This window comes from Nomascus leucogenys, chromosome X, assembly GCF_006542625.1.
Source record: "Nomascus leucogenys isolate Asia chromosome X, Asia_NLE_v1, whole genome shotgun sequence".
Lineage (NCBI taxonomy): Eukaryota > Metazoa > Chordata > Mammalia > Primates > Hylobatidae > Nomascus > Nomascus leucogenys.
Window position 1 is genome coordinate 42,495,112 of NC_044406.1, and position 139,755 is coordinate 42,634,866.

General features: G+C 48.0%; 5 protein-coding genes, 2 non-coding genes and 1 pseudogene across 15 annotated transcripts; 4 read left to right on the top strand and 4 right to left on the bottom strand.

Annotated features, from left to right (window-relative positions):
* Positions 1 to 14,485: 14,485 nt before the first annotated feature.
* PCSK1N (proprotein convertase subtilisin/kexin type 1 inhibitor) lies at positions 14,486 to 19,061 on the top strand. The gene is made up of 3 exons (XM_003276831.3): positions 14,486 to 14,699; positions 17,805 to 18,277; positions 18,701 to 19,061. The coding sequence occupies exons 1-3, from the start codon at positions 14,586 to 14,588 to the stop codon at positions 18,894 to 18,896; spliced, it is 783 nt and encodes a 260-aa protein (XP_003276879.1). The 5' UTR covers positions 14,486 to 14,585; the 3' UTR covers positions 18,897 to 19,061.
* A 1,119-nt stretch (positions 19,062 to 20,180) lies between these two features.
* ERAS (ES cell expressed Ras) lies at positions 20,181 to 21,899 on the bottom strand. Its single transcript, XM_030807032.1, has one exon. It carries the CDS (start codon positions 21,028 to 21,030, stop codon positions 20,329 to 20,331), a length of 702 nt encoding a protein of 233 aa, XP_030662892.1. The 5' UTR covers positions 21,031 to 21,899; the 3' UTR covers positions 20,181 to 20,328.
* A 3,334-nt stretch (positions 21,900 to 25,233) lies between these two features.
* HDAC6 (histone deacetylase 6) lies at positions 25,234 to 48,858 on the bottom strand. Of its 8 annotated transcripts, none has more exons than XM_030806709.1 (29): positions 48,354 to 48,858; positions 47,501 to 47,623; positions 47,287 to 47,415; positions 47,071 to 47,159; positions 44,784 to 44,868; positions 44,634 to 44,674; positions 43,839 to 43,935; positions 43,597 to 43,694; positions 42,143 to 42,247; positions 41,954 to 42,022; positions 35,667 to 35,793; positions 35,494 to 35,559; positions 35,341 to 35,400; positions 35,183 to 35,272; positions 34,740 to 34,846; positions 34,588 to 34,655; positions 34,181 to 34,349; positions 33,964 to 34,092; positions 33,600 to 33,768; positions 32,768 to 32,901; positions 32,122 to 32,190; positions 31,818 to 32,010; positions 29,913 to 30,062; positions 27,411 to 27,585; positions 26,620 to 27,296; positions 26,423 to 26,536; positions 26,140 to 26,286; positions 25,914 to 26,042; positions 25,234 to 25,666 (listed from the first exon to the last, which is right to left on the bottom strand). In XM_030806709.1, exons 2-29 carry the CDS (start codon positions 47,591 to 47,593, stop codon positions 25,598 to 25,600), a joined length of 3,648 nt encoding a protein of 1,215 aa, XP_030662569.1. In that variant the 5' UTR covers positions 47,594 to 47,623; positions 48,354 to 48,858; the 3' UTR covers positions 25,234 to 25,597. The 8 variants fall into 8 exon arrangements, with proteins under 8 accessions (XP_030662569.1, XP_030662566.1, XP_030662564.1 ...); XM_030806706.1 differs by lacking the exon at positions 48,354 to 48,858 and adding an exon at positions 48,264 to 48,340; XM_030806704.1 differs by lacking the exon at positions 48,354 to 48,858 and adding an exon at positions 48,144 to 48,291.
* A 7,078-nt stretch (positions 48,859 to 55,936) lies between these two features.
* GATA1 (GATA binding protein 1) lies at positions 55,937 to 63,701 on the bottom strand. The gene is made up of 6 exons (XM_003276829.4): positions 63,616 to 63,701; positions 58,896 to 59,134; positions 58,004 to 58,381; positions 57,757 to 57,902; positions 56,928 to 57,053; positions 55,937 to 56,455 (listed from the first exon to the last, which is right to left on the bottom strand). The coding sequence occupies exons 2-6, from the start codon at positions 59,113 to 59,115 to the stop codon at positions 56,084 to 56,086; spliced, it is 1,242 nt and encodes a 413-aa protein (XP_003276877.2). The 5' UTR covers positions 59,116 to 59,134; positions 63,616 to 63,701; the 3' UTR covers positions 55,937 to 56,083.
* Positions 63,702 to 73,182: 9,481 nt separating this feature from the next.
* On the top strand, positions 73,183 to 73,289 carry LOC115833521. Its single transcript, XR_004028931.1, has one exon. It is a non-coding gene; the product is annotated as a U6 spliceosomal RNA (small nuclear RNA).
* Positions 73,199 to 74,448, top strand: LOC100588794 (annotated as a pseudogene). Its single transcript, XR_004028696.1, has one exon. The product of XR_004028696.1 is annotated as a 3-ketoacyl-CoA thiolase, mitochondrial pseudogene (transcript).
* A 2,178-nt stretch (positions 74,449 to 76,626) lies between these two features.
* GLOD5 (glyoxalase domain containing 5) lies at positions 76,627 to 88,418 on the bottom strand. Its single transcript, XM_003276828.2, has 4 exons — positions 88,318 to 88,418; positions 84,197 to 84,334; positions 79,183 to 79,338; positions 76,627 to 76,965 (listed from the first exon to the last, which is right to left on the bottom strand). Exons 1-4 carry the CDS (start codon positions 88,378 to 88,380, stop codon positions 76,840 to 76,842), a joined length of 483 nt encoding a protein of 160 aa, XP_003276876.1. The 5' UTR covers positions 88,381 to 88,418; the 3' UTR covers positions 76,627 to 76,839.
* A 37,606-nt stretch (positions 88,419 to 126,024) lies between these two features.
* Positions 126,025 to 126,131, top strand: LOC115833389. Its single transcript, XR_004028826.1, has one exon. It is a non-coding gene; the product is annotated as a U6 spliceosomal RNA (small nuclear RNA).
* Positions 126,132 to 139,755: the final 13,624 nt, after the last annotated feature.

Genomic DNA, 139,755 nt, shown 5'->3' on the forward strand with positions numbered 1-139,755 from the left:
ATGCTTGTCTCGAACTCTTGGCCTCAAGTGATCCGCCTTCCTCGGCCTCCCAAAGTCCTGGGATTACAGGTGTACACCATTACGCCTGGCTAATTTTGTATTTTTAGTTGAGATGAGGTTTCACCATGTTGCCCAGGCTGGTGTCTAACTCCTGGCTTCAAGTGATCCACCCACGTCGGCCTCCCAAAGTGCTGAGATTACAAGTGTGAGCTACTGCACCAGCCTTGTAGATTTCTTCGAATGGTATGGATATTTTAACACTATTAAGTCTTTCAATTCATGAGAACAGGATGTCTTTCCATTTATTTGTGTCTTCATTACTTTCTTTCACTAATGTTTTCTAGTTTTTGGTGTAGAGATATTTCATTTACTTGGTTAAGTTTCTTCCTAAGTATTTAATTATTTGTGACGCTATTGCAAATGTGATTGTTTTCTTAATTTCCTTTTCAGATAGTTGTTAGTGTATAAAAACACAACTAATTTTTGTATGTTGATTTTACAGGAATCTCAAAGAGCTATCCACACTTCCATGTTCATCATAGCATTATTTACCATAGCCAAGGTATGGAAACAACCTGAAAGTCCATTGACACATGACAGGATATCAAAAATGTGGTATATACATACAGTGGGATATTATTCAACCACAAAAAGAAGGAAGTCTTATGGCCGGGTGCAGTGGCTCACACCTGTAATCCCAGCACTTTGGGAGGCTGAGGCAGGCAGATCACTTGAGGTCAGGAGTTAGAGACCAGCCTGGCCAACATGGTGAAAACCCGTCTCCACTAAAAATACAAAAAACCAGCTGGGTGTGGTGGCTCATGCCTGTAGTCTAGCTACTGCTTGGGAGGCTGAGGTATGAAAATCACTTGAACCCGAGAGGCGGAGGTTGCAGTGAGCCGAGATTGTGCCACTGCATCCAGCCTAGACAACAGAGTGAGACTCTGTCTCCATAAAATTAAAAAAAAAAAAGAAATCTTACCGTTTGCAACAACATGGATGTTATGCTAAGTGAAATAAGCTAGTCACAAAAAAAGACAAATACTGCAGGATTCCACTAATATGAGGTATCTAAACTCATAGATGCAGAGAATAGAATGGTGGTTGCCAGGGGCTCCGGGGAGAGGAAAGGGAGACTTGTTTCTCAATGGGTATAAAGTTTCAGTTATGCATGAAGAATAAATTCTAGAGATCTGCTGTAGAACATAGTAATTATAGCTTACAATATGGCATTGTGCACTTTAAAATTTGTTAAGAGGGTAAATTTCATGTTAAGGGTTATGCCACACACAAAAAAACCAAAGGTAAAACAAACCACCACAAAGGGACACAAGGAAACGCTGGAGGTGATGGATATGATTATTACCTTGATTGTGGTGATAGTATCATGAGCATATACATATGTCAAACTCACAGGTTGTATACACTAGATATGTGTAGTTTTTGTTGTAAGTGTACAACATTAGTTATATCTCAATACAAGTATACCTCAATAAAGTTGTTTTAAGAAAAGACATTTTTTGGCCAGGCATGGTGGCTCACACCTGTAATCCCAACAGTTTGGGAGGCCGAGGCAAGTGGGTCACTTGAGCCCAGTAGTTTGAGACAAGCCTGGGCAACATGGTGAAACCCTATCTCTAATAAAAATACAAAAAATTAGCCAGGCATGGTGGTCCATGCCTGTAATCTCAGCTACTCGGGAGGCTGAGGCACGAGAATTGCTTGAACCTGGGAGGCAGAGATTGCAGTGAACTGTGATCATACCACTGCACTCTAGCCTGGGCGGCAGAGCGAGACTCTCTGTCAAAAACGAACAAACAAACAAAACAAAATAAACAAACAACAACAACAACAAAAAACATATATTTATTTATTTATTTAAAGAGGGGGTCTTGGCAGGGCACAGTGGCTCAAGCCTGTAATCCCAGCACTTTGGAGGCCGAGGACGGTGGATCACCTGAGGTCAGGAGTTCAAAACCAGCCTGACCACCATGGTGAAACCCTGTCTCTACTAAAAATACAAAAATTAGCCGGGCATGGTGGCACATGACTGTAATCCCAGCAACTTGGGAGGCTGAGGCTCCTCTTGGGAGGAGAATTGCTTGAACCTGGGAGGTGGAGTTTGCAGTGAACTGAGATCGTGCCATTGCACTCCAGTGTGGGCAACAAGAGCAAAACTCCGTCTCAAAAAAATAAAATAAAATAAAATAAAATAAAGATGGGGTCTGGCTATGTTGCCCAGGATGAAGTACAGTGGCTATTTACAGATGTAATAATAGTGCAATATAGCTTCAAACTGCTGTGCTCAAGCTATCCTCCTGCCTCAGCCTCCCGAGTAGCTGGAAATACAGGTACGGACCACCATGCCTGGCTAATTTTTATATTTTTAGTAGAGACAGGGTTTCACCATGTTGGCCAGGCTGGTCTTGAACTCCTGACCTCAGGTGATCTGCCCACCTCGGCCTACCAAAGTGCTGGGATTACAGGCATGAGCCACGGTGCCCAGCCACTCCCTTCTGCATTTTTGATGCTCTGGAGAGCATCGGCGAGGACATTCATACTCACCATTATGGCTGCTGGGTTGCCTCAGTCTCCCAGGCTCCCAGCGCTGCCGCAGCAACAGGGAGCTGCATGGCCCACCTGGCCACCATCCGCGATGCTTCCTGCTGCCCTGGCGGAGGCGCAGCCTCAGCCCTAAGAAAAGGTCCAGATGTTACAGGCCCAGTCGGGGCTACTGCTTCCGCCTCTCCCAGGGTCGCAAGTTCTGGCTCCTCCCAGCGCTGCAGCCTACACCCCATGGACTGGGGTCCCCACAATGCAGAACGTGAGGCGCTCGCACAAGGCTCTCCTCTATGCCTGGCCAGGCCCCTGCAAGGCCAGGATCCCCGACCCAGGAGGGACTTAGCTTCCCTGCAGGACACCAAAGCCCAGCCTTGGATTGCTGGATGGCTACGACAGCCAACGGATGAACTTGGAACCCTTAGAAAGTGGTACTCCCCAGGAAGATATTTAAAAACTAACAGAATAATTCAGCTCTAACTACAAATAAATACTATCTTAAAAACTTTTTTTTTTGAGACAGAGTCTCACTCTGTTGCCCATGTTGGAGTGCAGTGGTGAGATCTCGGCTCACAGCAACCCCCACCTCCTGGGCTCAAGCGATTCTCCTGCCTCAGCCTCCTGAGTAGCTGGGATTATAGGTGCCTGCCACCATGCCTGGATAATTTTTTTTTCTTCTTAGTAGAGACCGGGTTTCGCCGTGTTGGTGAGGCTGGCCTCGAACTCCTGACCTTGGGTGATCCGCCAGCCTTGGCCTCCCAAAGTGCTGGGATTGCAAGTGTGAGCCACTGTGCCCAGCCAAAACTTTTTCTTTTTTTGAGACAGGGTCTCTCTCTGTTGCCCAGGCTGGAGTGCAGTGATCACAGCTTACTGCAGCCTCAACCTCCCAGGCTCAAGTGATTCTTCCACCTCAGCCTCCCTAGTAGCTGGGATTACAGACATGAACCACGACACTTGACTTTGAAAACCTTTTCAAAAAAAAGGCTCGACAGAATACATCGGCCAAATGCAACACAGGCAATCACAGAAACAAGCTGAGGTTTAGTCTTTATAATAGACACTGAAGACTGGGAGCTGTGGCTCACACCTGTAATCCCAGCACTTTCAGATGCTGAGGCAGGAGGATCGGTTGAGCCCAGCAGTTTGAGACCAGCCTGGGCAACATGGCAAGATCCCCGTCTCTACAAAAGTACAAAAAATTAGCCAGGCATGATGGCCTTCAGCTGTAGTCCCAGCTACTCAGGAGGCTGAGGTGGGAGGTTTGCCTGAGCTGGGGAGGTCGAGGGTGCAGTGAACTGCGATCGCACCACTGCACTCCAGCTTGGGTGACTGAGTGAGACCCTGTCTCAAAAAAACCTCAACCAAACAAACTGGACTCCGAGGACAGAGGCCTAGATGGCCAAACCAGACCAGGAAAACATGTCCCAAAGCCTAGTTGGTCTCCTGTAGAGAACCAGGTAACTTTTTCTTTTCTTTTTTTTTTTTTTTTTTGAGACATTCTTGCTATGTTGCCCAGGCTGGTCTCGAACTTTTGAGCTCAAGTGATCCTCCTGCCTCAGCTTCCCAAAGTGCTAGGATTACAGGCATGAGCCACTGCACCTGGCCAACTTTTTCTTTTAACCTCATCAGAAACTGTTCTACTTGACTTGCAGAGTTGATGTAGGTGCGTCAAAAAGTATTTGCTTTATGTTGAGTCTTGACAATGAGGAAAAAAAAAAAAGAAGTGTTTACTAAAGCATACATTCCCCCTTGACTAGCCAAAGGAAATCAAGGGTTATGTTCATGACAATTCTGGCTAATGAATATTTTTGTGGGGGTTATCCTGCATCTCTCTTTTATTTTATTTTTTATTTTTATTTATTTATTTTTTTTGAGACAGAGTTTTGCTCTTGTTGCCCAGGCTGGAGTGCAATGGCGCGATCCCGGCTCACCTCAACCTCCGCCTGCCGGGTTCAAGCGATTCTCCTGCCTCAGCCTCCTGAATAGCTGGGATCACAGGCATTCGCCACCACGCCCAGTTAATTTTGTATTTTTAGTAGACACAGGGTTTCTCCATGCTGGTCAGGCTGGTCTCGAACTCCCGACCTCAGGTGATTCGCCCGCCTCGGCCTTCCAAAGTGCTGGGATTACAGGTGTGAGCCACAGTGCCTGGCCTTATCTCGCATCTCATTACGTCGAGATGGCAAATGAATTTAAATTTAAACTGGTTTGTTGTTTGTTGGGTTTCTAGAGTAGAAGTTGTGTCATCTGCTAAGGTCAGAGACAAGTTTAGGACCACCTTTTCCAACTGTGTGACTGCCACTGTGGGAACTGCAGCTCATATGAAGAGACTCAGCAGTCCCTACTGAGAGTTCTTCTGCGTAGCCCATGCTTGCCTCCCTTTGGGAGATTTTTGAATACCCGAGGGAAACAGGGTCCCCAGGAGGTGAGAGTTCTCCTGCTCTGTCACCCCGGCTGGAGTGAAGTGGTGTGGTCACTACTCACCACAGCCTCGACCTCCCAGGCTCAATTGATCCTCCTGCCTCAGCCCCCAAGAGTAGCTGGGACCAGAGGTCCTTGCCACCACGCCCAGCTAATTTTTTTATTGTTGAATTTTTAGTAGAGACGGGGTTTCACCATGTTGCCTAGGCTGGTCTCTAGACCTTCTGGGCTCAAGAGATCCACCCACCTCGGCTGCCCAGTGTTGGGATTACAGGCATGAGCCATCGCGCCTAGCCTACCAATGATTTTATTTAAAAATTTATTTTATTATGGTACAACACAACATGAGATATACCCTCTTAACAAAATGTTAGGTGCACAATACAGTATTGTGGACTCTAGATGCAATGTTGCACAACAAATCTCTAGAGCTTATTCGTCTTGTTTTTTCTTTTTCTTCTTTTTTTTTTTTTTTTGAGACAGAGTCTTGCTCTGTTGCCAGGCTGGAGTGCAGTGGCACAATCTCGGTTCACTGCAACCTCCGCCTCCTGGGTTCAAGCAATTCTCCTGCCTTGGCCTCCCAAGTAGCTGGAACTACAGGCGCATGCCGTCATGCCCGGCTAATTTTTTTTTTTTTTAATTTTAGTAGAGACAGGGTTTCACCATGTTGCCCAGGCTGGTCTTGAACTCCTGAGCTCAGGCAGTCTGCCCGCCTCAGCCTTCCAAAGTGCTAGGATTACAGGTGTGAGCCACCGCACCCGGCTGAGCTTATTCATCTTGCCCGAGGCTAACCTTTATGCCTGTTCATTAATAACTCCCCATTTTGGCCAGGTGCAATGGCTCATGCCTGTAATCCCAGCACTTTGGGAGGCCGAGGTGAGTGGATCACCTGAGGTCAGGAGTTTGAGACCAGCCTGGGCAACATGGCGAAACCCCGTCTCTACTAAAAATACAAAATTAGCTGGGTGTGGTGGCGGGCACCTGTAATCCCAACTACTCGGGAGGTTGAGGCAGGAGAATTGCTTGAACCTGGGAGGCGGAGGTCGCAGTGAGCCAAGATTGCGCCATTGCACTCCATCCTGGGAGACAGATCAAGACTCTGTCTTAAAAAAAAAAAATAGCCAGGCATGGTGGCACATGCCTGTAATCCCAGCTACTTGGGAGGCTGAGGCAGAAGAATTGCTTGAACACGGGAGGCGGAGGTTGCGGTGAGCCAAGATTGCACCATTGCACTCCAGCCTGGGCAACAAGAGCGAAACTCCATCTCAAAAAAAAAAAAAAATACCCTCCCCATTTCCCCTTCCTTCTGGCCCCTGGCAATGACTCCATGACACTCTTTGGGTCTATGAATTTGACTATTTTAGATACCTCAGATACGTGGAATCATGTAATGTTTGTGTTTCTGTGACTGGTTTATTTCATTTAGCATGATGTCCTCAGTACCAGTTTAATTGGTGTCCCTTTTACTGGAGAATAAATTGGGATTCCCTAAGTCGGAATACAGTTTCCCCCTGTATTGCAATGGCTCTCCAGCAAAGAAAAGCTCAATTCACCCTGAAAATAACCAAGGACCAGAACTTACTCATAGCCTACTTGGAAGTGTTCAAAAGGGCCTCAGGTCTTTGGTTCCTATCCATGTTCTACCTTTATAGTCATTGCCATGACTGTGTCACTGGAAGTGACAGGATGGAAGAACCTGTGTCACTGGAAGTGACAGGATGGAAGAACCATCCTGGCAATACCCTTAAAGTGACCCCATCAATGTTGGTTCAGTATCAGGGTCCATTTAGCTCTCAGATCATGGCTCCTTCCTTTCTTTCTTCTTTTTTTTTTTTTTTTTTGAGACAGGGTCTCGCACTGTTGCCTAGGCTGGAGTGCAGTGGCACGATCTTGGCTCACTGCAACCTCTGCCTCCGGGTTCAAGTGATTCTCCTGCCTCAGCCTCCCTGGTAGCTGGGACTACAGGTGCCCGCCACCACGCTCGGTTAATTTTTGTATTTTTAGTAGAGACGGGGTTTCACCATGTTGGCCAGGTTGGTCTCCAACTCCTGTCCTCAGATGATCCACCCGCCTAGGCCTCCCAAAGTGCTGGGATTACAGGCGTAGCCACTGCTCCCAGCCTAATTTTTTTTTTTTTAAAGTAGATATAGGGTTTCACCATGTTGGCCAGACTGGTCTTGAACTCCTGACCTCAGGTGATCTGCCCTCCTGGGCCAGTGCTGGGATTACAGTTGTGAGCCACTGCACCTGGCCTTGGCTCATTTCATTAGTAGCTATCTCAAGTAATAATAAGGCATATAAATTTTTCTTAATTTGTTGTCCATTCTTATAAGGGTTCCTGTAGTGCTCAGGGAATCCTTTTGTTCATAAAACATTTCAAAGTCACGGACTGACCCAAGATCATATATCTTTATATCAGTATTAATATATGCACCTTCTAGGCTGGGTGCGGTGGCTCACACCTGTAATCCCAGCACTTTGGGAGGCCAAGGTAGGCAGATCACGAGGTCAGGAGATTGAGACCATCCTGGCTAACACGGTGAAACCCTGTCTCTACTAAAAATACAAAACGTTAGCTGGGTGTGGTGGCGGGCGCCTGTAGTCCCAGCTACTCGGGAGGTTGAGTCGGGAGAATGGCATGAACCTGGGAGGCGGAGCTTGCAGTGAGCTGAGATCGCACCACTGCACTCCAGCCTGGGCAACAGAGTGAGACTCCGTCTCAAAAAAAAAAAAAAATGCGCCTTCTATTTTCTGTCAGCTGGCAGATCTAGGCAAGGGCAATTGATTTAGCCATATGAACTAATTTACATATAACTCTCTCTCTCTCTCTCTCTATATATATATATATATGTGTGTGTGTATGTATGTGTGTATTTTTTTTTTTTTTGAGACTGAGTCTCGCTCTGTTGCCAGTATGGAGTGCAGTGGCACGATCTCGGCTTACTGCAAACTCTGCCTCCCGGGTTCAAGCGATTCTCCTGCCTCAGCCTCCCGAGTAGCTGGGAGTACAGGCGCATGCCGTAATGCCTGGCTAGTTTTTTTTCTATGTTTAGTAGAGATGGGGTTTCACTGTGTTAGCCAGGATGGTCTCTATCTCCTGACCTCGTGATTCGCCTGCCTCGGCCTCCCCAAGTGCTAGGATTATAGGTGTGAGCCACCACACCTGGCCATAAATATATATTTTTTGAGACATAGTCTCACTCTGTCGCCCAGGCTGCAGTGCAGTGGCACAATCTCAGCTTACTGCAACCTCTGTCTCCTGGGTTCAAGTGATTCTCCTGCCTCAGTTTCCCGAGTAGCTGGGATTACAGGCATGCACCACCATGCCCAGCTATTTTTTGTATCTTTAGTGGAGACGGGGTTTCACCATGTTGGCCAGGCTGGTCTGGAACTCTTGAACTCAAGAGATCTCCTGGCCTCAGCCTCCCAAAGTGCTGGGATTACAGGCATGAGCCACCGCACCTGGCATATTTGCATTGTTGTGTAAGTACAGTCATCATCCATCTGCAGAACTCTTTTCATTTCCACAACTGAAACTCTACACCCATTAAGTGATAAACTCCGTTCCCTCCTCCCCCGAGACCCTAGAAACCACCATTCTACTCTCTGTCTCTGAATTTGACTGCTCTAAGTACCTCATATAAGTTGGACCATACAGCATTTGTCTTGTGACTGGCTTATTTCACTTAGCATAATGTCCTCGAGCTTCATTCATGTTGTCAGGTGTCAGAATGTCCTTCTTTTTAAGGCTGAATAACATTTTATTGTATGTATATATCACATTTGCTTATCCATTCGTCCATCAAGGAACATGAATTGCTTCTACATTTTGGCCATTGTGAATAATGCTGCTCTGAACATGGGTGTATAAATATCTCTTTGTGTTCCTGCTTTCAATTCTTTTTGCTGTATACTCAGAAGTGAAATTCTACCTACTCCTAGGGTATATAAAAGTAAAAAAAAAAAAGGGCTATGTGTGGTGGCTCACTCCTGTAATCCCAGCACTTTGGGAGGCCAAGGCAGGTGGATCGCTCGAGCTTAGGAATTCAAGACCAGCCTGGGCAACATGGTGAAACCCCATCTCTACTAAAAATACAAAAATTAGCTGGGCATGGTGGAGTGAGCCTGTGGTCCCAGCTACTTGGGGGGCTTAGTCACGAGAATCACTTGAACCCCAGAGGCAGAGGTTGTAGTGAGCGGAGATCACTGCCACTGCACTCCCGCCTGGGTGACACAGCCAGACATTATCTCAATAATAATAATAATAATAAAAGTTTTTAAAAAGTGGAATTCCTTTAGTTCGTATTAGTTTTCACTTTTATTTTTTGTGGAGATGGGGTCTCACCATGTTGCCCGGGCTGGTCTTGAACTGCTGGCCTCAAGCGATCCTCTGGCTTTAGCCTCCCAAAACGCGGGGATTACAGACATGAGCCACGGAGTCCCAACTAGTGTTTCTTTTTGAGTATGAACTGCCAACAACACACTTAAATCGGGAGAGCTGAGGGGGTCTCTAGCAAGTGTGCGCAGGGTGTGGCTGGTTTCCTAGCAGAGGTAAGCAACAAGGGGCTCTCATCGCCCAGGTCATTCAGGAGGGGCAGAGTGTTGCAGCAATGGCTAGTGATGTGTGAAGGGGAAGCAATAATGTTTCATAGGCTACGCCTTGGCTCCTGGATCTAATCGAAGACTAAAGTAAATAACAGGCCTCCAAAGAGTCCCAGGTAATTGAGGCAATAGTCCTGATACTTGTTTAGACGTATCATCAACAAAAAGGGAAGCGGGCATCTAGAATCCTGGAAACACATCTTTTTGTAGACAGTTCTTATACCAGGATTTGTGCTTCATTGTGTCATAATTATAGTTCTTTTAAACACAAAAAGTCTATAATCATTAAAATACACTTATGAGAACATATTTTACTTTTTCAGAATTAGCATAGAAAGATGTTTTCTTTTTGATTTGTCAGTTTTTAAAAAATCTGTTTAATAAGCCAAAGAGCACTTATAAGAATTTTGAATTAATTCACATGTGAAGCATTCTAGATAAACCTAATTACTTCTCTTGCCCTTCCTTTTATAAGGTGAAGAAGAAATCTTTAGATTACCTAATAACCATTTAATTTAATTTAATTTAATTCAATTTGTTTTTGAGACAGTCTTGCTCTGTTTCCCAGGCTGGGGTGCAGTGGCGTAATTATAGCTCACTGCAGCCTTGACCTCTGGGGCCCAAACAATGCTCCCACCTTAGCCTCCCAGAGTGCTGAGATTACAGGCGAGCCACCATGCCCAGCCCTAATAACCATTTTAATAAGCCCCAAAATAGTTTATACAGAAAACACATCTAACCAATTTTATTCTGAATTTGGGAAAATCAGAATTACAAAGAGTTGTTAGAGGAGTCAAAATATTTCATAAATATCTAAGCACAAGAAATATTTATAATTACTGCAGAATCATAAAGCAGTAAACAACGTTTATTAGAAACTTTTTTCAAAAATAAGTACTTACTGGGCGTGGTGGCCCACGCCTGTAATCTTAGCACTTTAGGAGGCTGAGGCCAGCAGATAGATCACTTGAGCCCAGGAGTTGGAGACCAGCCTGGCCAACGTGGCGAAACCTCATCTCTACTAAAAATACCAAAATTAGCTGGGTGTGGTGGTCCATGCCTGTAATCTCAGCTACTCGGGAGGCTGAGGCTGGAGAATCACTTGAACCTGGGAGGCAGAGTTTGCACTGAGCCGAGATCATGCCACTGCACTCCAGCCTGGGCGACAGAGTGAAACTCCGTCTCAAATGACAACAACAACAACAACAACAACAAAAGATTTAAGAATATGTCGAAAAGCACTGGAAGATAGATTATTTTTGATGACAAAAGAAACCTCCACTAAACTAGGAAAACAATAATTTAGTTATTTCATAGGAAAAGGACACAAATTCTAATTTTACACCTTTTGTACATTATTCATGTAATAATTTCCAGTAGAGAATTTATTAATATAAGTATATGTATGTAGTTAGTTATACATGGAAATATAAATCTACAGATACAGGCCTGGCATGGTGACTCACACCTGTAATCCCAGCACTTTGGGAGGCTGAGGCAGGCAGATCACTTGAGGTCAGGAGTTTCAGATCAGCCTGGGCAACATGGCAAAAACCCCGTCTCTACAAAAAATACAAAAATTAGACAGATGTGGTGGCATGCACCTGTAGTCCCAGCTGCTCGGGAGGCTGAGGCATGAAAATCACTCGAACACAAGGGGAGTAGGTTACAGTGAGCTGAGATCACACCACAGCACTCCAGCCTTGGTGACAAAGTGAGACTCTGTCTCGAAGTCAGTCAATCAACACATAGTCAATAAATTAAAAAATTTTCCATAGTTTCAAAATACAATTAACTTAGTATGATAAATAAAATTATGTATGTATTAATTATAATATTCCCATTAACAAGCTATAATAACTTTTTATTTTTATTTCTCAATTTTTGTAGTCTGTCTTGTCCTCGCCCCTACAACTTTTCAATAAACAAATAAAACTCATATCCATTTTCATGTATACATATTTGTATTTATCTGTAATTCTTTTTACCTAGGATAATCAACCATGCATATCAAATGTTTTTAATCTTTAATTCTTTTTTTTGAGACAGAGTCTTGCTCTGTCGCCCGGCTGGAGTGCAGTGGTGAGATCTCGGCTCACAGCAACCCCCACCTCCTGGGCTCAAGCGATTCTCCTGCCTCAGCCTCCCGAGTAGCTGGGATTACAGGTGCCTGCTGCCATGCCCAGCTAATTTTTGTATTTTTAGTAGAGACGAGGTTTCACCGTGTTGGCCAGGATAGTCTGGATCTCTTGACTTCGTGATCCACCTGCCTCAGCCTCCCAAAGTGGTGGGATTACAGGCGTGAGCCACCATGCCTGGCCCCTTAATCTTTAATTTTTATAAGTACATGGTGTGTATATTTATGGGGTACATGAGATTTTTTTTTTTTTGAGACGGAGTCTCTCCCTGTTGCCCAGGCTGGGGTGCAGTGGTGTGATCTCTGCTCACTGCAACCCATGCCTCCCAGGTTCGAGCGATTCTCCGGCCTCAGCCTCCTGAGTAGCTGAGACTACAGGCGTGCACCACCACGCCCTGCTGATTTTTATATTTTTAGTAGAGACGGAGTTTTGCCATGTTGGCTAGGCTGGTCTCAAACTTCTGGCCTCAAGTAATCCGCCTGCCTCGACCTCCCAAAGTGCTGGGATTACAGCACCACACCCAGCCTCACTTCATTTCTTTTTATGGCTGAATAATATTCAACGATATGGAGAAACCTCATTTTACTTATCTGTTCATCTATTGATGAACATTTGGGTTGTTTCCACTTTTTGCTATTATAAATAATGCTGCTTTGAACATTTGTGTACAGATTTTTGCATGGCCTCTTATATACATTTAAAAATATGGCCAGGTGTGGTGGCTCATGCCTGTAATCCCAGCACTTTGGGAAGCCAAGGTGGGTGGATCACTTGAACCCAGGAGTTCAAGAGCAGCCTGGGCAACATGGTGAAACCTGTCTTTACAAAAAAATGCAAAAATTAGCTGGGCATGGTGGGGAACACCTGTAGTCCCAGCAAGTCGGAAGGCTGAGATGGGAGGATTGCTTGAGCCTGGGAAGTGGAGGTTGCAGTGAGCCGTGATTTCGCCACTGCATTCCAGCCTGGGTGACAGAGTGAGACCCTGTCTCAAAAAACAAATAAACAAACCAAAACAAACTTTATTACACATTTTATTACAGAAGGAGTAGGATTAAAAATAAAACAAAATAAAAAGGATTTAATTGATTTTCTTTAAAATATGCAGCTGGGGTTTAAATTGAAATTACATAGAAATTATATATTAGTTTGGATAGACTTGACATCTTTATAAAATGAAATTGCCTCATCCAAGAACATGTATTGTGTCTTCATTTATTCAGATGATCTTTTCTTGTTTTTGAGACGGAGTCTTGCTCTGTCGCCCAGGCTGGAATGCAGTGGCACGATCTTGGCTCACTGCAACCTCTGCCTCCCAGGTTTAAGCAATTCTCCTCCTCCTCAGCCTCCTGAGTAGCTGGGATTACAGGCGCGTGTCACCATGCCCGGCTAATTTTTGTATTTTCAGTAGAGATGGGATTTCACCATGTTGGCCAGGCTGGTCTCAAACTCCTGACCTCAGGTGATACACCCGCTTAGGCCTCCCAAAGTGCTGGGATTACAAGCATGAGCCACCACGCCTGGCCTATTGTAATTTTTTTTCAGACAACAGAAAAGTATGAAGGAGAAAGTAACAAACCATTAGTTACCTCCCCAGAGATAACCATTGTTAACATTCCCTCCCCAACATTTTTCCCCCTATGGATACACATACATTTTTTCAAGATCTTGTTTCCTTTGATATGTCATTTTAGTGGCTTGAACTTATTTCTGGAACAATATATGGGTAAAGTCTATGCATATATGTATCTATGTATATATCTATCTATAGAAAACAAGTAGATATAGACAGTAAAATAAAGACAGAGACAAGACAGCGGTTGGAGAGATGAAAGGAGAGAAAGTCATAGACAAGGAGAGACATATGGAGAGAGGAAGACACAGAGAGAGCTGTGGGCACATAAGGGCAGAAAGATAAACACAGAGAGCCATGGAGAGATGAAAGTATTGGGCCGGGGCCAGGCATGGTGGCTCAACGCCTGTAATCCCAGCACTTTGGGAGGCCGAGGACGGCCGACTGCTTGAGCTCAGAAGTTGGAGACCAACCTGACAACATGACGAAACCCCATCTCTACAAAAATACAAAAATTAGCCAGGCGTGGTGGTGGGCACCTGTAGTCCCAGCTACTTGGCAGGCTGAGGCATGAGAATTGCTTGAACCCTGGAGGTGGAAATTGCAGTGAGCTGAGATCCGGCCACTGCCCTCCAGCCTGGGGGACACAGCGAGACCCTGTCAGAAAAAAAAAGACAAAGAGACAAGGAGAGGATGGAAAGGAGCATTTATTGAGCTCCTACTGAATGTCATTCTAAACCTCCAAGGTCACTTTGAGGGAGGCTGTCAGTAGTAACCCCTTCACGCCGCTGAGAGCCTGAGCCTTAGAATGGCCAACTGAGCTGTCCATGGTCACATCACCTAGATTGAACCCATCTCCCTGGCGCGGGCCGGGCCCACTGCGGGTGATCCATTAACTATTTATCTAATGAACAAACTAAAGTCCATCTCCTCCCCAAAGAAGAGAGATGAGGACCAGACCCCCATTCCACTACACTGAGTCAATTTTTCTTGCCTGTTTTCCTGTCTACTAAGGTAACAGTAAGGTCGGTTGCCCCAGCAACTGCCCTCTGACTGCCATGGCAACCGCCAGCTCTCCACCTTGCCCTTTGGGCATCTCCATGGCGACCAGAGGTCTGGTGGGGCTGCCAGTTCCCCGAGGATGCGCCTGCGTCGGGTGGGTTAGGGGAGGCGCGGCGGGGGGGCCTGGTTCCGGGCGTGCGCAGCCGCAGAGCGCCGCAGCCTCGCCAGCTCGCCCCGGCACTGCGCACTTGCCAGCCAGTCCGCCCGTCCGGAGCCCGGCTCGCTGGGGCAGCATGGCGGGGTCGCCGCTGCTCTGGGGGCCGCGGGCCGGGGGCGTCGGCATTTTGGTGCTGCTGCTGCTCGGCCTGTTTCGGCCGCCCCCCGCGCTCTGCGCGCGGCCGGTAAAGGTGCGACCCCAGTCCGGCGCGGGGTGGGGGTTGGGGGAGGATGCCACAGGCGAGGGTTGGGGTTGGGGCTGCGCCGCCTCACCCTCGCCCGAGCCGGCTCCTGGGACGTGCGGAGAGATCGACGAGGGTGGCCGGGGCTCCGGCCGCCGGTCCGCGCCCAGGCCACGCCAGCACACCTGAGACCTGACTCGGTCTCTGCCTGTGCGGGTGGCGTTGTCCCGGGCGCCGCCGGTAACCGTGCCCTGCCCACCTCTCCGTGCCCGGTGCCTGTGACGCTGTCCACGGCACTAAGGCGCTTTAAGAAAGGGCGCGCGCGCATCGGTGTGTGTGCGTGTGATGTGAGGACAGCGGTGTGGAGGTGTCGTGTCCTTGAAAGTGTGTGTTCTTTGGTTTGAGAGCTTCCAAGTGTCCTACAAAGGTGCCGTGGTGCGTCTGGGTGTGTAGTGTGTGTGATAACGGGATACTTCTGTGCGCGATTCTTTTGTGGCCCTGATTGTTTTCTCAGTGACACCGTGTGTATATTTGTGAATTCTTATTATGTGTGTTGGTATGGCCTATGGGCGTCTCTCTCTCTCTCTCTCTCTCTCTCTCTCTCTCTCTCTCGCTCTCTCTCTCTCTCTGTGTGTGTGTGTGTGTGTGTGTGTGTGTGTGTGTGTGTGTGATTTCGTTTTTGTTTGAGAGGGAGTGGTCTTCTCATCTCCGTGTGCACATTCCATAGTGGTTCTGTTGGACCAAGTGCCTGGGATTTCGTTTGCATGTTCCTGAGACTGTTTCTCTCTGTTTCTTTGTGGAGCTGTGTCATCCTGAGGAGAGGAGCCATGATGTCTCTCTGCTGCATTGTTCCTTTAAGGATGGTGCATGTCCTTGCACCTGGGTGGCTTGGCGATTGTAACTGCAGGAGCAGCTGCGGATGTGAACGTGTGCAGGTCCTTGCATGTGGCTGTGGCAGTGTTGGACTGTATATGTGACATCTCCAGGCCTGTCAGTCCTCATGAGTGTGTGTGAGGCTGTGATTGCTGGTGAGTGTGATACTCCGGGGTGACTGAGGAGTGGTGGGCGCCAAGCAAGGGCACTTGGAGAGGCATCCTCTTCTAGCTCTTCAATACTGTCTGCATCAAAGATGGGAATTTTAAAAAAACTGTTACCTTATATCCGTGTAACAATGTGTTTAATATATATGTACAATGTAAAGAATGATGACAAAATAACTCCCTCCTGTAGCAGTCACTCAGCTGAATAAATAGAGCCTGACCAAGAGTTAGAAGCCCCTGTGTGCCCCTCGCCATGGCAGCCCCTGTTCCCCCACAGTCCTTATTCTGTATTTTCTGTCCATTGATCCCTTACTTTTGTTTGTAGCTTATCACATATGTGTAGCTCTCAAAAAAAACCATTGTTTAGTTTTTCCTGCTTTTGAACATCATTGAAATGGAATCATACTGTGTGACTGGTTCCTCGTAGTCACTAGGGGTCACTAGGAAGTCCTCAGGGTGTCTAGTAGTCTCAGGCAGTCTGCAGTGAAATTCTGGAACTTGACTTTTTTTTTTTTTTTCCCTTGGCTCTATTCTGGTCGCGAGATTCATCCAAGTTGATGCATGTGGCTGTAATTCATTTATTTTTATTGCTGCATAATATTATATCCTGTGAGGACATCATGATTTATATATGTATTCTCAGTTTGTCAGTGGACATTGGATTGTTTCCAGGCTTTTCTTTCTCCCCCGCCCTTTTATGCTATTACGAACAGTGCTGCTGTCATCTTTCACGAACTTGTGACCAGTAGTATATGTGCCAAAGCTACTCTGGGGCGTGACATCCCAGGAGTGGGTCATAGGATATGTGCATCTTTTTAGATATTGTCAAACCGCTCTTCAAAATTACTTTGCCAGTTTAATTCTCACCAGCATAGTATGAGAGTTCCCGTTTTTCTGCATTCATATCAACACTTTATATTATCAGACTTTTTGATTTGAGTCAATCTTTTGGTTATATTATGCATAGTATCTCCCTGGCATTTTAATTTGCTTTCCCCTGATTACTAATGAGGTTTTTAATTTTATTTTATGTTTGTTAGAGAAAGGGTCTTCCTCTGTCATGCACGCGGGAGTGCAGTAGTGCAATCTGGGCTCACTGCAACCTTGAGCTTCTGGACTCAGGTGATCCTCCCACCTCATCTTCCCAAGTAGCTGGGACTATGGGCTTGTGCCCCGCTCATTTTTTTTGGTTTTATTTTTTGTAGAGACAGGGTCTCGCCATGTTGACCAGGCTGGTCTCAAACTCCTGGCCTCAAGCGATCTTCCTGCCTTGGCCTCCCAAAGTGCTGGGATTACAGGCATGAACCACTACACCTGGCCCAATTTTTCATATGTTTAGTAATCATTTTTGTGAAATAGGTGATCATGTATTTTTTCTATTTCTGTATGAGTTTGTTTTTCTCTTACTACTTTTTAGGAATTCTCTGTATCTTCTGTGTACTACTCTTTCATTGACTATTTGTGTTGCAGGCATCACTCCTTTTAAACATATTTATATGTGGCCTGTATGTTTCTTTTCCAAACCTTCACAGTCGTTTTTATGATCTTTTATTCCTTGCTCAGATTATTGGTACCCTCTTTTATTTCTTTAAACTTGTGGAAATTGTTTCAAAACTGCTTGAACTGAAAATTTGTCATTGGATAATTTATTCTACAGATGAACTTGTACACATGCCAAATGATATAGGAACAAGTTTATTAATATAGTTCCTATTGTCCACAATATTAAATATGGAAAAATCTATAACTGTCATATCTACCATCCCTACTCTTATGAAGAAACTCGGTCTCCAGGAGTGGGGGTGGGGAGGGAGGAATTATGAGAGTCACCAAGGGATGACTGGCGAGCTGTGGGGTGGGGGTGGGGAGTGTCTGGGGATCTTTGGTGATCTTAAGTGTGTCTGGAGATATTTGGTGGTTTCCAGTGGCCTTAGGGGTGTCCGGGTATATTTGGATGGTCACGGTGCTTTTGGTGGCATCTGGGATGTTTGAGGCTCACGGAGCTTCCTGGGCTGGGGGACCCTGTCTCGACGGACGCTGACAAACTCTTTTCCCCCACCTCATTTTCCCGCAGGAGCCCCGCGGCCTAAGCGCAGCGTCGCCGCCCTTGGCTGAGACTGGCGCTCCCCGCCGCTTCCGGCGGTCAGTGCCCCGAGGTGAGGCGGCGGGGGCGGTGCAGGAGCTGGCGCGGGCGCTGGCGCATCTGCTGGAGGCCGAACGTCAGGAGCGGGCGCGGGCCGAGGCGCAGGAGGCTGAGGATCAGCAGGCGCGCGTCCTGGCGCAGCTGCTGCGCGTCTGGGGCGCCCCCCGCAACTCTGATCCGGCTCTGGGCCTGGACGACGACCCCGACGCGCCTGCAGCGCAGCTCGCTCGCGCTCTGCTCCGCGCCCGCCTTGACCCTGCAGCCCTCGCAGCCCAGCTTGTCCCCGCACCCGTCCCCGCCGCGGCGCTCCGACCCCGGCCCCCGGTCTACGACGACGGCCCCGCGGGCCAGGATGCCGAGGAGGCAGGCGATGAGACACCCGACGTGGACCCCGAGCTGCTGAGGTGCCCGGCAGGGGATGGGGAGGGGTCGGGCGCCTGCGTCCGGGGAGGACGAGGGCGAGGAACTGGGAAGCCTGCTTCCCCCGTGGAGTGCGAACCCCTAAGTACTGGGGCCCTAAGAGGGAGTGAGGTCCTGGATCCAGGGAGTCGGGGCAAGGATGCCTGGCTGAAGACTCAGTGGGGGAAGTGGACCCCAGGTCCTGGGAAGAGGAGAGGGAGGCGGGGAAGCCACAGTTTCTGGGATGAAAGGCGAGGACCGAGGACGGCTGTCTCCTGAAAGCAGTGGGCTGAGGACGCCTGCCTGGGGAGGGAACCGTGTCCCCAGGCAGTATGTGGTTGTGGATCCTGCGTTCTGGGCCCCGAGCGTGGGGCCGGGGAACGCCCCATCGCGGACACCGCCTCACTGCATTGCGCTCGGCCCTGCAGGTACTTGCTGGGACGGATTCTTGCGGGAAGCACGGACTCCGAGGGGGTGTCAGCACCGCGCCGCCTCCGCCGTGCCGCCGACCAGGATGTGGGCTCCGAGCTGCCCCCTGAGGGCGTACTGGGGGCGCTGCTGCGTGTGAAACGCCTAGAGACCCCGGCGCCCCAGGTGCCTGCACGCCGCCTCTTGCCACCCTGAGCACAGCCCGGATCCCGTGCACCCTGGGATCCAGAAGTGCCCCCGCCATCCCGCCACCAGGACTGCTCCCCGCCAGCACGTCCAGAGCAACTTACCCCGGCCAGCTATTCCTCCCACCTGAGGATCCCTACCCCCGGCCCCACAATAAACATCATCTGAAGCAGCTCTGTGCTTGTCTGTGTGAGTGGCAGTTTCTAGGCGCTGGTGGTCCCCCTGGTGGTGGTTGCCCTTAGACCAGGAGAGAGGAGACCGTAACCTGGGTCCTGCACTTTAGAGCAATCACCTGCTCAGTCTATGTCTCTCCTAGGGGTGGAGGGGAAGACATCCGCATGGACAATCGCGGATCTTGTGTCCGCCTTTTAGGCCTCACTTGGGTATGGGGATCCCAGGCTTTGAGGCCACTTTCAGGGCCTGCACCATCATCTTCCAAGGGACCATCCTCCTGAGGGCCAAGAGGTGGCTTTGTGGGGCACGTGAGTAGAGCTTGAGGTGCTGGCTGGGATGTCACAGGCACACATGAACACCTCCTGATGCCGGGGAGAGAAAGGGAGAGGGCGGAGAGAAAGGGAGAGGGCACTGAGGGTCGGGAGGCCCCAATGCAGGCACACTCTTTGGCAGACAGGCACATTCTGGCAGGGAACTCTGAGAAGGCTGAGAAATTGTAGCCTGGGTATCCAGGTCACTAATAAAGTGTATTTGCCAAAGTAGGATAGGGTGTATTTCGTTTACTTTGTAAAGCTTGATTTGTAATGTCTGAATGTTTACACATTTAGTTATGTAGTGTAGAGGCCTACCTGTACTCTTGCTCCAGGCCCTGGAGATACTGAGGGTTGCTGTGGTGGCAGCTGATTTGTGGCCATGGTCTTTGCACTGGCTAGTCCCTCTGCCTCTGGATATCTTCAAGTTTTTGTCCAGATGTCACCTACTCTCAAGAAGGCTTTCCTGGACCTGTCACCCTATTCCTTCACCTGCCTTTAACACGCAGCCTTTATCACTATCTAGCCTGATGCCATACCTATAAGGGCAAGGATTTTTAAGTGTCTTGTTTGCCTCTACCTCCCTTGTATCTAAAGCGGAGCCTGGCACACAGTGGGCTCCCCCTGAATTTCTTGAATGAAAGAATTCTCACAACTCAAGTAACATTCTACCCAGTCTCACTCCCACCCACGTAACACTCGGCACAGAGGCAGCATTGAAACCCAAAACACCATTTATTTAATTTTGCACAAAATCTCTCAACTTGACATAACAAAAGCAACATTAGGCACTCCCATGTTACCAAAAAGCCCCTCACCAAGTGAAAACAAGAGAGGTGTCCATCTTTCCCTAGTATACCAGATGTGTCTCTCAAAGCTAGTTGCCTCAGGGGTCTCATGTCAAATGAACAATCACCCTGGCCTGGGGGAAGGTCTACATCTCTTGGCCAAGACCTTCAGGCCACAGAGCAGCCACAGTGGCAGGTGGCCTTCTGGTGCCGGGTCTTCTCCCTACAGGACCTTGCCATGGGCTCCTTCGCCATGGCCTCCTGGACCCTCTGGATCTCATGGACCAGCAGGGAAAAGGCCTCCTCCACGCCTTGCCGTGTTTTGGCTGAGGTCTCCACGAAGTGGGCCCCCCAGCTGTGTGCGAGGGCTGCAGCAGCGGCATGAGCATCTCCAGCAGTGGTCACAAGGTCACACTTGTTGCCCACGAGGACAAGGGGCTGGGCGGGATGAGGGCCCCAGGTGGCCCATATCTGCTGCAGCTGGATCAGAGACGAGGGGTCATCGAGAGCGAAGACACCCAGCACACCATCACAGACAGCCAGGCACTGGTCACGCAGGGCCCTATGGATGGCCTGCCCTGCTGTGTCCAGCACATTCAGAATGCAGTCCCCACTGTCCAGGGTCAACTCCTTCCAGTAGGAATCCTGGATGGTGGGGTCGTGGTCCTCCACGAAGCACTGGTGGTTCAGCTGGATGGTCAGCGCACTCTTGCCCACGCCACTGGCGCCCACCACCACAGCCTTGTACTCAGGCAGCTGCCTGCCAACATCCCTGCGGCGTGCCTGAGCCCGGTGGGTTTCCCCCTGGAAGGAAGGGCTCCATGTGGCCAGGCCCAGGTCGAAGGTGCCAGGCTTTGTTGGCAGCTCCATGACCCCAGCAGGCAGCTCAGGGAAGAGACGTGGGCAGCAGGCTCTGCAAGTGGGAAGAGAAGAAGCAAGACAACAGGGGATACATTAGGGGAGACCATTTGAGGGCAAGGAGACAGTGGGGTGTCATTATTTCAACATTTATTGAATGCCTATTGTGTGCTGATCACCTAATTTGCATGCTATATATATATGATTTATGTTGTTTTCTCCCTGTCCCATGTCCCCCCATCTCTCCTTCCCTCCTCACACAAATCAACAACTGTGAAGGCTGGATTTCCCAAACAGCTTTATTGAGATGTAATTTACATCCCATCAAGTTCAGCCAGCTAGTGTCCAATTTAATGGGTTTTAAAAGCATATTCATGAAGTTGTGCAACTATCACCACAACTAAATTTTAGAACATTTTCCTCACCCGGAAAAAAATCCCCATGCCCATTAGCAGTTCCTCCCCATGACGGAGGGAGGGCAGGATTTTGCCGGTTTTGGTCACCATTGAACCCCAGCCCAGCACAGTGCCTGCCAGACAGTAGGGACTCAACATTCCCACCCCCAGAAGGTTTATGTTCTAAAAGGCAGAGGCAGATAATACAATAAACCAAATAAATATGTAAATCACGTGGTCTGTTAGCCATTATCATTAGAATGTAGTCTTTATTTATTAATTATTCAACATACATTTATTGGGAACCTACTGTGTGGCAAGGACATGGAGGTGGGCAATAAATAGACAACAAACTGTAGCCCTCACAAAGGTTATATTCTGGTCGGGATGAGAGACAACAAACTAGGTAAAAAAGTGGGCCGGGCGCAATGGCTCATGCCTGTAATCCCAGCACTTTGGGAGGCCAAGTCGGGCGGATCACCTGAGGTCAGGAGTTCGAGACCAGCCTGCCCAACATTGCAAAACCCCGTCTCTACTAAAAACACAAAAAAATTAGCCAGGCGTGGTGGCGGACGCCTGTAATCCCAGCTACTAGGGAGGCTGAGGCAGGAGAATCGCTTGAACCCGGGAGGTGGAGGTTGCAGTGAGCTGAGATCATGCCACTTGCACTCCAGCCTGGGAGACAAGAGCAAAACTCTGTCTCAAAACAAAAAAAAGTGAACTATATGTCAGTAGCGGGTGATATGCATGCAGAAGGTGCTCAGTTCATGCCAGGCTTTTAAATTATAATTTAATCTCCATTCATTAATTCAAGAATCTTCCTTCGTGCCAGGCATTGTGGTATGGCAGTTAACAAAACAGACCCCAGTCCCTGCCCTTGTGAGGATTAGATTCTGGCAGAGAGAAAGAGACAGTAACAAGATAAGGAACAAGGAAGTTGCATGTTCGAAGAGGATGGGCACACGGCAGGTGGTCAGTGTTAGTTATTAGCAGCACATCCCCATTCACTCAGTGAATGCTCCTCGGTGTCCTTGGGCTCAGAAAGTGCCCTGCTTAGTGCATCGTAATGGCTGTTGCCACGACTCCCCTCCGAAAGCCTGGCGCAGCGGCAGTTTGGGGGCGGATGGTGGCTTCGAGGTTTGGTGGAGTTGGAGATCCGGGGGTCGGAGTCGGGGCAAGGTCCCAAATGGGGATGCGGCCGCGGCGTCCTCAGCTCTGAGGGATCCCTGGGAATAGTCACTGGCGGCGTTGGCCCAGAAGGAGCGCGGGCGGGATGAAGAGAGTAGGAAGGGGAGGACGGAGCTTGGGGGTCCCCGACGGTTGGGGACAGGAAGAAGACCTGGAGGACTGCGAGGAGGGGCGAGGCGGCGGCGCACGTGGAGGGAGAGGTCGGCTTCTGGGGGTCCTGTAGGGGTGCCCGGCCATCTTTAGGGATGGGTCAGAAGGCAGAGGCGGGGTCGAGGCTGCCTCTTAAGTCGGGGTTCGAGCGGCAGGAGTCTGGGGGCGCTGACGGCGAGGAAGGAAAGCCCGGGGCCTGGCCGAGTGGCGGAGCGCAGCTTCCACCCCAGGTGCCTGGCGGGACGGGGCCACACTTGCCCAGTCCCCGCGACGCGCAGGGAGGCCGCGGCCCTGGTCCCCACGGCTCTGCTCCCGGGAGGAGCCCGAGGCGCAGAGGCACGTGCCGAGGGCACTGGCCCGGGGTCTCAGCCCGCGGGAGGAGCCGGGGATGGGGGGCTCGGTCCTCTCAAGTGGCGCGGAGTCCCCGGCGGGTCCTCTGGGCTCCTGGCGGGTCCCCGTGGCCGCGCGCTCAGAGCCGCCGGGACCAGGTTGGGGGGCTTTGCCCAGCTCACCGAGGCCGGCGCACTAAGGGGCCGGGACCTGGGGTCAGGGCGGCCTCGCCAGGTCGCGCTTTCCCGGACGAGGCCGGGTGAGGTGCAAAGCTCGGAGTGCGGAGGGGTCCCCGAAACCAGGACTCCACTTCGGGCTCGGTGTGAGCAGCGTTGCCCAGGCATCCTGTCAAGACCCATCCCGACTCCGGGTGAGGCGGCCCCACTTCCAGCCAAGCGCCGACACCCCTCCCGGCCGGCCGAGGGGCCGCTCTCCCGGGAGAAGGCTTGGCGCTTGGGGGAGGGTCCCCCAAAGCCGGCGCGGGGATACCCCCAGGCCTGGCAGGGCCGGGGGCACCGGCGCCTCGCTCACCTGTGTCCGTGGGGAGGCGGGCGCGCTGGGACGCTCTGACAGGCCTGGCGGGGGGCGACGCTGCTCCCTGGGGCACCCCGGCGGCGGGTGGGGGAGTGGACATGCGCAGCCGCCCTCCCTCGGCTCCTCAGGCCGCCCACCCCCCTGCGCCGCGCCCCTGCCCCTGCCACTGCCCCGCCCCTGCCCCTGCCATTGCCCCGGGGGAGCAAGGGGTCGTGCCCCCGCAGGCAGCTTGCGCACAGGCACGTGGGTGCCACAGCGGCCTCTAGGGGTGCACGGACGGCGGCCAAACCTCCCCGTGTGTCCCCTGTGGCGCCTCTCCCTTGCTTTCCTGTTGGTAGGGTGTGTGTGTGTGTGTGTGTGTGTGTGTGTGTGTGTGAGAGAGAGAGAGAGAGAGAGAGTTGGGGGTCAGATTTTGACCAGGATGGCCTGACTTTGGGCACTGTTTTGTGGGAAGTTCTTTCAGGCCACAGAGCCTGTGCTGCCTCAGCTCGGTTTTTTGGTAGCTCTGGAGAAAAGAGGAGAGTGACAGAGGAGGAGGGGTCATTCTGTCAGGGAAGAAAGACCCTGACTGGAGGCAGCTGCCTGTCAAGCTACACATTTCCCAGGCTCCCTTGCAGCTATGGCAACCACATGCACAGTCCTGATCAATGAGAGGGCAGCAGAGGTGGGGCATCCAGAGAGCTTGTAAAACAGGGCAGCCCCTGGCCCGGGAGCAGTGGCTCACACCCGTAATCCCAGCACTTTGGGAGGCCTAGGCCAGCGGATCACGAGGTCAGGAGTTTGAGATCAGCCTGCCCAATATGGCGAAACCCTGTCTCTACTAAAAATACAAAAATTAGCCAGGTGTGGTGGCAGGCACCTGTAATCCCAGCTACTCAGGAGGCTGAGGAAGGAGAATCACTTGAATCTGGGAGGCGGAGGCTGTAGTGAGCTGAGACTGTGCCACTGCACTCCAGCCTGGGCGACAAGAGCAAGACTCCATCTCAAAAAACAAAACAAAACAAGAACCTGGCAGCCTCGGCCCTTCCCCATCCCTCCTCTTCTTGACTCAGTAAGGCTGTGGTGGTCAGCTTGGGATCATAAGGTGGCCATGAAGAAAAGTCCTGGAAACCTCAGAGCCGACTCCCTTGAGCTGCCAAAGCAATTCTCACCAAGTGGGAGAAATTCAACTCTCAGACTGTCCTCCAATTTCCCACCTCCAGTCAATGGCAGGCACCCCTTCTGCCAAGAAGCTAACATGACCACCACATTCAAGTTAAACCTGGACCTCCTGCCATCCCCAGTCAGGCCAATGAGACAGTGGGGAAACAGGCCTGGTCAGGATACTTCCTGCTAGTTTTCTTGCCTTCTCAGCCTAGGGTGTGGGTGTGGCTGGGACTGGCTGTGAGGCTCCTATTTATAAGGCAAGCACCCATTTTCTCATGGATTCTACCATTTCATATCCCATGGAGCCAGTCAAGATGGCTGCTCTATTTTCAGTTAGTTTTTTGGAAGCAATGGATGGGCAGGGGATTGATCTGACAGAGACCCACTCCCTCATTCCTTCATTACTCATCGGCTCTGCTGGCCAGGGATGTGGGGTTCTCCACCTGCTCAAAGTCAAAAGGCTTTCTCCAGGTTTTTTAACAGCTTGTACTTTATTACATATGCAACCTTGCCATGCCTGCCAGTTAACTCCCCTCCCACCAATGTTATCCTCATGATATTGGCTCCCTCTTGGGGCCAGTGAGCTGCCCCCCTTTCCTTCTGGGCTGGAGTAGTGGTGCCCCTCAAGCAGGCAATGGGCAGGGGGAGATCCACAATTAATCGTCGCAGTTCTCTTAAAAGTATTAACACTTAAATAAGCACTCTTGGGGAGTTGCAAAGGATATTCAGGATGGGATGCAGTGGGAGGCTACCCCTCATCCAAGGTACAGGCTGGAATGAGCTACAGCTGGTCTATCGTGGGCCTCAGAAGGTGAAGAGGGACCGTATTCTGGGGCTTAGTGTGGGTGGGGCATATCCTCCCCAAACTTGTTCTGGTGGGCGATGTTCTTCACATCTAGGAGAGCCTGAGGAGGAGGCAAGAATAGGGCAGGTGAGAGAGAGTGAGGACCCCTCTACCTCGGCTGCAGGGCTGCCCCCACTCCAGCCCTCAACCACTCTGTCTTCTGGACTATCCCACAGCCCCCGCCCCATGCAAAATAATCACATGAGGCAGCCATGCAGAGGGGCCTGTGGTCTCCCTTTACCCAATCACAGAAGGGGTGTGCGTGTGGGGGGTGAGTGCACATGTCGAAGGGTCTACCCAGGGCCCACCTGGTGGTGGACATAGGCCTGACAGTAGTAACACCAGGCTGACAGGTCGATGTAGCTGAGGACCAGCGGGTGTCCAGAATTTCCATGGTGTTGGAGCATGTGGCCATTGATGTAACGACCACAGTAGACCTGAGGTTGGGGGTGTGAGTGTCAGGTGGGGGTCAGCATCCCCCTGCAGTTTGCTCCCGGGCCAACCTCCGCCCCATCCCCTTCCTCTGCTCCATACCTGATAGCAAGAGAGACACACCCAATTCTCTTGGATTGTTCCACAGTCCCCACAAGGTTGGGTCACGTCTAGGCCTGCTGCAGGTATGGGGCATACTGCCACCAAATGGGGACACCAGGGCAGTGGTGTCACAGCATAAAATATGGCCTGGAGTGGGTGGGTGAAACTAGGTAAGCTGAAGACCCCATCTCCCCATTATATGTTTATACATCACATGCTCCTACCTGGAGACACAAATTGGCAAGAGAAGGAAGCCACAGTCCCAGCCTCTCCCTGAGCTCACCTGATCAGTGAGGCCCCTAGATCCCTGCATCAGCATCGAATCAGCCATGTCCTGACCTCCAGCTGCCTCTCCTAGTAGGTTCTCCTCTCCTGGGGCCTGAGATTCTGAGGCCCCCTGGACACGCAGAAGTAAGAGATGTATCAGAGAAGCCCGATTCTTGCCCCTTCTTGCCCCTACCTGGGTGTGGTGGGCCTTACCTGAGATTCGCTGCCTAGCTCCAAGGTCCTGAGACTCCCAATCAGTGTACTGGGAGATATCTGGGGTGTAGTTCCCTGCACAGGTGAGGTTGGGGGGGGTTGGTGGTCTGTGCTCGAGGCTAGAGGAGTTTGGATCAGCTCGGTGCCCCCTGGAGCCTCCTCTGACGTAGTCTGGTCCAGTGTGGCTCCCTCCATGGCTGCCTCCGAGGTGGTCTGGGCCAGTGTAGCTCCTCCTACAGCCTCCTCTGAGGTAGTCTGGCCCAGCGTGGCTCCCCCAACAGCATCCTCTGAGGTGGTCTGGTCCAGAGTGGCTCCTCCCACAGTCTCCTCTGAGGTGGTCTGGTCCGGAGTGGCTCCCCCGACAGCCTCCTCTGAGGTGGTCTGGCCCAGCATGGCTCCCCCAACGGCTGCCTCAGAAATGGTCTGGGCCAGCGTGGCTCCCCCTGTGGCTGCCTCTGAGGGCTGGTCCTGAGTGAGGACCACCACAGCTGTCTCTGACTTAGTCTGGCCTGGAGTGGACTCTTCCCCAAATGATGCCGAGGTGACCTTCCCCAAGCCTGCTTCCAGAACCTTCTTTTCTCGTGTGGTCATCCGCTCAGCTAACCTAGGTTTGGCTGGTTGGGGTGCCTTCTTGGTGACCAACTTAGAACTGGAGGGTCCCTCTCTGTCTTCTACCTCTGGAATCAGGGAGGGAGATCCTTGAGTGTGGGTACTGTCCCCCTTCCTGCCTCTAATCCCTGCCCCTCAGCCCCCTCCTTCCCTGAGTTCCCATCGCCCCCAAATCCACTCACTCATGACCCGTAAGCTGCGCCAGTATCTGCGATGGACTTGGATGGTCTCAGTGATTGAGGCCAGGGCCCCTGATAGTGGGGGCCGTGGCAGGGTCAGCAGGGGTGGTGGGTCTCCAAGGAGGGAGCGAGTACAGGCAGCCATGGACTCTGAGATGGATGTCAGGTTATAGCCACCCTTTGTTAAGGAAAAGGGGAGGGAAAGGTATGGTGGGGGTTCATTGGGGAATTCGGAGGGCAACATGTCCTGCCTCCCCAATCCTCCCTACTGAGCCCTGCAAGTCTGGAGAGGGAGGGGGAGTACTGGGAACAAGTGAACAGAACCCACACCTTTAAGATGGGCAGCACCCACTGTGTAAGGTGGTTGTTGTGGGGAGTAAATTGTGACGTAAAGTGCAAGATAACAATACTGATAAAAGCATTAGTAACAGCTGACATTTATTGTTTGCTGTGTGCCAGATCCGATTTTAAGTACTTCATGCATATTAACTCAATCCTCACAACCACAGGCGCTCAGTCTATACAGGAACTTGCCTTCATGCCATACAGAAATCCGTCTTCACACTGTCCAGGAACCCCTGGCCTCACATCATACAGTAACCACTGACCTGACCTGCACAAGACGACTGCTGTGAACCCATACAAAAGCCCCTGCCCTGACCTAGTACAGGAACAACTGGACTCTTTCTCCACATGGACTCCTGTATTGACTTTTTTTAAACTCTACAGGAATCCCAGTCGCTATTTTTTTTTACAGATAAACTGAGGCTCAGAGTGGTTAGATGACTTGTCCGAGGTCATAACAGCTGAAGAGGCAGCACTGGGGTTTGAACTTGGGCTCTCTGATGGAGTCATCTGTGTTCTTAACTCCCACCGTGTCCTGTCACAAGCAGTACTGGGCACATAGTAAGTGGGACTTTTTGCAAGCTAATTAATTTCTCTGTGACTTATTTTCCTCATCTGTAAAGTTGTGAAAATAACAGCACAGGCCGGGCGCGGTGGCTCACCCCTATAATAACAGCACTTTGGGAGGCCAAGGCGGGAAGATTACCTGAGGTCAGGAGTTTGAGGCCAGCCTGGCCAACATGGTGAAACCCCGTCTCTACTAAAAATACAAAAATTAGCCAGGCGTGGTGGCATGCGCCTGTAGTCCCAGCTACTCGGGAGGCTGAGGCATGAGAATTGCTTGCTTGAGCCTGGGAGATGAAGGCTGCAGTGAGCCAAGATAGCGCCATTGCACTCCAGCCTGGGTGACAGAGCGAGATGCTGTCTCAAAAGGAAAAAAAAAGAGGCAGGTACGGTGGCTCATGCCTGTAATCCCAACACTTTGGGAGGCTGAGGCGGGTGGATCACGAGGTCAGGAGTTCAAGACCAGCCTGGCCAACATGGTGAAACCCTGTCTCTACTAAAAATACAAAAAAATTAGCCGGGTGTGGTGGCAGGCGCCTGTAATACCAGCTACTCGAGAGGCTGAGGCAGAGAACTGCTTGAACCCAGTGAGCTGCGATCGCACCACTGCACTCTAGCCTGGGCAACAGAGCAAGACAACGTCTCAAAAAAAAAGAAAATAAGAGCACAGAAGGTTGCTGAGCGGGTTAATATCCGAACAATGCATAACAGTAACCAGAGGCCAGGTGCGGTGGCTCATGCCTGTAATTCCAGCACTCTGGGAGGCTGAGGTGGGTGGATTTCTTGAGGCCAGGAGCTCAAGACCAGCCTGGCCAACATGGTGAAACCCTATCTCTACTAAAAATACAAAAATTAGCTGGGCGTGGTGGCAGGTGCCTGTAATCCCAGCGACTCAGGAGGCTGAGGTGGGAGGATCACTTGAACCTGGGAGGTGGAGGCTGCAGTGAGCTGAGATCATGCCACTGCAGACTAGCCTGGGTGACAGAGCGAGACTCTGTCTCAAAAAAAAAAAAAAAAAAAAAAAAAAACAGATCCAAAAGATCCAGCATTTACCATATGCCAGGCATTCCTCCATGATTAGCCTGCCTCATAAAGATGAGGAAACTGAGGCACAGGGTGTGGGGACACTGAGTCATTTACAAAGGTCAGTGAATTTCCTTTGTCCCAGGAACTTGTTAGAGGCAGTTCAGGTAGAGTAAAAAGCACAAACCCTGGAGCCAGGCTGCATGGGTTCAAGTCCTGGTTCTGCCATCAGTAAATGTGCCATCTCAGGCTAGTCATCACACCTCTTTGTGCCTCAGTTTCCCTGATCTTCAGAGAGGAAAATAATGAGGTAAGCTGACCCTACTTCATAAGGCTGCTTTGCCAAGTAACTGAATGAATAAGACACATGAAGTGCTCAGAAGAGTGCTCTGCACATAGTGAGCACTCAATTAAGGCTGTTAATGTTGCTGTTATTCTTATTACTACCCAGTATGTGCCAACAATCCCAGGCAGGGACACTCAAAGGAGATTTCAGGAAACTGTCCTAAGTGACGGTGCCAACATTTCCAAACTACCCTCCCACTGTGGGAAGAGGGACCAAGAGAGAGTTACCTCTAGGATAAGGATAATGCGGCCACTGGCAAGGCCCATCAGCAGGTGGGTGAGGTGGGCATAACCCTCAGGTGACACCTGGCAGCCCCCCAGCGGGTCCCCCCGTGCAGCATCAAAGCCAGCTGAGACCAGCACCAGTTCTGGGTTAAACTGAGGCAGGGAGAGAAGAGATGTATAAGCACGAGGGTGGGGGCTTTTGGTAGGCAGTAAGTGATGGCGACCCAGAGACATGGAGAAAAGAACAAATGAAGACAGGGAGATGCAAGTCAGAGAGATGGAGACACAGAACCTGGAGACTAGGAGACACAAAAGCAGAGACTGAAAATGAAGAGGGGAAGAAAAGAGATACAGACTCAGAGATAGAAGAAATAGATGCAGACTTAGAGACATGGAGATGGTAGAAAGGGACAGATGGGGGCCAGGCGTGGTGGCTCACGCCTGTAATCCCAGCACTTTGGGAGGCCGAGGTGGGCGGATCACGAGGTCAGATTGAGATCATCCTCGCTAACACAGTGAAACCCTGTCTCTACTAAAAATACAAAAAATTAGCCAGACGTGGTGGCGGGTGCCTGTAGTCCCAGCTACGCGGGAGGCTGAGGCAGGAGAATGGCGTGAACCCAGGAGGCAGAGCTGGCAGTGAGCTGAGATTGCACCACTGCACTCTAGCCTGGGTGACAGAGCAAGACTCCATCTCAAAAAAAAAAAAAAAAAAAAAAAGGGACAGATGGGGACATGAGACAGAGTCATGAAACATGAGACAGACTGACACGTCAAGAGAGTGACATGAAAAACAGAGAGAGAGAGACATGTCCTCACACACACATACCCCAGGGTCAAACGTGGGACACACATACACAAGATACAGGGTTTTATATACACAGTGCCAAAGAGAGGTGCTTGCACACTTCCATAACAGAAGATAGCAACGCAAGCACCACACACAGAGAAGATGGTCACACAGAGCCACACGTACTGCCACACAGACAGTACCATATAGACCAGTACTATATATCTGCACTAGTCATGTACACACACACAGTTTCTCAAAGAGGACAATAACCCACAGCCACCCTGCACAGTCACATACACATGCCATCACCACACAGCCACAATGGCAACATGCACTCTGGTGTGTCCACAAGAGCTGGTTACTTGCACATATAGTTGTACACACACAGAAGGCTGTCCTAGCTACCCATGCACAGTCAGAGGCACATGCAGATCCAAAGATGCACACCAGCGCCCAGGGTGACACAGCGGTGCTCACACCCCTTCCCTCCCTCCCAGAGTCAGCCATACACAAGGCACCAGCCCCCCAGCTCACACAGAGGGAAGGCAGCTACCTCCCAGTCAGAGACATACACACAAACAGCCAGGGCAGACAGCCAGACAGTGACTGCTGTCACACACAGCCTTCCACATCCAGAAGGTCCCACACAGGCTGTCACAGAGATGGTTGCATTTAGTGACATACAATATCACACCCATCACACAGAGAAAAGGTGAGAAATACCTGCCTGCACAGAGTTGCACACACACACACACACACTCAAGCACTTGTGATGGCACGCACATACTCAAGCACTTGTGATGGCACACACATACAACACAGATCCAGCCAGGACACGGGCCACTGCTGCATAGTCAGAAGGTCCTCACACACACAGCCAAGACAGTCACTCACACAGTGTCACACAGAGAAGGCAGTCATGTACAGCCACCTGTGCACAAATACACAAGGTGATCACAGCCACCAACTGCCCTGGTAGTCTCATTAAACACCCATGGGCTGTCTCATATGATTAGCCACGTGGCAGTCACACACACACATGCCGAGGAGGCAGGTCCAGGCTGCCACCTGCACAGGCGTGTCACATACATCCTGCGATCTATCCTGAGCTGTACCTCGTAGGCAATGGGAAGCACCAGGCGATGCCAGGCAGCTAGGTAGTCAGCGTCACCCATGCGGGGCCCGTTCCATGCCACGTTGACGGTGAAGCCTGTGCCCGCAGCCTGGCCGATCTGGCTGCTGGCACCCTCATCCCCCATGGGGAAGAAGGTGCCATGATCATAGCGGTGCAGGGACACATATAGCACACTGCCGGGGAGGGGGTGGGAAGGGGACCATGGCTGGTTAGGGGCTCCAGTACCCCTGAGGTGCTCACCCACCTCCCTGATCACACTGCAGCCCTTGACTGCAGCCCCTTACCTGGGGTCATCCTCAAACATGTGCTGAGTTCCATTACCATGGTGGACATCCCAATCCACAATCAGGATCCTGGGGAGGAGAGAGCACCTCAGTAATCCAGGATACTCACCCCCTGGAAGAGGGCTGGGCTAGACCCCTGGGGTCTGCAGGGGCATTTAGTGCTGAGTGGCAGGACCCTGGGTCGTATCAGTTAAGGAGAAAAGTCTGATCCTGGTTCCCGAGGGCTGCCTGGTAGGCCCGAGCAAGTGCTCAGGGCTGGGCCCTGGGCTCTTCTGGGTCATTGCTAGGGAACTGGACCCTGGGCCTTGGGCAGCTAATGCTGGGGGCTGGTTCCTGGGTCTTCTGGAGTATGCATCAGGAGCCTAGACCTGGGTTCTGTCGAGGCAGCTGCTGTAGGCCAGAAATGCTGGGGTGGGACCCTGGATCCTGTTTTATAAGCGCCCAGGTAACATGATCTGGGGGTCCTATCTAAATAAGCACTGAGAGGCTCCATCCTCGGTCCTTCTCTGGGTAAGGGCTGCACCCTTACTTCTTTCTGGGGAAGTCCTGGGAGCTGGACCATGGGGCATGAGTAAGTGATGGGCTGGGGGGAGCATCCAGGTCCCCACAAGGATCAGGATTTGGGGGGTCCCCAGGGAGTCCTTACCGTAGGGCACGCCCACTGATAGCCTGGGCATGGCGAGCAGCCACAGCCACAGAGTTGAAAAAGCAAAAACCGCAAGCTGCATCCTGCTCCGCGTGGTGTCCTGGGGGACGCACCACAGCAGCACCATTCAGAACCTGGGAAGCAGCAGGGTGCTAAGATCGGACAGCCTGCCCTCAAGCTTGCCCTCACCTTCCTTTCCCTTTTTTTTTTTTTTTTGAGACGGAGTCTCTCTCTGTTGCCTAGGCTGGAATGCAGTGGCGCAATCTCGGCTCACTGCAAGCTCCGCCTCCCGGGTTCCCGCCATTCTCCTGCCTCAGCCTCCTGAGTAGCTGGGACTACAGGCGCCTGCTGCCATACCTGGCTAATTTTTTGTGTTTTTTAGTAGAGACGGGGTTTCACCATGTTATGCAGGATGGTCTCGATCTCCTGACCTCATGATCTGTCCACCTCAGTCTCCCAAAGTGCTGGAATTACAGGTGTGAGCCATTGCTCCGGGCCTTTTTTTTTTTTTTGACACAGGATCTCACTCTGTTGCCCAGGCTAGAGTGCAGTGGTGCAATCGTGGCTCACTGCAGCCTTGACCTCCTGAGCTCACCTCAGCTTCTCAAAGCGCTAGGATTACAGACGTGAGCCACCGCACTTGGCCACCCTTCCCTTTCTCCAGTTCCTTCAATTATTCCCCCAGCCTCTAGGCCCACCCCCTCCCATGCCCCTCCCCATGGCCCCTTTTCTCAGGCCCTGCTTGACTCTCTCAGAGCCTCCAGAAACAGCAGGTGGCCCTCTTTTTCCATTCCCCCCAGGTCCTCCTCTCCCCAGTCCACAGAGGACACACCTCTCCTGACAGCACAGCCTCCACCAGGCGGCAGGCAGCGCCAGTGGCAAGCTGTGCACAGGCGAAGGTACTGGGGCAGATATAGATGGAGTCAAAGTTGGAACTCTCACGGTGCAGCTCCCGGGTTTTCATTTTCTCTGTGGCCCGGAGATGATCCACGTACTCAGCACTGGAGGCACAGAGAGGAGCACCCGCAGGACAGTGAGGAGAGTCTGTCCCCTCCCTGGGCCCCACCCCCAAGACAGGAACTTCAGCCCCTCTCAAGTCCTGCAGCAGCTCCCCGGGAGGGGAAACCCAAGCTCCAGCCCCTGAGACCTCATCCACAGTCCTGGGAAGCCACCCACCCCAGGCACCGGGGTCTGACCTGTGGCAGGTGAGCAGCTCAGCCTCTGTGGCAGGGCGTGGTGTCAGGGTGAGGCAGCGCCCGGCAAGGCCCAGCTCCTCCAGACGGCACATGATCCGCAAGATGCGCTGGGGTACCTCAGGGTGGTGGCTAGCAGCGGGGAAACGAGAGGTAGAGGCTTAGTGCCTGAGGGGGAGGGACGCCCAACACCTACTCATCCAGCCCTCCAAATGCCTACCTGTCCCACAAGTTGCAGTGATTCATCATACTTTGGTGATAGACCAGCCCTGTGCGAGACTGTAGCACTGGCCACGTCAGGATTGGGAGCGCAGGGGGCTCCCAGGGTCCTTCCTCCTCGCTCTCCTCTACATTGTCCTCCTCCATGTTGTCCCCCTCCACGGTCTCAGCTACAAGGGGGAGGCCACGTTTGTCCTACCCTCTCAATCTGAATCCGTGTCATACTCTGGAACTCAGGTGACCCAAACAGAAAAAGGGGTGGGAGGCCTGAAACCAGGGCCCAGGGAGAGAGAGGGCCTGACACTCTCCCACCAAGGCAGCCCAGTAAAGTCAGAGAAGTCTGAAGACAGTCTCCCCCAGGGCTAATCCCACTTCCACCCCACACCAGGCCCACACCCCACTTCCTACTTGATCTCACAAGAACCTCCCAGAAGGGCTCAAGGGCTTCCAGAGCACAGGAAACTGAAGCTTGGGCACTGCAGGGCAGGGAGAAAATATGATGTCAAGGAATGTGGGTGGGCAGTGAGGCTCCCGCTTTCCCCTCCTCCACCTGGGCTCACCTCCGGCAGGGGGCACCAGGTGACTCCAGCATGGGGCAAGGGTCTCCCAGAAGGGTGTGGAGCGAAGCACTGACACCTTCAGCCAGGGCACGGAGGTTGTAGCCACCCTGGGGCAAGGAGTTGTGAAGGGGGATCAGGAAAGGACCAGACATGACCAGGGAATAATAATAAAGATGATAATAAGAGAGTGCATACCAAATGTCAAGCAACAAGGAACTTAGAAGGGGGCCTCATTGAATTCACTGGACAATGATAGGAGGTGATTACCATTATTATGCTCGTTTTAGAGAAGGAAAGTGGAGGCACAAAGAAGTGAAGTGATTTATGCAAGGTTGTCCAGCTAGTAAGTGAATTGCTGGGCCAGGAACTCCTGTCGGACTTGAAAGCTTCGTTCTTAAGCCCTCCAGGATCCACAGGCTGAGGGACGAAGGTGAGTCACTCACCTCCAGAGACAGGATCAGCTTGCCTCCTGCCAGACCCATGAGCAGGTGGGTTAGCTGGGCGAACCCTGCCGGAGTGGCGGCCATCTCACCCTGGGGGGACATGGAGGGTCAGCCTGGCTCTGTGCAACCCACCTGCCGCCCCAGGGAGCCTGCCTTACCTTGGGGTCCCCTTGCAGGGCATCAAATCCAGCAGCCGCCAGGACCAGATGAGGCTGGAACTGAAGAGGGAACAGACTCCATGAGGCTACCTACCGTCACAGCCTAACCTTCAAAGCCACTCCTCCTCCCAACACACCCCAGACCCCCAGGACCTCGAGGGCGACTGGCAGCAGGACGTGCAGGAAAGCAGCAATGTAGTCAGCATCCCGCATCCCCACCTGCAGACACAGGAGTGTGATGGGGGATGTTCAGCCACCTGTCCCGAGCTGCTGACAGAAGGGCAGGGCTGGGCCTCACTTTGGGGCAGAGGTGGGTGGATGCTGACCTGGTTCCAAGGCACATTGATGGTATATCCTTGGCCTTGGCCGAAACCTGTGGTGGACCAGTTAGAGGCCTTCAGGTGGGGCCAGAACCTACCCTGCTCGTAGCGGTGGATGGAGAAATAGAGGACACTGGGGGCAGAAGAAAAAGAGGCAAGAGAGTTGGAGAAGTCAATCCCCATAGACACCCCCAACCCAACAGTTGCCAGTTTCCTCTACCACTCATTTCCCCATTCAACCACTTGTTCATTCTATCATTCATTAATTTCCCCATTATTTAATCCATGAATCCATTCTTCCATTAATTTACCCTTACATTCAGTCACCAATTTAATCATCTTACCATTTTTTCATTCTTATCTTTATCTATCCATTACCTCACTCGCTCATTCATTTAGTCTCTCACCAGAACCTCTCCCTCAGCAAACATCACTGCCCCCTCAGTGCCCACCCAATTTCAGGCTCAGCTCTAGGGTCTATCCCAGATGATGGGGGCTCCTGACTCTGTGGGGTACTCTAGATCATGTCTGCCCACTACCTGCCCCTATGACAAAGGTAGTAGTAACAGCAGGTCAAACCCTGTGACACTGGAAGCCCAAATGGAGCATGGGGCTCTTAGCTGGGGGCAGCCAGCTAAGGCTGAAAAGAGCCTTAAGCCAGGCTGGGGAGCTGGGTGATTCTCTAGCAGGAAGTAGAGAGACCTGGGGGGTAGGGGTGAGACTTGCTTCTGTGGGTGGAACTGGAGAGGGGGTGCTGGCTGGGGCTGTCATGAGGCCAGTGAAAGGGCAGTTCCTTCTCCCCAATGCCTTACAGGCCACCTCTACTACTTCTTCTATTTTATAGGCGAGAGAATGAGCACTCAGAGGGATGAGAATGACCGACACACAAAACAGATACTGAAAAGATTTGATGCACGTGTTTTGACAGAAAGCCCAGCAAGGGGCCATGGGAGGGCTTAATTCTGACTGGGGAAAGCAAAATGATTAATCTATCATCCATCCATCCTTCTATCTGGTCATTTACCCCCTGCTTTGTTCCAGAGAGGATCTAAGGCAGCTTTTTTAGGGAAATGCAAGAAATAGTGGTATGCATTGAATCTAGACAAACTTAAGAGTCACATTTTAATGGGTTGATAATATAGTTGTGAAACTTAATGCAAGTGATATAAAAAGATTCTTAAAATTGAGGGAAAAGAGCTTGGAATTGGGGAATAAAAACATGCAAAAGCTCTGGTCTTGAGTAGGTGGAGGATGATTGTTTTATTTTTGACATTGATAGATAAATCTCGGTTCTAAACTTTTAGTAAGTTAATCATTAGAGGAAGAGAAACACAGTAGGACATAAAAATTATCATCAGAGGGCTGGGCGCAGTGGCTCACGCCTGTAATCCCAGCACTTTGGGAGGCCAAGGTGGGCGGATCACTAGAGGCCAGGAGTTCGAGACCAGCATGGCCAACATGGCGAAACCCTATCTCTACTAAAAATACAAAAAATTTGCTGGGCGTGGTGGCGCATGCCTGTAATCCTAGCTACTTGGGAGGTGGAGGTAGGAGAATTGCTTGAACCCAGGAGGCAGAGGTTGCAGTGAGCCGAGATTGGGCCACTGCACTCCAGCCTGGGCGACAGAGCGTGACTGTCTCAAAAAAAAAAAAAAAAAAGAAAAGAAAAGAAAAAGAAAAAAAATATCATCGGGGAAGACAGGAATAAAGAAAAGATCTGAAGAAAGCTGACTGTAAAAGAGAGCCATCAAAGTCAACAAACAGCAGAACTAGCACTCAAGCTAAGTTTAAAAAGAAAACAGAAGGGAAATTCAAAATAAGTTCAACCACCTTCAAGTTAAATGGTGGATTGATAGCACAGGTTTACTTCCTCACTCTCCTACCACCCCAGTCAAAATACAGTAAAGAAATTGTAAACAAACAGCAACCCAGAAAGAGAGAGTGGAAGGATGTCAGAGAATAAGAGACTTCAATGAATTTCTAGAAAGTAGAATTTGAGATTCCAGGGGCCCCAGGGTGCTCTGTCTCATGCTGAGCAGGATAAGGGGGCACCCAAGATAACCTGAGGTTTCCTTTCTGGAGAAATCCAGTACAGATCCAGGTCAATGCACACAAAATCCCTTCTGAAGAGCCAATTCACTGAATCACCAATGCAACAAAGTTACTTGTTTCTTTTAACTACTTAGGTTTAGATCATCTGCTTTCCTTGTCTTCGCAACAGTATTTTAAGGATTATCCAGTTTATCTCCCTGCTGCTGGAGTTCAGAGACTGAGAGATGGGGAGCTGGGAGATCCAAGGGCATGGACATGTTCTTTTTGTTTGTTTGTTTATACATGTTTGTTCATAAGGAAGAATGCACTGAATATATTCACAGTGTTTCACATCTGTGTGTGTAACCAATAGTGTACCCACGAAAGAACACACAGCTATAGCCTCCTATGCATTTATTCAAACAAAAAGAATGATTAGTGATATTAAAGAATTCTTTGAATGGGAGACCCTTGGTAGATTAAAAAAATAATTATTGTTAATTTTCAGGTATTGATACTAAGGTAATGCTTTTCTAAAAAAAGTGTACTTATGTTTTAGAGATGCATTCTGAAATATTTACAGGAGAAATTATATGGTATCTGGGATTAGCTTTGAAGGAAAATAGGAAGAGGGCAGTGGGTACACGTATAGATGAAATGTGATCGGCCAGTGAGTTGATAAATGTTGAAGTATTAAATTCCAGAAGCCAGAAATGAACAAAATAAAGAATGTCGGAGGAAAAAATTAATAAAGATAAAACCAGAAAAATTAATGAAGTATTAAAAACCCACCATAATAAAACAGTAGAGATGACCAACAAAGCCCAAAGCTAGACTGGAAAAGATAAGTACAACAGACACACCTTTGGAAAGGCTGAGGGAAAAAAGAGATGTTACCCCAAAGAAGAGGCCTCCTTTGTTCTGACATCTGGCAGGATCCCATCTAATGCCCGGGTCCTTGCCCACACTCGCTAAAGTTGCAACCTGTCAGTGGACATTCCCTGTCCCCATTCTGGGGAAATGCCTTTCAGGAAAACAGACCTACAAACACTGCAACAGAGTAGTCCTCTGACAGCCCCCTACAATGGGCCTTCATTCTTGGGTATAAATAGCCAAATAAGGATTGCTAGACATTTGAGGAAAACCATCAGCATAAAAGAGAAGGACCAAGAAAAAAATAATTCAACCAGCCTCAGAATAAAGAGACATAATTCAGACAACAGAAGAAACTTAAGGCACTTCCTTTTTTTTTTTTTTTTTTTTGAGACAGGGTCTCCCTCTATCGCCTAGGCTGGAGTGCAGTGGCATGATCTTGTCTCTCTGCAACCTCTGCTTCTTGGGTTCAAACGATTCTCCTGCCTCAGCCTCCTGAGTAGCTGGGATTACAGGTGCGCACCATCACGTCTGGGTAATTTTTGTATTTTTAGTAGAGATGGGGTTTCACCATGTTGGCCAGGCTGGTCTCGAACTCCTGGCCTCAAGTGATCCACCCACCTTGGCCTCCCAAAGTGCTGGGATTACAGGCATGAGCCACTGTGCCCAGCCGGCACTTCTAATCCATACTCTATAAAAACAAGATCAGGAATGAGAGGGCATAGAAACAGAGAGGAAGAAAGAGCTTTTGGAGTTTAACAGAATATCTAAATACATAATTCAACAGAAGGGCTTGAAGATAAAGTTGACAAAATCTCCCAGGTCACAGCAAAAGAAAAAAGAGACAGAAAACATGAGATAAAAAATAAGAAGCCTGGGCAACATGGTGAGACCCTGTCTCTACAAAAGATTAAAAAATTAGCTGGGTATGCTGGTGTGCACCTGTGGTCCCAGCTACTCAGGTGGCTGAGGCATGAGGATTGCTTGAGCCCGGGAGGTCGAGGCTGCAGTGAGTCATATTTGTGCCACTCTACTCCAGCCTGGGCAACAGAGCAAGACCTTGTCTCCAAAATAAATAAATAAATAAATAAATAATAAAAAAGAGAGAGACATAGAGGATCAACCCAGGAAGTCTAACATCTGACTAACAGAAGTCCTAGAAAGAGAACAGAGAGAACAAAGAAGAAATTATCAAAGATCTAATAGAAAATAATTTCCAAGAATTTAAGAAAAGCATGAATCTTCAGATGTAAAATGTCTACCTACTATTAAACAGAGTGAAAAGGCCAGGGTAAAAGTTTAGAACATCAAGGCTAGGTACAGTGGCTCATGCCTGTAATCTCAGCGCTTTGAGAGGCTGCAGTGGGAGGACACTTGAGGTCAGGAGTTCGAGACCAGTCTGGGCAACATAGTGAGACCCTGTCTCTACAAATAATTTAAAAAATTAGCTGGGTGTGGTGGCACATGCCTGCAGTCCTAGCTACTTGGGAGGCTGAGGCAGGAGGATTGCTTGAGCCCAGGAGTTTGAGGTTACAGTGGGCTATGATCATGCTACTATACTCCAGCCTGGGTGACAGAGTGATACCCTGTCTAATAATAATAATAAAAAGAACACCAAGATAACCTTGCAGAGAGGAAAGTAGATTACTTGGAAAGGAATGAAAAGCAGACACCTGTCGAGAACACTGAATGCTGGAAAACAATAAAGCAATGTCTAGAGAACAACCAACCTAAATTGGATTCTTCAGATGTAAAATGTCTTGGATAAGTGGATTCCCTGTAGTCAGCTGGGTAGAAGGCTAGATGAAACTACTACAGGTTGAGCATCCCTAATCTAGAAATCTGAAATCTGAAATGCTGTAAAATCCTAAACTTTTTTTTTTTTTTTTTTTTTTTTTTTTTTTTTTTTTTTTTTTTTTTTAGATGGGGTCTCAGTCTATCACCCAGGCTGGAGTGCAGTGGTGCGATCTCAGCTCACTGTAACCTCTGCCTCCTAGGTTCAAGTGATTCTCCTGCCTCAGCCTCCTGAGTAGCTGGAAATACAGGTGTGTGCCACCACGCCTGGCTAATTTTTCTGTATTTTTGTAGAGACAGGGTTTCACCATGTTGGCCAAGCTGATCTTGAACTCCTGACCTCAGGTGATCCGCCTGCCTCGGCCTCCCAAAGTACTGGGATTACAGGCGTGAGCTACTTCACCTGGCCCTAAAATCCTAAACTTTTTGAAGGCCAACATGATGCTCAAAGGAAATGCTCATTGGGGTATTTCGGATTTGGGGTTTTCAGATTAGGGATGCTCAACCACTAAGTACAATATAAATATTTCAAAATCTGAAAAAATCTGAAATTTGAAATACTTCTGGTTCCAAGCACTTCATATAAGGGATACTCAACATGTACTTAGTAATGTCCCCTACTGACAAGGACTTGCTCAATCACTTTCTGCAGGAAGGGTAAGCTGGTCCCCTCCTGGAGGGAAGTCTGGCAGTGTATACCAGACTTTAAAGTACGCTAACTCTCTGGCCCAAGCAACCCACTGTTAGAAATTCATCCTACAGATAGACTCAGAGAAGTGCAGAATTACATATTTACTAGACTATTCACAGTAGAAGTGCCTGTAATAGCAAAAACTGGGAAGCATCTTAAAAGTCCTGGGGTTAAATAACCAGAGGTACAGTCATAAAATTGAATACTACAAAGAACAAGATACTTTAAGAGGTACTAACATGGAGAAGTGTCCCAGATATGCTGTTAAATGAATAAAGCAAGTTGTCGAAGAACATGTGGAGAATTATTCCATTAGGCAGTGTGTTATTAATAATTATAACAATAATAATAAAAATTCAGACATCTATAGAAAAAATCTGTAAGGATATAACCTAAACTGTCAACACTTATTTTTGAGGTAATGGAAATTAGAGGAGACTCACTACTTCAGACACTTCTGTATTATTTAATTTCTTTAAATAAATAGTTTGCTATTTATTTATTTATATTTGTTTTTTACTATCTACTGAAAGGATAAACAAACACTTTGAAGCATTATCCTAATCAGAAAAAATAAAGCAGTAATTTGAGGTTCACTCTAACCCAAGGGTTAATCAGTGAATAAGATCTTCAAATATTGGTGGGTCAAATCCCACCTCTCCCAGTTCTTCTCTGTGTGACCTCTTAACCTATAAGCCTCAGTCCCCCTATCTGTAAAATAGGGAACCCAGCAGTCCCTGCCTCAGAGTGAAATTAGGAGAGATGGCAGACACACAGAAAGTAGCACAGATCCTGATCCCAGGATAGGCCCCATGAATGTGAATGCCTTTTCTTCCTTCTGGCTGGGCCTGTAAGGGTGGGAGGTGGCTGGGAGTCTAGCACCTAGGTGGGAGTCGGGGTATACCTGGGGTCCTGGTCGAAGGTGAACTGTGTTCCTTGACCGTGGTGCACATCCCAATCTACGATAAGGACCCTAGGAGCAGGAGAGAGAGGGGACTCTGTGCAAGGGGATCAAGGTGAATCTGGGGGAAGAGCCCAGACCAGGACACCCCACCCCATGCCACCCCCATCACATCTGCCCTCTGTTGCTGACCTCCGGATGCGGTGTTTCTGTTGAGCATAGCGGGCTGCCACAGCCACGTGGTTGAACATGCAATAGCCATCCATAAGACTGTGCTGGGCGTGATGTCCAGGAGGCCTGGGCAAGACAAGAAAGTAACAGCTTGGAGTATGTGAGGGGTCCTCCTCTGCAGAGACAGACTATCCCCTGCTCTCTAATCCTGGACCACCAATTCCTTTAATGCTGATGCCTAAAAATCTGCCGGGAACTGAGTAATGGAGGCCCTCAAACTCTCACCCCGTGCCAATCTACCCCTCTGTCTCCAAAGGAGATTTGAAAATGTTCATTAAAATGATAAAGGCCGGGTGCGGTGGCTTAGGCCTGTAATCCCAGCACTTTGGGAGGCCGAGGTGGGTGGACCACGAGGTCAAGAGATCGAGACCATCCTGGCCAACACGGTGAAACCCCGTCTCTACTAAAAATACAAAAAATTAGCTGGGTGTGGTGGCGGGCAACTGTAGTCCCAGCTACTTGGGAGGCTGAGGCAGGAGAATCACTTGAACCCGGGAGGTGGAGGTTACAGTGAGCCAAGATTGCGTCACTGCACTCCAGCCTGGTGACAGAGCGAAACTCTGTCTCAAAATAAATAAATAAATAAATAAATAAATAAATAAATAAATAAATAAAATGATCAATGCATTCATTCTCATACCCAGTCATTCTGTTGCAGGAACTCAGCCCACAACCTGTATTTTAAAAAGGGTTAAGTAACATTTTTATTTTATGTTAGTATAAAATAAAATTTTATTTTTATAAAGGTACTAGCATATTGGCTGTAGCATTTTTTTAAAACAGCAAATGACTGGGGAGAACCAAAATGCCCATTAGTCGGGGACTGATTAACATAGAGTGCATTTACACAATGGTGTTCTACCGAGCTCCAAGATACATACTGTTAGAGAAAGGTTTCCAAGATGTGTAAGTGAAAAGATGGTATGAAGGGAGTATGTCATGTTACTACCATTTGTGGTTAAAAACAGGGGAGGGAGGAGAAAGCTTTTGCATTTCATCAGTTCTGGGATGCCAATGATGATAAGATGTACCATGATTTTACATGCCAAAAACGAAGCAGAAAATACTGCCAATGGAATTCTGAGGTGTCGCTGTTTGTAAGATGCATCTGGATTTCAAGATGTTACAGATATGAAAAAATGTACACCTTAGAATCAATGAAATATGGTATTTATTTCTTGAATAAGACTTTGTGGGAAGACATATGAGTCAGTGGTTCCAATGACTACCTCCCATGAGAGGAGGCAGGTGTCTGGGTGACAAGGATGGGAGACAGATTTTTAATTATATTCTCTTTTGTACCTTTGGATTCTTGAATCACATGAATATATTACCCATATCACATATCAATACATTTTACACTTGAAGGAAGGACTTTAAAACAATGTAAAAAGTCAAATGCTGGAGAGTCCTACCTAATGATGGCCATGCCATTCCGGATCTCAGCCCCCAGGACCGCATCCACCAGCCTGAGGACAGAGCCTGAGGCCAGGCAGGCACAGGAGTATGAGTTCTGGAGAGACAGTGGGGAGCCAGAAAGGGAGTAAGGGAGAGAACAGCCCTATCCACTCCGCTGCTTCCCCTAGGGTGGGGTGGGCATAGGGATGGGGACCCCAAGATTGCCACCATTCCCTGCCCCCAGAGTTCTCATCCATACCGGATGCAGATAAACTGAGTCGTAGGTGTCTGCTAGGACACGGAGTTCTCCCTCATTCATGTACTGGGTTGTTTCCATCAGATCAATATATTCTAGGCTAGACACAGATGGGAGATGAGATTCAGGGCCCTGTCTTTTCCCCAGCTGAGCTGTCCGTACACCAACCCCCGGTCAAATTAGGGCTTGGCTCCCCCAACTGTCAACCTGAAGGAATAGCCAGGATATAAGACACATTCTGTTTCTTCCCTAGCCCGCCTCAGTTCCAGTAATATTCTCTGCTCCCCTGCAATAGCCACACCAAATCCTACTTTCAGGCCTTTGGCCACACTGGTCCAGCTGTCTGTTCTTCCCTTCCCTCAGTCACCCTCTTCATCTGACTCTTTTTCTCCTCTTAAAGTTCAGCTCAGATACCTGCTCTGGAAGCTAGCTTTCCTCAAGCCACATAGCACCAGGCCTCTAAATCTGGGTTCCTGCAGCCCCTGGGGGAACCCCGATCACTCTGTCCACACATTCACCATCTATTCACACCATCAGATCATGATAACAGTAATAGCTCATCATGGGCTGATTATATATCAGGCCCTGTTCTAAGCACCTGACACACATCAAACTCTCCTGAGGAACTTATGTTTACTGGTCCCCTTGTTACAGGCGATGACACGGATTCAGAAAGGCTCAGCGACTTGCCCAAGGCTGGCCACAGAGACCATGACATTCCTTCCCAAAGCGTTTAGCTTGCCCTGGTTTGTCCAGAGCAGGCTCCTCCCCATCCCTACAAGGCTCCCAAGCCTTCACCTGTGAACCAACATCAGCTCTTCCTTTTCAGCAAACCGGGCCTGGGGAGAGATGAGGAATAAAGGGGGGATAAAGGGTTAAGGCATGGGCTGCACCCAGGTCAGGTCAGCTCCCTGCCCTTCACCCAGAGTGTTGGCTTGGGGGCCTTACCTGAAAGGACACGCAGCGATCTAGGAGGCCCTCCTGGATCAGTTGCTCCTTGATGGCATGGAGCCGCTCAGGGCCTTCCGGGAAGCTGGGGAGATGACGACACAGTCACAGATGCATGGGGACACTGGGGAGCTCCACATCTGCTCTCTTCACATCTCCCCATCCACCCTTCCACAGCTGTTTACCCTAAAACTGTGGTGTCAGTCCTGCCTCCCATCAGCTCTGGTGTGTGACCCTCTCCTCACCACTGCCACTGCTATTACCATACCCTCCTGCCTGGGCTGTGGCGGCATCTCCTCGGCCTCCCTGCTTCGACCCTCGCCACCTCAACAGTCCTTTCTGTGCATAGCAGCCAGACACTGGTTAAAACCCTAATCAGTTCATGTCCCTTCGAGGCTCCCATCCCATTCTGAGTAAAAGCCAAAGTATTCCCCATGCCCAGAAGGCCCTAAACAATCTGTCCTCCATCACCTCTCTGACCCCATCTCCTACCCCTCCCTTTCCTTTGCTTCGCTTCACCTACACTGGTCTCTTCCCTGGTTCTCAGTTGAACCAAATACTCTTCAGGCAGCCCTAGAACTTTACTCTAGCTGCCCCCCAACCTCCGCCTAGAATACTCTTCCTCCAGCTGTCTCCATAACTTACTCCTTCACCTCTTCAGATCCCTGCTCAAATAGTGAGGCCTTCTCTGACCAGCCTATTTAAAATTGAAGTCTCCTCCACTGTACTTTCTCCTACTATCCTCTCTTTACTGCTTCTCCGTAACACTGCTCTTTCTACCACAGTGTATCATTTACTTTTTGTTTATTTATTGTCTGTCTTCCCCCTTTTCCCTGAAGACACAGGCTTTTGTTTTGTTTACTGCTGTATCCCTAGCTCCTCAATAGATGGTAAATAGGTATTCCATAAAAGAAGTCTTTTTCCCATAGTAAGTTAGTCTTAGGTTGGAATAAGGGATATAGATATTAATTGGTAAACACACAAGTATGATATTAGCAAACAACGTCATGGGCTAGGAAAATAAGATCAGGTATTGGGGTAGGGTTTGGCCAGGCAAAACCTTCTCTGAGAAAGTCTCACTGGGATGTGAAAGGTAGCTGGAAGAGGAGAAGGCCGAAAAGAATCTCTGGGAAAGGGGTTGGTCAGGGTACAGACCAGAGGCAAGAGAGTGCCCAGCATGTTGTAAGAACAAGGGGACTAGGGCGGGTGAGAAGGATTGGCTGACGAGGTCACAAAGTGATGTGGAGCCAGATCATGTGGAACCTTTGAGGCCAGGATGAAAAATTTGGACTTTACCTTGAGGGCAACAGTTTGCCCTTAAAGTACTTTTTTTTTTTAATTTTTATTTTTTGAGACAGAGTTTTGCTCTTGTTGCCCAGGCTGGGGTGCAATGGCACAATCTCGGCTCACTGCAACCTCCGCCTCCCAGGATCAAGCGATTCTCCTGCCTCAGCCTCCCAAGTAGCTAGGATTATAGGTGCGTGCCACCATGCCCGGCTAATTTTTGTATTTTTAGTAGAGACAGTGTTTCACCGCGTTGGTCAGACCGGTCTTGAACTCCTGACCTCAAGTGATCCACCTGCCTTGGCCCCCCAAAGTGCTGGGATTATAGGCGTGAGCCACCGTGCCCAGCCTCCTTAAAGTATTTTAACAAAGACATCATCTCATACATATTTTTTTAGGTTGCTGCATGAACAGATAATAGAGGTGAGGTTGGAAGTAGGGGACCAGGGAGGAGGCCCCTGCAAGTCTAGGTGAGTGATGATGATGGCGGCAGTGGAGGTGGTGAGGAGAGGTCAAATGGTGAATATATTTTGAACATGTAGCCAAAAGGATTTGCTGATTCTTTTTGAAAAGTAAAGCAAATGGGAGGTTTCATCCTTCTGTTTCAGTACAAATGTCTCTTCCTCTATAAAGGCTTCTGGGAAGCCTGGATACTAGTTTAGGATCCTCTATTATACACGCTTGAATCCCCTGGTCTTAAGTCTGTCTTCATTAAACACCTCATACTGCTGTTGGCTGTTTAACGATCTGCCCTCCTACTCACCAATCCACTCCTAGAGAAGGGACCCTGTCTGTTGTTTGGTACATTTGTATCACCAACTCTTGGCACGCAATAGGCACTCAATAAATGTTTGTTAGCTACATAGAAGAACCCTTTCAAGTGTGAGCCCTACCTCCCCAAACCATCTGCTTCCAGTATCCAGGCTGGGGTAAGAAAAGATTTATTCTTGCTAATGGGCTCTAATTTTGTGGTTTGGAGACAGCCTGGAGGACCCAGCCTCACCTGTCATCCCAGAGGCAATGGAATTCATTTAGCTGCTCATCCAACACCAAGCCAGTGCCAGCCAGTGCTTCAGCCTCAAGGTTCAGATCCTGCAGAGGAAAAAAAAAGGAGACACAGATCCATTTTAGGCCCTGAGTCAGAGGGAACTGTCCAGGGTGGGGAACCTTTGGGTTTTGATTGTCATACGAGGCTAAACCGCAGCCAGATCCTGCTCACCATCCCTTGCAGTCCCACGATTAGGTCTTCTTCCACTGCTTGGCCGAGCTTCTTCATTTTGCCTTTCTTCTTTACCTCCGCTAGATTGGGGATGGAGCGGGGAACGGCTCCCTTTTTAATATTTCGCTTCTGTGAATCAGAGAGAAGGGTCAGAGTCCAGGGCATGACCAACTTGCTCCCTCTCCCCCTCATCAGAGCGGGTCTAGGGCCTCACCGAAGTGACACTGGAGTCCTGAGGGGGCGACTGGGGGTTCTGCCTACTTCTTCGCTGCCTGGTTGTGGTGGAATCCTGGCCGGTGGAGGTCATAGTTCAGGAGGCTTGGCCCCTGCCGCGGTTCTGGGGGTGTGGGGGGGAGCGTGGGTATGTGAGGGGGCTAGTGTGCCCTGAGGACCCCACCTCTCTGCCCTTTTCCAGGCTCCGCCCCCTCTATTAGATTCCATTCCTTACGCGATCTGATTCTCCACAGCCTTCCAAACTCCGCCTCTCTCAGGCCTTCTCCCTCCACTCAGGTGGCCATTCTACCTGGCCCCGCCCGGCCCGCTAGACTCCACCCCTTTTACACGATTCTCTTTCCCTGGTCTTGCCCTTTCACGGAGCAATGAGCCCCCGGGCTCACTCAGTCCGTTTTAGGGCCTGCCCTTTCCAACCAATCACCACCCCTTCTACTCTCCTAAGCCCCATTCCCAGGCCCTCTAAGCCCGGCCTAGACCCCATTCCTTCACGAACCTGCCCTTTCGGCCTATCTCCCGGGATAATCACCCACCCTTTCACTCAGCCAGCCCCGGCCCCGGCCCCGGTCTCGACTCCACCCTTAACGATTCACTTAACTCCACCCCTTATCGGGCCGGACCGGTACCTTCCACTCCGCCAGATCCCGCCCCTAGCGTTTCAACCAGCCCCACTCCTCAGGGGACTGCCCCGTTCCTTCAACCAGCTCCACCCCCTGCCCAGACCCGACCGCTAACGTTTCGCTAACCCCCTTCAGCCAGTCCCTAGCTGCCTTCGGTCGGCCTCCGCCCCCTTCCCGCCTCCGCCGTCGACGCGCTGTACTCGCCGCTCCACTCACTGGACGCAGCCCCTTTCTCAAACTCCGCCCTTGGCTCGCTCCGCCAAGTTTCTGGCGACCCGTGGGGACGCGAGCGCTCGGGCCTTTCTTTTCTATTGGGCCTGGTCTCTCGACTGCCCGCCCAGATCCCGCCTCCAGAGGGGACCGTGCCTCAAGGCCGCGCCCCTCGCGCGAGCCACACCTCTCGCGAGCTCACAAGCGGCGGGGCAGCGCGTCGGCGTGCTACGCCAGCTGTGCTGAGCCACACCTCTCGCGAGCTCACAGGCGTCGGGGCGGTGCGTCGGCGTGCTACGCCAGCTGTGCTGCGCCTACGTAAAGGCAGGCGCCGGCGGTTCCCGACAGGGCTGCGGCGCAAGCTTTTCCTTGCATCGGCTACCGTCGCTGTCTTCCCGGATGCCATAGCCGCCGCCCCTCCGTCCCTGTCCAGTCACTTAGGAGCCCTTCGGGACGGCGGTGTCTCGAGAGCAAGCAAGGAAGCGAGGGAATTAAGAAGGGGCGTCTTCCCTTTTCCCCGCGACTTCCCGCGCGACGCGCCGTGATGACGTAGCGCGGGTGGGCTGGTTGTGGCTGGGCCGAGAGAGAGGTTGCCACTGGACGTTGGCTGGTGGCGGCCAAAATAGGCGTGGTGACGATGCTAAATTGTGGGGGTTTTCCGAGTTAATATTCACTACGGTGGTACACAGGAAGCACTGGCCGAATATTAGTTATTAATATTCTGCCGCAATATTCTGAGTGGAAGGAGTCATAGTGGGGGCAGGGAATGGTAATGATAGCAACTATTATGTGACAGGCATCGTTGTAAACCACAATTCTATGAGGTAGTTCCCATTATTAAGGCTGCTTTGCAGATAAGGAAACTGAGGTTACGGGACTTAACCATGTGACTTTGGGCAAGTTGCTGAACAGCTCTGTGCTCCGTTTCCTCATCTGGAAAGTTGTGATAATAATAGTGCCCAGGGCCAGAACGGACTTGAGGATGGGAGTTCTCATGGGCAGCAGCTCTCCCTATCTGCCCCCTCCAACGGGTAACCACTGCTCCCAAGCAGTAATAGAAAGTGTGTGTGCGCCTGGGGAGTCTGGGGAGCTGTCCCTGGGCACCCCCTCTCCCCCGCAACTCCCACTCCGTGTCTAAATGTCAGCTCTGCAGGAGGCCGGTTTGTCCTCCTAATCTCTCTCTCATTCTCCACTATTTCCTACCGGGCTGTAAGCTGGGACCGGAGAGATAAGCAGTCCGGGGGTTCAGCATCAGACTGACAGATTGACGGTCTCACCGCCCAGTAGCTTTGCCCTCTGATCCTCTTGAAGATGCCAGTTCCTGCCGCCTTTTCCCTCTCACCCCTCCTACCTGAACCTATCTTTTGTCTCAGCGCAAAAGAGTTGCAGACCTAAGACCTTTAAACCCCTACACTCACCAAAGGAAACACATACAATGATAACACACTACAAAAAATTCTAGAGTTCTGCAGTCTGATAGAGTAGGGAGTCTTGCAAAGGTTCAAGGCCCATTTTTCTGTTGGATCAGAAGAGGTTGCTGTAGAGCAGGGGTCAGCAAACTTTATAAAGGGACAGAGAGTAAACATCTTAGGCTTTGCAGGCCACATACGGTCTCAGTGGCATTTTTTTTCTCTCTTTTTAAAAATCCTTTAAAAATGTAAAACAGCCCACAGTCTGGCTTTGGCTTGAATGCCATAGTTTGCCGATCTGTGCTGTAGTGTCAGGCCTTGGTCTCTATCTGGCTGGCATTCTTTTACAGGATTGAGGGTAGGGGCCTTTTTTCCTAAGGAGAGGTATTCCTTTTGTGTGAGATGTGTGAGGACAGGGATTCATGGGCAGGGTCAGGTCACTTCTAGTGTACCTGTGGTGGGTCATTTCAAATGTTCCTGGACAGAATGAGGACAGGGATTCCTATGGTTTCTATATTGTTGTACCTTTACAGAATCAAGCAGGGGTTTCTAGAGAGCTCCAGACTATGGGTTCCTGTTCCTGTGCAAGTTAAGGATTAAGCTTTTTTTTTTTTTTTTGAGACGGGACAGGGTCTCTATTGCCTAGGCTGGAGTGCAGTGGTGTGAACACGGCTCACTGCAGCTTCAACCTCTTGGGCTCAAGCTATCTTCCCACCTCAGCCTCCCAAGTAGCTGGGACTACAAGTGCATGCCACCATGCCTGCCTAATTTTTTTTTTCTTTTTAGAGATGGGGTCTCACCATGTTGCCCAAGCTGGTCTCAAACTCCTGGACTCAAGCAATCTGCCTGCTTCAGCTTCCCAAAGTGCTGGGATTACAGGTGTGAGCCACCGTTCGTGGCCAGGATGGGGCTTCTTAGACCTATGTTATGACAGCTACCTACAAAGATCAGGTGGGCCAGTACTGGGTCACAGGTGTTTCTGTATAGGTTCAGAGCTTGTGTTCATATAGACAGTAAGATCAGGTGTCTAGATCTCGGTCAAGAGATTATTTTTGGCCAGGCAGAATGGCTCACACCTGTAATCCCAGCACTTTGGGAGGCTGAGGAGGGCAGATTGCTTGAGTTCACGCGTTTGAGACCAGCTGGACAATATTACAAAACCCTGTCTCAATAAAAAACACAAAAATTAGTTGGGTGTGGTGGTGTGTATCTGTAGTCCCAGCTACATGGGAGGCTGAGGTGGGAGGATTGCTTGAGCCTGGGAGGGGAGGCAGAGGTTGCAGTGAGCTGAGATTGTGCCACTGTACTCCATCCTGGGTAATAGAGTGAGATCCTGTCTCAAAAAAAAAAATTACTGGCCAGGTGTGGTGGCTCACGCCTGTAATCTCAGCACTTTGGGAAGCCTAGGTGGGCAGATAATTTGAGGTCAGGAATTTGAGACCAGCTTGGCCAACATAGTGAAACCCCATCTTTACCAAAACTACAAAAATTAGCCGGGTGTGATGGCATACACCTGTAATCCCAGCTACTTGGGAGGCTGAGGCAAGAGAATCTGGGAGGCGGAGGTTGCAGTGAACCAAGATTGCACCACTGCACTCCAGCCTGGGTGACTCCACCTCAAAAAAAATAATAAAAATAAAAGAGAGAGGGAGAGATTATTATTAATTAGGCTAAATTATCCTAGCTGCTGTAACCCAGAATTTCAGAGGCTTAACAAATAAATGTTTATTTCTTGCTCATTCAAAAGCCAATCTGAATATTCACTACTGTTCATTCATGGACCCAGGCAAACTCTATTTTGTGACTCTGTCCTCCTCTAGGTCCTTGGAGTTAGTTGGTTTTCAGTTGGTAGACAGGGAAAGAGAGAAAATGGAGGATTGCATGAGAGATTTTTATGGGCCAGGCCTGGAACTGATATATGTGACTTTTGCCCATACTCCATTGGTCAGAACTCTGTCATGTGCCCACATCTATCTGCAGAGGAGGTTGGAAAAGGTAGATTGAGCTCAGGAAGAACAGGAACAGGTTTCAATGAGCTTATAGCAGTGTCTGCTATAGGGTTCCGTAGACTCCACAGACCTATGCTGTCCTATATGGTAGCTACTAGCCACATGTGGCTACTGCTCTTGAAATGTGGCCAGTCCAACTTGAGATGATGTGCTATAAATGTGAAATGTACACCAGATCACAAAACTCAGTATAAAAAGTTTAAAATAGCTCAGTAATTTTTATATTGATTACATGTTGAAATAATATTTGAATATATTGGGTAAAGTTAAATATATTGATGTTATTCAAAATAATTTTATCTGTTTTTTTTCTCTTTTTAATGTGGCTACATTGAAAATATAAAATTACCCGTGTGACTCACATATTTCTATTGGACAGCACTGCTATAGAAATTTCTCTTTAAAGCATTGAGACAGGGACTCTCTTACTGTGTAGGGGTAGGAGCATCTCTGGGTCAGGTTAGTGTTTCCTGTCTGGGGTCAGAAGAATGATTCTGTTACCTGGTAAGGCAGGTTTGCAGGGAAATACAAAGGTTGGAGACATTGTAAAGCGAGAGGGAAACCTGTGAAGGCATTTTTTCCCATACAGATTAAGGTTAGGTGTTCCTTTTGAGGCCAGGAGAGTGGTTTTCTGTAGATAGCCAGGCCAGAGGATCACAGCATACTCAGGCCAGGTATTTCTGTCCAGGATCAGAGCTGTGTTACTAGAGACAGACAGATCAGGTGATTCCACTGGGGGTTAGGCCAGGGGTTCCTGTACAGTCTCCAGGCAGGTTTTCATGGTGATTCTGATTATGGGTTATTTAACAAGTTCAGAACAGAGGTTCCTCTACAGTGTAGAGGTTTTTTATACTGGTTCATTCTTTGGATTACTCTAAAGAGGCAAATCAAAGGTTCCTGTTGAGTGTAAGGGCAGGATTTTCTGTGCTAGCTCAGGGCACAGGTTCCTGCTGGGGGTAATAGAGGTTCCTGCGCGGGTTCAGGACAAAGATCCTCTGTGCAGTTAGGACACTGCCCCTTCAGAGATTCAGGTCGGTGTTTCTTCTGTTGGGTCAGGGCAGTGGTTCCTGTACAGGGTGCAGGTGGGGCTTCTAGGACAAGGCCAGGGAAAAGGCTGTTATAGAGAATCACATTAGGCTTCCTGTTCAGGGTCAGCAGTGTATTTCCAGAGAGTAAAGCTAGGAGTTCCTATAAAGATCAGAGATTCCTGTAAATTCCTATAAAAATCAGAGATTCCTGTAAATTACAGAGATTCCTGTAAATAAATTACTGTAAAAGTAAAGGATTTCTGTTGAGGTTCAGGACAAAGGCTTTCTGCAGAGACCAGTCAGAAGTTCTGGAACAGTTTTAGGGTCAGGCTTCCTGTAGAGCAGTGGTCCCCAACCTGTTTGGCACCAGGGACCGGTTTTGTGGAGGACAGTCTTTCCACGGATGGTGGGGGATGGTTTGGGGATGAAACTCTTCCACCTCAGCTCATCAGGCAGTAGTTAGATTCTCATAAGGAGCACGCAACCTAGATTCCTTGCATGCACAGTTCACAGTAAGGTTCGTGCTCCTATGAGAATCTAATGCCACTGCTGATCTGACAGGAGGCGGAGCTTAGGTGGTAATGCTTGCTTGCCTGCTGCCCACCTCCTGCTGTGTGGACCAGTTCCTAATAGGCCATGGACTGGTACCAGTTCATGTCCTGGGGGTTGGGAACCCCTGCTGTAGAGGGTCAGGGTAGTGGAGCTGATACAAGGTAAGGACCAGGAGCCTTGTGCAGCATCAGTAAATGCGACCCATATAGTGAGAAGGGGGGGTCCTGTACCAGGTGAGGCCATAGGTGCCTGTATAGGCTGAGGTCAGGGCTTAAAGTAAAGACAGGAATTCCTGCCATAAGGTCAGGAAGTGGTTTTCTATACAAGTTAAAGACTGAGGTTCATGTTAAGAGTTGGATCATGGGTTCCTGTGGACTCTACGGGATAGGATGTGAGATCATGGATTGTTGTGCAGGGCAACATCAGGGATCATTGTCAACAATGAAGGCAAGAGGTTCCACATAGAGTCAGGGTTCTTGAAGAGGTTGAGGACAGGGATTTCTGTAAAGACAGAGCTGGGTCCGTGGTTTACTACTCAGATTATTGTGAGTGAGGTGTTTTTAAAATGCTACCTGGAGGACAGGACTGCAGCAGTGTGAGTACAAAGATGTTCCTGTCTGAGGTCATGACAGGATTCATATAGGGAGACTGAGGCTTGTGTGGATGGTCAGGACAAGGGTTCCTGTCCAAGGTGTGCAGGGGCTTCCTTACAGCTTAGTCCAGACATCCCTAGCTGGGGTTAGGCAGAGGTTCCTCCTATCCAGGGTAAGGGCTGGCATTCCTTTACAGGATCAGGATGGGTTTCCTGTCGATAATTAGATGAAGGATTCCCCTAGAGCTTCAGAGCTAGTCTTCTGTACCAGGCTGGGGGAGCTATACTTATGGGGGTGAGGCCCAGGGCTCCTGAACAAGGTGGGCCAGGCATGTGTCCGGCACAGGTTCTGAAAGGGGTTTTTAGAGGATGGGGCCTCCTGCAGGGTGTGAGGGCTGGGCTTCTGAGGGGAGGCCAGACCCGTGTCTTTTGTGGGATCAAGGCTGTTGTGGACAATGCCCACAATGAGCATAATAGACTCCTGTGATTCTGCAGCAGACTACTCAGTGGAGCTGGCATGCCCGCTAGCTGATGGGCTGGTGTTCTGTGGAGGACAGCTGCTTACCTATAATATGGTCAGGACCTGTGGGTCCCTGCAACCCCCATATCCAGGGCTCTGGGGAAGAAGCCATAAAGAGCAGTTAAGAGTGAGCAGCACTTATTTGCTGGGCTGGGGGTGTCACCCCATCCAAAATCCGCTCCTTAAACTTGGTGGTCAGGGTAAGTTACTCATCAGTTCTGGGCCTCACTCTTCCATTAGTGAAATGAGTATGCGTATATTTTCCTCAGAATATTTATTTCAGGCACTAATGAACTAAAGCAACTGGAGCCTCCCAGCCTGCCGCCCGACCCACAGTGAGCCCTCAGGAAAGGGTGCTGCTGGCTGTGGGGAGTGGCTAAGCACATGGACCCCAGCCCAGACTGCCCCGCTGGGCCCCTTGCCACCGGCTGTGTGGCCTCCATTGAGCCACTGAAGCAGTCTGCCTTAGGATGTCCCCTGACTCAGAGTATGCTCCTGTGTATTTGTGAAATTGAGGAACAGACTCCGCTGTGGGGGGAGCAGTTCACCCAGGTGAGTGAGAGTGTTGGGGAAGGGGTTGGCACTGTGTGGAGCGCCCCACCTACTGAGGTTGAAACCACCTCCGGGGGCTGCTTTGTCCCCCTAATCTCCCCCTCTCATTCTCTACCATTTCCCACAGGGCTGCAGGCTGAGCTGGGCTGAGCAAGATAAGACCGGTCCGACAGGAAGACCCACGGACAACCCTGCGCCCCAGCACTGGCCTCTGACCTTGCCAGCTACCATTCCAGCTCCACCCTTCTCCGCGTTCCTTTCCTGAACGTGTCTTTTGTCCCTTGGAAGAGAGTCCCTAACTTATACCCTCTGAAACTCTGCTGTTGAGACCTCCACAAACAAATGTACACAGAGCTGCTCATGTTGTCAGCCACTCAGAGACACTGTGACATGGCACATGCCACACGTAATGCGCACACATGCACACCCATGCCCATGCACAGGGACTTGCAGCGAAATATTGCCATCACCAGACACACATACACATCCTGACACACGCTTCTTGTTCAACATTCCAAGAATCTTTATCAGATTCTGTGCCCACCATGTATGCTGTCATGCTGTCTCAAAGGTCCCCCAGCGTCGTGCCCAGCCACACGACCACAGCCCCGCACACCTCCTTATCACCTGCTGCAGCACACACACTTCCAGTGTGCTCATAGTCACCCGGCACCACCCCCACCGTCAGCAAGCCCTGCATGGCCTCTTACCATGACATATGGAACCACCTGGACACTTCACAAGAAGTTTCACATAGATTGTTCCAATCACACAACATAACCCTTGGTCACAAAGTGTCACATGTGCCACCTCAGCCAGCCTCACATGGTCACACATTGCAGCCATGCACTGTCATCAGAGAGCCACAGGCATTGCTACACACTCCACTCGGCTCTGCTGTTCAGCCACACATAGACACACCCACAATTTCAGGACTTTGGTGGTTTTATTTTACAAAAGCTTTGAAGGTTCAGGCCAGGGAGTGCCTGGGGCCCAGAGACTTGGGTTGTCCAGAATTCCGGCTACAAGAGGAGAAGGACACCACCTCTCCTCTGGAGGCCGTGCTCTGTGCCCTCACGAGCTGAGCGGAGCCACCACAGTAGTGCTGGTGGTGGGGGGCATGGGGCCTGTGGGGAAGGAGCCCGTGGGTGAGCCCAGCAGGGGTCCAGGGAAAGGCATGAGGTGGCTAACAGGCCCTGACAGCACCACGGGGCCCAGGCCTTGGTAGAGATGGGCAGTACCTGGGGGGCCCAGTGTCAGGCCTGAAGCCACCTCCCCACAATTCCCGCTACCGCTGCCCCCAGCCACCACCATAAAGCCACCAGCTGGTCCTTCGGCTGCTCCTGTGCCTCCCAGACTGGAGCCCCGTTTCTTTTTCCCTTTTCCAGATGCCTTGCGGTTTCGAGTCTGAATACCATCCTTCCGCATGGTCAGTGGCCGGTTCACCTGCCAAAAGGGAGGCTGCGGGTGTCCCCAACTCCAGACCTTTGCCTCTCTGTGTGTCAACCAGGGACACCCTCTCTACCCCACTTCTTTCAGGGTAAGATAATTTTGGGGTGCTGAGATTGTCTCAAGGAATCCTGAGGTTGTGAGGCCCTGAGCTAAGGAAAGCCTCCAAGGCTGATAGGAGCTGCCCAAGGTCTAGGGCAGGGGTATGGACATTAGCTGATGCCTGGAGGTGGGGGAGAGGAGAGGAAGGAGGAGGGTGGAGGAGGAGGGAATGGAGAAGGAAGGAGGGAGGGTAATAACAGAGAAGGGGGAAAGTAGAAGAGATGGGGAAAGGGGGAGGAAGGAGGGAAAGGGGAAAGAGGAAAGAGGGTTGTGGGGGAAGAGAGAGGTAGAACAGGAACAGAGTGGGGGGCAGTGTGGCGTGAAGACAGGGAAAGCAGAGGGGTGGCTCCAAGGGGCAGGGCGTCACCTGGTGTAGCTTGTAGTAGAGGCCGCAGGCATTGCACACGGGATCCCCGCTGGCATTTCTCCGCCACAGTGTCGTGGTGGTCGTCTGGCAGTTGGTGCACTGAGTACCTGCCCGTTTGCTGACAATCTAGGGGATGACAGGATGTAAGATCAGCATCCTGGGGGTGTGGAAGTGGGGGTAAGGGGCTCACAGGGGATGTCAGGAGGACCCAAGAAGTGAGGGTCAGGTTGAAGGCAGGGCTTTGTTTACAGGCTGATGCCTAAGGATTCTGTATGGGGCCAGTGCAGGGGTTCCTATCTGGTATAAGATTCTTTTGTTCTATATTCTATGGGGGACTACATTGGTGGTTCTCAGCTTTGGCTGTGTATCGGAATCACTTGGGGAGCTAAAATATCCTGATGCCCAGGCAACACCCCAGTCCAATTCCATCAACACATCTGGGAGAAGGGACCTGGGGTGATTCCAGTGTGAAGCCAGGGACGAAAACACTGGTGTGCAGGCTGAGGACAAAGGTTTCTGTTTGAAGCTTATAAGGGTAGGTTGAGGACAGGCGCTTCTATAGATCTGGGTTCCTGTACAGGGAAAGGGCGGGAGTTCTCATGCAGGGTGAGGGCAAGGATTTCCATATGGGGTGAGGAGATTTTCCTGTGTAGGATGAAGGCAAGGCTTTCCATGTGATATTGGGACAGGGGTTCCCATACAGGGTGGCCTGCAGTAGCTTCCTGTAAGCATGAGAACAGCGTTCCTATACAATGGGAAGATGCGGCTTCTTGTACAGGGTGAGGACAGGGGTTTCTGTGTATAAGGTGAAGCAGGTCTGCGGTCTTACCAGGCGCTTCTTGGGCCGGATGAGGGGCCTGTTCTGCCCATTCATCTTGTGATAGAGGCCGCAGGCGTTGCATAGGTAGTGGCCTGTCCTGTCCCTCCGCCACAGTGGAGTGGCTGTTGCTCCGCAGTTCACACACTCCCTGGCCTCTGGTGGGGTGAAGAGGAGAAGAGGGAGCTAGGCTCAGCTCAGCTTTACTTTGGGCCACCCCTCCCACCTCAACTTCCCTGTCCTTTTTTGAGTTTCTCACCACAGGGAGGCAGGGGCAGAGTTCCACGAAGCTTGGGAGAGGAATAGGCTGCTGAATTGAGGGGGCTCCCGGTGGGAGAAAAGAAGGTACTGGAAAAGTCAGGGCCCCCATAAGCACTGTTGGGGACAGGGAGTGATGAAGGCAGTGCAGGCCCCAGGGTCAAGAGGTCTGGGCTCAGCCGCTCTGTCTTCAAAGTCTCCAGGAAGCTGGTGCTGCCTTTTCCATCCGGATCTTCCACGGCCTGGGGAGGGGAGTCCTCGCGGGTGGGACACACAGTTGAGGCAGGGTAGAGCCCCGTCTTGCCATAGGCCCAGCCGGCATATGGTGAGCCCCCTGGGATCCCCTCCATACAGTTGAGCAATGGGTACACCTGAAAGACTGTTGGGGGCAGGTAGGGACGGAGGAAAGAAGAGGCAAAATCAGTCTAGGGTCAGCCCACGTCAGGGTGCAGTGGTTCCCAGCACCCCCAACATGGTGGCCAAGTTCCCAGCTTTTCCACAGGCTACCAGAACAGCTGCTGGCCTTTGGATGCTTCCTGGATCCTGACCCCCGCTGGTCAGTGTGGCCTCTGCAATAACCTCTGACCATTTCCAAGTGGGCTTTTGAGGATGACTGTTGGGATTTGGAGCTCCACGGATCACTCGACAACTAGGGCAACCACCACATGCTTCCAGTATTGCCTCTCAGTGTGGCCGTCCCAATATGGCAGATTGAGGAGCATTGGAATTCCCAGGTCTGCACTTAACTAGGGAAAGTGGTCAGCACATCCATTTGAGAAGCTTTCAGCCATTTCTGAGATATCCTCACAGTGGTATTCTGACCTAGCCAAGGATCTCTATGGCAACCCCAACAGCACTCAGCCAATGCCAAGACAGCCACCCAATGGAGTTACCTGGGGAGTGTCTGTAGGCCTCAGCGTCCCTGTAGTAGGCCAGTGCCGCAGCTGCAGCGGTGGCTGTGCTCGGGGCAGTGGAGGAAGCTGCTGCATCCAAGCCCTCAGGCCCAGAGGGGAAGAAAACCCCTGATTCTGGCGTGGAGGACACCAGAGCAGGATCCACAAACTGGGGGAGGGGCTCTGAGGTCCCCAGGGACCCCAGGCCAGGGAACTCCATGGAGCCTCTGGGTATTAACCTGCGAGGACAGAAGGGGTCCTCAGACACAGAAATCCTCCGCCCCTCACCTCCTTTCACCTGCTCCTCTTCCCTCCTTTCGCCCTCCTCCCACTCCATCACCTCAGTCTCCATATTTCTCCTTCCCACCTCCCCATTCCCCTCCTCCTCCTCACCTTAGTCTCCCCTCTCCTTCCCCTCCTTCTCTTCCTCCCTCTCCTCTCTTTTCCCTCCTGCATCTCCCCCTTCCACTCCTGTGTGCCCCTCCTTTCATCTTCCTCCTCGTTCTCCCCCTCTTGCCATTTGTCTTTCCTCTCCTCCCTCCTCTCGCTCTTCCTCCACTCTCCATCTGCTTCTACCTTTCCCTTCTTCCTTCCATTCTCTCTCTTCTTCCCCCTCTTCCCTTTTCCTCCTCTCTTTCTCCTGTCTCTCTTCTTCCCATCTCTTCTTTGTCCCCCTCTTCCCCACTTCCTTCTCTTTCCACTCTTCTCATTCTCTCCTGCTTCCTTTTTCTCCTCCACCTTCATATTTTCCTCCTTGACCTCCTCCTTCTCCTTTCCTGTTTTCCCTCTTCCTTGTCCTCCTTCTCTTTTTGTCTTCATTCTCCTTTTCTACCTTCCTCACACATCTTATCTCCCTCTCCCCCATCCACACACACTTTTTTTTGAGGCAGGGTCTCCTCTGTTGCCAGGCTGGAGTGCAGTGGCATGATCTCTGCTCACTGCAACCACTGCCTCCCGGCAGTGATCCTCCTGCCTCAGCCTCCTGAGTAGCTGGGACTACAGGTGTGTGCCACCAGGCTTGGCTAGTTTTTGTTTCTTTTGTAGAGATGGGGTATGACTCTGTTGCCCAGGCTGGTCTTGAACTCCTGGCCTCAAGTGATCCTCCCACCTCAGCCTCCCAAAGTATTGGGATTACAGGTGTGAGCCACCACGTCCGGCCTCTCTTCCCCTGTCTACATCTACTCTCCACTCCTTTCTCCTACTACTCATTTTCTTCTCCCCTCCAATTTCTTCATCCTTCTTCTCCCTTTTCTGTTCATCCTTTTCTCCCTTTCCCCATCTCCTCCATCCCCTCCTCCACTTCCTCTTATTCTCCCCGTCCCCCCATCCTTTCTTCCCTCCCCCTCTAGAAGAGTCTGGGTGAGGGTGGGATGGCGTGCAGGACCAGAGTCCCTTGAGCCTCTTGGTCACTTCCCCCAGGACTTTGGGGTTCACCATCCTCTGCTCCCCAACTTCATCCCTATCTGTTGTATCTTGCCCTCTAACTTTCTCAGAAACCCCATGGTTTCCGGGCTTGACTCCCTCCTCCCTACACCTCCGTTGCGTCTACAGACAGAAGGCCCCCTTAGTTCCTCCCTACTTCTTGGTTGGGGGGGTCAGTACCCCCCACTGCTTATCTCTGCCTTCCCCGCCCAACTTTTGAAATCACCCCAAGGCCACTGACTTCCTCTGAAGAGAGTGACAGGTGGGAGGTACCTCTACCGGTACCCTCTCCCCTGGGGAGGCCCACCATAGTTCTGCTTTCAGGCTGTTTCAGTTCCCAGGCCTCAGTTTCCCCATCTGCTGTATTGGGGGCGGTAATGGGCTGGGGCTGAGCTGAGACCTGTGGGATGGCCCTTTGCCTCTGTTTTGCCTTGTGTGTATCTCTGTCATCTAGCTCTCCACCTCTCTATCCCCTGGGGCTCTTTCCCCTGACTCTGTTCCCTCTCAAGTCTGACTCTGTAGCTTCCCCAGCTTTCTGTGTTTCTATGATATAGCTTGTCTTCTCCTTCTGTGCTTTTTCTTTTTCTTTTTTTTTTTTTTTTTTTTTTTTTGAGACGGAGTCTCACTCTGTCACCCAGGCTGGTGTGCAGTGGTGCGATCTCGGCTCACTGCAACCTCAGCCTCCCAGGTTCAAGTGATTCTCGTGCCTCAGCCTCCCTAGTAGCTGGGATTACAGGCACGTGCCACCACACCCAGCTAATTTTTGTATTTTTAGTAAAGATGAGGTTTTGCCATGTTGGCCAGGCTGGTCTTGAACTCCTGACCTCAAGTGATCAGCCCACCTCGGCCTCCCACAGTGCTGAGGTTATAGGTGTGAGCCACCGCGCCTGACCTCTTTCTGTGCTTTTGTAAATGTTTGATGATTTTCTGTCTTCTTTTCTGTCTTCCCATGTTTCTCTCTCTGGCTCTCTCTTTCTGTTACTCTTGCTTTCTCCCTCTCCTCTCCTATCTCTCTGAACATCTCTGCATCTCTCCCACTCTTCCTGCTTGTTTGTCTCTTCCCTCTGTTTCCCTCTCTTTGGGCCCTCTGACCTTATGTCCACGTGCCTCTTACTAGTCCCATACCCCTGACCATACCCAGCCACATGCAGCTCGGGATAAGGAGCCTGGAATGCTGGCCCTGGCCCTATTGTGCTGGCCTGCTCTGTTTCTGTGTCTGTAGGGTGGAGTGACAGGGCTAGACTGGAAGGCTGTCTTCAAACTGCCCCTCACCCCTGCTTACATGACCCATGGTATAGACAGGCTAAGGGGCAGGCCCAGGCTTGGGGGTTGTGCTAGGAAAGAGATGGGCCACAAGTGTGCCCACCACCAACACCTTCTCAGCCCCAGGGTGCCTGCTGTTGCTCTCTGAAGAGAGTGTCTTGCTTCCCCATCTTGGTCTCCATCTCTTTCCTCTCTGTCTCTAATTCTGTGTTAGTCTCTATCTCTTCACAGTGCTACCTACGGGTATCTCTGCATTTCTATCTCCTTTTCTGCTCCTGGGTCTTTCCTTCTTTTTCTCCGGCCATCTGTCTGTCTCTGTCTCTGACTCGTTGAGTTTCTCTCTCTCTGTTTTTCCTTTCTCTTCATGTCTCTTTTGTCTCTTGCTCTTTGTCTCTGTGTCTCTGTCTCTCTCTTCCCATCTCTCCCTGTTTCTCCCTCCCTTCCCTGTCTCATTGTGTGTCTTCTGCTGGCTTTCTTTCAACACTATTCCCTCATCCCCTCAACCCCACCTTACCCACCATGACCTCCCTCCAGCCCCACTGCCCCCAACCCCTACACCTCACACCTTGGTGAGTCCAGGGCTGCCCACCCCTCCCATGGCAGGGGCCCAGCCTCCTCACCCCCAGTTATCACTCTCCGGACAGAGATAAAGTTTATCTCGAGGCTGGGGGATATGAAAGCTCCTTATCAGCTGCCCCACTAGAGTAAGTGTTGCCCCAACGGCGGCAGCAGGCAGCAGCCGGCACCCTCCACTCTCCCTCGGCCCCAGCCCCTCACCCCAGGTAACATTCCAATCCCAGCCCTCAAGGGAGGGTCTCACTGGGCTGAAGGGAGCAGATATAAGGTCTAGGGGGCAGATATGGGGCTTAGGGGGAGATAGAGGTGGAGTTTGAAGGTCAGATATGGGGTTAAGTCAGAGAGAGGTTTGGGGTGTAGCCATGGAGTTTGTGGGGAGGCAGATACAGGGGTTTGTGGAGCAGAGACGAGCTTGGAAGTTCAGAGACACATTTTGGGCTCAGGAATAGGTTGTGAAAACAGACGAGGTTGGGGGATCAGAGGCAAAGTTTGAGAGTCAGAAATAAAGTTGAGAAGTAGTGTGGGAGTCAGATTCTGAGGGTCATAGAAAAGTCTGGGGAGTTCAAGGGTTTTTCTGGAGGAGAGATGGAGTTTAGGAGTCAAAGATCTGTTTGGGCAGACAGAATGTGGCTAGTGATTAAAGGGGAGTTTGAGAAGCCAAGATAGAATTGGAGTAGAGAAAGGCTTGGAGCTGGAGAGATTCAGGGAGACAATGAGATGTGTTTTAGGGCTGAGGATAGGGTTTGGGGAAGACAGACATGAGGGTTCATGTGGCAGAACAGATTTTGGGGAGTTGACTTGGTGTTTGAAGTGACAAAGATATTTTACTGAGCAGGCAGGGAGTTGGGAGAGATAAATGGTTTGGGGAGATCAGAGAGAAGTCATTGGGAACAAAGAGTGGGTTTGAGAGGCAAAGATGGTGGTAAGAGGATGGAGCTAGAGTTTGGCGGATCAGAGACAGGTTTGGGGGCTCAGAGAGAGTGGGGCAAAGACAAGGCATTGTAGAGCAGATAAGGGGTTTGGGAGCAGAAAAGTGAGGTTTGGAGGAGAAGTCAGGGAGACAGAGACAAGTTTGGGTGAGTGGAAATCAGATATGGGACAGGGAAAGGATTTGGGGGGATAAAGTCATGTTTTGGGAGGCAGAGTTAGTGTTTAGGGGAGACAGACCTAGGGGTATAGTGAGCAAAGTGAAGGGATCCAGAGGATGTATATATCTTGGACGGAATGGATGAGAGGGCAGAAAGAGGTAGGGTTTAGGGGGTAGATTTGGGGTAGAAATGGGAGTTGGAAAGACAGGTGGGTTGGAAGAGCTGTAAAGGGATTCAGGGCTGGCTGACACTTTGGGGACCAGCTGTGGGTTGGGGAGCCTGGAGCAAGCTGGGGGCGCGGGTGGCCATAAGGGTAGGGGCAGCAGGCCCAGGGTTGCCTTGGTGGGGGCTCTCTGGGGGCTGAGACTGACCTGGGCTGGTGGTTGCAGAGGGTTCGGCCGCCTTGGGGATGTGGCAAGCTCAGTGTGATCCCAGGGGGTGTCCTGGCTGGCCTTGGCCTTTGAGGCTCCCTTCCTCCCTCCCTCCCTTCTCCCTCCTCCCTCCTCCCCAGGGAGTGGCTGGTGCCCCAGTGGGTGGGGCAGTCCAGGGGAGGGGGCGGGTCCCATGCTTGTGGGGCACCTCTTGGGCACTGGAGGCCCTCTTCCACCCTCCCTGCCCACCCTGGGGATTCTTGGACCTCGCTCGACCTAGGCTCCCGTGGACTGTAGTGTCCAGACAAGCAAAATAGGCTGAAACCAAGATAAATGAAAATGGCAGATATGGTTTCATGACTTTACTGGGCTTTTCAGAGAGTAAAGCCCTTAATGTGTGCAGGGCCGGTGTGGGCTAGACTCCTATGTATGTGCGTCTTCCTGGCTGCAGGGAGAGAAGGGATGTGGCTGTACCCATTTTGCAGGTGAGAAGAGTGAGGCTCAGAGAGGTTCTGCTGAATTTGAACTAGAGCCTGTGGGATACCTTGATGACCCAGGCTAAGCCTGCAGGCCAGGCCAGTGCTGGCGGGAGGCAGGGACACACTCACTCAGTGCCCCACTGGGGCTTACGCCAGCTCCGGCCTGCCCTGGGGCAGCAGATAAGTCTTATCAGATGTAGGCGACTGTGGCTGTTGGCGCCGCAGTAACAGGCTGTCTTGGGGTGAGGGTGTGGGGGTAGAAACACCCAGGGACAGTGGCCTCAACTTCTTGCCCGCCATGCTGCCTTGGAGGCGGGAAACTGAGGTGGGAGCCAGGGATGATTCCTCGAGGAGTGGGATGGGGTAGGGAAGGAAAGGGTTGGAGTGGGAGAGACAGAGGCAGAGAGACAGACAAAAACAGAGATAGGTGGAGAGAGATGGAAATGGGGAGAAAGAGAGTGACAGATAAATAGAGAAGGAGACAGATGTGGAAAGAGGCAGAGAGAGGGCACAAAAGAAAAGGAGAGACAAAGAGGGCGAGACACCCGGGGAGAACCAGAGACCATTAAAGACATATAGAGAGAGGCAAAGAGAGAATGAGAGACAGAGATGGACAGAAGTGACAGATAAAACCTGAAAGGGAAAGAGGCCAAAGACACAAGTGGAGAACTGAGAAGGGAGACAGAGACAGAGGGATATTCAGAGACAGACTCAGAAAAAGGTCATGAGATGGCAGACTGGATCACACCCTGGGCATGTGGTGCCCATGCAGGTGGGATGGGGGGATGTGGATTGATGTAGCCTGTGGCTCTGCCCTCAGCCCTCAGCAGGGGACAACCAGAATGTGGCTAGGCCTCCGCACCCCAGTCCCCACACTCCTGCCCTGCTCCACCTCCTCCAAATATTAATGACAACAACCACAGTGTCTCATAGACCTCGCATAGACCTGTACCTTATCTGAGCACTTTTTCTATATGAAAGCATCTGACACACATGCACACATGGGACAAGGAGCTGTCCTGCCACCTAGTCTACAGATGGGGAGACTGAGACCTACAAAGGGCAGAGGCCGAGGGTGGAGCCCCAGGTCAGTGGGGTCGGCTTGCCCACTGGCCCACCCTGGAGGGATCTTACCATTCTCATCTCACTCCTCTGAGCCTCAGTGTCCTCATATGCAAAATGGGAGATTTGAGGAGGAAAGAGAGCAAGCCCATGAATTCCTATTTATTGAGCTCCTGCTGGTGTGCCACGCCCCGTGCTGAACCCTCATCAGTAATAAGGAGAACGAATACAAAGACACCTCTGACTTAAGTGGCAGTGGTTTCAGGAGATGGACTCTAGAGCCAGCTCATCCTCATTCATAGACTGCCCTAACCACTAATGGATCGGGTGACCTTGGGAGAGTTACCATCCCCTCTGGAATTTAGCTCCTCATCTGTAAAAATGGGGTAATAATATACCCCAATAAGCCACTCCATGCAGTGACTGGGGAGACTAAATGAGTTTTAACCCATGTTACATGATTTTAACTTACTTCAATCTGAAATCTCAATAAATATTAAGTATCCCTATTTATTTATTGAGTACCTACTGCATACAAGGGAGAGTACACAGCCCTTTCTAACCCTACTACTACTTATAGTACTAATGCTAATAATATGCTGACACTAAGAGTAATACCAATATTAATTGTAATATTGATGCTGACACTAAAACTAATTTTATTTCTTTAAATTTATGATCGACACATAATAGTTGTACATATATATGGGGTAAAGCATGATGTTTTGATACATGTATACATTGTGTAGTGATCAAATCAAGGTAATTAGCATATTCATCACCTTAAACATTTATCTTTTCTTTGTGCTGAGAACATTCAAAAACACCTCTTTTAGCTATTTTGAAATACACATTTATTGTTGACTCTAGTCATTGTACTATGCATTAGAACACCAGAACTTATGCCTCCTATCTAACTGTAGCTTTGTACCCATTGACAGCCTCTCCCCATCCCTCCCTGCCTCCTACCCTCCCATCTGCTGGTAACCACTATTCTACTCTCTATTTCTATGAGGACATACTAATTTTCATAGTAATACTCATCTAATGCTAATACTAATTTTAATCTAACACTAATACTATTATTAATACTAATACTAATTCTAAAACTATTCTAATTCTAACAACAATAGTGATAATGATACATACCAAATATTTTTTGGGGACAATGTCTCACTATGTCACTCAGGCTGGAGTGCAGTGACAATCTCAGCTCACTGCAGCCTCCACCTCCTGGGCTCAAGCAATCCTCCCACCTCAACCTCCTGAGGAGCTGGGACTTCAGGTGCACGCCACCACACCCAGCAAAAAATTTTTTTTTCAATAGAGATGAGGTCTTGCTATGTTGCCCAGGCTTGTTTAATTCTGATATTAATACTAGCATTAATAGACTAATAATAACAGCAGCGGCATTGTTTGCTGAGTGACCCCAGGCACTATGCTAAGCGCTTTCCACCCATAATTCTATCGCATTCTCACCAGCTCCTTGTGCAAGTGTGTATAATTGCCCTCACCTCCAGACTGGGTCTACATAGGTGTGTGGAAATGAAGATGTTCCTCCAGGGCCCTGGGTTCTTGTCTCAACTCTGACACTGATTTGCTGTGTGATTCCTGGGCCAGACCCCCTCTGAGCCTCAGTTTCTTCATCTGGAAAACGGGTACAGTCCTAGCCCGCTACGTGGATAGGAATCACTCAGCACAGGGCCTGCTGGCACACCATAAATGGTGTGCTCTGTAAATGGGAATTCTCATCATCATTATTATTATTAGAAGCAGCGGTCACAACATAGAGAAATCTGTCCTCACAGGGAATGGCAGGCTGGAGGCATGTCTAAGAGCTAAGACAAGGGTTTGGCCGCTGGACTCACCCCATTTCTTCATTTCTGGAGAGCACAGAGGGCTCAGGAAGAGAAGCCAAGGGTGAGGAGTGGGGCACCCCAGAGCCCTGCCTCCAGCAAGAGCTGGAAACCCCGAGGCTGTGAGGCCAGTCCTCACCCCGTTCCCTCCCCCATCCCCGTGGAGGGGGCGCAGGCTCAGAAGTCTGCGGCAACAGTTCAGCCAGCAAGGAGGCAGCTGGGAGTGGGCAGATAAGAGAATCAGCGGGGCCAGATCAGGCTTTGGGGGAGACGAGGGCAGGGGCGGGGGTGGGGTGTCCTGGCCGCGCGTCTTCTCCGTCAGGCCTAAGTTTGAGACTCTTCTTCAATGTCCTCTCTTCTCAGAAGCCTTCCCTGACTGGCTCACCCCCTCCTGGTATCTTCTGGGGTTCTAGAGCCCCTGCTTGGTCCAGGCCCCGTGGCATTTGTACTGTTTGTGCCTCTTCTGTACTGTGGAGCCCATCAGGGTGGGGACAAAGCCTGACAGACTGTGGTGTCAAAAGCACCAAGGCAAATGTCAACCAAAGCCTGGCTAAGGAGTCAAGCGTTTGCCCTCAGAAACAAACTGTTAGTTGACTGTTTTAAAAAATGGAAAGTATAAAGGGTGCTGTAACAAGCATCTACTTTTGTCAAACATTAATATTTTGCCTTATTGACTTCAGATTGTTTTTAGAAGATATGCGATATTACAGATGCTCTTGTACTGATTCCATTTCCCTCCCTCCTTCTACTGCCTTGAGCTTGGTGTTTATCTTCCTCATGAGTATTTTTACTCCATCACTCCATATGTTGGTACCCATAAACACCATATGATACCCAGGGTTTTTTTGGCCTGTTTTTGCACTTCATGGAAATGGAAGCACATCATACAGTATGTGCTGCTTTTGCTTAGCATAATGTCTGTGACATTCTTCCACATTGTCATGTGTATCAATAGTTCATTCTTTTTTTTCTTTTTCTGTTTATTGAGACATAATTCACATACCATAAAATTTGCTCTTAACCATAAAATTCACTCTTAAAATGTATAGTAAAGCAATTAGTATATTCACGAGGTTGTGTAACTATCCACTACCTAATTCCAGAACATTTTCATCACCCCCAAAAGGAACCCTGTATCTATTAACATATACCCTCCCATTCCATTTCCCTCTCCTCCCATCCCCGGGCCATCACAAATCTCTTTGTCTCTATGAATTTGTCTGTTTTGGACATTTCATATAAATGCAGTCATATAATATGTGGCCTTTTGTAACTGCCTTCTTTTACTTCACATAAATTTTTTAAGGTTCATTCATATTGTAGCATGTATCAGTACTTCATTCATTTTCATGACTGAATAATATTCCATTGTATGAAAATACCTACTACATTATAGCCAGGATGTGGTGGCTCACACCTGTAATCTCAGCACTTTGGGAGGTTGAGGTGGGTGGATTGCTTGAGCCCAGGAGTTCGAGACCAGCCTGGGCAGCATAGCAAGAACACGTGTCTACAAAAAAGAAAAATTAGCCTGGTGTGGTGATGCATGCCTGTGGTCCCAGCTACTTGGGGGGCTCAGGTGGGAGGATCAGCAAGTTGAGGCTGCAGCGAGCCATGATTGCACCACTGTACTCCAGCCTGGGCAACAGAGTGAGACCCTGTCTCAAAAGATAAAAGGAAAAAGAAATACCGCATTATGCTTATCCATTCACCCATTGATGGACTCTTGGCTATCACGAATAATGCTGCTATGAACATTCATGTGAAAGTTTTTATGTGGACGTATGTTTTTCGTTTTCTTGGGTATATAATTAGGAAGGGAACTGCGGGGTGATATGGTAATTCTGTTTAACTTTCTGAGGAACTGCAAGTGTTCTCCACAGCTGCTGTACGGGGGTTCAAATTTAAATTTAACCACATTCTCTCCAACACTCTCTCTCTCTTTCTTTCTTTCTTTCTTTCTTTCTTTCTTTCTTTCTTTCTTTCTTTCTTTCTTCTTTCTTCTTTCTTTCTTTCCTTTCTCTCTCTTTTCTTTTCTCTTTCTTTTTTTCTTTTTTCTTTTTCTTTTTTGTTTGGCAGGGTCTCACTCTGTTCCCCAGGCTGGAGTACAGTGACATGATCTCTGCTCACTGCAGCCTCAACCTCCTGGGTTCAAGTGATCCTCCCACCTCAATCTCCTGAGTAGCCAGGACTACAGGTGCATGCCATCACACCCAGCTAAATTTTTGTAATTTTTTGTAGAGGTGGGATTTTCACCATGTTGCCTACGCTAGTCTCAAACTACTGGGCTCAGGCAATCTGCCTGCCTTGGCCTTGCAAAGTGCTGGAATTACAGGCTACCACGCCTGGCCTCCAACACTTTTTATTGTCCCTCTTTTTGATTCTAGCCATCCTACTGGGTGTGGGTGTGAAGTGGTATCTCGTTATGGTTTTGATTTGCATTTCCCTGTGACCACTGATGTTGAGCATCTTTTCATAAACTTGTTGGTCATTTATCTTCTTCTTCTTCTTTTTTTTTTGAGATGTAGTCTTGCTCTGTCACCCAGGCTGGAGTGCAGTGGCATGATCTTGGCTCACTGCAGCCTCCACCTGCTGGGTTCAAGTGATTATCCTGCCTCAGTCTTCTGAGTAGCTGGGATTACAGGCACCCGCCACCATGCCTGGCTAATTTTTGTATTATTAGGAGAGATGGGGTTTCACTATGTTGGCCAGGCTGGTCTCGAACTCCTGACCACAAGTGATCCATCCGCCTCAGCCTTCCAAAATGCTGGGATTACAGGCATAAGCTACCATGCCCAGCCCATTTGTTTTCTTTGGAGAAGTGTTTATTTAAATCCTTTGCCCATTTTGCATTGGGTTATTTGTCCTTTTATTGTTGAGTAGTAAGAGTTCTTTATGTATTCTGGATACTAGACTCTTTTTAGATATGTGATTTTCAAATATTGTCTTTTGTAGGTTGTCTTCTCACTATTTTTTTTTTTGTGACAGGGTCTCACTTTGTCACCCAGGCTGGAGTGCAGTGGGGGTGAACGTGGCTCACTGAGACCTTGACCCCCCAGGCTCAAGTGATCCTCCTGCCTCAGTCCCCCAAGTAGCTGGGACTACAGGTGCATGCCACCATTCCTGGCTAATTTTCGTATTTTTTGCAGAGATGGGGTTTCACCATGTTGCCCAGGCTGGTCTTGAACTCCTGGGCTCAAGCAATCCACTCACCTCAGCCTCACAAAGTGGTGAGATTACAGGCGTGAGCCACTGCGTCCAGCCAGAAAGCTTATAGTTTTGATGAACTCCAGTGTGTCTATTTTTTCTTTGGCTGCTTATGCTTTAGATGTCACATCTAAGAAACCATTGCCTAATCCAAGGTCACAAAGACTTATGCCTGTTTTCTTCTAAAGCAGCGGTCCCCAACTTTTTGGCACCAGGAACCGGTTTTGTGGAAGACAATTTTTTTCCACAGAAGTGGGGATGTTTTCAGGATGATTCAAGCGCGTTATGTTAGAGTCTCATAAGGAGTGCACAACCTAGATCCCTTGCATGCACAGTTCACAATAGGGTTTGAGCCCCTAAGAGAATCTAATGCTGCAGCTGATTTGACAGGAGGCGGGGCTCAGCTTCGTGAATGGCAGCAAGCCGCAGCTCACCTCCTGTTGTATGGCCCAGTTTCTAAAAGACCACACAGATGGGTTTGTGGCCTGGGGGTTAGTGACCCCCGTTCTAAAAGTTTTATGGTTTTAGCTCTTACATTTAGGTCTTTGATCTGTTTTGAGTTGTTTTTTGTATATGGTATGAGGAAGGGGTCCCACTTTATTCTTTTGCGTGTGGATACTCAGCTGTCTCAGCACCATTTGTTGAAAGGAGCATTCTTTCCCCATGGAATGGTCTTGGTACACTTGTCAAAAAGCAATTGCTAGCTGGACACAGTGGCTCACACCTGTAATCCCAGCATTTTGGGAGGCCAAGGCAGGAGGATCACTTGAACCCAGGAGTTCAGCCTGTCCAACACAGTGAGACCCTGTCTCTACAAAAAGTTTTTTAAAAATTAGCTGAGCACGGTGGTGCATGCCTGTAGTCCCACCTACTTGGGAGGCTGAGGTGGGAGTATCACTTAGCCCAGGAGTTTGAGGCTGCAGTGAGCTGTGTTTGTGACTGGGCAACAGAGCAAGCCCCTGTCTCAAAAAAATCAGTTGCCTATAATGTATGAATTTATTTCTGGACTTTCAATTCTATTTCGTTAATTTATGTGTATGTTTTTATGCCAGTAGCACGTGGTCTTGATTACTGTAGCTATATAGTAAGTTTTTAAACTGGAAGGTGTGAGTCCTCCAACTTTGTTTTTCTTTTTCAAGATTGCTGTATTTTGGGCCCCTAGCACTCCCATGTGAATCAGCTTATCAGTTCTGCAAAGAAGCAAGCTGGGATTCTGATAGGGATTGCATCAAGTCTGTAGATCAATTTGGGGAGTATTGCCATCTTAACACTATAAAGTCTTCCAATCCATGAACATGTGATGTCTTTCTATTTATTTAGGACTTCTTTAAGTTCTTTCAATAGTATTTTATGGTTTTCAGTGTATAAGTCTTGCTCTTCTTTCATTCATTTTGTTACTAAGTATTTTATTCATTTTGAAGCTATTGTAAATGGAATAGTTTTCTTAATTTCACTTTTGGATTGTTAATTGCTAGCATATATCGTTAAGCTTTGTATAATCTTGTATCATACAAAATCTTATATCCTGCAACCTTGCTCTAATGGTTATGCACTAACGGGGCTCTAATGGTTTTGTGGTGGATTCCTTAACATTTTCTATGTATAAGATCATGTAATCTGCATATAGGGATAGTTTTACTTCTTCCTTTCCAATATGGATACCTTTTATTTCTTTTTGTTGCCTAATTGCCCCAGGTAGAGCATCCAATACAATGTTGAAAAAACATGGTAAGAAGGGGCATCCTTGTGTTGTTCCTTTCCAACTTTCACCATTAACTATGATGTTAGCTGTGGGTTTTTTGTGGATGTCCTTTATCGAGTTGAGGAAGTTCTCTTCTATTCCTAGTTTGTTGAGTGTTTTTATCATGAAGGAGTGTTGAATTTTGTCAAATGTTTTTTCTGCATCTCCTGAAAAGATCATGTGGTGTTTGTTCTTTATTATATTAATATGATGCATTATATTGATTGATTTTCATTAGTTGACCAAACCTTGCATTCTTGGGATAAATTCCACTTGGCCGTGGTGTATAATCCTTTTATATGTTGCTGGATTCTACTTACTTGTATTTTATTGAGGATTTTTGCATCTATACTTAGGTATTGGTCTGTAGTTTTCTTGTGATATCTTTGTCTAGTTTTCTTATCAGAGTAATGCTGGCCTCATAAGTTCGTTCCCTTTTATTGAAAGTAATATTTCATGGAATGGATATACCACATTTTGTTTAACCACTAATCTGTTGATGAACATTTGCATTGTTTCTAGTTTCTTTCCCTATTATAGCAAATCTGCAATTCATAAACTCATATTCCTCTCTCTGTGTACACCTGTGAAGGAGTTTCTCGGGGGAGGAGGGAGGAAATATCAGAGCATCTACCCATTCATTCATCTACCTACCCACTCACCCATCCACCCATCTGTTCCTTCCTTCCTTCCTCTATTCCTTCATTTTCTCTTTCCTTTCATCCATAAATCATCCATCGTCAGGCACATAATGTCTGGGTCCATGGCAAATTGTCTTTTAGAATGAGGCAGAAAACCCCTTTCCTTTTTTTTCCACTGCCAGAAAATGCTACAGGTTTTAGGAAAGCCTTTTACTTGCAAAAACTCATATCTTCACACTCCCTCTCTTCGCAGCACTTTTGGGGCTCCTTGGCGGTTCATTCACAGGGTCTGGCTGAACTACCCTCGGAAGACTATTTGGCAACCAGAGTCCAGAAGACCAGGAGCTCCTTTACTTCAGGAGACTCTCACACATGCTCCTCCATCCATCACTCCTTCACTCAGGAATCCGCACACTTCCCTTCCCACTTGCCTGACTCATCTGTCTGTCCCTTCTCTTGTTTTAGAACCCAAAATGTCCTCAGGCCTCTTCTCTAGCTGACATCCTCTTTTTTGTTGAACTCATCCAGTCCCTATCTTCAAAATATCTCCAGAATCTAACCATTTTAAAAAAATCATCTCCATGCTTGCTTCGGCAGCACATATTCTAAAATTGGAACGATACAGAGAAGATTAGCATGGCCCCTGCGCAAGGATGACATGCAAATTCGTGAAGCGTTCCATATTTTTTTGGCAAGGCATGTTGGTTTGCTTGTGGGAATCCCAAAGGAGACCCCAGCTCTCATGATTAATAGGCTCTGTGGTTCTGGTTTTCAGTCCATTGTGAATGGGTGTTAGCAAATTTGTGTTAAAGAAGCTGAAGTTGTTTTATGCGGAGGAACCGAAAGCATGAGCCAAGCTCCCTACTGTGTCAGAAATGTGCGTTTTGGAACGAAGCTTGGATCAGATATCAAGCTGGAAGATTCTTTATGGGTAGGATTAACAGATCAGCGTGTCCAGCTCCCCATGGCAATGACTGCAGAGAATCTTGCTGTAAAACATAAAATAAGCAGAGAAGAATGTGACAAATACGCCCTGCAGTCACAGCAGAGATGGAAAGCTTCTAATGATGCTGGCTACTTTAATGATGAAATGGCACCAATTGAAGTGAAGACAAAGAAAGGAAAACAGACAATGCAGGTAGATGAGCATGCTGGGCCCCAAACAACCCTGAAATAGTTACAGAAACTTCCTCCAGTATTCAAGAAAGATGGAACTGTCACTGCAGGGAATGCATCGGGGATAGCTGATGGTGCTGGAGCTGTTATCATAACTAGTGAAGATGCTGTTAAGAAACATAACTTCACACCACTGACAAGAATTTTGGGCTACTTTGTATCTGGATGTGATCCTTCTATCATGGGTATTGGTCCTGTCCCTGCTATCAGTGGGGCACTGAAGAAAACAGGACTGAGTCTTAAGAACATGGATTTGGTAGAGGTGAATGAAGCTTTTGCTCCCCAGTAATTGGCTGTTGAGAAGAGTTTGGATCTTGACATAAGTAAAACCAATGTGAATGGAGGAGCCATTGCTTTGGGTCACCCACTGGGAGGATCTGGATTGGTTCATGAATTAAGGCATCAAGGTGGAAAATATGCCGTTGGATCAGCTTGCACTGGAGGTGGCCACGGTATTGCTGTCATCATTCAGAGCACAGCCTGAAGAGACCAATGAGCTCACTGTGACCCACTCTTACTCTACTTGGCCAGGCCACAGTAAAACAAGTGACCTTCAGAGCAGCTGCCACAACTGGCCATGCCCTGCCATTGAAACAGTGATTGAGTTTGATCAAGCCATGGTGATACAAAAATGCATTGATCATGAATAGGAGCCCATGCTAGAAGTACGGTCTCTCAGATTTGTACCAGTGAAATATGATGTATTTCTGAACTAAAACTCAACTATAGAAGACTCAACTATAGAAGTTAAAAGAAATTGTATTCCTGCCAAGTAACCACCACTTCTGCCTTAGATAATATGATTATAAGGAAATCAAATAAATGTTGCCTTAACTTCAAAAGAAAAAATCATCTCCTGGCTGAGTGCAGTGGCTCACGCCTGTAGTCCCAGCAGTTTGGGAGGTTGAGGCAGGAGGATTTTTTTTTTTTGAGACAGAGTCTCCCTGTGTCGCCCAGGCTGGAGTGCAGGGAAACGATCTCAGCTCACTGCAAGCTCCACCTCCCGGGTTCACGCCGTTCTCCTGCCTCAGCCTCCCAAGTAACTGGGACTGCAGGCGCCCGCCCCATGCCTGGCTAATTTTTTGTATTTTTAGTAGAGATGGGGTTTCACCGTGTTAGCCAGGATGGTCTTGATCTCCTGATATCGTGATCTGCCCGTCTCAGCCTCCCAAAGTGCTGGGATTATAGGTGTGAGCCACTGCGCCCGGCAGGAGGATCTCTTGAGGCCAGGAGTTTGACACCAGCCTGAGCAACATAGCGAGACCCCGACTCTACCAAAAAACAACAGCAACAACAACAAAAAACCCAAACAAATAAAAATCACTTCCCCCATCCCCACCATCACATTTGCGTGGACCACTGCAGGGGCCTCCCCCTCACTGGTCGCCTGTTTCCACTTTCGCCCTGACAGTCTATTTTCCATGCAGCGGCCAGAGGGAACCTGTTAAATCCTAAATCAGATCACGTCCCTCCTCTGCCCACAACCCTCCTTCAGCTGCCTGTCGCTCATAGTAAAAGACAAAGTCCTTGCCCTGGCCTGCCAGACCCCACCCATCTGTACCCCTTGCTTCCCCAACTGGCGTCTTTGCTGTTCCTCACACACACCAGGCACATTCATGCATCAGGGCCTTTGCACTGGCTGATGCCTCTGCCTGGTGTGCCCTTCCTCCACTGGCTATCTGTGTGGCTCACTCCCTCATCTCTTCAGATCTGTGCTCAAGACCCTTCTCAGTCACACTTTCCGGGACCACCTCATTAGACATCAGAAGCTGCCCTAGCAATTTTTTTTTTTCAAGTCAGAGTCTCGCTCTGTCACCCAGGAAGGAGTGCAGTGGTGTGATCTCGGCTCACTGCAATCTCTGCCTCCAGGTTCAAGCAATTCTGGTGCCTCAGCCTCCCGAGTAGCTGGGACTGCAGGCATGCGCCACCACACCCAGCTAATTTTTGTATTTTTAGTAGACAGGGGGTTTTGCCATGTTGGCCAGGCTGGTCTGAAACTCCTGACCTCAGTGATCCACCTACCTCGGCCTCCCAAAGTGCTGGGATTACAGGCGTGAGCCACTGTGTCCAACCTGCCCCAACAGTTTTTATCTGCATTCCCTCTTTTCCATGTTTTCTTTTTCTCCAAACCATTTACCAGCCTGTAACATACTTAATATTTTACCTACTTAGTTTTCTTTATTTTCTTTCTCTCCTACTAGAATGGCAACTCCACCAACAGGGGTATGCTTATCTCTTTTGCTCAATGCTGTCTCTCCAGTGCCTGGAGCAGGGCCTGGCACACAGTAGGTGTTTAACATACGTATTTTAGTTGACTGAATGGTGGAGGGGGGACAGAAACAGGAAATTTGACCTTGTCCCACCTACCCTGCCACGAGCTATGCTTCAATTGAGATGGTTTGGCTTATTTATTTATTTTGTGGAGGGGGGGTGTCTCACTATGTTGCTCAGGCTGGTCTCGAATTCTTTGATCTACTAGATCCAAAGGTAGAAAGTGCTAAATACCCTGGGAGTGAGACTAGAGAAGGCTCTCCTGAAAGAGGTAGTATTGCCTGGTGCTGGTCCTGGAAGGTCTGATGGGAATGAGAGATCCTGGGATTCTGCGAGGCCCAGGAATGGAGGAAACAGCAGGCAGCAGCTGGAGGAGTGAGAAAAGTTAGGAAAGGATGAAGACGATGGTGTCACAACGAGAAATCTGTCAGGGGCCTTGAATCCCGAGGTGATGACCCTAGATTCGGTGCTCAGAGGTGTCATACCCTGGTCATAGGCCGGAGGCCGAACAGCTCAGAGATCTCACACCCTACATAAACACCCATGCACGGCGCCAATACAATAACGAAGACTCCGTATTCATTGAGAGGTTATGCATTTATTAGGCCAGCTTTGATGACATACAGACGTGTAGGTTTGGTTCCAAATCTGTCTTGGGTCCCCTCTCAGCAGGATGTGTGAAGTGCCTAAGTCCTCAGTCCTCGGAGATCTCTGGGCCTGGGTGGGGGTTTGCAGGAAGGAAAGGAGAGGGCGACATCAAGGGGGACAGAATGGAGGAGGTCCAGCCTCCATCACGAGGAGATGTAGTTGGACACCTCAATCAGATTTCTGTCAGGGTCTCGGAAGTAGATGGACATAATAGGCCCTTTTGCCCCTGTTCTGGGGACTGGCCCCTCCTCAATAGGGACATCACAAGCCTGAGGTGGGAAGAAAAGACAAAAGTCATTTGTCAAAGTCTGTGTGTGAGACCAAAATTTAATTCCTTTTTTTTGTTTTTTTGAGACAGAGTCTCGCTCCATCACCCAGGCTGGAGTGCAGTGGTGAGATCTCAGCTCACTGCAACCTCCGCTGCCTCCCAGGCTCAAGCAATTCTTCCACCTCAGCCTCCTGAGTAGCTGGGATTACAGGTGCATGCCACCATGCCCAGCTATTTTTTGTAGAGACGAGGTCTTGCTGTGCTGCCCAGGCTGGTCTCGAACTCCTGACCTCAAGTGATCTGCCCGCCTCAGCCTCCTAAACTGCTGGAATTACAGGCACGAGCCACTGCGCCTGGCCTGTAAAATTTAATTCCTTATAGTGGCCTAGAAGACCTTAGAACACTGCTGTATCTTTCTGACCTCATCTCCTACCATCCTCCCCTCCATCACTCCATTCCAGCCACTTATCAGCTAGATGGCCTTGGGCACAGTACCTAACTACCCTGTACCTCGGTCTCCTCATCTGTAAAATGGGAAGGATAATAGTACCTAGTATTATCTAGTAAGTGGCAGAACCAGAATTCGAACCTAGGCAGTCTGGGTCAACGACCATACTCATAACCCCTATGCTTCACCCATTTTACTTCCAAACCAGTCTTTTTCACTGACACTTCCCAAAGAAGGAGTCTAGGTTATTTGCACGGAATATATATAAGACCTCAATCCGTGTTCTGCAAAAGGGAAACTAATACCCCTTTTATTTTATTGTAGAGATGGGGCCTTGCTCTGTCACCCTGACTAGAATGCAGTGGTGCGATCACAGCTCACTACAGCCTCAACCTGGGCTCAAACGATCCTCTCACCTCTTAGCCTCCCAAGTAGCTGAGACTACAGGCACACACCACCACGTCCGGCTAATTTTTTTGTATTTTATGTAGACACAGGGTCTCGCCATGTTACCCAGGCTGGTCTCAAATTCCTGGGTTCAAGTGATCCTCCCTCCTTGGCCTCCTAAAGCACTGGGATTACAGGCACGAGCCACTGTGCCCCTGGCCTTACTTTAATTTTTTAGAGACAGGGTCTTGCTGTATCACCCAGGCTGGAGTGCAGTGGCATGATCATAGCTCACTGTAGCCTCCACCTCCTGGGCTCAAGTGGTCCTCCCACTTCACCCTCTTGAATAGCTAGGATGACGGGCATGCACTACCACGCCTGGCTACTTTATTTTTTTTTAAGAGATGGGATCTCACTATGTTGCCCAGGCTGGTCTGGAACTCCTGGCCCAAATGATCCTCCCACCTCAGCCTCCCAAAGTGCTGGGATTGCAGGCGTGAATGACCATGCCCAACCAATGCCTCTTCTAGATGACATCATTTTAAGTATTACAGAGACACTGGATTAAATAACGACAAATCAGAAATTATTCCCTCTCCAATCTTCTTTCAGTCCTTCTTATTACACAAAGAAGGTGGATGCTAACAAGTTCTTAGTATCTCTTTAACCACCTGCCATATGTCCCTTTGTAATGTCAGAGCCAGGGAGTACAGGGAACGGAAGTGGCTAGAATCTAATGACATTGTTATGCTTTTATAGCTGTTGGTTTTTACAGTTACTTTTCCTTTATGCCAAGATATAATGGGTTTTTCATGTACTTGGATGAACATTTTCTTTTTATATAAATGTATTTAGGGCTGGGCATGTGGCTCATGCCTATAATGCCAGCACTTTGGGAGGCCGAGGTGGGCGGAGCACTTGAGGTCAGGAGTTTGAGACCAGCCTGGCCAACATGGTGAAACCCCGTCTCTACTAAAACTACTAAAATTAGCCAGGTGTGGTGGCACGTGCCTGTAGTACCAGCAACTTGGGAGGCTGAGGCAGGAGAATCACTTGAACCCGGGAGGCGGAGGTTGCAGTAAGCCGAGATCATGCCACTACACTCCAGCCTGGGCGACAGAGCAAGACTCTGTCTCAAAAAAAAAAAAAAAAGTATTTAAGTGCATAAATGTAGGTTTTTTTTGTTTGTTTGTTTTACAATGGGGATGCACAGTTTCCTTTTTAAACACATTTATTTACATGAAAAAATTGTCAGTCAAAATAGTACATAACTGTGTGCAGACATTATCTGGTTGTGGTAAAACTTGTTACCTCTCTGGGTCATTCTTCTGTTTTCACTGCGTTTGCAGCAGCTTTTGCAAAAAGAAGAGAAGTCCCACTCACCTTGAGGTGCTGGATCATTTCCTCCAAAGGCACCTCTGTGATCAGACATATGTCCAGGGAGCCAGGAACTGGGTGAGCGGCTTTGGGTTCAAATTCCTTTCCCACCTCGTGGAGGTTAAATTTCTGGTCTCCAAAACACAGTGCTTTCCGGTCTTCCTACTTGGTGAGGAGGGGCAGAGAAAACAGCCTAGAATTAAACCTCCAAGATGAGCGTGAGATGAAGCCTTTCCACCTATCCCAACAAGGTTTAAAAAAAAAACTAGAATGGGGCTACTACACAACAGCCCTTTGCCCCACCCAAGGCTCATTCCCTAGAGGCAAGTGTACGAGTTTATTTCTCCTTGAAATTATTTCCATATCTCCAAATAGTGTTTATACCACTCAAGGCAGAGATAGCAATTTGCCTACCCAGTATACATTTCCCCTTTATTTCTTATAAACACAACAGAAATTTCAGTGGGGTCAACCATGTACCCAACTTTAAAAACCTACATTTCCCAGCACGTCCGGAGGCCACGTTAGCTGGACCGGGCAATGAGATGGGGGCAGAGGTGTGGGTGGGGCTTCCGGGAACCTCCCTACCCCACTGCGCTGGCCCTTATTGCTCATTCACTTCCTCTTGCTTCCCAGCCACTGCCCATGACCTGACTAACTACCACTGGACTGGTTGTTCAGTGAGAGGAAAAGAAAACTCTTGTCTTGTTTAACCCACACTTAGTTGAGTTTTCTCCTACGTGCTTCCAAAGTCCCTAACTGATGCACCACTGTTTATTTATTTATTTGTTATTTGAGACAGAGTCTTGCTCTGTTGCCCAGGCTGGAGTGCAGTGGCACAATTTTGGCTTACCGCAACCTCCACATCCTGGTTCAGGTGATTCTCGTGCCTCAGCCTCCGGAGTAACTGGAACTACAGGCGCACGCCACCATGCCCAGCTAATTTTTATATTTTTAGTAGAGATGGGGTTTTGCTATGTTGGCCAGGCTGGTCTCAAACTCCTGACCTAAGGTGATCTGCCCACCTCAGCCTCCCAAAGTGCTGAGATTACAGGTGTGAGCCACTGTGCATGGCCTCTTTTTTTTTTTGAGACAGAGTCTTGCTCTGTCGCCCAGGCTTCAGTGCAGTGATCACGGCTCACTGCAGCCTCAACCTCCCAGGCTCAAGTGATCCTGCAACCTCAGCCTCTGAGTAGCGGGGACCACAGGCACACCCCACCACGCCTGGCTAATTTTTTTTATTTTTTGTACAGACCGGGTCTCCCCATGTTGCCCAGGCTGGTCTCGAACTCCTGGCTCAAGTGATCCCCGCCTCGGCCTCCCAAAGTGCTGGGATTACAGATGTGAGCTGGTGTGCCCGGCCGCACTACTATTTCTTCATTTAGCAACTTGAGATATTTCCTGTCACCTCCCTGCTATGATAAATGAGAATTTAGCTCATTCACATTACTACCTCTTCCAATACAATTTGATTATCATTTTTAGTTTCTCTTTTAGCTCCTTAACAATTTTTAAATAACCCATTTGCATGTTTATTTTGTTTACTTATTTATTTTTTTTAAGAGACAGTCTCATTCTATCACCCAGGCTGGAATGCAGTGGTGCAATCACGGCTCACTGCAGCCTTGACCTCCTGGTCTCAAGCAGTCCTCCTGCCTCAGCCTCCTGAGTAGCTGGGATTCCATTACAGGTGCACACCACCACGCCTGGCTAATTATAAAACTTTTTTTTTTTTTTTGTAGAGACAGTAGTCTCAGTATGTTGCCCAGGCTGGACTCCAACTCCTGAGCTCAAGCGATCCTCCTGCCTCATCATCTCAAAGTGTTGGGATTACAGGCGTGAGCCACCACATTTGGCTGCAAGTTTATTTTTGTAGATCAACTACAGATTAACGCACAGCCCTGCCATGTTCTTCATGAATCCTCCCTCTCCTGGACCTCTCAACATGTGCCATTTCTTTTTTTCTTTTTCTTTCTCTTTTATATCACTATGAATGATAACACATCCATTCAATCAGAAAATGACTTTATTTCACTTTTTTTTTTTTTTTTTTTTGAGACAGAGTCTCGCTCTGTCACCCAGGCTGGAGTGCAGTGGCAAGATCTCGGCTCACTGCAACCTCCGCCTCCTAAGTTCAAGCGATTCTCCTGCCTCAGCCTCCCGAGTAGCTGGGACTACAGGTGCCAGACACCATGCTTGGCTAATTTTTGTAGTTTTAGTAGAGATGGGGTTTCAGCATGTTGTCCAGGCTGGTCTCGAACTCCTGACCTCAAGTGATCCACCCATCTCAGCCTCCCAAAGTGTTGGGATTACAGGCGTGAGCCACCACGTCTGGCCAACTTTATTTCACTTTTGGACTTGAGGATAGTTTGGCTCAGTGTGCAGTTGTAGGTTGCAGCTTATTTTCCCATAGCCTTTTAAATATGTTGCTTCATTGTCTTCCCCAAATGTGGTGTTGCTGTTAAGAAGTCTGATGTTCATCTGTGTTTTATTCTTTGGTTGGTGATACATCCATCTTCCACTACTGCAGCTTTAGGATTTTTCTTAATCCTAATGTTCTGAAATTTCACTCCATTGTGTCCAAGTACAGAGGTTGAGGCATCATGCACCTCGTTATCACCATTGGCCCACGCAAGGACTATCTCTTGTTTTATTTATCTTTTTCCCTTCATTATCCATTCCCATCTCTACCTTAGGCAACCATTATAATGTGTTTGATGTGTATCCTTTGGTTTTCATAAATTGCTGTAAAAAGTGTGTTACTGTTTTATGTGTGTGTATTGTAAAGGGTAGCATGCTGTAGACCTGATTGTTTCTTCATTTTTCACTCAGCACGTTCTTTTCAAGACCCGTCCATGTTGCTGTGTACACATCCAGTCTGATGTTGCATAATACTACATTTCTGCTTAAGTTTCCATGTTAGATTTAACATTTTTAGCCAAATAGAAAAAATTGGCCGGGTGTAGTGGCACGTGCCTACAGTCTCAACCACTCAGGAGGGTGAGGCAAGAGAAGCACCTGAGTCTGGGAGGTTGAGGCTGCGGTGAACCGTGATCGCACCACTATACTCCAGCCTGGGCAACAGAGTGAGACCCTGTCTAAAAGATTTTTCTTCTCCTGTTTGCGATTCCTCGAGCCCTTTGTATTTAAGTTATATGTGTGTGTGGGAGGGGTGTTCATGTGTACTTCCTTGTTTTAGAGCGGTTTTAGGTCCACAGCAAAATTGAACAGGAGGTATAGGGATATATACACCTTGCCCCGACATATGCACAGCCTCCCCCACTTCTTTTACTTAGTAATATGCATTTAAGTTTCCTCCATGTCTTTTTATGGATTGATAGTCCATTTATTTTATTTAATTAATTTATCTATTTGAGATTGAGTCTTGCTCTGTCGCCCAGGCTGGAGTGCAATGGTGCAATCTTGGCTCACTGCAACCTCCGCCTCCTGGGTTCAAGTGATTCTCCTGCCTCAGCCTCCCGAGTAGCTGGGATTACAAGCGCCCACCACCACACCTGGCTAATTTTCGTATTTTTAGTAGAGATGGGGTTTCACCATGTTGGCCAGGCTGGTCTCAAACTCCTGACCTCAGGTGATCCACCCACCTCGGCCTCCCAAAGTGTTGGGATTATAGGCATGAGCCACCGCACCTGGCAGATAGTCCATTTACTTTTATCACTGAATAATATTTCATTGTCTGGATGTGCCACAGTTGATATATCCATTCACTTACTGAAGCACATCTTAGTAAGGCATTTTTTTGCTTTCTCTGCATTTGCCTTTTTTGAAGTTATTCCAAATTATCAAGGATAGTTCAATCTCTGGAAACCTCTTTTTTTTCCCATGGGGTCTATCTTTCCTGGGGTCTTTCTTACACCTGTTCCAAACTGGACTGATTGTTCTCTAAGTACCTTTCTGGGATCTTCCTCTTGGGATACATTGTGGCCTGACTTCCATGTCTTCCATATTCCCAGATTAGTCATCCAATTTTTTTTTTTTTGAGATGGAATCTTGCTCTGTCACCCAGGCTGGAGTGCAGTGATGCGATCTCGGCTCACTGCAACCTCTGCCTCCCAAAGTGCTGGGATTACAGGTGTGAGCCACTGTGCCTGGCCAGTCCCCCATTTTGATATAGCATACCCTTAAGTAATTTTCAAAGCAAGTGGGAAATTTTGTAAGACTTCGTATGACTAAGAATGCTTTTATTCTACATTTGCCTTTTTGTTTGTTTGTTTTTTTTGATACAGTCTTGCTCTGTCACTCAGACTAGAGTGCTGTAGTGCAATCTCGGCTCACTGCAACCTCTGCCTTCCAGGCTCAAGCAATTCTCATGCCTCAGCCTCCCAAGTAGCTGGGATTACAGGCGTGCACCACCATGCATGGCTAATTTTTGTACTTTTAGTAGAGATGGGGTTTTGCCATGTTGGCCAGGCTGGTCTCAAACTCCTGACCTGAAGTGATCCGCCCACCTCAGCCTCCCAAAGTGCTCGGATTACAGGCATGAGCCACCGCACCTGGCCCCTACATTTACCTTTGGTTAATAGTTTGATTGGACATAGAATTCTAGGTGGAAAATTTTCCCCTCAGAATCTTGAAGGTGTCCTTTTATCTTTTGGTCTCTGGTCTCTTGGAAAATCTGATATTTGTTTTTTTTTTCTCCTTTGTAGGTAATCTACTTTTTAATCTCTATGAAAGCTCTTAGGACCTACTTTTTCAGTTTGATGTTCTATAATTTCAGAAGGATCCATGTAAGTGTCAACATGCTGGATACTTGGTTAACCTTTTCCATGTAGAGACTGCAAAGTTATCTTGCATTGTTTCTATGATAATTTCCTCCTCTCTTTTTTATCCATTCTCTCTCTGGAAGTCCAAATATTCAGAGTTTGGAATCTCCTCTATTGATCTTTTTATATTTTCTCTCAGATTTCCCGTGGTTTTCCTTTTAGAGTTAAGTTATATGTTAAAGTGTTATCAACAAATTTTAGCCCACCTGAATTTTGGCATTTGGGGAAGTGGTTACCTTAAAAGTCATGACCTCCATGCCCAGGATCTTGGAATAAAACATGGTGGTGTCTTTGATGCTCTTCACCGTCATCACGATGTGGTCAAGTCTACGGATAAGACATGGGGGAGGGGTCTGACTGCCGTCCCTCCATGACTAAAAAAAGAAAAAAAAGTCAGAAGAGACCACATTGCCATTTGTCACGCCTGTGTTTTCTTCTCACCTCCCCCTACCTCCCCAATTATGCTACTTCCTCCTCACCCTCTTTCAAGGGGAAAGGCCTGAGAGAATACTTACTGGTAGAATCTTACTGCCCATGTGTGGATTCATGAGAGCCCACGTGTCTGCCATGACCACTTTCCACTGTTTTCTTGTTCCCTTTCTTTTCTTTTCTTTTTTTTTTTTTGAGACAGAGTCTCACTTTGTTGCCCAGGCTGGAGTGCAGTGGCACAATCTCAGCTCACTGCAACCTCCGCCTCCCAGCTTCAAGCGATTCTCCTGCCTCAGCCTCCTGAGTAGCTGGGATTACAGGTATGTGTCAGCACGCCCAGCTAATTTTTGTATTTTTAGTAGAGATGGGGTTTCACTATGTTGGTCAGGCTGGTCTTAAACTCAAACTCCTGACCTCAAGTGATCTGCCCGCCTCGGCCTCCCAGAGTGCTGGGATTACAGGAGTGAACCACCGCACCCGGCCTTCTTGTTCCCTTTCTCCTCTTCCAGAAGTGAAGATTAGGGGAGTGGAGACCAAGACAATGCCCCTCCCTGTTTTCCCCTAAATAGAATTCATCTCTTTTCCAAGAAGTGACAAGACACAGAGTAGGCCCAGTCCTGTGAATTGGCCAATTTTACCCAGCCCCCTCCTTTCCCATTCTGCAGCTTCAGTCACAGAGAACAGGACAAGAAGGGGGCATCTCAGAAGAAATGAAGGTTTCTGGGCATGCGTGTTTACAGATCCACCTTGACACCCAGAGGTAGGACCACTCCCCCACCTTCCACTTTCCCGCCCTCAGCACACTTCCCATCAGATCTTTCTCTTGACTTGAATTATTTAGTAATTTGTATATTTACAGTATGTCTGCTACAGGATTATAAAGCACCTGTGGTCTGGCACTATAGGCAATGGAGTATAATGCTTAAAAGAATAGATTCTGGTGGTGGCACCTGTAATCTCAGCACTTTGGGCGGCTGAGGCAGGCAGATCTTTTGAACCTAGGAGTTTGAGATCAGCCTGGGCAACACAGTGAGACCCTGTATCTACAAAAAAATACAAAAATTAGCTAGGTGGGGGGGGGCACTCACGTGTAGTTCTGGTTACTTGGGGGCCTAAGGTGGGAGGATCACTTGAGCCTGGGAGGCGGAGGTTGCAATGAGCTATGATCATGCAGCCGGACTCCTGGGTGATAGAGCAAGACCGTGTCTCAAAAAAAATAAAATAAAATAAAATAAAGATTCTGGAGCCAGATTGACATTTAAATAATTTCTCTAATTTCTCTGTGCCTTGGTTTTCCCTTCTATAAAATGAGCATGATTTTATACATACAGGATTATTGTGAGAGTTTTAAAAAAGTACTGTTTTTAAGGGCATAGAACAATGCCTGATCCATATCAAGTGCTATAAAAGGATTGATGATGATGATGATGTGTGGATATCTTGTTAAAATCTAGACTCCAGTTACAATGACCCCCTATCTCTACAGCCTCATCCATTGCTCTTGAACTCCAATCTACACTGTCCTTTAGCCTGTTCCTCATAAGGACCACCCTTGTACCTTTCATTTCAGGGCCTTTGCAGATGGTAATGCCTGTCTCCCTGACTAGAATGTAAGCTTCATAAGAGCAGGGACTTCTGTCCGTTTTGTTCCCCACTCTTTCCCAAACAACTAGTTCAATCATATTTATTCAATAAATAAATATCTACTGTAACAACTAGGGACAGTGCTTGGCACAAAGTCTGACTAATTTATATTCTGTTCAATTCGATTCCATTGGATTCCATTCTATTCCGTTCTACCCTTTGCTATTTTATTATTTTCTATTCCACTGCATTTAGTTCCATTGAAACCAGCCCATTTTAAACAATTGATTTCACTGAGCTCCAGCTAAAAAAAAATCCTGTACCATTCTATTTTCCTGAGTGGAGGAGGCATTAGCAAAGTTGCTGAGTTCTGCTCTCCCAGTGGATACAAAAGATCCACATGGACATAGGAATTGCAGAAAGAGAAAATGACTGACATTTTGGCTCCATTGAAAATAAAGTCGTATGTTGAAAAAAATTTTATTAACTTTCTTTTTTAATTCCCTTTTTGAGACACGGTCTTGCTTTGTTGCCCAGCCTGGAGCATGGTGGCATGATCACAGGTCACTGCAGCCTCAACCTCCTGGACTCAAGCAATCCTCCTACTTCAGCCTCCCTAGTAGCTGGGATTACAGGTGTGTGCCACCATGCCCAACTATTGTTTGTTTTCTTTTTTCATTTTTTTGTAGAGGTGAGGGCTCACTATGTTTCCCAGGCTGGTCTTGAACTCCTGGGCTCAAGCAATCCTCCCTCCTCAGCCTCCCAGAGTGTTGGGGTTACAGGCATGAGCCACTGCACCCAGCCCTTATTAACCTTCTAACATTTGTAGAATCGGTCACAATACCCCGTTTACGTTCCTGGTATTGGCAATCTATATATTTTCTTAATTTCTCGAGATAAAATAGACATTGCTAGTATTTTATTAATCTGTTCAAAGAATCAGCTTTCAACATTGTTGGCTTTATTGTATCTTTGCTTTCTATTTCACCAGTTTCTGCTGTTATAATTTCCTTCCTTCTACTTTCTTAGGTTCCACTTGCCATTCTTTTCCCAGTTTCTTGATAGGGAAGCTCAGGTCATTGATTTTCAACTTTTCTACTTTTCTGATCTGTGCATTTAGAACTATAGATTTCCTCTAAGCACTGCTTTGGCCACATCTGCATCATTTTGATAGTCTGTTGGAAATAAACTCCACCTATTCCTCCCATTATTCAGTTCCCTGCCAGCTTAGATTCACTCCCCAGATCCTGCTTTGCAGACTCAGAGCTCCATCCTTGCAAATTCAAGGACGAGCAGGGATGGCTGTCTTCAAGAACAGGAAGGCCAGCATGGCTCAGAACCCAAGAGTGAATGAGAGATGAGTGGGAGGGCAAGGCAGGGTTCGGATCCTGCAGAGTCTTGGAGGTGAAGTTACAAAGCCTGTTTTATAAAATGATGATCAAGACATAGTCATCACACAGAGGACTGGGTGTGGTGGCTCACGCCTGTAATCCTAGCAATTTGGAAGGCCAAGGTGGGTGGATTACATGAGGTCAGGAGTTTGAGACCAGCCTGGCCTACATGGTGAAATCCTGTCTCTACTAAAAATACAAAAATTAGCTGGGCATGGTGGTGTGCACCTGTAATCCCCTACTCGGGAGGCTGAGGCAGGAGAATCGCTTGAACCTGGGAGGCAGAGGTTGCAGTGACCTGAGATAGCACCACTGCACTCCACTCTGGGTGACAAGAGCAAACCTTGGTCTCAAAAAAAAAAAAAAAAAAGACGTAGTAATCACACAAGGCTTACTGTGTGCCAAGCCCTGTTTTACACACTCTACAAAAATATAATCCACTTTATTTCTCACCACAGCATATAAAATCCCTATAGTCAGAGTGCCCGGAACACCATGTCCTTCCTCCTTTGGCCTCCTCTACAGGGAAGGGTTCTGTCTTCCTACAGGGTCCTCTTCAAGGTCCCCTTCAGGTTGCCAGGGGCCTCTGAATTCCTCTCCTAAAACTCAAGGTCAGCGCTGTGTTTCCTAGCCTCTCTCCACATGGCCTTAATCATGACAGCATTGGGGGCACCCTGCGTGAGCCACCTTTGTATCTCTCCACCTGTCCCTGGCTAAACTGCGGGAGGAGCCAGCCCTCAGCCCCGGCCCAGCCCTGCACACCTGAGCACAGGGCCTTCCATGGCTTAGAGCTGGGCCTTTCCATGGGCCTCTGCTGCCCTCTGCTTGTCTCTGAAAGAGAAAGGGAGAGAGGAGGACAGGAAATGGGAGCCAGCAGAGAAGGGAAACAGGTTACTAGACCAGCTTCAGTGCCAACACACTTGTCCCAGATCCCCAGGGGCCATCTTGTTCACCTGTTTCTCCGAAGTCCTGCTCCACATCTTGACTGGCAGCCTGGAGGGCAGATGGCGCAGCATGGCAGGGTAGGCGTCTTTGCCCAGGGTCCTCCCAACAACCCTCTGGCTCAGCGCCTGGAGATCAAGGGGCAGGAATGGGAGGGCACAGGCTGAGGACTGTGGGAGGTGACACAGGTAGGCGGTACAAATGGAAGGACTTTGACATTAAATTCAGGGCCTCAAAATTGAAAGCTTAAGGTGGATGTGTATAAGGGATTACTTCTTGTCAATACTGAAGGCTGGGTTCGGTGGTTCATGCCTGTAATCCCAGCACTTTGGGAGGACAAGGCACGTGGATCACCTGAGGTCAGGAGTTCGAGACCAGCCTGGACAACATGGTAAAACCCTATCTTTACTAAAAATGCAAAACATTAGCCAGGCGTGGTGGCGGGCGCCTGTAATCCCAGCTACTTGGGAGGCTGAGGCAGGAGAATCGCTTGAATCTGGGAGGCGGAGGTTGCAGTGAGCCGAGATGGCGCCGTTGCACTCCAGCCTGGGCGACAGAGCGAGAGTCCATCTCAATAATAATAATAATACTGAAAAACCACCAAATATTAAGGGGATCTTTATTCTAGAGTGTGATGCCTCTGGTCCACTTAGGGGTATGTCTCCAAAGTGTGAGATCTGTGAGCTGTTTGAGAGTGTGTCAGGGGTGTGAAGTTGTGAGATATCTGAGTTAGAGTATGACTGCTCTGACCTATTAGGTGTCTGTTTCCAAGCCAAGATCCCTAAACTCTTAAGAGTTCTGAGCCCCTTGGCCAAGCACGGTGGTTCACACCGGTAATCTCAGCACTTTGGGAGGCCAAGGTGGATTGATTACTTGAGGCTGGGAGTTCGAGACCAGCCTGGCCAACATGGTAAAGCTCCATCTCTACTAAAAATACAAAAATTACCCAGGCATGGTGGTGCGCACCTGTAGTCCCAGCTATTCAGGAGCCTGAGGCAGGAGAATAGTTTGAACCCGGGAGGCGGAGGTTGCAGTGAGCCGAGATCGCGCCATTGCACTCTAGCCTGGGTGAAAGAGTGAGACTCTGTTTAAAAAAAAAAAAAAAGTTCTGAGCCCCAGGGTGTGATGTTCCTGAATTATTTTGGGGGATGAGTTTTGGGGGATGAGATTTGCAGTCTTCCTCCTCCTCCCCACTCACCCTTCACTCACCCTCACCTTCCGCTGCTGAGAGTAAGAGAACATTCATCAGCCCAGTTGCTGTTCACTTTACCCTGAGCAGAGCTCCCCCATCTCTCTTACAGGTTATTTGTCTGGCCCCTGGAGCATGTGAGTTTGAGATTTTTGTTTTTATTTAACCCCAACACAAACACTTTGTGTTGTGGATATTGTTTTGTTTTTGTTTTTTTTTTTTTGAGACAGTGTCTCACTTTGTCACCCATGCTGGAGCCCACTGGCGCCATGATGGCTCAGTGCAGCCTCAAACTCCTGGGCTCAAGGGATCCTCCTGCCTCAGCCTCCTGGGTAGCTGGGACTACAGGTGTGTGTCACCATGCCTGGCTAATTTTTGTGTTTTTAGTAGGGATGAGGTCTAAGTGTTGGGATTACAGGCGTGAGCCACCGCACCCGGCCAGATATTGTTTTTAAGCATATGATTTTCCTTTAAAAAGAGTTACACAAATAATATGTGAATACAGGTTTGTATAAAAGATTTGAAAAACAGTCTGAGGGTGGTGGCTCACACCTGTAATCCCAGCACTTTGGGAGGCTAAGGCGGGTGGATCAATTAAGGTCAGGAGTTCAAGACCAGCTTGGCCAATATGGTGAAACCCCATCTCTACTAAAAATACAAAAATTAGCTGGGCATGGTGGCATGCAGCTGTAATCCCAGCTACTCGGGAGGCTGAGGCACAAGAATCACTTGAACCCGAGAGGCAGAGGTGGCAGTGGGCTGAGATCGTGCCACTGTACTCCAGCCTGGATGACAGAAGGAGACTCTTTCTCTTGAAAAAAAAAAAAAGATTTGAACAACACATCAGTACATGGACTCTAGCAATCATCTCTACCCCCATTGCCCCAAAATGACCACTGGGGTCAGATTCTGGTGTTTCCTTCCAGATACAGTTCTCTGTGTTTCCATAGTGTGTGTGTGCGCACACTACACACATGCACTAGGTCACTGTAACTGACTCCCCCTTGCTTTTCCCTGCCTATAGCACATCCTGTAGAAGGTAACCCCCACCCCTGCAGGTACACACAAGTCCCATCCATTCTGTGTCACGTCCAGTGGGCACTCTGTGCTGTAACATGAACCCTCATTATTCGTTTCACTCTGCAATAGTCCTTGGGTATCAGTGAACATTTACAAGATTTTCCTGGTTGTTTGCTCCTACCAGCCTTGTTCCCACAGCTCTGTGCACATGTCTGAGTACTAGAATTAGAAGTGGAATTGCTGGGTGTATTAGAGTTCTCCGGAGAAACAGAACCAGTAGGAGAAACAGAACCAATATGTAATATATTACAAGGATTGGCTCATGTGATTTTGGAAGCTGAGAAGTTCCACAATCTGCCATCAACAAGCTGGAGACCCAGGAGAGCCAGTGGTGTTGTTCTGAGAACCAAAGGGCTGATGGTGTTGGCTGGGCATGGTGTCTCATGCCTGTAATCCCAGCACTTTGAGAGGCCAAGGTGGTTGGATCACTTCAGGTCAGGAATTCAAGACCAGCCTGGCTAACATGGCAAAACCCCATCCCTACTAAAAATACAAAAATTATCCGGGCGTGGTGGCACATGCCTCTAGTCCTAGCTACTTGAGAGACTGAGGCAGGAGAACCGCTTGAACCTGGGAGGTGGAGGTTGCAGTGAGCCGAGATTGTGCCACTGCACTTCAGCCTGGGTGACAGAGCAAGACTCTGTCTCTAAAAAACAAAACAAAACAAAACGAAAAAACAAAGGGCTGATGGTGTAAGTACCAGCCAAGGGCGAAGGACTGGTGTTCCACCTCAAGCAGTCATGCAGAGAGCAAATTCCACCTTCCTCCATCTTTTTGTTCTATTCCAACCTTCAGTGGATTGGGTGATGCCCATTTACAATGGGCAGAGCCATCTACCTTACTCAGTCCAACGATTCATATGCTAACCTCATCTGGAAACACCCTCACAGATCCACCCAGAAATAATATTCAACAGGGCACCCTGTGTCCCTATCAAGTTGACACATAAAATTTACCATCACAAGTCCACCCCTTGTTAACTGTCCTTTTCCACTGTCCTTCAGAGATGTCTCAGAAAGGGGCTGTAGTGCTTCAGCTGTCCACTTTCAGAGTGTGCCTGCATAACATGCAGAATCATCTGTAAACCAGGCCCAAGTCTTCTCTTCCTGTGTCAACTAATTGTAGGGAACTCCCCATGAGGCCACAGGTGCAGGCTGGGAGAAAGGAGGCAGGGTAGAAGGAGTGGGGACCATGGACATTTAGGCCTCTTCCTCATGTAACTTACTTGTGTCTTCAGGGCCTGCTTAGGCCCCATCATGTATTTCCCATTTCCATTCGACGATGGAGCGCTGCTGGGCACACCGACTCTTGGTTAGTCAGGTAACACCCAGTTCATGATGGGCAGGAATGATGTAACTTGGTGGCCCATGGTCAAGTATTTAGTTTCTACTAAGACCCAGTAGCAGACCAAGAACTGTTTCTCTCTCTCTCTCTTTTTTTTTTTTTCTTTTTTTGAGACAGGGTCTCACTTTGTCACTCAGGCTGGACTGCAGTGGCACGATTACAGCTCACTATAGCCTCGACCTCCTGGGCTCAAGCGATCTTCCCACCTCAGCTTCCTGAGTAGGTGGGACTATAGGCATGCACCACCCCACCCAGCTATTAATAATTTTTGTATTTTTTTGTAGAGATGGATTTTTGCCATGTTGCCCAGGGTGGTCTCGAACTCCTGTGCTCAAGAGAGAGATGTGCTGGCCTCAACCTCCCAAAGTGCTGGGATTAAAGGAGTGATCCACCATGCCCAGCCAAGAGCTGTTTCTCAAAAGGAGGGTAGTTATCTGCAGAGAATAGCAGGGCTTTGCTCCAAAATCCTAAAGGAGGCTCACCAAATTTCATTTGGGGGGCTGAGACGGGTGGATTGCCTGAGCCCAGGAGTTCGAGACCAGCCTCGGGAACATGGGGAAACCCTATCTCTACAAAAAGTACAAAAGTTAGCCAGATGTGGTGGTGCACACCTGCAGTCAGTCCCAGCTACCAGGGAGGCTGAAGTGGGAGGATCACTTGAGCCTGAAAAGTCAAGGCTGCAGTGAGCTGTGATTGTGCCACTGCACTCCAGCCTAGGTGACAGAGCAAGACCCTGTCTCAAAAAATAAAATAAAATCCTAAAGGGCTAGGCTATGACTAACCTATAGCGGCCTGCCAAGAGCTCCAAACAGTATCCCTATCTGCCACTGTCACTTCAAGCACCACTGGATCTCCTGGGTGCTATGGCCCAAGTGGCAAAGCAGCTTGCACAGCAGCCTGGACATGCTGCAGAGCCTTCTCCTGCTCTGGGCCCCACACAAAACTTGCAGCTTTTCAGGTCATTTGGTAAACGGGCCTGTGTAACATACCCAAATGAGGAATGTGTTGCTTCCGAAATCCAAATAGGCGTGCTAGGTATTGTGCCTCTTTTTTGGTTGTAGGAGGGGCCAGATGCAACTACTTATCCTTCACCATAGAAGGAATATATTGGCTGGGTGCAGTGGCTCACACCTGTAATCCCAGCACTTTGGGAGGCCGAGGCGGGTGGATCATGAGGTCAGGAGTTCGAGACCAGCCTGACCAACGTGGTGAAACCCCATCTCTACTAAAAATACAAAAATTAGCTGGGCATGGTGGCATGCGCCTGTAATCCCAGCTACTCAGGAGGCTGAGGCAGGAGAATCGCTTGAACGGGGAGGCGGAGGTTGCAGTGAGCCGAGATTGCATCATTGCACTCCAGCCTGGGTGACAGAGCGAGACTGCATCTCAAAAAAAAAAAAAAAAAAAAAAAAGGAATATGTTGACAGACCTCACACCACTGGTCTCCTAGAAATTTCACTGAGGTAGAAGGTTCCTGAATTTTTGTTGAATTTATTTCCTACCCTCTGACACAGAAATTTCTCACCAATAAGTCTAGAGTAGTTGCTACTTCTTGCTCACTATGTCTACTCAGCATAATATCATCAATGTCATGGGCCAGTGTGATACCTGTGGAAGGGAAAGGCAATCAAAGTCCTTGTGGACTAAATTGTGACATAGGGCTGGAGAGTTGATTGATATACCACTGAGGCAGGATAGTGACAGAGTACAGCTGGCCTTGCCAGTTGAAAGCAAAGTGCTTCTGGTAGCCTTATGGACAGGAATGGAGAAAAAAGGCATTTGCCAGATCAAATAACTGCACACCAGGTACCAAGGGTTGTGTTAATTTGCTCAAGCAATGCAACCACCTCTGGTACAGCAGCTGCAGTTGGAATTACCACCCAGTTAAGCTTACGTTAAGCTTAAGTCATCACCTGGCTAATCCACTGTCATTCTGCAAGATCCGTCTGTCTTCTGCATAGGCCAAATAGGAGAGTTGAATGGGGATGTGGTAGGAATCACCACCCCTGCTTCCTTGAAGTCCTCTGCAATCCCTCCAGAAATGCAGCAGATCCCCTTCATTCTGTATCACGTCCAGCAGGTGCTCTGTGGAGCGACATGAACCTCCATCATTCATTTCACTCTGCAACAGTCATTCTCTATAAATGGACATTTACAAAGTTTTTCTGATCTGCTCCCACCAGCCTTGTGCACACAGCTTTGTGCACATGTGTGAGTGTTAGAGTTAGAAGTGGAATTGCTCAGGCCAGGCGCAGTGGCTCACGCCTGTGATTCTAGCACTTTGGGAGGCTGAGGCAGGCGGATCACCTGAGGTCAAGAGTTCAAGACCAGCCTGGCCAACATGGTGAAACCTCGTCTCTACTGAAAATACAAAAATAAGCCGGGCGTGGTGGCAGGCACCTGTAATCCCAGCTACTCAGGAGGCTGAGGCAAGAGAATTGCTTGAACCTAGGAGGTGGTGGTTGCAGCGAGCCGAGATCGCACCGTTGTACTCCAGCCTGGACAACAGGGCAAAAACTCCGTCAAAAAAAAAAAAAAAAAAAAAAAGAAGTGGAATTGCTGGATCAAGTTTCAGTCATTCAACAAACACCTAATGCGTGTGTACTGTGTGCCCAGCACTGTTCTAAGTGCTGGCCAGACAACAGAAAATAAGGCAGACAAATGTCCCTGCCCACATGGACCTGGGGGGAGTGGGGAGAGTGTCCAATGTTGATTTCTGTAGATGCTTCACAAGGTCCTAGAAGGTTTTACTCTCGTCAGGAATGCATTTCCTGACTTCCTGCCCACTACTCTCTATGGGGTGGGGCCTGCAGCAGGGGGTTGGCTTCCTTGATCTTTGCTCCCTACAGGCTGTGCAGGGTCTGATGCTGGGACGGTCCATTTGGGGATGTGCCTGCGCATATATGTGTATGCAGGTGGGCACCTGTGTGTGTACATGTGGTTGGGAAGTGGGGGATGGAAATTGAATGATCCACTGGAGAGGCAGAGGGGCAATAGGAATAGAAGAGACCACTTAATGGTGTTGGAGGGAGCTTGGGACAAAATGATCCATTGAATTGAGGGATGAACAGGCCCTCACAGGTCGCACCACAGAGGGTGTGCGGGAGTGGCGGTGGTGAGGAACTTAGTACTGTCTTGGAACCTGCTGTTGTGCAATTGTTATGTGGATACTCCTGGGATCAATCACACGACTGTTGTGTAGACAACCTTGCAGTCATAAAGACGGGTGTGGGTAATCCTGGAGTCACAGAGTGGGGTGTGAGCATTCCTGGGGTCACACAGATAGAAGTGTGAATGCCACCTGAGGCAGCACACACTGGCACGTGGACAGCTGTGGGTTACTCAGATGGAGTTCCGGACATTCCAGGAGTCTCACACACACTGCAGAGCAGACACTCCAGGAATCACACACACTGGAGAATGCACACTTTCGGGGTCACACAGAGGGGGATGCAGGCACTTCTGGGGTCAGATTGACTAGGGTGTCAACACTCTTATTGTCAAACAAACTGAGGGGTGGGCAGTCTTGGGGTCCCAATGATTGGATTGTGGACATTCCCAGGGTCACATAGATTTGCATGTGGACACTTCCCACGTAGACTGGGGAGCGGACACTCCTGAGTCATCCGGACTGGCTAGTGGACATTCTTAGGGTCACATACACCAGGATGTGGACATCCTAAAGGTCAGATAGTCTGGGGTGTGCACGTCCCTGTGTTCACACAGATTGGAATGCAGAGCCTCTTGGGGCCTCTCAGACTGGAATGTGGCCACTCCTGGGCTTATACAGCCTGAGGTGTGGGCAACTGTGAGGTCACCTAGAGTGCTGGCCAGTCACAAAGATGGGGGTTTTGACATACCTAGAGTCACTCAGACTGGACTGTGGACAGACTTAGGGTCATGCAGACAGAGGTGTGAACACTCCAAGGGCCACCCATACTGGAGAGTGGACACTTACAGGGTCACACAGGGGGTTTGGGACACTCCTAATATTAAACACACTGGGTGGCAGGCACCCCTAAAATCACACATTGTGGACCAGACACTCCTAGTGTTACACAGACTGGGATGTGGACACTCCTGGGGCCACAGTGACTAAGGGGGGGACAGTCCTGTGGTCACATAGGCTGTGTTATGAACATTCCTGCAATCTCAGTTTTAGGGAAGTGGATATTCCTGTGGTCCCCCCCCAAAAAAAAGATGAATTGGCACCCCTGGGGTCACAGAGTGAGGTGTGGATGCTGCCGTGGTCACCTAGGATAGTCATGGACACTCCTCAGTATGCAGATTTGGGAGTAGATACTGCTGAGGTCACAGCAGTTGCAGTGTGGGGTGGCCCTCGGGTTACACAGACTGGAATGTGAATTATCCTGGGGTCACACAGATCAGGTGTGAACATCGCTGGGGTCTTGTAAATGGAGTAACACACCCTGGGCAGTGTGCCTCCTGAGATCACATAGGAAGGGCAGCAGGCTGTCATGGGGTACTACACATGGGGGGTCAGCACTCCCATGGGTCACTCACATGGGGTTTTGAACACTCACACACACTGAGTTGTAGACCTTCCTGGGGTCACACAGACTGGCTGTATACTGCTGGTGTCACACAACTTTGGAGGTAGGCACTCCTGGGGCCACACATACTGGCATGTGGACACAACTGTAGTCACACAGGGGTTTGGACACTCCTAGAGTCACACACACTGCTGTGGGGACACCTCTGTCATCACAAGAGTATGAACACTCGTGTCATACAGACTGGTAAGTGGACACTCCTGGGGTCAGACAGACTGTGGGGTGGACAGCTGTGCTGTCACACAGAATGACGAGAGGGTGCCCCTGGGGTCACACACATTGGGGAAGGAATAATGCTAGAGGTGCACATTCAGGAGTCACTGACGAAAGGGGGGAAAGTTTGAATATCACCTAAGCAGTGCACATGACAGATGGGTTCTAGAATGTGGGCTTCACTTTTCATCAACATGGAAGACCCACAGCCTGCCTCTTTTCATGGGCATTGAGGATAGCGGAGGAAGAGAAACATCTGGAATCTATTGCTGGGAAGGTCTGCAGTGCCTGGGACTTTGGGCTTTTCACTGCTCTTCAGAACTGATTGTACTCAGTTGCTTTTTTTTTTAATCTATTAAATGGGGATCACTGGCTTCCTGCTTCCCTCACCAGGACATTTTGAGGATGAGGTGAAGTTCTCAGGTTAAAACTGCTTTATAAAGTAAAGCACCCTCTGGATGAGGAGGCCTGAGACTCTTCCTAAAATTCGAAGCAGTGAGCTGGCTGATCAAGGTGGCATCAGGCCAGGAGCTGGAAGAGTGGACACCTAGTTTGTGATCATGATAACGAATCTAGCTAAGTGACCTGGAGTGAGTCCGTTGCCTGCACTGAGTGTCGGGCTCCTGATCAGTAATATGGGGATGATACCCATCTGACAGGGTGTCACAGTGATGTTTGGCTGCTCCCAAAAGTCACGCACGTTGAGCTGTTGCAAAATAGCTGTCCAGCCAGAAGTTCCACTTCCCACTGTCCCTTGCCCCTGGGTGGGGCCATGCGACCAGTTCTCCCAAATGGAACTTGAGCTAAAATGGTTCGTGTCCTTAAAAAGCAGTAGTGCTTTCCCCATTGCTCTTTGTCTATGTTTTGGAGGTCTTGAGCCCGAGTGGAGGGTGGTGAGGCCACAGTGTCCAAGGAGGCTGGAGTCCTTAGCCCCCACATGGAAGTCCACTCATCAACCAGGAACACCCACAGCAGTCTGTGATGACAGCGAGAAATAAACTTTTATTAGCGTGTGAAGCCATGGCGTTGTCGGGTTGGTTTGTTACTGCAGGAGAAGGAATTCCTCAATACAGTGGATCAAATCCTGTGTGGAGAAGCTCTCTGCACACTGGGAAGCTCAGGGACAGGGAAGCATTCTTCCAGAAGGACCTCCTGGCTTCCAGGAGATGGCTCTTTCCTCTACTGCAGGAAGAGCTCTGTCCAGGGTGAAGGGAACCAGGCCAGAGCAGAGATGGTAACCAGGAGAGCATCTGTACCTCCAACCTGGACACTGGCTCCACTGTGGGAGGCTCCTGGATGTGGGACCCTGTTCTTCAGAGATCCAGAGGTGAATGAGATACTGCTTTGTGCTGACGCTTGGCTTGGCTTTGGTAACAGGCTTCAGGGTACGTCTGGTAGAACTCAGCCACTCCTTTCCGTAAACGGATCCAAGATAGCTTTGGTTTCATTAAATGTTTCCAGCAGACGATTTCTTGTCTCCTTAGAATGGAGGCACTTTCTGTTACGTAACGGAGACCTACCATGCTTCTTCCCCATCCACTGCTGGCCCCAGCACATCTCCCAGGACAAAGCCCAGAGAACCAGAGAGGCAGCAGCCAGGGCTTCCCAAACCATGGCCACCTTCAGGGCCAGTTGGTGTTCCTGCAAACACAGGCCCACCAATGCGCTGGGACAGCGCTTGTTTAGCAGATGCATTTCTTTCTCCTCCTCCCCATTTAAAAAATTGTGGTGAAATACATATGACAAAATTTATCACTATAATCATTTTAAGTGTACCATTCAGTGGTATTAAATACACTCATAATATTATGCAACCATCACCACCATCCATTTCCAGAACTCTTCTTCTCTTGTGAAATTGAAACTCTGTACCCAGCAACTCCCCATTCTTTCCTCCCACAAGCCTCTGGCAACCACCCTTCTACTTTCTGTTTCTATGATTTTTTTTCTTTTTGAGAAACAGTCTCACTCTGTCACCCAGCACAAAGCGCAGTGGCACAATCACAGCTCACTGCAGGCTTGAACTCCTGGGCCCAAGCAATCCTCCTACCTCAGCCTCCTGAGCGGCCAGGCCCACAGGTGTATGCCACCATGCCTGGCTAAATTTTTCTATTTTTTTTTTTTTTTTGAGACGGAGTCTCCGTCTGTTGCCTAGGCTGGAGTGCAGTGGCATGATCTCGGCTCACCGCAACCTCCGCCTCCCAGGTTCAAGTGATTCTCCTGCCTCAGCCTCCCGAGTAGCTGGGACTACAGGCACGTGCCACCATGCCCGGCTAATTTTTGTATTTTTAGTAGAGACGCAATTTCACTATGTTGGCCAGGCTGGTCTTGAACTCCTGACCTCGTGATCCACCCACCTCGGCCTCCCACAGTGCCGGGATTGCAGGCGTGAGCCACCACGCCCGGCCTAATTTTTTTTTTTTTTGGAGTGGGGGATGGAGCCTCACTCTGTCGCCCAGGCTGGAGTGCAGTGGCACAATCTCGCCTCACTGCAAACTCCGCCTCCCGGGTTCACGCCATTCTCTTGCCTCAGCCTCCTGAGTAGCTGGGACTAGAAGCGCCCGCCACCACACCTGGCTAATTTTTTGTATTTTTAGTATATACGGGGTTTCAGCGTGTTAGCCAGAATGTTCTCGATCTCCTGACCTCGTGATCCACCCGCCTCGGCCTGCCAGAGTGCTGGGATAACAGGCATGAGCCACTGCGCCCAGCCTACCCGGCTTAATTTTTAACTTTTTTGTAGAGACAGGGTCTCACTATGTTGCATAGGCTGGTCTTGAACTCCTAGGCTCAAGTGATCCTCCTGCCTCGGCCTCCCAAAGTGCTGGGTTTACAGGCGTAAGTCACTACGCCTGGCCCATCTCTGTGACTTTGACTACACTATGTTTCTCATATAAGTGGAATCATACAGTATTTGTCTTTTTGTGACTGGTTTATTTCACCTAGCATAGTTGTCCTCAAGGTTCATCCATGTCGTAGGATGTGTCAGAAGCTGGAATTTCCTTCCTTTTTGAGGCTGAATAGTATTCCATTGTATGGATAAACCACATTTGCTTAGCCATTTGCCTGTCTGTGGACACTTGGGTTGCTTCCATGGTTTAGCTATTGTGAATAATGCTGCTATGGGCATGGTTGTACAAATATCTCTTCAAAACCCTGCTTTCAATTCTTTTGGATACATACCCAGAAGCGGAATTGCTGAATCATATGGTCATTCTATTTTTTTTTTTTTGAGACAGGGTCTCACTCTGTCACCCAGGCTGGAGGGCAGTGGTATAATCTCAGCTCACTGCAACCTCTGCCTCCCAGGTTCAAGTGATCCTTCTGCCTCAGCTTCCCAAGTGGCTGGGACTACAGGTGCATGTCACCATACCTGGCTAATTTTTACATTTTTTGTAGAGACGGGGTTTTGCCATGTTGGCCAGGCTGGTCTTGAACTCCTGACCTCAAGCAATCCTCCCACCTTGGCCTCCCAAAGTGCTGGGATTACAGGCGTGAGCCACTGCGCTCAGCCTATTTTTAACTTTTTAAGGAACTGTCATTTTGTTTTCCACTGTGGCAGTTCCATTTTATGTTCCCAATAACAGTACAAAAGGGTTTCAGTTTCTCCACATCCTCGCCAACACTTGTTATTTCCCGTTTTTTTTTCAATAGTAGCCATCCTAATGAATGTGAGGTGGTATCTCATTCTAGTTTTGATTCGCATTTCCCTAATAATTAGTAATGTTGAACATCTTTTCATGTTCTTATTAGCTATTTGTATGTCTTCTTTGGAGAAATGTCTATTCAAGTCCTTTACCCATTTTTTAATTGGGTTGTTTCTCTTTTCATTGTTGAGTTTTGGGGGTTCTCTATACATTCTGGATCTTAATCGCTTGTTAGGTATATGATTTACAAATATTTTCTCCTATTCTGTGGGTTGCCTTTTTATTAGTGAGTGTATTTCTACTCCAGAGAAAATGCCTGCCTTTCTCTCAAATCTGGAGTTTCTGAGGACTTGAGGACAAACACTGAAATCACATAGGCTTGGTAGCTCAATTTCCCTGTCCATAAAATGGGCATGCTAGAACCTAGCCTGGCCATCCTAAGGGGTAGTTAAGAGATTATGTGTAAAGAGACTTTGGCAGTTAGGCATTCTTCCCCTTTAAGTAACAGAAAGCCCTATTAGAGGCCAGATGCGGTGGCTCACGCCTATAATCTCAGCACCTTGGGAGGCCGAGGCAGGTGGATCACCTGAAGTCAGGAGTTCAAGACCAGCCTGGCCAACATGGTGAAACCCCATCTCTACTAATAATACAAAAAAAAATTAGCCAGGAGTAGTGGTGTGCGCCTGTAATCCCAGCTACTCAGGAGGCTGAAGCAGGAGAATCGTTTGAACCCAGGAGGCGGAGGCTGCAGTGAGCCAAGATTGCAACACTGTACTCCAGCCTGGGCGACAGAGAGTGAGACTCTGTCTCAAAAAAAAAAAAAAAGTTGTTGGGGGGATGTATCTCTGCCCTCGATCTGAAGAGAGTAGGGATGGGGTAGTGCAAAAGAAGGGGATAGAGATGAAGATTGTAGGGAAAGCAGTGGAAAGCGTATTTCATAGAACCACAGACTTGGAGGCAAGGTGAGCTGAGTTCTAGGCCTAGTTCTGCATTGGCACTGCTGTGTGGCTTGGTTTCTGTCCCTTGCCCTCTCTGCACCTTGTTTTCCTTTTCTGTATCAGGAGGAGGTGAGCTTAGTGATCTCAAAGGACACTCCGTGCATTGGTGACCCTGTGGCTTTGACTTGGCCCTGGGGGCTGGGCTGTGAAGTTTACCTCAGAGAAGGCCCACTGAGTCTTTTAAGATACAGGGTCTCACTCTGTCACCCAGGCTGGAGTGCAGTGCCACAGTCATAGCTCACTGCAGTCTCCGACTCCTTGGGCTCAAGCAATCCTCTCACCTGGGCCTCCCAAAGTTCTGGGATTACAGGCATCAGCCACTGTCCCTGGCTGCCCACTGAGTGTTTTTTCTTTTTAAGACAGAGTTTTGCTCTTATCATCTAGGCTGGAGTGCAATGGCATGAGGTCGGCTCACTGCAACCTCCACCTCTCAGGTTCAAGCGATTTTCCTGCCTCAGCCTCCCGAGTAGCTGGGATTACAGGCATGCGCCACCACACTTGGCTAATTTTTGTATTTTTAGTAGAGACGGGGTTTCACCATGTTCGCCAGGCTGGTCTCAAACTCCTGACCTCAGGTTATCTGCCCGCTTCCGCCTCCCAAAGTGCTGGGATTACAGGTGTTAGCCACCACACTTGGCCCCTACTGAGTCTTGAATAGGGAAGGTGTAGAGACTGCCACCTAGTAGGGGCGAGGATTTCTCTTCCCCTGGGATTAAGGTCATTTTTGGTTGTCCTTGAAGAAGTCACTCTGAGTGTATGTAAGGGACTCCTGGGACAGAGCCAGGGGCTCATTTCCCCATTTGTTCAGTGAGGGAGGGGGTTAGACAAGATGGTTTCTGCTGGACTTTATAGCCCTAAACTGCTGAGGCTGATTGGGTTTAAGGGAGACAGAAGAGAAAGGTGAAGTCTGCGTTCCTGGGAATGTGGGAGGCCCTTGGAGGCAGGAGGTGGGGCAGGAGCAGGGGGAGTGGCATGGAGTCAGGGGCTGCCAAAGAAAGACCGAGAGCTCCCCCGTCACAGGGGAGCTGGAGCTGCTTTCAGAGCTAACGACCTGCCTTCAGCTGAGGCCTTGACACTGCCTCCACTCAGAGCCCCTAACCCTGCATTGGAGTCCCTGGGGAAGAGTGGATATTCTGGTGGCCTTTCAGCTTCCATCTGTCGGCTGTTTCACTGCCACCTGCAAACACAGCTCAGAGTCAACCCTGCTCTGCCAGTCTTGGGGCCTGTGGTGTTTCCACACCTTCCTTCCAAAAAACCCAAACTTTTGTGGATGGCCACCTCCCTGTACGCTCCCTCCCTTCCTCCTGTGTAGGTAGAACAATGCCTGCATCCTGGAACCTGGGGATATTCTGTGTTACATGGTAAAAAGGAACTAAGGCCAGGTGCGGTGGCTCACACCTGTAATCCTAGCACTTAGGGAGGCCAAGGCGGGCGGATCACTTGAGGTCAGGAGTTTGAGACCAGCCTGGCCAACATAGCGAAATCCCGTCTCTATTAAAAATACAAAAATTAGCCAGGCATGGTAGCACGCGCCTGTGGTACCAGCTACTTGGGAGGCTGAGGCAGGAGAATCGCTTGAACTCAGGAGGTGGAGGTTGCAGTAAGCTGAGATCGCGCCACTGCACTCCAGCCTGGGTGACAGAGAGAGACCCTGTCTCAAAAAAAAAAAAAAAGAAAAGAAAAAAAGAGCTAAGGTTGCAGATGGAATTAAGGTTTCTAACCAGTTGGTTTTAAGATAGAGAAATTATCCTGGATTATCCGGTAGACCCAAGGTCATCACAAAAGTCCTTAAAAGTAGAAGGAGGCAGAAGTGATGTGACTTGAGAAGACACAACCACAGTTGCTGGCTTTGAAGATGGAAGAAGAAGGTCATGAGTAAAGGAATGTGGGTGACCTCTGGAAGCTGGAAAAAGTGGGAAAACAGTTTCTCCCCTAGAGCCTCTAAAAGGCAACACAGCCCTGCTGACACCTTGCTTTTAGCCCATTGAGACCCATGGCAGACTTCGGACCTCCAGAACTGTATGATAGGGCATGGTGGCTCACACCTGTAATCCCGGTACTTCGGGAGACCAAGGCGGGAGCATCGCTTGAGCCCAGGAGTTTGAGAAGAGCCTGGGCAACATGGCGAAGTCCCGTCTCTACAAAAAACGTAAAAATTAGCCGGGCGTGTTGGTGGCGCGCCTGTGGCCCCAGCTATTCAGGTGGCTGAGGCGGGAGGATAGCTTCAGCCTGGGAGGCAGAGATTCCAGTGAGCCGAGATCGCGCCACTGCACTCCAGCCTGGGTGACAGAGTGAGACCCTGTCTCTAGAAAGAAAAAAATAAAAAGGAACTGTATGAGGGGAAATTCGTGTTGATTTGACCCACTAAGTGTGTGGTAACTTGTTACAGCAGCATTAACAATTAAGAAACTAGCACAGCAACCATTTGATTTTCTTCTGTTGATTCAATTGCAGAAAAGTATAACAACTTTTACTTAAACTAACACTTATAGTACACACCCATTTGTAAAAATTGCTTTCGTTTCTTTCTGTCTCTCAACCCAGTGTTCTTGCCTTCTTTTATTTTTGGCTCCAGTGTTTTTTTTTGTTTTTTGCTCCAGTTTTTTTTTTTTTTTTTCTCCAGTGTTCTTGCCTTCTATCTGTGTATGTGGAGAGAGCATGATGTGAACGTTGGTTATTTGTTGGTAGTGGGATTTGGAGTGGTTTTTTTTTTTGCGTTTACATCTTTGTGGCTGGGCGCAGTGGCTCATGCCTGTAATCCCAGCTCTTTGGGAGGCCAAGGTGGGGCAGATAACCTGAGGTCAGGAGTTTGAGACCAGCCTGGCCAACATGGTGAAACCCCGTCTCTATGAAAAATACAAAAATTAGGTTGGGCGTGGTGGCTCACGCCTGTAATCCAAGCACTCTGGGAGGCTGAGGCGGGTGGATCACCTGGGGTCAGGAGTTCGAGACCAGCCTGACCAATACAGTAAAACCTGGTCTCTACTAAAAAAATACAAAAAAACTAGCCAGGCATGGTGGCGTGCACCTCTAATCCCAACTACTCAGGAGGCTGAGGCAGGAGAATTGCTTCAACCCGGGAGGCAGAGGTTGTGATGAGCCAAGATCGCGCCACTGCACTCCAGCCTGGGTGACAGAGCAGGACTCTGTCTCAAAAAAAAAAAAAAAAAATTAGCCAAGTGTGGTGGCGGGCGCCTGTAATCCCAGCTACTAGGGAGGCTGAGGCAGGAGAATTTCTTGTGGGAGGCGGAGGTTGCAGTGAGCAGAGATCACGCCACTTCACTCCAGCAGCCTAAATGACAGAGTGAGACTCCATCTCAACAACAACAACAACAAAAAAAAAGTGTTTTTTTTTTACCAAAACAATGAGGTCATGATTATGTATTTTCATTGACAAAGCCTGTGTTGCTATCCATGGCCACCACTGAGTGAGCAACCTGCCCATACCTGATGAGCTCTTCCCAAAGCAAACCAACACAGCCCAGATGCAGCCAGCTGCCTCCTACTTTTTCCCCATCTCACGCAAATAGATAACATTCATCTCTGGCTGTTATAGACTGAATTTTGTCCCCCTCCAATTCATATGTTAAAGCCCCTAGTACCTCAGAATGTGAGTGTATTTGGAGATAAGGCCTTTAAAGAGGTGATTACGTTAAAATGAGGTTGGCAGGGTGGGCTGCAATTCAATCTGTCTTGTGGCCCTTATAAGGAGAGGAGATCAGGACACAAACATGGGTGCACAAGGAGGAAGGACCATGTGGAGACATGGGGAAGAGGTGGCCGTCTACAAACCAAGGAGATGGGCTTCAGAAGAAACCAACCCTGCCGACACCTTGATCTTTGATTTCCAGCCTCCAGACTGTGAGAAAATAAACTTTGTTGTTTAAGCCACCCAGTCTGTGGTATTCTGTTATGGTAATCTTAGCAAGCGAATACACTGGCATTATCACCTATTTTGCTCCAAAGAAACAACTTTTGGCCGGGTGCAATGGCTCATGCCAGTAATCCCAGTGCTTTGGGAGGCAGATGTGGGAGGATCTCTTGAGGCCAGGAGTTTGAGACCAGCCTGGCCAACATGGCAAAACCCCATCTTTACCAAAAATACAAAAAAATTAGCCGGGCATGGTGGCACACGCTTGTAAAAAATAATAATAATAATAAATAAAAACATTAAAATGTGTTCTATTCTGAGACAGCTGATTTAATTAGTCAAAGATACTTCATTGTCACTGTCTTGTAATCTCCCAACAAACCTGTAACCCTGTGACAAGTCAGAATGGCACTTATGATTCCCCACTGGGCAGAAGGAAAACTGAGTCCCACGGGGGACACATGACTTGGTCAAAGCTACATAGCCAGAATTCAGATTTTCAGACTCCAATCCTGAAGCTTTGAGATCAGGAAGATGTGGAAAGGGAGCTAGGAATTCGGTCTTCTCATCTCTGACATAGTCCATCAAATTGCAGTCTTCTGGAAGAATCACATTGGTGTTTGGTCCAGATCTCTAAGATGGCCCCATCCTATCCTTCAGAGAGCCTTTTATAAGTAATGAAAAGTATACAAGACATTTGTTTAAAAGTTGCTAATGGCCGGGCGTGGTGGCTCATGCCTGTAATCCCAGCACTTTGGGAGGCCAAGGCGGGCGGATCATGAGGTCAGGAGTTCGTGACCAGTCTGGCCAACATGGTGAAACCCTGTCTCTATTAAAAATACAAAAAAAAATTAGCCGGACATGGTGGTGCATGCCTGTAATCCCAGCTACTCGGGAGGCTGAGGCAGGGGAATTGCTTGAACCAGGGAGATGGAGGTTGCAGTGAGCCGATATTGTGCCACTGCCCTCCGGCCTCGGCGACAGAGCAAGACTCTGTCTAAAAAAAAAAAAAGTTGCTAATATTAATTTTATATATTTTTGCCCTCCTCCCTTTCTTTTACAGACAAGGTCTTCTCTGTCACCCAGGCTGGAGTGCAGCAGTGAAATCATAGCTCACTATAGACTTGAACCCCTGGGCTCAAGTAACAAAAACCATAGAAGACATTTGTTTAACAGTTCCTAATTTTAATTTTAAAGATACAAGACCAAACCGGACCCTTCCTGGCTCTTTCTATTAACTCAAGGTTAACAGATGTGTTATTTAAACATCCCTACTAATGGGAATATGGATCAATTTTAATTTTTTTAATTTCTAATTTTAAAAAATTTTTGTGGAGACAGGGTCTTGCTATGTTGCCCAGGCTGGTCTCGAACTCCTGGGTTCAAGTGATCCTCCTGCTTCAGCCTCCCAAAGTGCTGGGATTACAGGTGTGAGCCACCGTGCCTGGCCTCCGTTTTTTTTTTTATTATTTTTATTTTTTCGAGACAGAGTCTTACTCTGTCGCCCAGGCTGGAGTGCAGTGGTGCGATCATGGCTCACTGTAACCTCTGCCTTCCAGGTTCAAGCAATTCTCCTGCCTCGGCTTCCTGAATAGCTGGGACTACAGGCTCATCCCACCATGCCCAGCTAATTTTTGTGTTTTTAGTAGAGATGGGGTTTCAACATGTTGACCAGGCTGGTCTTGAACTCCTGGCCTCAGGAGATCCGCCCTTCGGCCTCCCAAAGTGCTGGGATTACAGGTGTGAGACCAGCCTGGCTAACATGGTAAAACTCCACCTCTACAAAAAATACAAAAATTAGCCTGGCGTGGTGACGCACACCTGTAGTCCCAGCTACTTAGGAGGTCGAGGCAGGAGAATCACTTGAACCTAGGAGGCAGAGGTTGCAGTGAGCTGAGATCATACCACTGCACTCCAGTCTGGGCAAGTGAGACTCTGTCAAAAAAAAAAAGAAAAGAAAAGAAAAGAGAAAAGAAAAGGAAAGAAAAGAGAGAAAGTATTCACCAATCGCACCTGGGCTGTACGGCCAGGAGAGATGTCAGAGGACACGCAGGGCCCTGGGACATCAGGGGAGGTATAAGTGGTTGGAATGGGGCAGGCCCTATGGAGAAGGGATCAGGACTTGACTGTGAGCCACTGCTCATGTAGGGCATGAAGAATGTGGGAGCTTACTCGGGAGGCTAAGGTGGGAGGATTGCTTGAGCCCGGGAAGTCAAGGATGCAGTGAGCTGATATCGCAGCACTGCACTCTAGCCTAAGTGACAGCAAGACTGTCTCTAAAAAAAAAAAAAAAAAAAAAAAAGTGGGAACTAGTGTCAACTCCCGAGCTGGCATGTGAGTAACACTCACCCCCATCTCTCCCTGACCTTTCTAGGTTTGCAGAGAGCCCATTTGGCAGGGGAAGGTAAAGAAAGAGGTGGAGATGGAATTAGGGGATGGCTGCTACCTAAACGGTGTTGCAATCTCAGCTCACTGCGACCTCTGCCTCCCAGGTTCAAGTGATTCTCCTGCCTCTCAGCCTCCCGAGTATCTGGGATTACAGGCGTGTGCTACCATGCCTGGCTAATTTTTGTATTTAAGTAGAGACAGGGTTTCGCCGTGTTGGCCAGGCTGGTTTGGGACACCTGACCTCAAGCGATCCTTCCACCTCAGCCTACCAAACTGCTGGGATTACAGGTGTGAGCCACTGCATCCGGCCCCATTTGAAATTATTTAGGAAAATTTAAAGATATGCATCCCTGGTGACCCAGAAATTCCATCCCTCCATGTACACTAAGAGAAGGGACAAGCAAATCAGGAAATATACTCAAATATCACTAGGTGAGATACGCTCAGTCCTGAAACTCAGCCAATTAGCAATGGCCCCCATGAAAGTCAGCCAAGTCAGCCAATCAGTGACAGCCCCACCCTTCTAAACAACAGCCAATCAGCGAGCAATCCTTCCTGTGGCCGCCATTTTAAAGTTGCGCCTCGATAGCAGCCTTACTGCCGTGAGTAGAGGAACATGCTAGAAAGCCCCATGGCCTGCCTCTCAGCGCTCCCGCTTCTCAATGTGTGCCCATCACTTAAGACCTGGCTTCCCAAAACTTTCCCAAAGGTCTGGCTTTGTTCTGGAATATATCGTCTGACAAGTACAGCTCTCCATCACAAGTAAGCACAAAATTGGCTTTATTTGCATTGAATATCCAGTACAATTTGTGGTAAATTCACGAGTTCTTAGGATTTGTTTATGCGTAATGACGTGTAACAGAGCACTGTGAGATGATCAAATTCAATCTTTTCAGTTCTTGGGGTTGCCAGAATCTGTTTTATGTGTTTATTTAACTCTCAAACTGCTAAAATGTAGGTATAAATTTCGTGATAAATTTTCTGAACAGTAGACATTTATTAACGACAAAAAAGTCCTTTTGAAGCTCTTTGAGTACTATCCAATGGTCCATTCAATATCAAAAATAGTAGAAAGTCAGATACAAACCAGTATAGTCTAGTTAAGTATAAAGGACATACGATTTCCTCAACTCATGCCAAAGAAACTGATAAAATAATAAATTTTTGGCCAGGCGTGGTGGCTCACACCTATAATCCCAGCATTCTGGGAGGCCAAGGCGGGATCACTTGAGCTCAGGAGTTCCAGACCAGCCTGGTTACCATAATGAAACCCCGTCTCTCCAAAAATACAAAAAATTAGCCTGGTGTGGTCGTGCACACCTGTATTCCCAGCTACTTGGGCGGCTGAGGTGGGAGAATCACTTGAGTGCAGGAGGTCGACGCTGCAGTGAGCCATGATCACGCCGTTGCACTCCAGCCTGGGCGACAGAGCAAGATCCTGTCTCTAAATAAATAAATAAGAATTTTGTTTTTTGAAAAGAAAAAGACCTGTTAATTAGGCTATTTCGAGTAAAATCCCTTTCAGTTGAGATTTCAGAAAGAATAGAAAATTTTTGCAGAGACTCTTATTAGATTTGGATCTTATGAGAAAAATGTGCTGCTTTTGGTGCTAGAGACTTTGAATTTTATTGTTTTTTTTTCCAAGAACTGGCATTTGGTTCCATTAATTTTCCCTTCCCCTTTCCCCTTTCGAGTCTCACTCTGTTGCCCAGGCTGGAGTGCAGTGGCACTGTGTTGGCTCACTGCAACCTCCGTCTCCTTCATTCAAGCAGTTCTCCTGCCTCAGCCTCCTGAGTAGCTGGGACTACAGGCACCCACCACCACACCCAGCTAATTTTTTCATATTTTTAGTAGAGATAGGGTTTCACCATGTTGGCCAGGCTGGTCTCGAACTCCTGACCTCAGGTGATCCACCCACCTCAGTGTCCCAAAGTGCTGGGATTACAGGTGTGAGCCACGGTGCCCAGCCTCCATTGATTTTCTCTATTGTTTTTGCTTTTGATTTCATTGATTGCTGCTCTTATATTTTTATTTTTTATTGATTTTGAGACAGGGTCTGACTCTGCCACCCAGGCTGGTGTGCAGTGACACGATCTTGGTTCACTGCAACCTCCGCCTCCCAGGCTCAAGTGATCCCCCCTGCTCAGCCTCCCTGGTAGCTAGGCTACAGGCACATGCCACCACACCTGGCTAATTTTTTTTTTTTTTTTTTTTTTTTTTTTTGAGACGAAGTCTTGCTCTGCCTCCCAGGCTGGAGTGCAGTGGCCCAATCTTAGCTCACTGCAACCTCTGCCTCCCAGGCTCAAGCAATTCTCACGCTTCAGCCTCTCGAGTAGCTGGGACTACAGGCATGTGCCACTACACCCGGCTAATTTTTTGTATTTTTTGTAATTTTTTTTTTTTTGAGATGGAGTCTCACTGTTGTCGAGTCCGGACTGGAGTGCAACGGCGTGATCTCAGCTCACTGCAACCTTTGCCTCCCAGGTTCCAGCAATTCTCCTGCCTCAGCCTCCTGAGTAGCTGAGATTATAGGTGTCAGCTTTTTGTATTTTTAGTAGAGACGGGTTTTCACCATGTTGGCCAGGCTGGTCTCCAATGTCTGACCTCTGGTGATTCGCCCACATTGGCCTCCCAAAGTGCTGGGATTACAGGTGTGCACCACAGTGCCCGGCCTGGCCGCCCTTATCTTTATTATTTTATTCCTTCAGGTGTAATTTTTAGACTTTCCTAAATTGGAAATTCAGATAATTGATTTGAGACCTTTCTTTTCTCATGTAAGCATTTTAATGCCATCAATTTTCTTCTGATCACTACTGTAGCTGTATCCCATAGATTTTGATTTGTTGTATTTTCATTTTTTTCAATTCACAATAGTTCTTTAATTTCCCTTGTGATTTTCTCTTTGGCTCATGCGTTAAAGTGTTTTGTGGCTGGGCGGGGTGGTTCATGCCTGTAATCCTAGCACTTCGGGAGGCTGAGGCAGGTGGATCACCTGAGGTCAAGAGTTTGAGACCAGCCTGGCCAACATGGTGAAACCTTGCCTCTACTAAAAATACAAAAACTAGGCGGACGTGGTGGCAGGCGCCTGTAATCCCAGCTACTGGGGAGGCTGAGGCAGGAGAATTGCTTGAACCCAGGAGGTGGAGGTTGCAGTGAGCCGAGATCATGCCACTGCACTCCAGCCTGGGCAACAGAGCAAAAACTCTGTCTCAAAAAAAGAAAAAAAGTGTTTTGTTTAATTTACAAGTATTTTTGGATTTTTCAGATACATTTCTGTTACTGATTTCTAGTTTAATTCCATTATGGTAAAAGAATATATTTTCTGTGATTTCTGAGCTGTTTGTGTATAAGATCTCAGAACACTTTTCAGGGCTGGTTCTCAGGTTATGAGGCCATTCTTTGACCATTTTTTCCCACTTGCTTTGCCTCCATTAACAGCATGTCCTTTAGGTGGTCTCTCCAGGCAGTACAGGTGTGTCACCTTCATTTTGTTTGTGTCCAGGCCTCTGAATTGTTTTGTGGTCTACGTGGAGTTATGTGGTCTCACGGTGGGCACGGTGACTCACGCCTGCAATCCCAGTACATTGGAAGGCCCAGGCCAGTGGATCGCTTGAGCCTAGGATTCGAGACCAGCCTGGGCAACATGGTGAAACCCCATCTCTAGAAAAAAATACAAAAATTAGTCGGGTGTGGTGGCCTGCTCCAGTAGTCTCAGCTACTGGGGAGGTTGAGGTGGGAAGATTGCTTGAGCTGGGGAGGCAGAGGTTGCAGTGAGCTGTGATCACGCCACTGCACCCCAGCCTGGGTGACTGAGTGAGACCCTGCAAAAAGAGTATGTGGTCTCTGTCCGGATTTAATCTATATCCCAGGTGGTGAGGTCTCCGAGCTGTTTTGGAGTCTGTGTCCAGGGTATGAGATATGTAAGGTGTTTGGGATTTGTTTTCCCAGCATGCAACATCCCTGAGGTGTTTCGGCCTTTGTGTCCCAGGGTATGAGGTCTCTGAAATGTTTGTAGGATTTTGTGACGAGGTTGAGACCTATGAAATGACTGGGAATCTATTAAGATAATGTTCCATTATTGAGTTCTCTAATTTTGTTTTGTTGTCTGTGTTCAGTGTGAGTTCCCTGAACTGTTTTGGACTCTGTATCCCATGGTGTGAGATCTCTGAGCTCTTTTGTGCTGTGTGCAATGATGTGAAGTCCCTGAGCTATCTGGGTGTTTCCAGTAATGAGAATCTCATTCTGTTTCACAGCCAGCTGGTACTCTATGGTATAATCGCCTTTAAGCATTTGCCGTTTTCTCCCTTAGTTGTTTGCTCCTCCCATTCTTGTGCACACAGGACTGTGCACGTATGTATGATTATTTCCTTAGAACACATATTTAAAAGTGAAACTGCCAGGCCAAAGGAGTCATTTATTCAACAAATCCCCTTTTGAGCACCTACTGTGTGCAGGGCAGTTTCAGGCTGAGACTTTGGGGGTCTAGAAATACACATATCCCTCCCTACCTTCGTGGTGGTAACATTCCAGTAAGGAGGGATGTCTGCTTTTTATTTTGATAAATGCTGCCACACAAAGGCACACTTCCATCAGTGACCTCAGGGGAATGAATGCCCATTAATGGGCGGTGGCTCTGCAGCAAGGGTTTGGACGCCTGGGCCTTTGCTGTCAAACGAATCATCAGGGTATGGGGCAGGGACAGTGCTCTGGGGGACGTGGGTTGGGGGAGACAGGGCTGGAACGTGGGCAGGAGGAAGGCATGAAAGAGAGAGTCCATTTAGTTGTTTTGCGGTGAACCGAAGATTGATTCACTTGACACTGACATGAAAGAGTCCTTGTCGCACACACAAGGAGAGCGTGACTGGTGGGAATGAAGGGTTAACGACTAGACTGTGCAGCTCCAGGACCATACCACTACGGTCATGGGAGGTACCACAGGGGAGGGGTCGTGTATTTCGGAAGATACCATTGTACTAGTGGAGACACGAAAGGTCTCCTCATCCCGCGAGTGGATCGGCCTCCACCCTAGACGGAGGAGAGAATGGCTCTGCCTGGACCGACCCCCGCGCCGGGCGGACCCGATCTTCGGCCTAAAGCGTCCACCTGTCTGGAAGCCGCCACCACCAAGCTTTTATTAATATATCCGTTCCTGCTGGGTTGGCTATACAGATGCGAATCAACTCCGGGGGTGGGGTGAGGAGGAAGGCCGCGGAGCGGTGATTGCTTCCTGGACGAATTGCGTAGGGCGGGACAAAGTCCTGCCCTGAGCTCTGATTGGTGACCGCGAGACTGCCTACCTAAGCTCTTCCAGGGTACCGAGGTTTTCTGGAATCACTAAGAGGCTACAAGCCGGGTCCTTCGGCTCCGCGCTCCTATTGGCTGCTGTTTCGGCGCAAGCGCTTTGGCTCCTGGGTTGGCGTTCAAGGGTTGCCGAGGCAGGGCTTTGGCTACTGGAGATCGTAGGTTCGAATCCCGTCTGGGAACTTCAACTTGTGCACCTGTAAAAGAAGCTGGCATTATTGGCTTGTACTCAAGGGCTGGCACAGAGTGTGTCGGGTAATCTTTTCCATTTTCTTTTACCTATTCTTTCTTTTTTTAAGCAATGCCTATTGCATCCCATTATATTGATTTCAGGACCCACTCACCGTTCACAACAGCACTAAGAAAAACTCTTCTCCAGGGTCCCTGGCATTTGCCTTTCAGGCTACCTGTAGGTCTGAGTCCAGCAGATAAGATTCAAGGTGATCTCATGATCCTCCTTCAGGCCAGCCCCCATCTCCCAGAAGAGGGTGATTTGGAGGCTTCCCTCAGGACCAGGCCTGACTAGGAGTGTGATGGGGTGGGCCATAAGTTACTAAAGAGAGATGCATGGTTTCATGCTCTGGGATGCTGAAGAGCTTGTGGCAATTACAAGGAGAATTTTGGAGGGGGGGTCAAGACTTAAAAGAGTATGCTTTTAAATGATGGGATTTTAAACATCAGACAGAGGAGGTGTTTGGCTGGTGAGGTAGGTAGGTAGTAGGAAGAAAGTGATTCTCAAGTCAAGTCAGCTCATCATAGGGTAGTTATTACACTCTGCAGTTTGAAGGACTGTGTGCAGGATGTGAAGTCTGATTTGTTTTGGAATCTTAGTTCAGGGTATGACTTATAAAAAGACTGTGAAGTCTCTACTGTTTGAAAATCTGTGTCTCAGAGGTTTAGGTGTTTGAGATCTTTGTGGGTCTCTGTCCCAGGGTTGATTTCATTTTTCTTTTTTTTTGTTTTGTTTCTCTTTTCTGTTTTTCTGTTTACGTTGGTCCAGAATGTCCCAAGGTTTCTAAGCTGTTTATGGATCTTTGTCCCCGGATGTGCAGGTTTTTTTTTCTTTTCTTTTTTTGTGTGTCTTTACTTTTACTTATTTATTTTTGAGACAGGATCTTGCTCTGTCACCCAGGCTGGAGTGCAGTGGTGTGATCTCGGCTCACTGCAGCCTCAACTTGCCAATCTCTGGTGATTCTCCCACCTCAGCCTCCTGAGTAGCTGGGACTACAGACACGTGCTACCACACTCGGCTAACTTTCTTTATTTTTTGTGGAGGCGGGATTTTACTATGTTGCCCAGGCCTTTTTGTATGTCTTTAGGGGCAGTGTCTTTCTCTGTTGCTCAGGCTGGAGTGCAGTGGTGCAATCATGGCTCACTTCAGCCTTGACCTCTGGCTCAAACAATCCTCCCACCTTAGCCTCCTGAGTAGCTGGTACCACAGGCGCGTACCACCACACCTGGCCCGGCTATTTTTTTTTTTTCTTGTAGGCTGGGCATGGTGGCTCACACCTGTAATCCCAGCACTTTGGGAGGCCAAAGTGGGTGGATCACTTGAGCCCAGGAGTTCGAGACCAGCCTGGCCAGCATGGTGAAACCCTATCTCTACAAAAAAAAAAAAAATTAGCCGAGTATGGTGGCACGTGTCTGTTGTCCCAGATACTCAGGAGGTCAAGGCTGCAGTGAACTGTGATCACACCAGAGCACTCCAGCCTGGGCAACAGAGCAAGACCCTGTCCCAAAGTAATTTTTTTTTTTTTGTGGAGACAGGGTCTCCCTCTGTTTCCTAGGCTGGTCTCAAACTCCTGGGCTCAAATGATACTCCTGACTCAGCCTCTCAAAGTGTTGGGATTACAGATGTGAGCCACCACACTCAGCCTTTTTTTTTCTTAAAATTGATTTTCATTTTTCTTTTATTGGCATTTCTGTGACTGCTAGAAGGGCTTAACATTGTTTTCTGTGCTTGTTGGCAAGATGTATCTAAGTTTTGTTTTGTTTTGTTTTGTTTTGTTTTGTTTTGAGACAGGGTCTCACTATGTTGCCCAGGCTGAGTACAGTGGCATGCACATGGCTCACTGCAGGCTTGACCTCCTGGGCTCAAGCAGTCCTCCCACCTCAGCCTCCTGATCTTGAGTAGCTGAGACCACAGGCATGTGCCACCACACTCCACTAATTTTTTTATTTTTTGTAAAGACCACGTCTCACCATGTTGCCCAGGCTGGTCACGAACTCCTGGACTCAAGGGATCCTCCTGTCTTACCCTCCCAAAGTGCTGGGATTACAGGCATGAGCCACTGCACTTGGCCTTATTTTAAGTTTTCTAAATTCCCTTTTACGTCCTGTGATCATTTTTGTTAAAATTTTTATTTTATTTTATTTTTTGGACACAGGGTCTTGCTTTGTCACCCAGGCTGGAGTGCACTGGCGTGATCATGGCTCACTGCAGCATCGACCTCCTGGGCTCAAGCAGTCCTCCCACCTTAGCCTCCCAAGTAGCTGGGAATACAGGTGTGTACCACCACCCTTGGCTAATTTTTGTATTTTCGTAGAGAAGGGGTTTCACCATATTGCCCAGGCTGGTCTCCAACTTCTGAGCTCAAGCGATCTACCCGCCTCAGACTCTGAAAGTGCTGGGATTACAGATGTGAGCCACTGTGTACAGCTTTTAACATTTTTTAAATTGTAAAAGCATTTTAGACTACAAAAAATTATCAAAATAGTACAGAGAGTTCTCGTATACTCTTTTTCCCCTAATGTTAACTTATATAATCTTAGTACAATTTTTAAAATCAGGAAATGAATGACACTGTTATTTATGAGCTGTTGTTCACTGGTTTGTGTCCAGGGTGTGAAATATCTGAGCTCTTTGGACCCAGAGCTCTCTTGGGTTTTGTGTCTCATGATGTGATGTCTCTGAACATTTGGTGTATGTTTTTAGATGCTAGGTCTTTCATCATCTTGGTAGCCTTTGTCCCAGAGTATGATGTCTTTGAACTGTTAGTAGTCTCTTTAGGCTTGTCTTCTCTGGGCTGTATGGGCTTCCCTGTTCAAGGTGTGAGGTTTCTGAGCACTTTGAAGGACTATGTTCAAAGATGTGTATACTGTCAGCTGGTTTTTATTGTCTTCTATCAGAGATTATAAGGTCAGTAAATACTTTTAGATTCTGTATCCAGGGCAGGGTTCCTCAGCCTTGGGACTATTGACATTTTGGACCAGAAAATTCTTTGTTATGGAGGGCTGTTCTGTGCATTGTAGGATCTACTGTATTTTTACTAGGGCTGCTGCCATGACAAAGTACCACAATCTGGGTAGCTTAAATAGCAGAAATGTATTGTCTCACAATTCTGGAGGCTGGAAGTGTGAGATCAAGGTGTTGGCAGGGTTGGTTCCTTTAGGGGCTGTGAGGGGAATGTGTGCCCTGCCTCTTTCCTAGCTTCTCATGCCTGCTGGCCATCTTTGCTGTTCCCTGGCTTCTGCTGCATCACCCCATCTCTGCTTTCATCTTTACCTCGCATTCTCCCTGTGTGTCTGTGTCCAAATTTCCCCTTTTTATAAAGACACCAGTGGCGCAGGATTAGGGGCCCACTCTACTCCAGTATGATCTCTAACTTAACTAATTACATCTGCAACAACCCTATTTCCAAATAAGGTCACATTCTGAGGTACTGGGGTTTAGGACTTCAACGTAGGAATTTTGAGGGGACATAATTTCACCCATAAGAGACGTTTAGCATGAGAGAAAAAGGGAGGGAAGAAGGGAGCAGCCCCTGACACCCAGAAGCAGGCGTGGCCCCCATAGGTAGGCCATGTTATTCTCCTAACAGACATGAACAATCTCACAGAATACCAGCGTCAAGTAAGGTTAGTCTGAGACCATGATAAAATTGACAGAGCTTGGCCGGATGAGGTGGCTCACGCCTGTAATCCTAGCACTTTGGGAGGTTGAGGTGGGCAGATCGCTTGAGCTCAGGAGTTCGAGACCAGCCTGGACAACATGGCGAAACCCCGTCTCTACAAAAAATACAAAAATTAGTCGGGCATGGTGGTGGGTGCCTGTAATCCCAGCTACTTGAGGGACTGAGGCTGGAGGATTGCTTGAACCCAGAAACTTGAGGTTGCAGTGAGCCGAGATCATGCCACACTGCACTACAGCCTGGGGATAAAGTGAGATCTTGTCTCAAAAAAATAATAAAATAGGTCGGGTGCAGTGGCCTACGCCTGTAATCCCAGCACTTTGGCAGGCCAAGGCGGGCGGATCACGAGGTCAGGAGATCGAGACCATCCTGGCTAACACGGTGAAACCCTGCCTCTACTAAAAATACAAAAAATTAGCCGGGCATGGTAGCGGGCACCTGTAGCCCCAGCTACTTGGGAGGCTGAGGCAGGAGAATGGCGTGAACCCAGGAGGCGGAGCTTGCAGTGAGCCAAGATTGCACCACTGCACTCCAGCCTGGGGGACAGAGCAAGACTCCATCTCAAAAAAAAAAAAAAAATAAAATAAAATAATAAAATAGAGCACAGCCACTTTATAATGTTGTCTAAGCACAAACAAAAATAAGGATTCACTGTGTTGCCCATAAAATACCAAACATTCTCCTCTCTTGGTTAAAATGAGTGACTGCCACTTCCTTACCAATGACAGCGTTAGCCTCACTCTAGTCTGCCCTCCCTATAGATAAGATTTATTGAAATACCCAATTGTAAAATTGCCCTTGTTTTCTGACAGCATTAATCTAGAGTGAGCCCCCACTTCCTTAGACCCTCCCCCCAAATCACTCAGTCAAACCCCACCACCCCACACTTCCCCGTGGAGTGTGTTCTCCCTCACTGCAATGAGTAATCATCCCAACTTGTTCGACTACAGGTATGTTCCTGGGTGGGGCGGGGGTCTTTGGCTAAAGGACACTGGCAAGCAGTATCCCTGGCTTCAACTCACAGATGGCAGTAGCACCCCCGCAACACACACTTGTGACAGCCAAAATGTCCTTAGATATTGCCAAATGTTCTTTGGGGGGCAGAATCGCCTCTGGTTGGGAACCACTGGTCTGTGGGGTATGAAGCGTTTGAACAATTTGGGGGTCTTTGTCTGAGGTTTATGTTCTCTGAGAGGTGTTTGGGTCTGTGTCTCAGAGTGTGGGGTCTGTGTCTCAGAATGTGAGGTCTGTGGTCTGTCTTACGGTTTCTGTTCCAAGGTTTGAAAGCTCTGAGCTCTTTTGGGGTGCTATATCAGGAATTAGTGACCTTTTCACATACCAAATCCAGACATGTGGTATGTGTGACATCCCCCTTTCCCTCTGCCTGGACCATATGCCAGTTCAGAGAGGCAGTGAGGGTTGGGTGTGATGGCTCACGCCTATAATCCCAGCATTTGGGAGGCCAAGGTGGGTGGATCACTTGAGGTCAGGAGTTTGAGACCAGCCTGGCCAATATGGCAAAACCCCGTCTCTACTAAAAATACAAAAATTAGCCGGGTATGATGGTGCATGCCTGTAATCCCAACTACTTGGGAGGCTGAGGTTGCAGTGGGCCGAGATCGCACCACTGCACTCCTGGGCGACAGAGCAAGGCTCTGTCTCCAAAATAAAGAAAAAGAAAAAGAAAGGTGGTGAAAAGTAGGAGCCCCACAGTTGGTTGTGAACTCCTCCACTACATGTTAGGATTGGGATTCACAGCAATCCCAGCCTCTTTGTCTAGACCAGCAGGCTTCCCTGGGCCACATTGGAAGAATAATTGTCTTGGGCCACACATAAAATACACTAACACTAATGATAGCTGATGAGCTAAAAAAAAAAAATTGCCAAAACATCTCATAATGTTTTAAGAAAGTTTACGAATTTGTGTTGGGCCACATTCAAAGCCGTTTTGGGCTGCATGTGGCTCGTGGGCCTTGGGTTGGACAAGCTTGGCCTAGACCATAAAGTATAAATTACCAGCTTCCTTCAGAACCTATCTCGCCCTCTGTTCTGGAGGGCACAGTCTCCCTTGACACTGTTTGTGGAGATTGTGTTGTAGGGAGATGTTTGTTCTGTGCCTCCTGACATCAGCCACTGAGTGGGGACCCCCATCTCTCAGGATGGACGTTGCTCAGATGGATGTTGGAGTCCATCTCCCCTTAGGCTTTGATCACACTGATGATAACCCAGAACACATGGACTTTGGAGCCTGATAGACCCTCTTTCAAAGCCTGGAACCCCCAAGTCCTGGTTGGATGGTAGGAGAGTCTAGCATTTCGGATCATCTCTCTAAACCTTGAGCTGCTGAGGTGTTTACAAGACTGGTAAGAATCAGTAGGACAATGCACAGTCCACACACGCTCTCCTGATTTCAGTCCCTTCCCCCTAATCCCACACCCCTTCTGAAAGCAGAATTCAGGGCTGGGGGAAGGGAAGCAAGCAATCCATATAAATGCCAGGGGCCAGTGTGGGCTTGGGACTGTCTCAGTTGGAACTTAGGAATCATGTGCACATGTTGTTTAATGTCAATGTATGTTGGGTTTAAGAAAGAGTAAACACTCCCCAGAATTGTGTCTTCATCTCTAGTAAATCCACAATTTTACTTCAGTTGTTCTCTTGAGAACATGCATAATAGATTGTGCACCATGAGGCAAGGATGCACAGTGAGAAAAAAAACTTTGTTCCTCTTCTGAAAACTGTGCTTATGAGACAGGTTTATACATTTATGTGAGAGGCAGGGTATGAGCTCCAGAGAAAGACTTTAGGGGAGGATGCAGGGCCCCAGTAGCTCAAAGTAGTCTCAAGAGAAATAAAAAATAGTTCGGACTAAATGAAAATCAAAATAAAACTTACCAAATTTGTGGGATGCAGCAAAGCAGTACTTACCTAGAGGGAAATTTAAAAGGCACTATGGCTTCTGCTGTGCTTTTTCTTGGATCACTGACTCTAGTAGAAGCCAGCCATCATTCGAGGATGCTCAAGCAGCCAAAAGCCAGTAAATTTGGGGGTTATTTTTTATGTGGCAATAGATAATTCATAAGAGGTGTTTCTGAGCTCTTTGATGGTCTGTCTGGAGTTCGAGACTTTGGAGCTTTTTCATGGTCTGTATCCATGCCATGATGTCTGGGTCTTTTGGGCATTTTGTGTTTTGCATTTTTAAGTGACCTTTTGGGGTTCTCTCTCTAGGTTTTTAGATCTCTGAATTATTTGGGAATCTATGTCCCAAAGCATGGGGATTCTGGACTGTTTTTTTCTGTTCATATTCAGAACGTGATCAAGTCCAGAATTTGAATTATCTGAGCTCTCTGGCAGTCTGTTCTGGGTATGAGGTCACTGGGGTGTTTGGCAGTCTGTGTCCCAGGTTTCACATCCATGAACTCTTTGGAGGATGGTGTATTGTTTCTGTTTATTCTCTGAGGTATATGGATTTCTAAGTCCCAGGAAGAGACATCACCAAGGTGACTGGAGTCTGCATCCAGAACACTAGGTGTCAGCTGTTTGGGCCACTGAGTCCCTAGATATGAAATCTTTAATGTGTTTGAGAGGCTGTGTCCCGACTTTGATATTTCTGAGTTTGAGGGCAGAGGGAATCAGTACTCTGCACTGTTTATGAGTATGTATCTCAGGATGTAAGGCTCCCAAACTGTTTGTGAGTATCCCTGACATTTATGTCACAGTATATGAGATCTCTGTTCATGGGTGTATACACCAGGGTGTAAGGTATCTGAGTCCTTTGATCGTGTGTGTCCAAAGTTGTGGGGTCTCTAATCTGTTTGAGTCTATATTTCTCAGAATAAGAGATTTCTGATTTTTTTGTGGGTATTATTCCAAGATGTGAGTTCTGTGATCCATTTGGAAGTATATTTGAGGTTTCCGTTCTGTTCGTGGGTATATGTCCAATGGTGTAAGGTTTCTGATGTGCTTGTGAGTATTCATCCCAGGGTATGAGGCCTCTGATCTGCTTGTCATTATACAATGACAAGATGTTAGGTCTCCCTTCATGAGTGCATGTCAAGGGTGTGAGGTCTCTGATCTGTTTTTGGTTTTATGTCCCGGAATGTTAGATCTCTCATCTCTTTGTGGGTGTATGTGCCAAGGTGTGAGTCTCAGCTCTTTGTGGCTATATTTCCCTAGATGTTATATTTCTGAGCTTTTCTGGTTGGATTTTTTTAGGGATATCAGTACTTTAATCTGTTTATTTGGTGTGTGTTGGAGAATATGAGGACTATTCTGTCTGAGGGTGTATGTCCCAGGGCATGAGGTCTCTGCTGTGACTGTGGGTGTACATCTCTGGGTATGAGGTCTCCAAAATGTTTGTGGGTATATTTCCCAGGATGTGAGTTCCCTGAGCTCCTAGTGGGTGCATGTAAGGTCTCAGATCTGTTTATCCCTGTATATGTCCCTGTATATGTGAAGTGTCAAGGGTATGAGGTCTCTGATATTTTTGTGGCTGTATGTTCCAGGATATGAGGTTTCTTTTTTTTTTTTTTTTTTTTTTTTTTTTTTTTTTTTTTTTTTTTTTTTTTTTTTTTTTTTTTTTGAGACGGAGTCTCGCTCTGTCGCCCAGGCTGGAGTGCAGTGGCGCGATCTCGGCTCACTGCAAGCTCCGCCTCCCGGGTTCACGCCATTCTCCTGCCTCAGCCTCTCCGAGTAGCTGGGACTACAGGCGCCCGCCACTACGCCCGGCTAATTTTTTGTATTTTTAGTAGAGACGGGGTTTCACCGTGGTCTCGATCTCCTGACCTCGTGATCCGCCCGCCTCGGCCTCCCAAAGTGCTGGGATTACAAGCGTGAGCCACCGCGCCCGGCCTGGATATGAGGTTTCTAATCTGTTTGGGGGTGGATTGCTCAGAGTGAGTTCTCAAGTATGTTTGTGGTTATATGAGCTAGGATTTAAGTATCTGATCTTTTTGGGTGTGTAAGTCCCATGGTGTGAAGTCTCTGAGCTCTTTGATGGTATATATGCAGGGGTGTGAGGTGTCTGATTTGTTTGGTGGTATATTTCCCAGGATGTGAGGTCTCTGATCCATTTGTTGCTGTATACTAGTATGTGATTTTCATTGGTGTATGTCAAAGTCAGTTTGTTGGTGTATTTCTCAGGATATGAGGTCTCTGGTCTGTTTCTGGATGTATGTTCCCAAGTAAGAAGTCTCTGATCCATGTGCCCACATATGTCTCTGTATGTAAGGTCTCTGATCTGTTCATGGATACACTGAGTTTGAGATCTTTCATCTGGTTGCAGGACAGGCAAGCCCCAAAGTTGAGCTTAGCCCAGGAGAGTTCTTGGCTTTGCCTAGGAAGGAATTCAAGAGTGAGCTGGTGGTGTTAAATAGCAGCTTTTATTGAAGTGGCAGTGTATAGCAGCAGCAGATGTGCTGCTCCTTGCAGAGAAGGGCTACCCATAGGCAGTATGCCCAAAGTAGCAGCTCAGAGGCAGTTCTGCAGTCATATTTATGCCCACTTTTAGTTACATGCAAGTTAAGGGATGGTTTATGCAGAAATTTTAGGTATCTGGGCTATTTCTGCAAGTATGTCCCAGGATGTGAGGTTGAGGTCTCTGATATGTTTGTAGATGTATTTACTAGAATAGAAGATCTCTGACATGTTTGTGGATGTATGTCCCAGTGTGTGAGGTCACTGATCTGATCTGTGTTTGTGCATGTATGTCCCAGGATTTTAGGTCTGTGATGTGTTTGTCATTTTAATTATCAGTATGTGAAGCATCTTTCATGGGTATATGCTAAGAATAGAAGTTCTCTGATATGGCTGTGATTGTATGAACCTAGGTATGAGTTCTCTTATCTGTTTGTGGAGTATGTCCCACAGTGAGAGGTTCCTGAGCTGGTTGGGGGTTTATTTACTAGGATATAAGGCTTATGACCTTTTTCTTGTTGTGTGTGAGGTCCGTGGCTATCACTGTATCATTGTGTATCCTGGTATGTGAGATCTTTTTCATGGGTGCATGTAAAAAATGTAAGGTCTCTGATCTATTTGTGATTATATGTCCCTGCATATTAGGTCTCTGATCAGTTTGTGGATTTAATTCCTAGAGTTTGGCATCATCAATCTGTTTGCAGGTGTATGTCCCATGATGTAATGTATCTGATCTTTTCGAGGATGTGTGAGGTATTTCATCTATTCCTCAGTGTATTTCTAAACATGAGGTCTCTCAACTATGTGATGGTGTATGTTCTATGATTTGAGGCCCCTATTTTTTTTTTTTTTTTACAGGTTTATTCCCAGGGATATGAACGCTGCTGTCTCTTTTGGGTGGTATGTCACAATTTGAGAGGACTGATTCATTTCTGAGTTGATTTCCCAGTATGTGAAATCTCTGATCTGTTTGTGGTATATACTGCAGGATTTAATTTTTATTTATTTATTTATTTATTTTTTTAAGATGGCGTCTCGCTCTGTCGCCCAGGCTGGAGTGCAGTGGCGCGATCTCGACTCACTGCAGCCTCTGCCTTCCGGGTTCAAGCGATTCTCCTGCCTCAGCCTGCTGAGTAGCTGGGATTACAAGCATGCACCACCACGCCCGGCCAATTTTTGTATTGTTAGTAGAGACGGGCATGTTTGTGCATGTTGACCAGGCTGGTCTTGAGCTCCTGATCTCAAGTAATCTTCCTGCCTCAGCCTCCGTTTTAAAATGCTGGGATTACAGGTATGAGCCACCACACCCAGCCTTGATTCTTTATGCATATACATACCAAACTTTGAGGACTCTCACATGTTTCTGTATATGTTCTGGATGTACCTAATATAATCTGTTTAGTTGTGAATGTCCAGGGTGTGGGGTTTCAAAGAGTCCGTAGTGAGTGTATATCTTTTGGTCTGAATCCTCTGATCTCTTTGTGGGTACATGTGGGTACCTGTTCCTGGGTATGAGCTCTATGATCTCTTTGTGGGTGTATGTCACAGGTTATGAGATCTGTGATCTATTTCTGACTTTTTTTCATAGCATGTCTGGTTTCTGTTGTGCTTGTAAGTGTATGTTGCAGAATTTAGGATCCTTGGTCATATATAGTCTCTGATGTGTTTTGGAGTATATCCCATAATATGAGCTCCCTTATCTGTTTGTTGGTGTATATCTCAGAGTGTGAGGTCTCTGATATCTTTTTTTTTTTTTTTTTTTTGAGACACAGTCTTGATCTGTTGCCCAGGCTGGAGTGCAGTGGCACGATCTCAGCTCACTGCAACCTCCACCTCCCGGATTCTAGTGATTCTGCTGCCTCAGCCTCCCAAGTAGCTGGGACTACAGGTGCCTGCCACCATGCCTGGCTAATTTTTGCATTTTTAGTAGAGGCGGGGTTTCACCATGTTGGCCAGGCTGATCTTCAACTCCTGACCTCAAATGATCCACCCACCTCGGCCTCTCAAAGTGCTGGGATTACAGGCGTGAGCCACCACGCCCAGCTGTCTCTGGTATCTTTATGGGTATATGTTGCCGGGTTTGAGGCCTGTGGTCTCTGTGTGGTTACATGTCTGAGTTATGAGGTCTCTAATCTGTTTGCTGATGTATATCCCTGATCTCTTTTTTTTGTAGGTATATGCCTAATGGTGTGAAGATTCTGATCTGTTTTCTGGTAAATGAACCGGGTTGAGATAAGTCAGACATCCTTGAAGGAGTTTTTTCAGGATGCGAGTTCCCTAATATTTCCGAATACATATCCTAGGGTGTGATGTTCCAGGGCTATTTGTGGATATATATCCCAGGTGTGAGTTTTCTCAGCCATTTATGGATGTACATCCCAGGTTGGTAGATATCTTAGGCTTTTGACATTATTTACAAGCATAAGAGATTTCTGATTTGTATGCTCATATACATAACAGGTTGCAAGGCATATTATTTGTTAAAGTGTATACATCCAGGGTATGAGGTTTCTGAGCTCTTTGTTGGTGTATGTCTCAGGGTCGAGGCCTTTGATCTGTTTGCAGGTATACGTCCCAGGATCGTAGCTCTCTCATCTCTTTGGGGGTGTGTACCCCAAGATGTCAAGTATCTTTAATTATTCTGAGTGTATTTGCCAGGATGTGAGATCGCTAACATGTTGTGGGTTCTTGTTGCAGGATTTTAGACCTGATCCATTTTGGTTATATTTCTCAGATGAAGTCTCTGATCTATTTGTGTGTGTATGTTACAGTATGTGAGTTTAAAAAAAAAAACCTCGGCTGGGCATGGTGGCTCATACCTATAATCCGAGCACTTTGGGAGGCTGAGGTAGAAGGATCACTTGAGCCCAGGAGTTTGAGACCAGCCTGGGCAACATAGTGAGACTCTGTCTGTACAAAAAATAAAAAATGAGCCAGGCTTGGTGGCGCACCTGTAGTCCCAGCTGTTGGGGAGGCTAAGGTGAGAGAATCTGCCTGAGTCCGGGAGTTCGAGGCTGCAGTGAGTCTATCATGCCACTGCACTCCAGCCTGGGTAACAGAGTGAGACCCTGTCTGAAAAAAAAAAAAATCTCTTTTGCTTGCTAATCAAGGGTATGAGGTCTGTTCTGTTTGTGGGTGTATGTCCCAGTTTGTGAGATCCCAGACCTGTTTGTGGGTGTATGTCCCAGAACACGTGTGTGTCTGCTCTCTTTAGATGTATGTCTCAAGGTAGGAGGTGTGTGATCACTTTCTAGATGTATAACTCAGGATGAGGTATGTGAGCTGTTTGTGGTGTGTGTCCCAGCATTTCAGGTCTCTGAGCTTTCTGGAAGTGTGTGAAGTCTCCCATTGTTTGTGCATGTATGTTTTTGTTGTGTTGACTTAAGGCCCCCGAAGATGCCCATGTCCTAATCTTTGGAAACTGCGATGTGACCTTACATGCTAAAAGGTACCTTGCAAACAGCACGGATGGAGCTATAGGCCATTATCCTAAGTAAAATGACTCAAACAGAAAGTCAAAAACTGCATGTTCTCACTTATAAGTGGGAACTAAACAATGGGTACACATGAACATACAGAGTAGAATAATAGACACCGGAGACTCCAAAAGATGTGAGGGTGGGAGAGGGGTGAGGGATGAAATACTACCTATTGTATACAGAGTACATTATTCAGGTGGTAGGTACACTAAAAGCCCAGACTTCGCCACTACACAAGATAGCCACGTAACATAACTGTACTTGTACACCTAAATCTATAAAACTTTATATCTAAATATATAAAAATTTAAGTGCTTGCTTCAGCAGCACATATACCAAAATTAGAATGATACACAGAAGATTAGTATGGCCTCTGTGCAAGGATGACATGCAAATTTGTGAAGCATTCCAGAAAATTTTTTTAAGATTAAATTATTTTTAAAATGTTTATTAAAAACATTTTTGAAAGGCCAGGCGCAGTGGCTCATGCCTGTATTCCCAGCACTTAGGGAGGCTGAGGTGGGCGGATCACTTGAGGTCAGGAGTTCGAGACCAGCCTGGCCAACATGGTGAAACCCTGTTTCTACAAAAAATACAAAAATTAGATGGGCATGGTGGTGCACACCTATAATCCCAGCCACTCGGGAGGCTGAAGCAGGAGAGAGAATCGCTTGAACCTGGGAAGTGGAGGTTGCAGTGAGCAGAGATGATGCCACTGCACTCCAACCTGGGTGACAGAGCGAGACTCCATCTCAAAAATAAATTTTTTTTTAAAGGGTACCTTGCAGATGTGATTAAATTAAGCATCTTGCGATCGGGAGATTTTCTTGGATTTTCACTGAATATAATGACACAGACTGAGTCAGAGATAGCGATATGATGACACAAGTGTTGTGGGTGTGGGTCCCACCTCATGAAGTCCTTGGGCGCTGTTCATGGGAGTATATCCCAGGAGGTGAAATGTCTAATTGTGCACATCAGTCTGTGGTTGGCTGAATAAAGCATCCCTCAAAGATGTCCTGTGAAAGAGATATGACCAGGGAGCCCTAAATGATGGAAGGGAATGTGGTGGTGGAAGCGGAGTCACAGAAGAGAATGCCACGACAGAGGCAGACATCAGAGAGCAATTTGAAGATGAACTGCTGTCGGCTGTGAAGATGGAGAAAGGGGGAAGGGATGAAGGACTGCAGGCAGCTCTAGAACCCAGAAAAGGCAAAGAAACGTGCTCTTCCTTAGAGTCTCCAGAAAGAAGACAGCGCTGTTGACACCTAACTTCGGTACTCTAAGGCACGTTCTTGGGTTTCTGCCCTACACAGATGTAATATAATAAATAAATTTGTGTTTTTCACAGCACTAAGATTGTGGTGATTTGTTACAACAATAAGAAATGAATACTGTGTCCCAGGTGCATGATGTCTCTGTCTGGTTGTTAGTGAACATCCCAAGATGTGAATCCCCAATCTGTTTGTGAGTGCATGTCTTTTATTTATTTATGTATTTATTTTTGAGATGGAGTCTTGCTCTGTCGCCCAGGTTGGAGTGCAGTGGCACGATCTCGGCTCACTGCAACCTCCGCCTCCTGGGTTCAAGTGATTCTTCTGCTTCAGCTTCCCCAGTAGCTGGGATTACAGGCATGTGCCACCACGCCTGGCTAATTTTTGTATTTTTAGTAGTGACAGGGTTTCACCATGTTGGTCAGGCTGGTCTTGAACTCCTGACCTCAGGTGATCCACCTGCCTCAGCCTCCCAAAGTGCTGGGATTACAGGCGTGAGGCACCACGCCCCGCCAAGTGCGTGTCTTATGTGGCAGATCTTTCATCTATGTGTAGGTGTATGAACCAGGGAGGAGGTCTCTGACCTGTCTGAGGGTGTCTATCCCTCAGTTTGTGTTCTCTGAGGTTTCTGCGGGTATATGTCTCAGGATATGAGGTCTCTGACCTGTTTGTGGGTGAATGTCCTAGGATGTGAGGTCTCTTGGCTGATTTGGGGTGTATGTTCCAGTAAGTGAGATCTCTGAGGTAATAGTAATAATATATATTATATAATAACATATATAATATATAATGTATTCACAATATTTATAATTGTGAATTATAATTATATGATATCATATCAATATATTAACATATAAGCATATGTTAAGTATATATTATATATACATAATAGTATATATAATATGTTAACATATATTAACATGAACAGATAACTATATAGTATATATTATATTTATATGTAATATACCATAATATATATTGTATTATATTGTGTAGTAACTATATATTATATTACGGTATATTTCACAATATACCATTCACAATAAATATTGTGAATATATTATGCATGTCTTGAGGTCTCTGATATTTTTGTGGGTTTACATTCCAAGGATATGAACTCTGAATTCTCTGTGGGTGTATTTTGAAGATGTCAGGTGTATACTCAGTCTCTGGCTGTTTGTTCTAGAATGTTGAGATCTATTCTTTGATTGTGGGTGTATGTTACAGGTTGAGATCTCTGTTCTGTTTGTGGATGTCTTGGAGTGTGAGGTCTCTGATCTGTTTGTGAGTAATGTATTTCAGGAATTGTGATCTCTCATCTCCTTGTGGGTGTATTTCTCAGATGAGGCCTCCATTCTGCTTTTGCCTTTATATTGCAGTATTTAAGTTTCTAATCTCCTCATGTGTGTTTGTCAAAGGTGTGAAGTATCTTCTGTTTGTGATTATATGTCCCAGTGTGTGAAGTCCCCACCGTCTTTGTGGGTATATGACACAGAACATGTGCTTCACTTCTTTTTTGGATGCATGTCCAAAGGTGGGAGGAGGTCTCTGATCCCTTTGGAATTATATAACATAGGAGGTGGAGTCTTTGAGTTGCTTATGTGTGGATACCTCAGCAAATGATGTTTTTCATTGCTTGTAGATGTATATCTTAGGTTGGTGGAGTGAAGGTCCCCGAAAGATGTCCACATCCTTATATCCCTGGAATGTGTGACTGTGACCTTATATGTTAAAGGGTCCTTGCAAATGTGATTAAGTAATCATCTTGAGATGCGGGTGTGGTTCTGGATTTCCCAGGTGAGCCCAGTGTAATCACAAGGGTCCTTAGAGGAGAGAGGCTGGACAGTCCGAGTCAGAGAAGCAGATGTGATGCCAGAAGCAGACATCAGAGAGATAGAGATTTGAAGATGAAATGCTTCTAGCTTTAAAGGTGGAGGAAGGGGCCACAAGCCAAGGAACACAAGCAGCTCTAGAAACTGGAAAAGGCAAGGGCATAGATTCTCCTCTAGAGCCTCCAGGAGTAATGCAGCTCTGCTGACACTGTGATTTTAGCCCTTTGAAACCCATTTGTTTCTTCTGACCTGCAGAAAAGTAAGATAATAAATGTGTGTTGTTTTATGACATTATGATTACGATTTGTTACACATTGATCTCTGTTTATTGGTACACATCCCAGGATGTGAACTCCATGATCTGTTTGTGAGTGTATGTCTGATGGTGGAAGTCTCTGATCTGTGTGCAGGTGTATGAACCACATTGAGAGATCTCTGAATGTTGAGGGTGTGTGTCCCGGAATCCGTGGTCTCTGAGCTGTTTGTGTGTGCATGTACTAGGATGTGACATCTTTGAGCTGATTTTTGGGAGTACATTCCAGTAGGTGAAGTCTTCGAGATAGTTAAGGATTATGTTCCAGGTTGTTAGGTCTGTCATCTGTTTGGGGGATATTTCCTGTGACATGAGGTTTTTGATTTGTTTGGTTACATACGTACCAGGATGTTAGGTTGTGAGGTGTCTGGTCTGTTTAGGTTTATTTGTCTAGGGTGTGAGGTTTCTGAGCTCTTTGTGGGTATATGTCTCAGGATTGAGGCCACTGATCTGCTTACTGGTAAAGAAATGTCCCAGTATATGAGCTCTCTGATCTGCTCGTGGTTCTGTATTACGAGATGTTGGGTCTATTGCTGGTGTTTTCCTAACCTGTGAGGTCTCTGACTTCATTGAAGTTGTACACTGAAGGATTTGAGATCTCTGTTTGTGGGTGTGCGTCTCAGAAGTGTATGGTCTCTGCATTGCTTGTGGAGTATATCCCAGGATGTGAACTTTCTGATCAGTTTGTTATATGTGACTCAGGGCCTGAGGTTTCTGATCTGTTTGTGGATTGTATTGCAGAGTTCGATGTCTGTGGTCTCTTTATGGGTTCATGTACAGGTTGTAAGGCCTCTGCTCTGTTTGTGGGTGCATATCCCAGGATTTCAGCTCCCTGACCTGTTTGATGCTGAATGGCACATAATCTGAGGGCTTTGCACTATTTTTGGTATTTGAGGTCTCTGATCTGTTTGTGGTTACGTGTCCATGTTGTGAGGTCCGTTATCTATTTGTCAGTATATGTGCCAGGATGTGAGCTCTCTGATATACACGTAGGGGTGTATCTGATGTGAATTCTGTGATCTATTTGCAGGAGAATGAACCAGGGTGGAAGGTCTTTAACCTCTTTGAGGGTATGTGTCCCAGAATATGAATTCTCTGGTCTGTTTCTGGATTCATGTCCTAGGATGACTGATCTCTGATCTAGTTGAGTATGTGTGTCCAGGGAAGAAAGTTTGTGAACTCTTTGTGGTTTCAGGTCCCGTGGCCTGAAGCCTCTGATGTTCGTGGATACATGTCCAGGTTGTTATGTCTCTGATCTGTTGGTATATGTCTCAGGATGTGAATTCCCTGATCTGTTTGTGGGTGGTATCTGATGGTGTGAAATGTCTGATGTGTTCACTGGTGAATGAACCACTGTGTGAAGTCTTTGACCTTTGTTGAGGGTTTTAACATAGGATCCGAATTTTCTGATCTATTTGTAAAAGCATGCCCTACGAGATGTTTGATCTTTGAGCTCTTTATGAATGTACATCCCAGGATGTGAGTTCTCTGAGCTGTTGGGACATACATGTTCTAATGTTCTAGGTTATCAGATCTCTGAAGTTTTTTTTAAGTTATATTTCCAAGCATATGTGATTTATATGCTGACATATATATTCATATATATATGTAACAATATAGCTGTCCCTCAGTATCTGTGGGTTGGAGGAATTGGTTCCAGGACCCCTGTGGATACTAAAATCCGTGAACGCTCAAGTCCTTTATATAAAATGATATGGTATTTGCATGTAACCTATGTAAATTCTTCTGTATACTTTAGATCATCTCAAGATTTCTTATATCTGATACAATGTTACGTAATTAGTTGTTATACTACATTGTTTTTATTTGTATTATTTTTACTATGTTTTTAAATTTTTTTTCCTCAATGTTTTTGATGCAGAATTGGTTGAATCCGAGGGCTGATAGTAGATAGAACATATATGTATATATTGTGTGTGTGTGTGTGTGTGTGTGTGTGTGTGTGTATAATATATATACCTGATTTGTTGAGGTGTGTATGTGTCCAAGCTGTGAAGTTATTGAGCTATTAGTGGGTTATTTCCCTTAGTTTGAAAACCTCTGACCTGTTTGGGAGTATGTTTCAGAATATAAGCTCTCTGATCTCTTTATGGGTGTATGTTGCAAGATTTCAGGTCTATGATCTATTTCTGGCTCTTTTCCCTAGCATGTGAGGTCTGTGGCTTGATTATGGGTGCATATTGCAGGATTGAGACCTCTGATTTGTTTATGGGTATCTATCTCAGGTTGTGAGGTCTCTGATCTGTTTGTGGCTTTATGTCTCAAGATGTCAGGTCTGTATGCCTATTCTGTGTATATATCCTGCAGGTAAGGTCTCTAGGCTGTTTGTAGTTTCATGTTGCAGGATTCAAGGTCTCTGATCTCTTTTTGGTTGTGTTTCTTACATGAGGTCTGTGATCTGTTTGCTAGTGAATGTCACAGTATGTGAGTGTCTCTTTTGTGTGTATTTGTCAAGGATGTGAGGTCTAATTCAACATGTCCTGGATTGTAAGGTACCTAACCTGTTAGTGGGTTTATGTCTGAGAATGTTTCTTTCTGCAGTGTGTGTGTGTCCCAGGTTTGGAGATTTGATCTGTTGGGGGTGCATTTTGCAGCATGTGGGGCCCCTGATATCTTCGTGGGTATGTATCCTATCATGTCAGGACCATATTCTCTTTGAGTGTGTGTGTCCCAGATGGCGAGTTCTCTTATGTGTTTGTGAGTTTAATTCCAAGTGATTGAAGACTCTGAGTATCTTTTGGTATATGTCCCAGAATGTGTCTCTGCTCTTTTTGGATGTCTGTTAGAGAGTGGAGGTGTCTGATCTATTTGGAAGTGTATGACTCAGGATGTAAAGTCTGTGAATTGTTTGTGTGTGTATGTAGGTCTCTGGTAGCTAATGGTACCCCAAAGATGTGCACTTCCTAATCCCTGAAACCTACAATTATGCTAATTTACATGGAAAGGGGGACTTTGCAGAGGTGATTGTGAGGGACTTTGCAGAGGTGACTTTGTGGAAGTTAAGCATCCTGAGATGGGGATGCTTATCCTAGATTAACTGGGCAGGCCCAGTGTAATCACAGGTGTCCTTATATGAGGGAGGCGTGAAGGCAAGAGTCAGAGAGGGCTATGTAGTGATGGAAGTAGAGAAAAGATGATGGACAACATATACAGAGACCAAAGAGAGCTAGCGATAGATGGATACAAGGAGAGATAGAGATGGGGGAGGAGGAAGAAAGAGGGGTGGGGAGAGAGACAGAGAGAGAGAGAGAAAGATTTGAAGGTGAAACAGACCTCTGGCTTTGAAGATGGAGGAAGGGGCCATGAGCTCAGAAATGTAGGCAGCCTACAGAGATTGGATTCTCTGGCCAGGCGTGGTGGCTCACGCCTGTAATCCCAGTATTTTAGGAGGCCGAGGTGGGCGGATCACGAGGTCAGGAGATGGAGACCATCCTGGCCGACATGGTGAAAACCTGTCTCTACTAAAAATACAAAAATTAGCTGGGCATGGTGGCACGTGCCTGTAATCCCAGCTACTCAGGAGGCTGAGGCAGTAGAATCGCTTGAACCAGGGAGTCAGAGGTTGCAGTGAGCGAAGATCGCGCCAGTGCACTCTAGCCTGGCAACAGAGCAAGACTGTCTCAAAAAAAAAAAAAAAAAGAAAGAAAAAAGAAATTGGATTCTCCCCAAGGAACTCCGGAAAGAAGTCAGCTCTGCCAACACCTTGACTTTTACCCTGTAAGACTCTTTGTCGGAAATGTAAGTTTTTTTTTTTTGTTTTTTTGTTTTGTTTTGTTTTGTTTTTTTGAGACAGAGTCTCACTCTGTCGCCTAGGTTGGAGTGCAGTGGTGCCATCTCGGCTCACTGCAACCTCTGCCTCCCAGGCTCAAGCGATTCTTGTACCTCAGCCTCCCGAGTAGCTGGGACTACAAGCACCCGCCACCACTCCCGGCTTAGTTTTGTATTTTTAGTAGAGACGAGGTTTTGCCATGTTGGCCAGGCTGGTCTCGAACTCCTGGGCTCAAGGGATCAGCCTACCTCAGCCTCCCAAAAGGCTGGGATTACAGGTATGAGCCACCCCCAGCTGAGATAATAAATTTGCATTGTTTTATGACAAAAAGCTTTTAGTGATTTGTTTCAGCAGCAATAGAAAATCAATAGTGTGTCAGGTTGTGCTGTCTCTATCTGGTTGTCAGGATGTGAACTCCATGATCTAATTTGTGAGGGTGTGTGTCTGATAGTGGAGGTCGCTGATTTCTGTGCAGGTCTCTGATCTGATGATCTGTTTGGTGGTATGTGTCCCAGAATTTGTGCTCTCAGCTTTTGTGGAGGAGCGTATGTTCTAGGATGGGACATCTCCAATCTGATTTTGTGTACATGTGCCAACGTGTGAGTTCTCTAATCTGTTGAGGTGCATATGTCTAGGGTGTAAGGATTCCAAGCTCTGTGTGAGTATATTTCCTTTTGCTTGAAATTCTTGCCCTGTTTCTGGGTTTATGTCCCAAGATGTGAGACTCCCTGATTTGTCTGTCTCTGTGTCATGGTGTGAAGCCTCTGGTATGTCTGCTGGTGAATGAAGCAGAGAGTGAGGTCTCTCACCTCTTTTTTTTGTTTGTTTTTGAGATGGAGTCTCACTGTTGCCCAGGCTGGAGTGCAATGGTGCGATCTTGGCTCACTGCAACTGCTCCCTCCCAGGTTCAAGCAATTCTCCTGCCTCAGCCTCCCAAGTAGCTGGGACCACAGGCGCGTGCCACCATGCCTGGCTAATTTTTGTATTTTTAGTAGAGACGAGGTTTCGCCATGTTGATCAGGCTGGTCTCAAACTCCTGACCTCAGGTGATCCGCCCACCTTGGCCTCCCAAAGTGCTGGGATTATAGGTGTGAGCTACCGCGCCCAGCCTCTCACCTCTTTGAGAGGGTTCTCTCAGGAAGTGAGTTCTCTGATCCGATTCTGAATGCTCGGCCTAGGATATGAGGTCTTTGATCTGTTTGTGGGTATATATCCCTGGCATGAATTTTCTGAGCTGTTTTGCCAATATTTGGGGGTAGTTCTGATACGCATATAAAATTTCTGGTTTGTGTGCTGGTATTTATAGTAGAAGTCAGGTTTTGTTGTGGTACATGTATCCACAGTGTGAGGTTTTGGAGCACTCTGTGGGAGACCTCTGATCTCCTCTTGGGTCTATACCCAAAGACAGCAGGTCTCTGTACTTCTTCAGGAGTATTTTCTGCATATGAGGCCTGTGACCTGGTGTTTCATGTCGTGGTATTAGAGGTCTCTGGTGTGGTTTCTGGTTGTGTTTCTCAGATAGGTTCTCAGATAGGTCTCTGATCCATTTGTGCGTGTGTGTCATAGTATGTGAGTGTGTCATCTCCTCAGGGTGTTTACAGAGGGTGTGAGTCCCATTCTTTTTGTGGTTTTATGTCCAGTTTGTGAGGTTCCTGGCCTGTCTGTGGGTGTCTGTCAGTGAATGTGTTTTTTTGTGTTCTTTGTGTCTGTGTCTCAGAGTCAGAGATCTGGTATGTTCGAGGGTGTTTGTCCCAGAATGTGGGGTCCCTGATCTCTTCGCTAGTGTACATCCTAGCGTGTCAGGTTCCGGTTCTCTTTGAGAATGTACTTGGCAGAGTGTGGTTCTCTTATGTCTTTGTGGGTTTAATCCCCAGGTTGTGAGGACTATGAGCATCATTTGGCGTATGCCCCAGAGTGTGTGGCTCTCTGATCTTTTTGGATCGATGTCCAGGAATGAGAGTTCTCCGATCCCTTTGGAGGTCTATGACTCCAGCTGTGAGATCTGTGAGCAGTTCATGGGTGAAAGTCCCGGGATGTGAGGGTTCTCTTTGTGCATGTATGTTCTGTTTCATCAGGTAATAGATCCCCGAATATATCCTCACCTCATTCCTGGAGCTTGTTAATATGTTGTCTTATCTGGAAAGGGGGCTTTGCAAATACATACTAGGTAAGCATCCTGAGATGGGGGCAGTTATCCTGGACAATCCAGGTGGGCCCACTGTCATCACAAGAGTCTTTATATGAGGAAGATAGGACCTTCAGGGCCTGAGAAGACTGTGTGTGTCACATCAGAGAGGACCATGTGACAACAGAAGTAGAGTCACAGAAGTTGATGCGATGACAGAAGCAGAGGTCAGAGAGAGAAATTTGAAGCCAAAACTCTTGAATCATCTGATCTCTTGGGAGTTATGCTGTAAGATGTCATGTCTGCCATCTGTTTCTGGGTGTGTTTTTCAGCACATGAAGTGTGACTGGATTATGGTTGTATACTGCAGGATTTGAAGTCTCTGATCTGTTTGTTTTTGTATGCTCCAGGATGAGAGCTCTGAGCCATTTGTCCATGTACGTTGCTGGAGTGGAGGTCTCTGATCTGTGTGGGTGCATGTCCACGTTGTGAGGTCTCTAATCCTTTTGTCAGTGTATATCCCATGATGTGAGCCCTCTGATCTGTTTGCAACTATATTCGCAAGATGTCAGTTATCCATATGTTTCTGGGTATGCGTGTGTCTTGGGGTCTGTTATCTGTATTCTCTTTATGGGTGTGACCTCGCCTAGATGTGAGGTCTCTGATTTGTTTGTTATTGTATGTTCCAGGATGCAAGATTTGTGAATGGTTTGTGGGTGTGTTTTGCAGGGTTTTATGTCTGTGATCTATTTGAGGTTGTGTATCATAGGATGTGAGGTTTCTGATCTTTTTCTGGGCAAATTTCCTAGCATGCGAGGTCTGTGAACATTTTGTCAGTGTCCCAGGCTATGTTATCTCTGATCTCTTCACATGTATTGCCAAGTGTTTAATGTCTCTGATTGTTTTTTGCTGTTTGTTCCAGGACGTGAAATCCCAAACTGTCTGTGGATATGTGTCCCAGGGTGTGTGGTCTCTGATCTGTTTGTGGGTTTGTATATCCCAGTGTTTCATTACTGTCTGTGGATTTATTTCCCAGGATTTTTTAGTGTATTTCCTAGGATGTGCATTTCCCTGGTCTTTCTCAATGTATATCCCACGGTGGACAGTATCTGTTCCCTTTGTGGGTGTATATCCCTTGGTTTATGATCTCTGATCCTTTGTGGGTTTATATTTTAGGATGTGAAGTCTCTATTGTGACTGCGGGTGTGTGCCCCAAGACGTAAATTCTCTGGCCTCTTTTTTGGGTTTATGTTCCAGGATGACAGGCCGTCCATCTAGCTCTATGTGTATTTCTAGCCTGCAAGGTCTATTACCTATTTGTGGGTGTAAGTCCAAGGGTATGAATTCTCTGATCTCTTTGAGGGTCAGCGTACCAGAATGTCAAGTCTGGTTTGGTTATGGGTGTATGTCAAGATGTGAGCTCTCTGATCTCCTTGTGGTTGTATGTCTCAGGATGTGAGGGTTCTGATCTGTTCCTGTATAGTTTGTCAACAGTGTGTAATCTCTGATCTGTTTGTGGCTCTGTGTCCCAGGTTGTGAGGTTCTGACCTGTCTTTATTTCTTTGTCCCAGCATGCGAGATCTCTGAGGTGTTTGGGTTTATGTCCCAGGAATTGAGTCTCTGGTCTCTTTGTGAATGTGTGCTTCAAGTAATATGTGAGGTCCCTGATGTAGTCTTTGGTTTATTTCCCAAGGTGTGAGTGCTCTGATCTATTCATGGGTATATGTCCTGGCATGTGAAGTGTCTGGTATTTTTATGTGTATATGTCTCAGGGACTGAGTTCTGTGATCTGTTTGTGGGTATAAGGCCCCAGATGTTAGTTATCTGAAATATTTGTGGGTGTATATCTCAGCTTGTGTGGTTTTTGATCTTTCTGTATGTCACAAGATGTGAGGTCCCCGTTCTTTTTGGGTGTGTGTTTCCTAGAATTTGGATTTTCTGAGCTGTGTGTGTGTGTGGATGGGTGGGTGCACGCGCGCGCATGCATGTCACAGGGTTGAGGTCCCTGGTCTGTTTGTTGGTGTATGTCCAGGATGTGAGGTCTCTGATCTCTTTGGGTGTGTACGTCCCACAATTTGAGGCCTCTGAATTAGTTGATACTCTGCATCCAGCATATTAATTCCCTGAATTATATTTTGGGGTCCATACCCTAAGTCTCAGAAGGATTCTGAATCTTGAATTTGAGGGTTCTGCGCTTTTTCTGGTCTACATTCCAGGGGGGTGAGTTCACTGGGCTGTTTTGTGGACTGTGTTTACCTTGTGAGGTCTCTGAGCTGTTTGTCCACTGATGTCCTAGGATACGTGGTCCCTGAGCTCTTTTGGTTTCAAAGTCCCTTGACCTGTTTGGGATATATTTTCAGGCGTGAAGTCTCTGTTCCTTTTCAGAGGGCTCAGTCCCGGGGTTTGATATATCTGACTCATTAGGGGTTTGTTCCAGGGTTAAGGTCTCTGAGCTTTTAATGAGTGTGTGTGCGCCAGTGAGTGAGTTTTCTGAGTTGTTTGAAGGTCTATAGGTGTGAAATTTCTTAACTGTCTGGTGGTTCCTGTGCAGAGTATGATGTCTCTGAACTATTTAGCAGTCTCTCTTTTCAGGTGTGAGGTGTTTGTACCCTTGTATGAGAACTCTGATGTATTTGAGTATCACCGCCGAACTGTTTTGAGCCAATGTCCCAACGAATGAGTTCTCTGTAATGCCATGGGTTTTGTCCTAGGGTTGATTTTTCTGAGCAGTTTCAGGATCTGTTTCCAGAGTCTGATGTCTTTGTACTAATGTCTTTTTACTGTTTCATGCCTCTGGAGTGCTTCACCCTCTGTGTCCCAAAGTGTCAGATCTCTGATCTCTGTATTCCTTGGTGTTGAGGTCCCTCAACTGTTATGTTTCCGAGAGTGAGACAGTTCCTGTTGGGGGAGTCTCAGTCCCAGGGTATGAGGTCTGTGACTTATTAGGGGTCTGGTTCTAGGGTTTGGGGTCTCTGAGCAGTTTGGGGTTCTGTTATCAGTTTCTGACGTCTCCCTAGTGTTTGGGGGTCTATGCCCAGGTTGTATGTCACTGGGTCACTGGGCTCTTAAGAGGTCTGTATCCTAGGGTGTAAAGTTTGTCAACTCTGAGCATTTTTGCATTGTCTGTCTGCTGTGTGAGGTCTCTGGCATGTTTGTGGGTTTACTTTTCAGGTCGTGAGGTTAACTCTTTGAGGGTTTGTGTCCCATAATGTGAGGTGCTTGAGCTGTGCGGGCATACTTAGCCAGGATGTGATATCTCTGAACTGTCTTCATGTCTGTCTCCCAGGTTAGAAGTTCTCTGAGTCATTTAGGAGCCTGTGTCCACAATGTGAGATCCTAAGCCGTTTTGGGTCTGTGTTCCAGTTATGAAGTCTCTCTACTGTTTGTGGCCAACTTTGCACAAAGGTTTCAAAGCTGTTTGGTGATCTGTGTCCATGACTGTGAGCCATCTGAAATCTTTCTGGATAAGGACAAAGGGCAAGTTCCATGAATGGTTTTGAGGACTGAGTCCAGGGTGTGATATTCCTTAAGCATTTAGAGGTCTGCATTTAGAGTGGGAAGACTCCGAACTGTTTGGGGGTCTGAGCCTAGGATATGAGGTTTCTAAGCTGTTTGGGGTCCGTGTCCAGGGGGTGTGATCTCAGTTCCTCAGGGTTTTTGTCATAGGGTATGAAGTCTTTAAGCTCTGTAGAGGGTTTGTGTCCACACTTTCAGGTCTGTGGGGCCTCTGAGCTGTTTGGGGATCTGTCTCAGTGTATAAAGGCTGTGAGCTATTTTGGGGAACTCTATGTCCAGTATATGACATCTCCGAACAGGAATCTGTGTCCAGGGTGTGGGCCTCTGAGTAGTTTTCAGGCCTGTGTTCCAGCATATGTGATTTTAGGGCTCTCTAGCATTGTGTCCGTAGTGTGAGGTCTCTGGGCTGTCTGGTGGTCTGAGAAGAGGGTGTGAGGTCTCTGAACTGTTGGTCCATTTTTGTTCCAGTTTGTGAGTTCTCTGAGAAATTGGTGGATCTTTATCCCTGATTGTGAAGTCTCTGAGTTTCCCAGAGGTCTGTAATCAGATTTCCAGGTCTCTGAGCTCTTTGGGTGTGGGGTTACAAAGTGTGAGGTCTCTGAAGTGTTTGGTATTGTCTGTTATCAATAGAATAGAAATATATTGATTTCTAGGCTGCCTTGGCTCTGAACTGTTGAGGGGTCTGTGTCAGAAGGCGTGAGGTCATGTTTGAGCTGTAAACAGATTTGTTTCCCAGGTATGAGTCCTGTGAGCAGGGTCTGTTTCCAGGCTGTGAGATCTCTAAGCTCTTGGGGTCTGCTTCAAAGACTTGAGTCTGAGTTGTTTGTGGCACTATATTCACGTGTAAGGTCTCTGGGATGTTTACTTGTCTGTTTTCTAGGGTGTTTCTGAGCAATCTGTGGGTCTCTATCCAAGGTATGAGGTTTCAGAACCATTTAAGGATCTGTTTTCAGAGGGCGAGGTATCTCGGGTGTTTGGGCAGTCTGTGTCCAGGATGTGCCAGCTCAGTTGTTTGGGGGTCTGTCCCAGGATACTAAGTCTCTGAGCGGTTTGGAAGTCAATGATCAGGGTGTGGAGCCTCCAAATAGTTTGGGTAGTGACATCTCAAGTTGTAAGGTCTTTGAGATGGTTGTGCATCTCTGTCATCAAAGGAAAGTTCTCTGATGTGTTGGAGGTCTAAATCCCAGTATAT

What these genes read in the sequence shown, in the direction of transcription:
- PCSK1N (XM_003276831.3), top strand. Translation starts at nt 14,586, where the DNA reads ATGGCGGGGTCGCCGCTGCTCTGGGGGCCGCGGGCCGGGGGCGTCGGC. An exon ending in TCTGCGCGCGGCCGGTAAAG is followed by an intron (nt 14,700 to 17,804) that starts GTGCGACCCCAG and finishes ATTTTCCCGCAG; the next exon opens with GAGCCCCGCGGCCTAAGCGC. An exon ending in GTGGACCCCGAGCTGCTGAG is followed by an intron (nt 18,278 to 18,700) that starts GTGCCCGGCAGG and finishes TCGGCCCTGCAG; the next exon opens with GTACTTGCTGGGACGGATTC.
- ERAS (XM_030807032.1), bottom strand. Translation starts at nt 21,030, where the DNA reads ATGGAGCTGCCAACAAAGCCTGGCACCTTCGACCTGGGCCTGGCCACA.
- HDAC6 (XM_030806709.1), bottom strand. Translation starts at nt 47,593, where the DNA reads ATGACCTCCACCGGCCAGGATTCCACCACAACCAGGCAGCGAAGAAGT. An exon ending in AGGACTCCAGTGTCACTTCG is followed by an intron (nt 47,416 to 47,500) that starts GTGAGGCCCTAG and finishes TCTGATTCACAG; the next exon opens with AAGCGAAATATTAAAAAGGG. An exon ending in CCTGGTGCCCCCTGCCGGAG is followed by an intron (nt 34,656 to 34,739) that starts GTGAGCCCAGGT and finishes CCTGCCCTGCAG; the next exon opens with TGCCCAAGCTTCAGTTTCCT.
- GATA1 (XM_003276829.4), bottom strand. Translation starts at nt 59,115, where the DNA reads ATGGAGTTCCCTGGCCTGGGGTCCCTGGGGACCTCAGAGCCCCTCCCC. An exon ending in GGCCTACAGACACTCCCCAG is followed by an intron (nt 58,382 to 58,895) that starts GTAACTCCATTG and finishes TGCCCCCAACAG; the next exon opens with TCTTTCAGGTGTACCCATTG. An exon ending in TCCGGCCCAAGAAGCGCCTG is followed by an intron (nt 57,054 to 57,756) that starts GTAAGACCGCAG and finishes GTCATCCCCTAG; the next exon opens with ATTGTCAGCAAACGGGCAGG.
- GLOD5 (XM_003276828.2), bottom strand. Translation starts at nt 88,380, where the DNA reads ATGCTGCGCCATCTGCCCTCCAGGCTGCCAGTCAAGATGTGGAGCAGG. An exon ending in TGGAGGTCATGACTTTTAAG is followed by an intron (nt 79,339 to 84,196) that starts GTAACCACTTCC and finishes CTCACCAAGTAG; the next exon opens with GAAGACCGGAAAGCACTGTG. An exon ending in AAATGATCCAGCACCTCAAG is followed by an intron (nt 76,966 to 79,182) that starts GTGAGTGGGACT and finishes TTCCCACCTCAG; the next exon opens with GCTTGTGATGTCCCTATTGA.